The following is a 144,179-nucleotide window of genomic DNA, read 5'->3' as shown; positions in this document are numbered from 1 at the left end:
ACTGTCTCTATTCATTAAAAGCTACTTCCAGGTCATGGCCTCCTGAGAGCTCAGACATACACATTTTCTTGATTTTTGATACAAAAAGCAGCCAAAGCTACTGTTCCCCATTAGCCAAGCCCCAGTTTTGAGCACCTATTCAAAGGAGACTTTTTTTTAAGGAGACTTTTTTTTAAGGAGACTCCCAACTCTGTGTCCCAACCACAGTTTGTATGGGGTTGACCTTACCCATGGGATGCAAAACCTCTTGAAAACCCCATTGTAAAAGAAAAACCTGGCACGTGTCACTGGGCAAGGGCCAGCTCAGGCAGTGACACAGCTGAAGCAGGGCATAAATAAATCAGATAGAAATATGCTTTAATGAAGTGATGAAAATGATCAATCAAGAGCTGCATTAATCTGCACTTTCTCCCCCTTCTCACCTTTGCTACACATGCACCCAGGGAAACAGAGGGAGGAGAAAGTACAAGGTTTCTGAGTTAAATATTTACCTTCAGTGCTGTTAATTATTATTTCTAAGTCCGTATTTGCGTTTTTCGTGACTGCAGGAAAATGAGCCTGGGATGAGTTAGGGCTGAGACTTGCTGTGCTGGGGGCTGCTGGGACAGTGGCACCATGCACCTGCGGCAGCCCTGCTTCTACCTACACTTTAGTTTTCTGTTTGTGAAGCTCCAGAAGATGCTACAACCCCTTGGCTACAGCTGGTGGAACTTGTACTGACCCTTGCACGTGTGCATGGCTGTCCTGTCCTTCCCAACTGGAGCAGTGTGTTGGGATGAAGGTTCTCCAGGAACAACAACACAAACCCCATGGCCATTCCCAGTGGCTGAGCACCCCGCGGCCATTTCTCTCCATCCCATGGCCATGGCAGAGGGTGCCCAGTATGTATTTCCTTCTTTTGGCAATGAGGCAGTCAGTCTGGGACAGCAGGATGATTGGCCTGGGTACTCAGGTATTGCTGATTAGAGCTTGAAATGGAATTTGTTAGCAAACTGTTTCTAATTCTCTGGGCCCTCAGGCACCAGCTGTCCCGCAGGCCCGGTGCCAGGCCTCCCTGGTGGCCAGCTGGCAGCCAGGGGTGGAGAGCAGCCCTTCCCAGCATGGCTCCTCTCCTGCAGCTCCATCCCAACCCTGAGGGATGGGTTCACAGGGTTGTTAAGATTTCCTCCTAGTGAGCACTGAGCATTTCTGATCCTCTTGGATCAAAAACAGACATGGAGCTGTTGGAGAGCTCTTGAGGAGACCTGATAGCAGCCTTCCAGTGCCTGAAGGGGCTACAGAAAAGCTGGAGAGGGGCTTTTTACAAGGGAATGGAGTGATAGGACAAGTGGTAATGGTCATAAGCTGGAAGAGGAGAGATTTAGATTAGGTATTAGGAAGAAATTAATTCCTATGAGGGTTGTGAGACACTGGCACAGGTTGCCCAGCGAAGCTGTGGAAGCCACATACTTGGAAGCATTGAAGGCCATGGGGCTTGGAGCTACCTAGTCCAGTGGGAGGTGTCCCTGCCTTCCTCAAAATGGTTTTCAGCTCATGGCTCGAGAATAAGAGAGTCACTTTGGGAATTGCAATATGAGATGGTTTTATCTTTAAAAGCAAATGTCTTATGGATTGGCATTTGCTTCTCCGTGAAGTTGTTGACTGCAGTGCTGGCCAGGGAAAATCTGTCACTGAGTTACCAGACATGGGCAGTTTGTTAATGCAACCTCATTATCTGGGGCATCATTAACTTCCCACATCATCAAACTGGCATCCTGTCCTGCACACACCAAATGCAAACAAAGGCACGAGCAGCAGCGTGTGAGCGCTTGGGGTATTTTGCGCTGAATGGAAAACTGGTGCTCTTTGGGGCAGCAGAAAATAGGTTTCAGGCTCAGAATACCTACTTGTGTACGTATACACACATACACGCATATATAGATAAAGAGGAGGTATTTTTTTCTTTTTTTCCTCCCTTGGATGACTGGTAGGCTCCACTCCACTGATTCATGCCCCTGGCCGCAGAGTACCGAACTGTTCTGACTGCTGGCTGCTGCCACAGACAGATGTGATCTGCCCAGAAGGGATGGCAATTAATCATTTTTGTCATAAAAAAGCAGTTTTTCAGGAAGGCTGCAGTGTAATCTAATCATGGGCCATTTCCTCTCCAACAAGGTGCATCTGATAGGAACAGACATGGCAGCAGAGCTCCTGGGTGGACCAACGTTTGCAATCATGTCCTCACAGGTGGGTTTTTATAATGGCATTAAGGATGACCTCACACCAGGTGTGACTCGGAGGGACAAGGTGGGGTCCTTTCCCACCAGTGACACCCAGAGGGATGCTAGAGGGTTTTGGGGAAGAAATGTGGCTCTCCTACAGGCATCCTAAGTGTTGTATTTAGCAGTGTCTTCTCTGGGACTCCATTCACAAAGCTCATCTGTGTGCAAAGAAAAAAGGCATCAGTGCTCAAATCTAAAAGTCCCATAAATTGGAGAGACATGGAGTACCACCCTGTGTGATTTCCTCGCTCCAAATTCTGCCTCCCTTTGCCAAATTTTCACTCATTGTGAGACCCAAAAATATAACTGTCCTCCTGTGAACTTTTACATAAAACATTCAACAAACTGCTTGTCGTGTGCAACAACCAGGCTGATAACACTGATTCCCTACAAAGACAAAATCAATTGAATTGTCACAGCCCAGTGCAAACACTGAGTCATCCTCCAGCCTCTGGAGCTGCTTGAAATCCCAGCCAACCACTTGCTTGCTCCCAAAGCAGCAAGGAGGAAAATTCCTGACTAGCACCTCCAGCACTTGTGTAAATAGGGATTAGAGATGCCACACCTCCTCAGTGACATGAGATATCCTCCCCGCGTTATTACCAATAACCGATGTGGCACCAGGAGATGGAGCATGAGAAAGTTCTGTGCTGAGCAGGTGGGAACCCTCTTCATCTTGCAATGCCCAAATCGTCGTGTTGCAACTAACCGATTCTCCTCCAGCCCAGCTCTGCACTGCTTGTCCTCTCCTGGAGAAATCCACAGGTTTTTACATCCAAGGACCAGTTACACCTACTGGTATGTAGAGCTCATCCTCAACCTTCTTGTACGGAGCAAAAGCAGGATTTACCACAACCTCACTGCAGGGTGCTGTCTTCAGGGCTCTGGGTTAAAAGCAGTCTTTTATCTCCATGGACTCCCAGTTTGTAAGGATTAATACTTTTTAAAATGAAAACAAAACAGAAAGAAAGGCAAGAAGAGCCGTTGTGAGCTTGGGGATGGATGCCAGCACAAAAGGAGTGTATTCTCTGCCTGCCACGTCAGAGCCCGGCGGGGAAAGCAGCGACTGCTGCCTTGGCTCAGCCACGCACCAGCTGCGTGCGGGCACCAGGACTGGGCTCTGCAGCTGCGGAGACACTCAGAGAGATGCTTTCTGCAAGATAACATGGTGAAGAGAAAGCATTTAAAATGGAGAAGTGATCGTACATAGAGTGCCTGTCTTGTATCTGAGTGCAAGGGAGAACCTTCTGCTTGCTCTTGGCCCGATGGAGCCAGTGCAGTCGGGGGGTGCTCATGCTGGGTTAAGTTCATCTATAACTTCCTGTCACTTGAGTCATGGTTGAATATCCAGCACTTTGGGTTCAGTCTTGCTTGTTAACATTGCTTCAGAAATACTGGGGACACTTCCTGTTCTGCATGCCCTGAAAAGGCAGGATTTTTGCCCAACTCTCATCTTTAAACCTCCCTAATGGTACAAAGAGATAGAAACAGAAAAATAAACTACACTGGTTCTGGCAGCTCCTGTCCTGTGAGCTCCCACCACTTCATGTGACTACTTCAACAGCTCTGAGCTATAAATCCTACCCCACCTTGCCCTCCATATATAGGGTTGGAAAATACAAGTGTTGTTCCTAAGTGCAGCAGTGCCTGTATGAGCAGAAGCCATAAATACCATCCTGGAGATGTATCACAGGCTCAAGAGACATGGCTGGAAAACAAAAGCAAATTAGGAAATGATAACTCCAGAGAAAGTATTTTTTTCCCCAAACTAGTGGTTTTCTGTCAATGTGACTCGGAGGTTTTTCATTTATTGTCTCTGGTTTTCCTGTTTCACAAAAAGCAGAAAGGTCAGGGCAATGATTTCTGTCATAGCAATTCAGAGAAGGAGATATGTTGAAGGAATTTTTCGAAAAGGAAAATACAATAGGATTGCTTTGCTTAAAAAAGAAACCAACCAAACAAATGATGCTTGGCAATAAAAAGATTGCCATAAAGCAAGCAACTTTCTAAAAAGATTATTTTAACAACATTTGACAACAGGAACGGTGAGTTATTCTGAAAATGTGCAGTGGTACAAGGAGGGGAGGTGGGGTGGAGGGGAGCAGGCTTGTTTGGATTGAGTATTTTGGGAAATAGGGAAAATTTGCATAACTTGGACAATGAAAATGAAACCAGAGTTATTTCTTGGGAAAATGCTAATAAGGACAGAGAGGTTTATCAGTGTTATGTTCTCTGTGTCCTGAGCACTTTCCTGTGTTTCAGCTTGAAAATAACATCCCTGCAGAGGCCTTCATTTTAGGTTCATTTTTACACAAACTTATGGAAAGTCTTGTTTAATCCATTTCTAGAAGGAAGTGGTTGGATCTCTGTAAGCAGGGATGTGGTAACATTAGTGGTACCTTGTGTCTTGCTCGGCCTGCATGCAGAGGTTTCTCAACATCTGCTTAGAGATGATGAAGAGTTGATAAAGCAGCATAATAAATAACCCGCTATATTATTGCCTACCCACCCTTCCTGCCAACCCACAACAGGCTCAAATAAATGACAATTTCTAGAGAAAATGACACAGAAATGTGGCTCCAGGATCTTAAAAAAAGTTCTTTGGCCATTAGGAGTTATGGGACAGCTACTGCTCCCCAGGGCACTCTGTTGCTCATCCCCTGATGGCCACGGCATGTGGGTGCCTGTCTGATCCCCAAGGTAAAGCAGGACTGAGGCTGATGGATGTCTGCTGTGCTTCATGTGTCAGGAAGCAACAAGAGATGGATTATCCCTAATTCTGAGTCCATTTTAGCAGATTATTTCCTTCCATTTCCCATCAGTTTCTAGCAGGCAAGCAAAATGTTTTTGCCTTGGGTTTTCCTTACATAGTGGCTTAATTTTGGGCTACTGTAAACAACAGAAACGAGGCCAGATTTCAAGGTAATTAAGCCCCTAATTAAGCACCCTCAAAGACCTCTGTGGTCCAGCCCAGGATGTGTGGAGGGACTGTTACAAAGCCCATGCATGTGGCTGGTAGCTGCAACACTGAACAAAAACAGTCTCTTGGGATGGAAAACAAACACGAACAACTTTTATTTTCCAGCTGTATTAATTATTCAAGAACTGAGATTGAAACTGGGAAATAACCTGGAAAAAAGTCCATGAAGCCCCAAAATTTCCTCCTTCCTGACAGCTTTCTTAGTCCCCCAAATTCAGTGCACCCAACAACTCACCCAGTGTCAGCATCAGGGTCAACCTCATTGTTGGTCCTTTCCCCGTTGCGCATTTACAGTTGCCTGGGGCTGGGCTCACAATCTCCTCCTCATTCCACCCCCCTCTCCCCCCCCATTTCTGCCTCAGCTCCTGCTGGGGCTGCCAAAATCTTTCCCAGGGCTGTAATTTGGAAGTAATGTTCATCAAGAGACTAAAGAACAGTGGGATCAAATTGGTGCAGTTCTCCCGGCAGGCTGCGAGAGAGATGAGAGAGACGGCCAGGGGGGCCTGCTGGAAGGGCTGGATGAGACATACCAGCAACTCCTGCCACACATTAAATGAATATATTACAAATTGCATTTGGTTTGTAATATCTCTGTTTCAGAGCACCCTGCAGCTCACCCAGTGGGAGGGAGAGGCTGGAGGCACTCACCTGCTCCATCACACCTTTTCCTGACCCAAAATTGTGCTTGGGAATGTTTTCACAACCTGAAGGTGAGCTGAGGCTGCCCTGTCACGTTGATTGCCAGGCAGCTTAGCCCCAGTTTGTCTTCAAGAGCCTGATACCTCAACTAGAAAATTCCCACAGGAATAAGTGTTTGTGCTGCAGTTCTGCTGCAACCTCCAAATCAAAGAGCTTTTCATCCCTGACAGATAGAGTCCTGACACTGAAAAAAGCATTTTCCAGCATTAGTCCCTGGCCAAAACCACCCAGTGCTCAGGGTGGGCCAAGAGCTGCCCCTGGAGTAGGGCCACACTGGTGGTTTCTAACTTGGTGCCACTACCGGCTTCATACAAAGCATCTTCTTTACAAAGATACATTTTATTTTAGCTGCAGGTCCGAGGTAGAGGATTGATGTGCTTGCCTGCAACACAGGGCATTGAACAAGGAGCAGGCAGCCAGTGCAGTGAGACCTCAGGCAAGAGGCAAAATTTGATTTTGAAGGATGAGGCTCCAAGGGATGCCAGGTTTTCTGGTACAAAACACTTGCCTGGAAGTAAAGCCTGAATCACTGTGGCCCTGTCTGCTGAGGGAGGGAGGGGGAAGTGAAGGGAAAAGCTTGCTCTGATTTCATTAGGGAGGAAAGGAGAGGGAGCAAGGCTCCCCAGCCTGACTCTGGCATGGGGGGATCAGCTACCTGGGGGTGAACAAGAAATCCCCCGGGCTCACAAAACACACCAGTGTGCAGAGCAGAAGGCTGTGCTGAGCACTGCAGGGAGAGCGGGTTTGTGCTGATAGATTCTGCCTGAGCTGGGATGTCATTCCCATAAGCAGGGACGAGTTGAATCCCCTGTACTAAATGGCATTTTGGCACTTAGCAGCAACTGATGGGTTTCTCTTAGGCCCCTCCCCTTTCTCCTCCCTAATGAGCTCGAAGCAGTGGGTGAACAACCCTGGATCTTTAATTTGATCCGAAGTGTACAAGAAGAACAGGTATATGTTCTTGGCAGGCTGCCTCTGTCCGTTCAGCATTTAAAGCCACCGGCTTCAGTGCATTCCCCAGTTTACCAAAGTGTCTTCACAGCTCCTCTCATGTTGCACCGAGCCCATCCCAATGCCTCACCTGGGTTTTTGGATTTGGGTTTTATCCCATTACAGTCTCTCCTGGCACCTTTCTTGGCTTCAGCTGGGAACCTCAGCATATATATAGCCATACATACCCAATATATACATTGTAGATATACCAATGCCTTGAAGGTGGCCATACCCAAGGGCTTTTGGCAGCAGGAGTGGCTTCTTCCCTCCCTCAGCTGGTTTGTCTTGAAGAGGAGCTCTCCCATCATCCCAAGGGAGCAGAGCCACAGCCAGCAGACCAGGTGGTTGTCCTGCAGAGATCACCCCCTTTTCTACACATTCCTTTTCTTGTAGGAGAAGCCACATGGCAGCGGCAGTAGCACAGATGCTTTCGCTGCTTTGGCTGCTGGTTCCCTAAGCCCCATGAGGCTGTTAATCAGTTAACCTCATGCTGGCTGGGGATTTAGCTTCTGTGTAACTCCTGTTTTCTGCAATAGTCTGCTGCTGTGGGCAGAAAAAAATCTCTAAAGTCATACAGATTTGAAGTGCCTTAAAATCCAAAAGAAAAATACTGCTCATGCTTTTGTGCAAGCTTTAATGCACAATTTAGTGTACATTTTTGTGCACACTTTTGAGAGAGGGTGCTGGGATGCTAGGCAATGCAGGGGAAAGATGAGCTGGGCAGAAGCCCCTGGGAGCTGCTAGCAGAGGGTCTATGTGGAGGTCTGCCATGGCAAGGGGGTTCTGGCTCCTTGGACAGGGCTAGACAAGAGTCACAGCTCTGCTCCTCAATGCTGAGAACCAGGAAGGGAAAAGTACTGGTCTATACTTAAATACAAGGGAAGGGGAGAAGGAAACATCCAGGAGATGAGACTTACACACTTGTCACTCAGCAGTTATTGACAAGACTAATTTGTTCCTAAATGCTGCAATAAAACGATTCCCAGAATAGAGCAGCTGTATGATTACAGGGAAAGGAATAATTAAATCTTATTTATTGGTTTTCATATATATGCTCATGGATGTGTGTGCAGTGTTAAATTATGTTGAAATAGGATGATGAAGCACCTGGAAATCTTCATAACCATCTCCAGGTCCCAGCTTTGATGCTGTCATCATCAAGAATGGGATCCATCCTGCAACACTGCTCTTTGCCAGGTCTCTTAAGAGCTTTGCGGATGCCAACACATCTGTCCTTAGAAATCTTCTCACACGGTAAGGTGGGGATTTTCTATTACCAGAACATAGGCAGGGAAGATATTACCTGTTATGAGCCCCTGGTCTAATTTTCTACAGCTTGTGAAGCAATGGCAGGATTCAAGTCTCCATAGAAACATCTGTCATATTATAAATGTTTACCCATAAAAAAAACAAAAAAGTGATTGATGTTTCACGGACCTCATTTCTCCTGCCCAACTGATTAAAATTGTAGTGGGGGGAGAAAAAAAGAAAAAGCTTCTGCTTTTCTTTTCTGAACAATCTAATCTTACCAGCTGTCATAGAATGTAGTCCATGCACAGGCTGCTTTTGGGTACCTGAGCTCTTCTGCTTCCCTCTTGACCTCTGGTTTTTCATAGTGTCTCCTTAGAGATCCCTCTTATTTGAGTAGTGCTCCTTTAGAGGGAGATGATGTGCCAGCTATTAATACCAAATTACTGTTCATTCCACAAAAAATACATCTCCATGACGCTGGCAGAGGAGACTGTGATGGGCTAATCAGCAGTGGGTAACTTCACCTCGATTTTCTATGTACAAAATCCAATTAAAGCACACAGGGAGAAATTCCCTGCCTGGGATAGGGGTCAGGCAGTAGCAGATTTCCCAGTGGGATCACTCCTGCCTAGTCAGATCCGCTGGAAATTCTATGGATTCATTATTCCTCTCCTTGTTTACAAGACAGGGTTTTTGGTGTGCTTTTAAGTTGAACCATTGAAACTGGGACATCTGCCCCACCATGCCCTGGCCCTGCTGCAGTTGGGATGTAGTGTGGCCCTTCTCCAGCACTAAAACCCTCAAGTGAATTATCCTCCTGATCTAGATCAAGAGCATGCTGGGCTCTGTCCCTCTGTCACTGAGACATGGCACCAAGTCAGCTCTTGGGATGCTAAAATTGAAGGAAAAAACACTGGGGCTGAAGCCCCAGCACCCAGGGTGAGGCTGCCCCATGGTTAGGACATTTTGTCGTGAAATAAAAGGGTTTGCTGCCAAAAAAAAAAAAAATTCTGTCACTTTACCAAAGCTTTGCTTTCCCTTATTGGGTTTTTGGGTTCTGTCCTTCATCCCTCTCCTGGTGACTGCAGAGACCCCAGACCCCAACTTAGATGCTTAAAATCAGTGAATACAAAACTCTCAAGCCATGTAACACCTAAACAGTATATGAGGAAACAGATGTTTCACTAAGAAATAAACCTCTTAATAACAGTCTCATAGTGAGGGAATAAATTATCTGACCAACATTTGCAGACTCGCTGCAGGACTAAACTGTTAAAACAGAAGAAAATAAAATGAAATAAGAGTCTTGAGCATTTTTTTCTTTCCCTTGACCCAGAATATATGATACCTCAAAATAAAAGACATAACGCTTCATGACTTATTGTGCTTTAAAAAATCATTAAGTCAACAACTGTTAGTGCAGCCTCCTGGGAGCAAGCTTGGGAGTGCCATTAATACTAAAGTCCAGGACATCTGTCAGTGTAAATGCTGACTCTTTCCCTCTCCTTATTTGCGGGTTGAATTTCTGAAAATAATACATATTTGAGTCACACTTGTAGAAGAGTGAAAAATATCTCCTGGTTTATGGATGTCAGATTCTCCACTGGAGATCCTTGCACTGAAATAAAGAATATTTAACTTTGAAGAAAAATGAAATTCTATTCACCCTGCCCCATGGGCAGTTACTTTTAAAGAAATTAGGGTACCAGTAGCTGTAATTTTGAATCTCTGACCTGCCTAATACAAAGCAGTGAAAAATAAGATGTGCTCAATCTGCTCAATGCCTTGAGAAAATGTACTTTAAAATATTCAGAGGCAGTTTGTCTCGCATGCAGTCCGCGTGAAATCCCCACTGTCATCCTCAGGTCTGAGGACGTAAACGTATGGGAAGAAGGGGAGCTGTGAGCACACCCTGGAAACCTCTCCCCTCCCTGGGATGCTGCACTGGGATCCCCCCTGTCTCACGGAGCCCTTTTTTGGAAGAGTGACTCCTTCGGTAGCAGTCAAACATGAGTGACTTAGAGTTTAGAGCTCAAATAGTGGTAAAAATCCCTCTCTTTTTCCCTTTTTTCACTAGAAAATTGAAGGCTGTAGCCTGGAGGGCAGTACCACACGCTGGCCTGTGAGGCTCTGGCACGGGACCATTGTCCTCCCCACCAGCATCTGCCAGCTCTCAGCTGGAGCCATGCTTACTTTCCTTTCCCAGCAGGGAAGGATTCCCTTCACAGATAGCGCCAGGCATGGGAAAAGCTCTGGAAGTGTCAGCAAAGGGCCCTGGAGTGTGAAGCTTCACCAGAGGAGTGCAAGCAAAGGAGAAGAAACCCAGGTATGGAGTCAGTTGTGGGCACAGCCTGGCTCAGGGCTCTGATCAGCACCTACAAATGCCAACAAGAATTTTACCTTTATTTTCAATATGTTCCAACCCAGGGCCATTACAAAGCCTTTTCATACAAAATTTGGTTCTGAATTTGCCCTGGCAGCCCTTTATTATATAACATAGTACATAGAGGCACCTAAACCTGCCTTTTCCATGGAGCAGAGAATAATATCAAAGCACTGTAGCCTGTGACAGATTACGGACAGGGAAAAATCTCTCATGGGGCTGAGGAAGTTTCCCTTAGTAATTCCCCCCAGGAGCCAGTTTATCATGCACCGACTGGCATGAAATAAAATCCAATCTAGAAAAATGGAGAGATTCTGAAGACTGAATGAAGCACAAGCACTGAGCTCTGCCCTGCTTCTTGGGGTCCAGCCTCATTTGCATCCAAAGCAAGGAGCAAAGTCTAAAAATTAGACCTGATAATAATATTAAGCTTAATATTTTCAAGGGTGGAGGAAAAAAAAAAGGTTAATCTTAAATCTGGTGGGTGGGAGTAGTTCTAGTTTAGTGCACTGTTTCCCCCAAGCAGAGCCCAGGGGAGCAGGAGAACTGCCCTTGGCAGCGGGGACAGATGATCAATGGATCACCTCTCGGATCCAAGCTGGATGCCTGGAGAAAGGCACAAGTCGTGGCTGTGAGCAGCATCCCATCACTGCTTTCCAAGGACATGGCCTCCAGCAATCTCTGAGGCCATCCCTGTGCAGGGACATGGGCTATGCTGTCCTAGAGGAGGGGCAAGTGTGGGGCACCCTAATAAAAGTGAGTGTCTGGAGAACACAACAGCTGAACACTGACAAGGAGTGGATGGCTTTTAGTTGGAGAAATGACCAAGATAATCAGAACTATTTATTTAAATAAAAAAAGTCAGATATCTGATATTATTTTAAAAAGGCTGAGGTTCCTCCCTTACATTTTCCAGGTAGTTCAATAGCAACTGGATTTGGAGCTTCTCTGGGCTGGCTTTCAATTTCTATTTTTCCCATTTCTGCTTTATGAAGAAGCCCTTGAGATGAGAGCTGGGGCTGTCGAGGTTACTCACCCAGCCTTTTGCACTAAGTTTGAACATGCAGAGGGGGCAAAAGGTCTTTTTATAAACAAGGTGACTTTCAAAAGAGGCTGAGTGTAAAGATGGGGCAGGGAATATTTTGACATTTTATAAAAAATGTGCTACAAGTTAAAATCCCATGCTTGCAGAATAATACAGTTTCCTGGGCATCAGCAAGCCTTTCCCAGGGAGGGCAGGATGCTCATGAGGACACATGTGCCTCTGCTGCTGCCATTCCCTGAATCACAGGCATGGGCCCTAAATAACTCTGGTTATTTAGAGGCTGAGAAGATGTTAATAAATATTCTCCTCCTGATTAAATCAATTTAATAGTACACTCCATCTCTTCTCTGGGCATTTTTCAGACTGTGTACAGGAGCTGTAAAACCAGTTTTTATGATCTTCCCTCAATGAAATAATTAAATTAAATCCCCAACGACCGAAATACCAGGTGCTATAACTCATGGGTGAAACAAGAGTGTGTGTTTGGGGGACGGCTTGGGACGGAAGGTAGGTATTATTTACTAGGTTTGGGGTTTTTATTTGCTGCTGCTCTTTATTTCATCCTGTAACCTCTCATACCATATTCAGCATCAATTCCTGGGGCATTGTTTGAAGTTTATAATGTAAAACCAGCAAAGTGTGTGTACTGGATGAGTGTTTTATATGTGTGCAATTACTTTGCTCAATCTGTTTTATCTGCTTTCGAGTGCCCCTTTTTCATATATCCACATGTTTTAAATAGCATTTTTATTAGAGCGTTTAGGATTTAAGTAGGTAAACTCTTCTGAATGATACTTTCTGGGCATCTCTGGCATTTAAAACATTAAAACAGTAGAGCTGAGGCTGGCTTAACTGTCCCATCTCTTTAGCAGGTGTTACGTGACTTGGATACCAAATCAGGCTCTCTGTGTCCTCTGCAGTCCCACGACCAAAGCAGGTGGAAGAATGTGAGTGAATTGCAGGAGGTATTGATCAGAGATCTTGGGATCTTGAGAACTGTCCCATAGCAGAGCAGTGCTGGGGGAGACGGGATGTAGGGATGACTCCTTTCCTGCCCAGGGCACAACGGAGGTGGGACAAAAGCAGTCACACTGAGCTAACATTTCCAGCAGTAAAAATGAAGTTGTTACAGTTCTAAAGGCAGCAAAATGACCCATCTGGGTCACTGCATGTAACACTGTCAGAGTGGGAATTTGGGCTACTGCCTCTTTCAAACCATTTATTATTTGTTCAGCCATTTGCACATTCTTCTCCTCTTTTAGGGAGAGTTTTTCATTATGTTTCATGTTTATATGTACTCTTATAAACCTGTCCTGATCAGGATGGGACTGGCAAGAAACTTAAACCCCCTGATCCCATCTATTGGGGCAGAAATGAAGACCTGCAGCATGTGAGCTCTGTACTTGTTAGTGCCTCGGGGCAGCAAAGCAGGAGTGAAGACAAGCAGTGAGAGGGGAAGGATAGTTTTGGGAGACTAGTTTTTATGTCAGTTATAACTTAAATAAATAAGGTTTGGGGGAAAAAAACCACAACATAAAAAATAATAAAAGAGACACGCAGAATAAAAACAGAGCTTACATAACACTGAAACAGCAAGAATTAGAGAAAACACACGTCCCAAGTAGTCAACAACCTGTCCTTGAGACATAAGGCTGTTAGAGGGATGAAAGGGATGGAAGGGAGTACTCCCCGCAATTTATCTTGATTATAGCCTTGAGCACTAAGTAGAAAACATTGACTAACTTGACTCACGGTATTAACATCTCATCAGCATATCAATGTATTATTAGCATACTAAAATACCCACCCATAGGCTAGAGAGAATCCTACTAACAAAAAGTCCCCTATTCTTTGTCCCGGCTCCCCTTGCCTCCTTCGGGATCCAGGCGCATCTCACATCTCTGGGATGCACCCAGCACGGAGACTTACCCCCCACACACACACACATGCAAACGTGTACTCACACACACACAGGCACGTTTCTCTGCCATGACCCGCGGCAGCAAGCACAGAGCCTCCTTGCACACTCGCGTTCATTTTTGCATGCCCAAAGCAGTTTCTCTGCAGAAAGCGGCGTGTGCCGCAGAAAAGCTGCCAGCGGTGCAGTCCACAGCAGCGCTGAGAGAAGGACGGAGAGATTTGTCCCCATCGGCCGGGATGAGAGAGGCTCCTGTCCTCTTTTTTGCTATATCTTGCCTCCTTCATCCCACTAGGTCTCTGTGTGTCCCACCCGGGGGGGGCAGAGCAAAAAGGTCTTGTGATGAATGAAGAAAAACAGTGCCCTCACCCAGACAGATTAATTAAATTAACCCTTAAAAACACTCCAGCCTCACTTTCCTCCCACCCAGCAAGCCTCAGCCAGGGGACAAATGGAAGGGAAAAGCCCTGCTCATTCCGTTTAACGCTAAACTGCTGGAATGAAGTATTATGTCAGTGATAAACCCTGCCTTTGGGACACAAGCATGTGCTGGGTGAAAGGGAAGGGCTAGGACACCCTGCCACCCCTTGCCAGAGAGAGGGATGGGCACAGCAAAGCTTCCCGGGGTCCCCAGCCCAGACAATTCATTTGTGATCAAGCTGTGTGAGAGATGAGCTTGGTGTTTCTGTTCAGCATTTCAATATGCCTGGTTAGTTCTGCTGCCTTCATCCTCAGATGCTTCTGTCCACTGTATTTTAAATCATCTTTCAGCTTCTAAAAACTTTCTGGATTATGGTTTGCTCTTGCTTTGCCTGTTATTAAGTTTTTCTGCTGTTTCACAGCATCTGCCTCAAAATGTGTCTGCCCAAAATGCTTTGGAAATTGCTGTATATTAATAATGTGTCTTGGATTTCCTGCATCTTCATCCATATGGACTAGGGATGCTGCAGTTCAGTGATGACAGAGTAATTTCAAAGACACACAAAAAAAAGATACGGGAAATACTATAAATGCAGAGGCTTAAAATTGAAATAATTTTTATGGTGTGTATTATTTTATCTCCATGAAATGGATAAACACAGAACATCATGGTCAAACAAATTGTGTACTTGAACAAACACATAACTGAAGCCTGGGAAAGATGGACACATTTGAGGCACCTGCCTAATGATCACAGTGTTGGGATTCGAATGGCCATGGTGGTACAAGGCAGGTATTGGCCAGTTCAGTCAGATGGGGGCAAATGTCAGTCTTGGAAACAGAAAGATCATGGTGGGTTCTGGTGCTCATCCTTCCCTACACCTTGCAAGGTTTTGCCCATGTTGTGGGGAATACAAACATCTCAAAAGCCACCAAATCTCTTTAAAGACTGAGTTTGGCAAAGCCTGTGAGCTCATGAGGTGCTTCATCCCTGCTCACTGAGTCCTTAAGCCACTTTGGAGACAGATTTCTCTGTAAGTCCAGTCACTAATTCCAGAGTGTGGGAGACAGGTTTTATGTTCCTTCAGCTAAGCATGTGCTTAGTGTTTTGCTGAGCAAGATACTCAGCAGCTTGACTAGATGGTGCAACTCTGATGCTAAGAGCAGGATCATTCCCTCCATCTGTATTGACTAATCTGACTTTCAGCTGTGGCAAACCCACTGTCCTGTGTTATAACCCCCCTCTCCCTGGCCCCATTTCCATCAGATCTTTCAATTGTGGCAACAAACCCAAAAAGATGTCTGGAGTCTGTTGGCTGAATGTTTGCCTATTAAAAATACATGTCTACAAGAAAAGCACATTTATGGGCTGTGTGGGTCAGGAGAGGAGGAACAAATATCCCTTCCCAAGATTTTGAGTGATGGCACTGACCCTACCTGTGGAGACTCAAGCTCATACCCCACCGGAAACATTCCCCGATGGGTGCTACACTGGGTGGCATGAAAATGCAAGGCAGAATCTAGTCTGCTATGTAAGCAGGGGGTTTTCTTTCCATATAAATCATCTGAGTTTCCATGCTTTCTGCTCAGCCATGGCGGGATGCTTTGAAGACATGAGAAGAAAAAGTGATGGATGCATGTGGTTGCAGAGGGCAAATGTCAGACTGGGAAGTTTTGATAGATACTGAAAGCCCATCTAGGTTTTCAGCCAACTATAAATTCATTTTGTGGCAGAAAGATCATTAGAAGATGAGAAAGGAACAAAACCAGCCCAAACCCTTTTTCTGTCTCAGACAGGGGAATTTTCCACATCACTTGGAAACTCCTTGATAAGGTAAAGAATGTTTCACATGGTCACATACTAAAAACTGTTAATGTTTTACTTTACATTGGGTGCTTCCTGCACCCTGGGTTTGATGGAGCCACATTTATCACTGTGCCAGCTGAGCTAAAGGGAAGCTGTGTTTTGGTGGTGCCAAGGATCTGCCGAAGGATGCTCCTTGTTTGAGGTACACCACTTGGCATGCCTTTCTTGAGCCATTTCCTTCCAGCAGCATGACTTGATCCTCCTGCACTTGGAGATCAGTGATGCCTTCAAATAACTCACTGTCAGTTGATTAACAAATACCCTATCCTGAGCCAGGCATAGTGCTAAGTCTACTCCAAATCCATCGTGTCTCAATCGAAATGCAATGATACAGCATTTATCCCCCCATTGATTATTCTTGCTGAGTTGCCTTTGACCATATATCTCATTTAGGGCAAAGCAAGTCACAGCTAGATTAGATTACAGCAAGGAAATAGGATTATTTTAAGTAGATAATATAAAACATGTCAATGGAAACTCCATGCTAATTGCATTATCTTTGGTACATTGTGAGAGAGTTATCTGTATTGTATTAGGTGGTGGAAACATGCCAAAACACTATTTAAAATGTGAGCGGGTTATAGCACGAGTCAGACATTGGTTGCAAATAAATTAAAAGGCAGGAGACGTTCATGTTCATAATTTCTGGCTTCCATCTTGTCCCTCTGCTCCCAAGGCCGTGGCTGCAGAGAGCAACCACATGTCAATGGCTCAGACACAGAGGTGAGGCTCTTGTGATCATACCTGCCATCAGACAGCCCTTGCAACTCCAGTAACTCCAACCCTTGCTGCTTGGACAATGTCAGAGATTGCTCTAAAGAGCCCTGAGGGCAAGTGCCAGCAAGTGCCACTTTGTAGTGGTGCTGTTTTCATGAAACATTGAAGTTCCCCTTGTAATTTGTCCAGTCAGGACCAAGTGACAGTGACGAAATTTGTAATGATTTTTTTTCTCCTGCTGACAACTGGCTGGGAATAACACAGGTGGCTGTTGGCAGGGTCCTGGTGTGCTTAGAGCTGGAGCCCAACCAAGTGTCATCGGCGGGATCAGAGATAATTCATTCGACAGGCTACTAATGAACCTAAATATGACAACAAAAATTACTTTCTAATCTACCTGTGAATTTAGAAACTGAAAAACCTGGTTAGATTCTGGGGGTCAAACTGCCCTTAGCCTGACAGCTCACATTTTGCTGAAGATTCAGAAGAAAATGGAAAAAATGACTGAATTGCCAGCAATTTGGTGGAGACAGCCAAGAGTCAGGCTGTGGACCTGGCAGCCCAGGTCCCTCATTTGTTGCTGTCTCTGCCAAGTCTCACCATGCAGCCCTAGGCAACTGACCTCCATTTTCTCCTGAAGGTGGATAACAGCTATTTCCTCCTTAAAAAGCTCAACTTGAACACAAAATCTTATTATTGTTACAGCAGGAGACTGTACATTGCAGGAGTGGTGGAGAAGTGAAGGTCCTACCTTGGTCTTGCAGGTGACGATGTCTTGCTCAAAAAGTGCATTTTTTTTCTCTCTCTCATGTAATTTCCTTTGCTATCATAATTGCCTAGATCTCCAGAAAAGGAGCATCAAATAGGCTTGCTCTGGGTTTTGATGACCATCTGAAGTAGGAGGTGCACAGAGTGGCCAGAAGATGTTGGGAAAAACTGGTGCCATCTGGGAACATTTGTAAGTGATTTCTTGAGTTCAGGCAGCACGGAGGCTCCCAAGGCACTTGGGATGGTGTCCCCAGACTAACCACTTCACCACTGAGTATTCTTTCCTCTCTGGATGCATCTGCCGTCAGGTTGCCACCACAACTCGTGCCCCCACATCCTGGTCTTCTCCAGGTTGAGTTTTTCCCTGGAGCTCAACTTGGAGCCCACAGCCAAGCATCAGCACAATGCCAGAGCAGCCAAAGGGAATGCCTGGGTGCAAAGTGCACTGCACCAGTTCTTCTAATGCTTCAGAAACAGGAAGAAAGCAGCGGTGGAACTTGTGCAGTGGAGAGGACCTAGCACTGGGAGATGAATGTTGACTCTGCCCTGTGCTACTGCAGGGTTTCCACAATGAAACTTCTCATTAGCCAGACAGTAATTAAAGACTTGGGGGAGCTCCTCACTTATGCCAGCCCTGGCGTGATGCTGTGGCATTGCACCAATCAAGAAACCCATGGGAGCAGATGGAAACACAGTGTCCACGGCCTTGGAGCTGCTGCCTCTGCTCCCACCCCACCACTGCTTCAGCCCCAGGTAAAGCTGAAACCCAGCATTATGAATTTAAAAGCTGTTTTCTTAGCGGTAAACTCTGCTGCCTGCCAGGAAGGTATTTAGGACTATTTACCTTAAAATGCCTTTTGGGAGCTGATTTCCATTCCAGAGAGTTTGTGAAGTGCAAGGATTGAAGACTGAGCAAAGAGCCTTGCCCTGCACCTGAGGAAACACATGCATAGAAACACAATATTCTCTGTGCAGCACAACACACAGTCTCCTTCTCTTTCATGATTCAAACTCTCCAGAGACTTGCAGCATTCCCAGGGTAAACCCAGCACAGACAAGTCAATGGAAGGTCCCTTCCCAACAGCTTGGACAACATGGCCCAGGAGATACAGCCCCATCAGCAATGTTGTCTCTATGGCTTTTAGTCCTTAGTTTTCACAAGTAGTTCTTTTAATATAATATCATGTTGACAATGGCCTAACTATCAGAAAACATTGATTTCTGCTCATTTGATTTTTTCCTACAGTCTCATCTAGAGCCAGGAGAGTTTTGAAGGTGAATTTATTAATTAGAAAGCATAGATCAGGGGACTAATGTTGGTGAATCTCATTTGAGAGCATCTAATAACTTTGGCTTGGAGGAAGGGAGATGGGAAAATAAGTTTTTAAAGGATTTCAAAACCTTCAGGATTTTCATTAAGAAAATCATATTGTTCTACAGCAAGCTGAGTCTGTTTAGTTTTCAAAAAGACTGAAGAAAGCAACATCAACTTTTTTTCTCTGAGCCTGTGGAAATACCTTGGGTCATTATTTTCTTCATTCTTTCAAGCTTTGTGCTGGTCTGGGTTCACCCCACACAGATGCTTCCCCCCATTTCACCCCAGTTTTTTGGCTCAACTGCTGAGGCAGAGAAGCAGGAACACTCTGGGCCTGCAGAGGAGAAAAAACCCACTCAGTGCTCTCCAGGGCAGCCCAAAAAAGCCCAGAACATCAAAGTGGTTCAGCAAACCATCTTTTTTCTTCCAAAGCATCAGTACAGCAGTGGTTTCCTGGAAGACAGCTAGCAGGCACAATTAAATGTGCCTTTCAATGAAATTTTTTGTAATTGCTACCTATCCTGCTTTCAGGCCTCATGTATTAATTATTCCTCTTTCCAGGCTGTGTTACAAAAAGAAAAAAGGCAAAATTAAAAGCACATTGTCCTGATTAAATCCCCGTTGGGTCCTTCTGGCTGCCCTGTGGCTGAAAACTCTGATTTTACTGAATTCTGCTGCTGAGCTGTAGTGGGGGGAAGGAAAGAGTGGGTGTTTGTTGCTTGGGTTCACCTGCACCCATGTCAGCCTTGTGGAGAACCCACTCCAGCAAGCCAGGAGGGTACTCAAAGGGAGAATCTGAGAGATGGTTTAACAGACTGGTATTCCTGGCCATGAATACTGGGCCATGGAAACAATAAGAGGGCTGAAGCACCTCTGCTCTGGAGACAGGCTGACAGGTGGGGTTGTTCATCCTGGAGAAGTCTCCGGGGACATCTTAGAGTGGCTTTCCAGTACCTGAAGGGCCTACAGGAAACCTGGGGAGGAACTTTTCATAAGGGCATGGAATGATGGGATGAGGAGTAGTGTCTTTAAACTGGAACAGGGGAGATGTGGATTGAACATTAGTAGGAAATTCTTTCCTGTGAGGGTGGTGAGGCAGTGGCACAGGTTGCCCAGAGATGCTGTGGCTGGCCCATCCCTGGAAGTGTTCAAGGGCAGGTCGGATGGGGCTTGGAGCAACCTGGTCTAGTGGGAGGTGTCCCTGCCCATGACGGGGGGGTTGGAACTAGATGATCTTTAAGGTCCCTTTCAACCCAAACCAGTCTGTGATTCTGTGATTCTATTCCATGGTGGGCTTTAGCCTGGGGTGGTGTTGTAAGCATGGAAATAGGATTTCTTTGTAGTTTTCTACTACTTCCCTCTTTCACTTATACAGCAGTTACCTGTCCCTGTTCAACTGAGTGGAACACAAGCTGCTGTGCCCTGATGGAGAGAGCTCATGTGGTTTTTCTTGCCTTGGTTTCCAGATGTGTTTCTCCAAGGCAGCAGGGATGTGCAGGATATGCAGGAGTTGCATGTAGGATGCTCCAGTGTGTGCCAATAAAATGTTTGTGGCACACGAGGCACTTGCCGAGGATACGGGAAATCTATTGCAGAGAAAGGATTTGAGAAAAGTTTGTGTGAGTTTACAAACTTCTTTGGCAAATGAGGGTTTTGCATTCTATCAAACAGGCATCTCGGGGAACAGGGAATTGCCAGCACTGGGTTCTGTGGGAGATATAAATCACAGCTAAGCTAATTTATTCATAGATTATATATTGTTCTTTATGTAGTCAATTATAGAGCCATGTGCTAAACTGTACATCTGATGCAACCAGTCCAGATCACTGGTCCAGCTCCCTCTCCAGCTTCTCTGGTGATTTTGAAAGACACTTTTCACAGAAATGTGCCTTTCTTCCTACCTAAAGGTAAAATTTTGTATCAAAATTACATGTTGTTGAAATCCATCTTGGGAGATATTCTGCCTGTAGCCATTGGCAGGTTTCAGGTCTCATTTTGTAGCTCATTAGATCTAAGAGTAGGAACCTCTACCAGATGATACAGAAATGGTGTTTTTCTGGTCCATAAAGACTTCATCTAGTTTTGGATGACAATTAAATATGAGATTCAATAATGATGACATTCCATGGCAACTGCTTGTCAAAGGCTTCTGGTTTTTAATGCCAATCTGCAGTTCTTGTCACTGCTTTATTCAGCAGAATTTGCTGTGATGCCCTTGCCTTCTAGGAGAAATGATGAAAGAAACAGCCCTTAACTCAGCAAAACATTTCTGAGGAAGAGATTTTTAGTAGGGTAACTAACTGCAAATTAACTTTTTTGTTGTTGGTGGTTTTGTGGTTTGTTTTTTTTGTATGAGAAGCTTTTTGTTTTGAAGATAAACTTGAAAGGAAATTTTTCCATTAGAAAAGCTGCATGAAAGAATGTCTCCATTTTCTATGCCATAATTAATAACACTGCTCTATGAGCAGTGGAATTAAGATATTCATCAAATACCTTAGTATCTATATATCAAATTGTTTCAGATCTGATGTAGAAATTATTCTCCTAAACCTACAGTTTCCAATAGGAGGATGTCATTCTTGGTAAATGAGGATAAAGTCCATTATTTTCCTTTAGCTGTACATGTGGCATAAAACATTAAAAGCATTTTCAAAATGTTATTGATTTTCCCATAAATGTGACAATTCCAACAAATGGTACCTTCAGAATATACAATATATCACCACAGGTGTTCCGGATAGTGACCCTATTAAAAATACCTGTTGCCAGCATGCATAGAAAGCATTATTAAGCCCATATTCCCCTCCAAACATTTGATGGGCTGGTGGTTTGCATTCACTGAGCCGGAACGCTGCTGGCCCTCTTCCAGGGAAAGCAGTGGAGCTGGATGATGAAGATTTTGGCTTGACAAGCTGCAGTATCAGCCACCTGGATAAATGGCATGTTTTGCTCTGCCCACAGCTTCATCCCTGCCAAAGCATCCACCCCCTGACCTTGCCAGGCTTTCCCCATCCCTCCTCCGGCTCCCAGAGAATTTCTCTGTCCCAGTCCTCTGTCCCCAGCTGTATCATCGCAGGGGATTGTCCATCCAGGGAGAACTTGGAGCAGCTTCCAATTTCAGAAGGGGCTACAGGAAAGCTGGGGAAGGACTTTTTACAAGGGTTTGAGTGGCAGAATGGGGGGCAATGGTTTTAAGTTGAAAGAGGGGAGATTTGGATTGGATATTAGTAAGAAATTATTTCCTTTGGAGGTGGTGAGACACTGGCCCAGGTTGCCCAGAGAAGCTGTGGATGGCCCAGCCTTGGAATTGTTCTAGGCCAGGTTGAATGAGGCTTGGAGCAACATGGTCTAGTGGCAGGGGAGTTGGAACTAGATGATTTTTACAGTCCCCTCCAATCCAAATGAGTCTGTGATTCTAGAATTCTATCTTAAGCCACAACAAATTGAAAACTGCAGCATGGCTGCAGCAAGCCTTCTTGCAAAAATCTTCCAGTTGTCCACACCAGCTCTTTGTCTTTGCCTGTCTCAGATGCAGAGAGCTCTTCCAGTCATCCTCAGGATTTCTGTTGATGATTAATGCACAGCAGGAGCATCTGGAAAGCCTCAGATGAAACAGACTGCAGTCAATGAATTGCTTTTGTGACAGTGAAAATGCCATTTTGTCTATTGTGAACTCACCAGCTGGCTCTGCACCCACCCAGCATGGGCAAAAGTGCAGCCAGTTTTCTTTGAAGTCACTTCCATTAGAGATATCTGGAGTTTTCAGAGGACACAGCTACACCCAACACCCAGGATATCCCATGACTGCTCCTTGTATCATGCTAGAAGATCCTTGGACACAGGACAGTGGAGTTCATCCTCTTTTCTTCGCCTTACTCCACTAGCAGGGCTTTGCTGCAATTCCCTGGACAGCAGCTGGACACATCTACAGAGAGCAGGTGGGCTGGGAGAGCAAAGATAAAGAATGTGCTTTATGCTTAGGTTTTAAACAAGATAACTCTGTGCACTTAAAAGGATGTCTACCAAGAAGCTGGGCTGTTACATGTGTTTAATTATTTTGAAAAATGGCCTTTTTCTTTTCCATGTTCTTATTCTTTTAATATAATTCTGCCTTTTCCTAGTTAAATGTATGTCAAGAGCTGCAGCTATTTTGCTTAGAGCAAAAAAACCCTGTTTTCTTCCCTGTTTCTGTTGTTGTTCTCTCTATGTTATGGAGAACATAAGGCACCAGAATGATGCAGTTCTGTGAAAGCATTTATTCTTTACATGCTAACAGGCCCAATGTATATAAATGCGCATATCCACATAGGTCTGTGTGTGTCTGTAAATAGATATATATTTATTAATATACTATTATGCCATTAGAGTTGTGTGGGTTTTGTCATGGACACCCTAGAGACCCCCTTGGGGTCCCAAGCTTGCTACAGGGATGCTTCCCGGTTCCTATCTGTGGAAGACAGCAGTCTCCAGGTAGAGGGAGGTAGTAAGCCAGTAACAACTAATAACATCATTTATCTCCTCCTGAGCCTGCTTTTTCATTACTTCACACTGTGCACAGGAACAGGATTTACACTAGGCAGAGAAGAGTACAGCTACCAGCCCTGAGCCAGGTTTTGAGCGTTACAAGCCTCGCTCCCCTTCTTCTGACAACCCCTGGACCCAAGAGTGCACATCCTCTCCTGACCTCTCAAAATACCACCTGCCTCAGGTACGCTGACATCTGATGCTATCATTTGCACTTTCTTGTTCTTATAACAAAATCATGACAGTTTCTGGCGGCAGTTAGGGAGCTGCTCTCCTCTGAAAGGCTGAGAAACTCTGATTTAGGGGAAGTTTCTGGTGCCATTTACATTTGGCATGACATTATCCACAATTTAATGTGAATTGAATTGGAAAGAAATCCTCCTTTCTTTTTACGAGTAAATAAATTTTTTCTTCCTTCCCTTTTATGCATCCACAGTCTTGATGCTTTTAATTCCACTGAGTATTCTCAGCTGTAGCTTGCATTACATGTGCTGGACAAACGAGAGCCCAGATGTAGCAGAAGATTTCCAATGGCACAAATGCTACTTCAGTGGATACACCAGGGATGACAGAGACTGCCAGGAGGCCAACCAGGGTGTTTTGCTCTTGATCTAAATTTGGGCTAGAGGCACATTTTGCTCTAGTGTCATAGCAGGGCTGAGTAACGATTACAAGATGAATGAATATAAATACATATGTATATATTTACACACGTGTACAGAACCACTGCAAAGTTTTTTATCAAGCAGTACGTCTGAAATGCAATTGCAGATGAGAGGTCCTACACTTAGGAAATGCACACTCTGCTCTGCCAAGCCCAAAGTCCTGGGGATGTGTCAGATTGGGTGAGATGCAGGTAACACCATTCAGAAATGGTATCTAAATTTGGAATTTTCCCTGCTTTTTTCAAGTTTACTTCATGGGAAATAGTCTTCCAGATCATTGCAAAAATTGTTGGTCTGATTTTGTCAAAATGTCTGTCACCATCTTATCATGGAGTCTCGGAACAGCACTAATATGATAATTATCCCTTTAAGTCCCCAGCTGATTAGGTGTGAACAATGACTGATGACTCCTATATCATTAGGGATTTCCTTTCCCTCACCTGTCCCCTTCTCATGTGGGAATATCAGAAGAAATATTTGCTAAACAAGAAGTAGTGCCTGCCTTTTCCTTTATAAAAAGTCACCCCCTCTCAAAAAAAAAAAAAAATTAAAAAAAAAAAAAGGAGGATCTAAATTTGGAATTTATATATGAAGAGCTGGTGCCACATGAGTCGTACCATAACTCTCCACCCCACAAGGCTCAGAGTTTGCCAGCAGGGAACGTGCCAGCACCAAACACCCACCACTTGTCACTCTCCCGCTGCGCACAAAGCTCTGCGTCCAAGACACTTCTCTCCCATTACCTCCAGGGGTTACGCTGACATATTTTAGGTCCTTTAATAGCACCTGCTGTTAAATACAAAATGACAGCAATATGTTGTACAGTTTATAAAAAATCATTGAGGGCTCTTGTATCAGGAGGCAGCTCTAAAGCTGGCTGTGGGTTTTACACATACATGGGAAATGTGTATGAAGACAAACTTTTTTTTTTAACTGAACTTTGCTATTCAAAGACACTCAAAAAAGAGAAGAAGGGAATGTCTTGATTTCAACAGCTAATGCAGAATCAAAGATGTGATGAACAATCGCATCACTACATGTCAAAAGTGAAGTTCATTTCAAAGGGGTGAAACTTCTAATTAAAAGCTAAAAAAATGGCACTCACTTAAAGTGTGCTCTTATGAAAAAAAAGGAGCTCTATGTATCTACTTGTATTCTCACTTGACATAGCCACATCCAGAGCTGAAATGTTTGTTCAGACTGATCTCTGAGGTTTTTTTTTATTACGTATGTTCATTATGGATCATTTTCCAATGTTTTTTAAAGTCAATGGATGTAAGACTCTCCTGAGGGCTCAGGGACTTTTATGTGCCACTGTGAAAGAAGTGGTGCACCTTGGAAATTCAGGTTCAGTGAAGAATAGTATTGAAACACACATTTTGAGACTATTCTTATTTTCATATCCAGTTGTACAAAGTGCTCCCCAGCACACCCAGTGACAAGGGACACTGCAGGGTCACCCTGAGCCAGACTTTCCCACTGGCTTCTTTGCTACAAACCGGCACTGGAGAATAGAATGTGTGAATCCAAATGATATTCCAAGAGGGGAAGCAGGGCTAATGTCTGCCACAGCTGCCCAGTGCATCAGCTTGATGCTTCAAATTAAGGTCTGACAAGGACTTTTGACCAGTGAGGGGCTGACAAGGTAAATAAATTAATCATTTGTATAGCTCAGGAGCAAAGAGGTGACTGAGCAGCTCAACGATTTGCTATTCAGAGTAATTCCCCCAGTTGGGTGACAAACAGGTTGTACTTGTGAAGGATGGTATTTGCTGGGGGAGTGGAGCTGTCACAGAACTATTTGGGTCTTAAATTAAGGCTATCAACTTTCACTGTCATGGTCTGCTGGGGTTGGAGGGGGTCAGAACAACCACAAAGCACCCCTTGGTCCCCAGCATCCCACCAGGGTTACCACTGGCCTGGAAGGGGACTTGGAGAGCTGAATTACTGCTCAGTATTACTTACATGGCTGAAAGCAAACATAACAATGCTGAAATGTGGTGCTCCTTCACCAGCACGTTTCTGGCCAAATTTGAAGTAGCTCTACAGCAGGGGAGACATAGGGAAAGCAAAAGCTCCTGGAAAAGCTCAGAGGGACCCTGCAGTTTGGATTCCAGGACAGGGACTCCTTGGAATCAGCAAACATTTCACATGTTTACTGCTACACCGGGGAACGGACGAAGCATTAAAATCAAATATTTGCCTCTTGCCTGGCTGCAGGGAGCAGAACCTCGCCACAGCAGAGCAGCAGCTGCTCTTCACACTGCTCCCAAGGACCAGCTAACATGAGCATAACAATTAGTGATCAGAATTAATTCATTCTTGATTCAGTCTTTAATTTCAGTGTTCTCCAAGGGGAATCTTTCTGACACTTAAGATTTTAAAGCAGAGCACAATGCAAGAAAACGAAAACACATTGAATATAACTAACGATGTAGACAACTTCCTCCCACAGAAATTATATTATATACAGGAGCTTATTTCATCTTTCGCTCTGGGGGAACATATTATAAATTCTGTTTACCAGAGCAGCCTGAGACAAAATGCTTGCATTTCCTAACATGGAGGAGCCTGGCAGATTCCCTCACTTTGTTCACAGCTCTTGGTGGTACCAGCTCACTTTTCTGCTTTACTGTGTTTCTAGTAGTACAACAGTGATGGCAGAACCTTTAAGAGGAAGAAGTGCTGGACTCTGAGGAGTCCCAATATAAAGTTGCCTCAGTGGGAAGAAAATGGTCATCTTCCCTCATTTTCCTTCCTGTACAGAATTAAACAAATCAGATCATAGAAATCTTAGGCTGAAAGAAGGCAGCGATTTGCATGAAGATTTGTTTCCACTGCTTCTGAGCAGCACAGGCATGGAAAAAATGGATCAGATCTGAGAAATTAGACCAGAAAGGATCAAGACTTTTTAGGATTGATTTTCTTTTAAGAAATGTGGTTGTGTAAAGGCAACATAGTTACATGTAAGGAATGATGGGCTGAAGTAAAAGCAAAGCTGAAAACTCAAATGGATCAGTTAATTACCTTAAAAAACTATTTTTTTTTTGAGGAAATAATGCCTTTCCAAAATTATACTAACCTTTGGTTGTACTAGAAAGTATCATTTAATGCAAGTTAATGAAAGGAGGCTGAGTCGAGGTGGCAAAAAAAAAAAAGGTAGAGAAATGGTGGGAGTGTGTGTCTGTGCTCCCCTCCCCTTCTGCTCCCATCAGTGCCCCAGCTTAGCTGCCTTTGTGTAGAGAGGATGAGTCAGAAAAATTGTCCCTGAATGTTAACCTGGATTTGAGCTGGGGGAGATCTTGAAAAGCTGGAAGGTTTTTACTTTTATTTGCTTTCCCAGGCACGGCAGATTGACAGCACTGGAGCAATGGTTGTGCTAAAAGTCTGAGCTACAAGTCTGGTGTTGCTCGAGGATTAAGGCACCTCCCTTGAAGTTCTCCCCTGCAACTCACCATTACTGAAAATACTTCTCGAGCAGCAGTTATGGTCCTGGTTAGCTGTGGGAGGCCTAGAGCCCATCAAGCCCATTTGGTATTCTGGGAGAGAGAAGGTTTGATCTGCCCAAGATACAGATGGTTAAAACCTGTCTTTTTCTTCTTCACTAATAATTGGCTCCAGAAAACAATTTAAAAAGGCAAAAACATCCCAATCAGACTAATTACTTGCCACAGGCAAACTGGCTGAAGCTGCGGTTGCCTGTGATGTGGTGGTGTGTATTCCCCACCTTGGGCAGGAATAACTATCCAAAACTTCCTGAAGGGGGATCTGGGGGCCCATTCCCACCCACCCTCTGGATACCATCCACTTGGATGCCACACTGGGTGTCTCTCTGGGTATGGAGCTGTCTGGAAGATACTTAAAGCACTGGCATTACATATTTACTGCTTCTAATTGTATTTTCAACTTAAATTGGTTTTATATCACATGAGGTATGACAGTCTGTGCTGGTAGGGAAAGCTTGTGTTAATCTGCAGGAAGAGTCTCATCTCTATGTATCCCTCATACTCATCTCTCAGTCAAGTGACTACAGAGTGAGATCCCACAGAGAACACATCTGCAGAGAAATCAGTTACAGCAGCATCGTTTTGAAAACTCTCTGCATAGATTGAGGAAAATGGAGGGGAGTAAGTCATGGGGAAAGGAAGATGGAGAGGTGCACTCCCTTCAAGGCTCATGAGCAGCAGGATTTTGACCACTCTCTGCACAGCTTGTTCTTAAAACATTTTCACTTGTGTTGACAGAAACAGTTGTGCTGTACTCATGAGATGTGTTTGCTGTGGCAGGTGTCACTGCTGGTCACACAGCAGAGCATGTTTTGTGCTTACTGGTGCCGTGGGACATTTTCCCTCCTGGGCACAGGTCCACAGCCTGCCTGGAGCTGCAGAAAACAGACCTTAGCTACTATGTGCATATAAACATAATGTTATTTCTCAATACACATCACTGGAGAGACACACATCTGATCCCTTAGAAAGGGTAAAACATGGTGCCTTCCCTCTGCAAAGGTCCAGTTTGCTTAAGTCTCCTCCTGCCTCTGCTATCCCAAAGTCCTTTAGATATGGGAAAGCACTGTGAGAACAGGAACAAAGTTGATAATGTCTGTTAGGCCCAAGACAAATATATTTTAGAGGCTTTTAAGGCTTTGAATTTCACAGCACAGATAACTGGGGCTTTTGAAGGAAGCCCTGTGCTGTTTGTTTTTGCCAACCTCAGTGCCACGTGCCCTGCTCAGCCAGGTTTACTCCTCAGGAGCTCTCCTGCAGACAGGCAGGGTCACACCATCTTCGGGGTTACTAGAGCAGCTGTGTGAATACTGGCCAAACTATACTAAACTGTCTCCTTGTTTCCATAGTGACATTTCTGCCTATATGAGTAACTTTGGGCTCCTCCTTGTCACGTTCAAAAACACAAAGCAAAAAGGAGATATAATAGGCAATCGAACTACTGTGCATCAAGTGGATGTCTCAGATGGGACAATGGAGCTGCATCCATAGGGGACAGCACTGTATAGACTTACTCTCATGAGGTAGTGCAACTGTACAGATTTCTGTCCCCATTTTCTGGTGTACAAATATGACAAGGAGCAAAATTGTCTTCAGCTTTGTTTCCCAGCTTGCTAGAGGTATCTGCATCAAATATCCAAAGTAACCTTAGAGTCCAGTGCCTGGTAGGTTGGATGTGGACCAGAATGAGAGTAGTGGTGGTGGTCTGGAGTCCATCCAGATGTGGCTCTGAACCTTGGTGATTCCCACTCCTTCAAGTGGGAAAAATCTTCTTTTCAGAGAAAACCACAGTGACTCTTCTGACCTTTGATCTTGCTGCTTTTACAGTCAAGTCCTTGCTACTAAGCTGAAGTCTGGTTTTACCAGTAGAGGTGGCTCACCAGCACTGCTCTGCATGGTGTCTTTGTGGTCAGTGCTTCTCAATGGCATGAGAGCTGTGGCTATGTCATTACTCTAACCATGTGCAAGTTAGTGAAAAAAACAAACCCACAACCTGTGGTTTAGCAAATTCACATTCTCTAATTGCAAAAGAGACTCAATGATCTGAAGAACAAAAGATCAGGGTCTGGTGACCAACATGATACATTTGGCCACGTGTGCTCTGTCTGTTCAGGAGTAGTGTTGTCAAATTATGTGCTTCCAGACTCTGTGAAGCAAATTAATTTTGCATCCTTTAATCAAAAAAGTCTTATATTTTTCAGAACAATACCCTCTTTTCCTTCCCTGAAGGCCCTGCAGAGCATAAAGCAATGCACAGAAAGGAGAGAAATAGATGGAGAAAATAAACATAGTGACAACATAACAAATCTTTATAATCTGGTAGAAATTTCTTTCTTTTTTATTGCTGCATGAATGTGAGCCTGGAGTTCTGTTATCTGCCGTGGTAAATAAGGATGAATTAATGTGGAAAAAAAAAGTGTATTTATAGCATGAATACACTGCTGAGTAATATAGTGGGTTTTGCTGCTTGGGAACACGGAGCCCAAGACTTATCCCAATGGAACACTTTTGTAACACTGTCAAGTGTGTCCTGCTGACACATCCTAAAGCCATGAACAACCAGGACCACAGAATTGCCCATGCAAGATTCAACCAAGATTCCAGGAATGGAAAATAGCAAGTAGATAATCAAGTAAAAAAATAAATAAATTGGGTTTTTTAGAGAAAATGTGGATTAGCAGTGGAACTCCTTGCCACAGGATGCTGTGGGTGCTAAAAGATTCCAAAGTTCAAAACTAAGGAGAAGAAATCTCTGGACTGGGGAATCCCAGGGCTACAAACTGTGGGTCTTTGGAGCACTTCCTAGGATAGTGTTAGTATCTGATCGCCTCTTTTGCAACCTCTCCTGCTTGCTAGACAGATCTTCAGTGTGATCCAGCATGGTGTTTGCTAGATTCTGACCAAAGAGCTTATTGACAGGCATTTGTGCTGCACACAACAGATATGTACCTAAAATGGCAAGAAATAGCAGGATTTCTGGACCCTGGGTGTTTAGGTCTTTCTGATACAGGGACACAGGGAACAGGAAGGAGTTTGGGTTAAATTGATAAGAGCCCTAATGTAGATAAGACAGTAATATCTTTAATATTGTGCTATGGACATCAGATGTGAGCAGGATTAAACTACATGGTGCCTAAAGCACTGATGTCTTGGGGGTGCTCTCTCTTAAGTAGTGACTTAACAGTGATCTTAGAAAAAACATGGACCCAGCATTTGGTGTTTCTTAACACAGGATTAACCCAGTTTTTAAAAAGCTCATCTTCCCCCAGAACAGTTTTTCATAGTTATACTCTGTTTTTATATTTATTCTCTGTGACAAAGCTGTCCTAGGTCTCAGTCAGGTACAATTTTGGTTTGCAATGAAAATTAGTTTATGTTGCTTTCTGTGTCATCCGTCTTCCCAACCACTCATCTCATGGCTAAAGAGAGTTCACGTCTTCAAGGGGGGGAATCACAGCAGCATTTTGTCTTCACTGTTCCCTCAGACCTTAATTCTCATGTGGATTAGGGGATGCACTTCAGTAAATACCTGATTTTCAGCAAGTGTGATAGCTATGGTGGGACTTTTTATGTGCTGAGCATCAGACACGCATTGAAGTATCTCGGTGAATCAAGATCTGCAATTTTCTCTTTGTGGAGTGAACGTGTGCACAGCAACGAGACACGTGCAGCTAACAATGGTGCAGCACTTCACACACACTTGGCTTGGCGACCAGCATTGTATCAGGAAAGATGGGTATCTCTGTGCTACCTGAAAGGAATATATTCAGCAGAAAAATTCATAAGCCTAGATTGCAAGCACAGTGTGAATATGCAAGGTGCTTCAAGGTTGCTGAACACCTCATCTGTTGCCACCAAGGAACACTTAATAAAAAGCAGCTGTAATAATCCTTGCAGAAACACCAGTGTTGTTTGTGATTATGTGAAGATACATCAGTGGAACTTTGCCAAAAGCCTCTCAACCAACAACCTGCAAGGTCAGATGCCAGCTGGCTCAGATCCCTCTGCCCCCATAGGCATCGGATCAGGTCTCCCACCAACAAATGGCAAGGGGAGAAGGACTGGGAACACCAGCTGGTGCCAGCCCATTTCTCACTGGCAAAATCACTTTGACGGAGAGAGAGTATCATTTTGAGAACAGTGAGGAAGGCCTCACTACTGGGGAGCAAGGAAGACATCAGAGCACCAAGTTATCACTGATTGCAATTACATTTATGCTTAAAATGCTGGATTAAAACCTATCCACAAGGTCTACAAATAACAGATAAATTCCACCTATGCTCTGCTTTAATTTTTTAGATGACTTTCTTTTTATACCAAGCATATGGTGCACTAGATTTCAAGTCCCATTGATAAAGACTCTAATCTCTGTAGTCTCTTCATTATATTTTTCCATTTTCTGCTGAGTTGGAAAAAAGCATTGCATGCCATCTGTCAGTGTGATGGTAGTGCAATTTCCAGAAGTTTCAGACCAGTACAGTGTCAGTAGCAGCTCACTGTTCTCCTCCAGACTTGGGTTCTTATGGAAGCAATATGGCCCCATTAAACAGTTACTTCACAAACAAAACCTCATTTGTGCAGCATGCTAATGATAATAATGCAAATGAATCTGTCATGTTTGTAGCTACTATCCCTAACCACCCTATTCATGAATATATGGTAATTAAGCTATTACTGCAAATGTAACTGTGTCAGCACTACTAAATTAAGGGCTGTACTGTAAATAAAAACGCAGTCATAAAAAGGAAATAAGGCAGTAAAAGATAATGAATAGAAATACTAAGGGCAAGGTAGCAGAAGCTTTGCTTAAGCAAAGGAGTTTTCTTTAAAGGCTCCTACTAAAGGAACTATTTTGATGTTATGGCTGGAAATTTTAGATAGACACTGATACATAAAAAATAGTTCTTTTTGTCTTCAAATGTGATAGTAAATCCCAAGACACTGGTAGGTTTGTGATGAAACTGATAAGTGATTATCAACATATTATCCCTTCATTCTGGCTCCATCTCTGAGCTCATTAATTAATTAACCATGTAAGATACAGAAAGATGACTAACAGGCCCCTTTTGTAAAAGTTAGCAACAGAAAAGAGAGAGGTTCCTATTCCCATAGAGTAATTTATCATCTCAACTATGCAAAGTCAAGGATTTTTTAATTTGGTAAACTCAATCCCACTGTATACTTTCTGCTTCCATGTATTTTCCCCAGTGCAGCCAGTTTTAAAAACCAAACAAAATTATTCCCACATGAAGAACCCTATTTCCATTAAACAGAAGAGAAATTGGATATTTGTAGCAGAAACCATTTTGTTACACAAATATAAATCATGAGAACCACCAGCAGAATCAGTATTTTGCTTAGGCTCAACCTGCATATAAATGAAGTCAGTCTGGCTGTAGGTGACCAACTCCAGGGGTACACCACCAGTCTTGCTGGTAGGACCTGGACAACCACTACCCTCCTTCAGAAGACCTGAGGTTTGAAGAGATGAAAAGAAAAAGTCCTGAATTAAAATACATGTCCTTACTAAGGGAGAGAAAAAAGATGGGAATGATTCTGTTTGGGAAGGTGATACACAGATGCACAGAAAGAAGGACTGACAATTAGAAGCCATATATTGCCTATTCTGCATTTTCCTGAGTCCACTATTTTCACAGAACACAAAACCAAAGAGAGCAATGATCAAAACTGCAAGATGCTGCCTGCAAAGGAAGCCACTGTCTGTAATCAGTCTGAGAGACACAGAGCGGGTAAACAGCACTGAAGATGGCACATAGTGAGATGTATCTGTAAAGTGAGAGTTTTCTCCACTGAATCCATCAGAGAGAGGAAGTTTGTGTTTTTCTAAGGGATAAAATCCCTCCAGCTTCAGCACAGGAGCCGACTGCCAGCAGAGAGTGGAAGATGCCTTTTCTCCAGGCTGTTCATTCCGCTTGCATCCACACTGTGCTTTCCTTCCTTTTTTCTCTAACTCAGCTAGAGCAGAGCCCTGACAAGGATAGGGCATTGGATTTGATGCAAATCCTAATTAAACACAGACAAGGATATGCTGCAGCAGTTTGCTGGTAAGCTCCCTGGAGATCGATTTATATAGGGACAGGCTCTGTATATAGCGGAGTGGTTAAGCAGCATTTTGAGATATTGTCTGGGAAGAAGAGAACTGGCTGAACTCTCCAATCTGCATCAGCTGGCACCCACCTCCCATAGTCAATCCCCTTCAAAATGTCTTTGCTTTGACGGCACTGAGGGTCTGAACTGGAGCCAACTGTGGATTTTGCAAGTGGCCCCTCTGTTTCTAAACCCTCCAGTACAGAAGTGTTCACCTTCCAATTTGGCATTTCAGGCACCTTTCACCTCAAATCCTCACTCCTTTCTTGCCTCCTGGGGCTCACCGTGAAGCTGTGGATGGGGAATACGTGGCTCAGGGGTGTGGGGGAGAAAACACACTGCAGCTGCTGCAGGTAGAGCTGAGTAAACCCTTCCCACTGCCCTTTCAAGAGAGCATTTGACAGCACTTGCTTTTGCCTGGCATGGGCTGAAAGCAATGCCTTTGCCAATGAGTGTCCAGCTCTATCTAGAGATGCATTGGTTTTCTTGAAATGCAGGGTGGCTCAGGGGCACCAGGGGAGGAAAGCTTATAAGCCAAGAGCAAAATGTAGAAATAATAATGTAAGGCAGTGATGGAATGTAAAACAGTTTCAGTTACTTAATACAAGTAAACTGTGATGAGCTCAGGACTATTTATTTTTAAAACTCTCTTTTTAAAATAATTAAGGATTACATACTAAGAAAAAAGACCAGGTTTGAAGACAGATATCCAAACCAGAGCAAGAGAGCATAAAAGCAAGGATTAAAGGTATTCATGCTAAAGGCTAAAATTAGAGGTGATCTGTGGGAAGATGGAAATTAAACTCCTTTGGTCTCATACAAGTGTCTGCAAATAGTAGCACAAGCTTGTGTAGCCCTGGCTGCCAAGCCCTCAGCAGTTCCCCAGAGCTGTGTGTGGTCACATTGTTAGAAATGAAATGTAGTGTTGATTTTGCATTCTAGTGTTAGAAACATAGTGTTGGGTTTGGTTCACATATATATATTCTAGTGTTAGGAACATATAGTTTGTTTGAGCACATATGTATATATATATATATATATATTAGTGTTAGGAATATAATAGTTTGTTTGAGATAAGTGAGATATCTGCACATTCCGATTACACCAAGAGTGGTTTACGGCCAAGAAACTGAGGGACTTAATTGGGCTCCATCTGGGGGATCTGAACATGGAGAAGGATTTATGGCCCAAGATAAGGCCGAACAAAGCTACTTCTATGTTGCTCCTCAGGGCAGGATGACACCAGTAGATTGTTAATTGGGAAGACAGCCAAGGGGGCAAGAAAGGTCAAAATTTTACCTTAAAAGGTAAAAAGTAAACTGCTAGAATGGAATGTGTAAACAGGGGCGGGAAATTTATAGGATAATTTGAAGCGTCGGATAGGCTGTAAACCCTGGAGTACTCAGCCAGTGGGGAAACAGGGGAGGGAACTTTGCGTGGGGAATAGGGAATATAAACCGTTAGTCACCTTACTATGGGTGTGCCTACTTGCTTAGGTCACCCATTCTTGCAAGAATGGAAATAAACTGTGCTTCGCTGAAGGATCTGTGTGGGCCTGCTCATTGGCGCGACAAAGGTTTCTCACAACATCACACTCTTCCCAAGATATTTATTGCCAGTTCAAGGCCTTTGCTTCCTTTCTGACAATTCAAGTATGCACTAAAACCCACATCTGTGTCTGCGGGGGGAATTGCCAGGGCATTTCTGAAAACAGACTTATCAGGTGCATGAGCACGAGCTCTGCCAGTGGGTGCAGAACTGCATGCACAGGTCACATGTGTGCGGAGCACGAGCAGAGCTCAGCAAACACATTACAACCTGTGTCTGCAGGAAGCAAGAGGCACATGCACAGAAGGAGCAGGAGGCATTAAGCTAATGAGCAGCAATCTATTACCCAGCGGTGTGGCCGCTGCTCACGCTCATCCACCTCCTGCCGGCTCCTGCAGCGAGCAGCACCTGTGAAACCATGCACTCATGGAACAGAGTCAAAGCTGACTTGTCTCACACCGAGGGGCGGCAGTAAAGTTGGGAAAGGGAATAACTTGTTTTAAGGCTGTCCTTCTGAGGGATAATTTTGGTAATTTTGCCAGAAAATAACCACCCTGATGTGAGCAGCTGAACAGGCTGATTGTGTGTCTGTCTGCAAGCAGGAGACAAAAATGTAAATTCTGTCTTAGCAAAAGGGAAAAAAGGACTGTGAGGTTAACAAGTAGATTGAGAAAAACTGTCCTTGAGCTATCACATCCATTACAGGATGGAAGAGATATTGTGTCACAAGGAACTGAACTCATTTTTCCATATAGTTTAGTGGGAGCAGCAAGTCTAAGTCCTGGGACCTGATCTTCCTCTCTGCCACAAAGATGAACAAGCTGTCCTGACCGTGCACCAGCAAAGCAGCTGGAGTGTGTGCTCAGTGTATGTTCACTGGAGCAAAAAAGATGGAATCTGAAATAATGATAATAAAGATAATCCAGAGAAAATTAAAACTACTGAAGAGGAGTCAGAGAAATCTTCTGCTCATGTCTGCATCACCAGCTGTAGCCCTGAACATCTTGTCAAGCTGTATTTCATCAAGCTGCACCACTTCATGCAACTACAAGAAATATGGCAGTGCCACAGGGATTGCTCACTGCCCAGTTCACAGCAAGAAGATTTTGAAGTGAGAAAAGTTAAAAAGAAAAAGAGTTCCAGTTTCCTAGATTAATATCCATGTTCTGATGACCTTAAGTCATCTAAGACAATGATAAAAAAAAGGGGGGGGAAAAAATCTACGGCATTTTCTTAAGGGAAGAATTATTTTTAGCAGTGGAAATTTAAACCTCACTCCAAGTTCCTGAAGTTTTGGAATTCTTCTTTGCTAAGGAGCTTGATAGCAAAGCAGGTTCTCTTTTTCCCAACTTTTCAACTCATCTAATTAAAATATGCAAGATGAAGGAATACACATTTTTTTTCCCAGTGAGATAAAAGGCATATTCCAGCAGCTTTATTTCTAAGAATAGCTAATTGCTCCTCTTTCTGTTTTTAGGGCTCAGCTACTGTCCTGCTTTGCTTTATGGTAAAGAAATGGGAAACAAACAATACTGCCTATTTTACTAATTTTTGTTCTTGAGATTACTGGCACCAGACAGCTTTTGAGAGACAAAAGTGGTTGTCACTGTGCCACCGGGCCTGGTTGTGATTGACAGTGGTAGCACTGCACACTGCCAGAGCTGGGTGTAGATGGAAATCTGGTCCTTTGTGCTTTAATTTAGTTCAAGATGCTCCAGAGGAATGTCTTCCCAAACGGGCTATACATATATATACTTATTAAATTGAGTTTGGATTAGTATTGCTTTTCAAAAATAATACTGCTTTTTAATCACATGTATTTATGGGATTTTTTGGGGGTATTTTTGAACAGAGCTCCCCTCTGGCCAGCACCCCACCACAGAGAGGGACAGAGGCAGATGCTTGCCTCTCCAGCACACAGCATTTCAACAGCTCTTCCCGCTGTCCCCTGGGGTGGTATTGCACCCTTTTTATTTGGCCAAGAATCAACCCTTCTCTCCTCCAGACTGTGGCCACTCTGTAAGAGGCCCTGGCTGGGCAGAACCCAGCACCAGGATCTGTGGTAAAATGTAGGACAATAAAAATCCTATAGATAATATACAGAAGGAAAGTAATCAAACCAATCAGAAGGGATTGCGACAGAAGCCCTGACCTATCTTGTCACTATGTCATGGTTGCAAATTGTTTTTTCTCTTTCTCACTAAAACTATTTTTTCTCCATAATCTGAACCTGATCTTGGCCAATAAAGGGACTCTCTCCTTGTGCACAAGGCCATTCCCTGGCAGTAAATTCAGTTCATCCCACTGCAAGAGGGACAAGTGGATGACATTTACAAAGCCAAGTGCATCCACTCAGCATGTACAGGTATATAAGGTACGGGAAAACCCCTGCAGCAATGTGTCACGTGTCCCAGAGCTTGGATTTAAAAGCCAGACAAACTCTTCATCATTGTTTGACTGAATCTGAGCAGGAAGAAAAATAATTTTGTGTTCTTGGACTGGCACAAAATGCAGGCAGAAGTATTGAATAAATTATTTGCCCTGAATCATTTACTCGGCACTACTCGGTACCTCAGGATGAGGAGGGCTTCTAAACATCTGCAGTGATAAAATATTGAGCGGACACTAGTGCTGCTTTGTGGGGGAAGGAGTGTTCTCCCCAGTGCCCTGACTGATTTACTTTGTGCATTCCCAGTGCAGGTGCTGGCAGGCTCTAGCACTTGGAGCTGCAGAGCCCGTTCGTTGTTGTCTGTGTAATCTTGTGCCCCGTTAAGGCCGTTGTTGCATTTCACCCTATAGGTGGGTGCATCTCTGTGACAGATAAAGTGGTCCCTGTGCACAGACTAGTGAGTAAAGAGCTTTCTTAGAGAAAGTGCCAGCCAAGTGCCGTGAGTTCAGTGTTAGTACATATTATTCATCTTTTAATAATATCGCAGCAAAAGTTAGAGGAATATGGCAACAATTTCGAACATTGAAGAGGACACGACACAGGTTTAATGTGTCTGCAAGACCAATTACAAACTCCTCTTGAGCGTCAAGTCTCGGTTTCAAGCATAAAGTGGTAAGGAAGGCTCATTTTAGCAATTACAGTGCTTACAAAGGAAACACAATGTAATGCTGGGAGTTTGTGCCCATGATAGAACCGCAGGGGATTAGCGTGGGGGAGCAGAGTAAGAAACTCAGCCTGCTCCCACAGGGGTGCTGTCGGGATGGTGCAATCAGCCTGCAACGAGTTTGGCCATGGACAACATCCCAGCACGATGGTGCAGGCAGGATTGGTGCAAATGCCTCTGCTGGAGCTCCTCTGGCATGAATAAACTGCTCTGCTTGGCCTAGGAGCGCAGAAAGGGGAGAAGTGAACCCCAGTATAACCAGTGGTGCCTGGGGGAGTCAGTGCGAAAGAGGGAAAGAGAAGATCCTCTGCTGGTCATAGGGAAGCTTTCCTGGCCAAGGAAAAGGCGAAAACTGTATTTCACTGCATCTCAGGAAACGAGTTACAAGATGTTCTCAGTTACCCCATGGAGTCAGACCCCAATGGGTCAGAAATCCAGCGCCCTGAGACTGCGGGGAAGCGGGAGGGAAGGGCGGGTCCCCGCGGGCGCGAGGCCCCGGCAGTGCCCGGATGGAGGAGCTGCCCGCCGCTGCAGCCTCGCCCGGGCCCCGCGGGGCGTGAGAGGGGACGGGCTGGGGTTGTTGGGGCGTGTGAGCGTGTGTTTGTGGGGCCCGGGTGTCTGTGTTTGTGCGAAGGTGTGTGCGGGGGTGGGGGTGAGCGCGTGGGAGCGTGAGGGTGCGCGTGGGGCCTTGTGTGAGGGGAGTCCGCGTCCGTCCGTTTGTGAGCATGGGTGTGAGGGGAGTCTGCGTCCGTGTGAGCATGGGTGTGAGGGGAGAAGAGTGTGTGTGTAAGGAGGCTTGATGTGTACGAGTGTGCCTGTGCACGGGCGCATGTGTATGTGTGTGAGGGGCGGGTGTGCTCCTGTGAGTGTGTGAGGGGCGGGTGTGCTCCTGTGAGTGTGTGAGGGGATCCTCTGAGTGTGAGGGGCCGCTGTGCTCCTGTGAGTGTGTGAGGGGCGGGTGTGCTCCTGTGAGTGTATGAGGGGATCCTCTGAGTGTGGGAGGGGCGGGTGTATCTCTCTGAGTGTGTGCGGGGCGGGTGTATCCGTGCGTGCGAGGGGCGGCGGGTGCCTGCGAGGGAGTGTGAGGGACGCTGCGTGTGCCTGGGCGCGACGCTCCGCTTCGGGCCCGGCTGCCGCCGAGGGGCGGTGGGAGGCGGCAGGGAGCACCGCCGAGACCCGGCTTTTTTGGAGGCGGCTCGCAGCCCTGCCCGGCGCCTTCCCGCTGCCGGGGCGAGGAGCGCGATGCTGCTCCCGCCCTGCCCTGCCTGCCGGCGGCCCCGCGGCTCCGCGCCGCTGGCAGCGGCGTAGCCCGCCCGCCTCGGGCGCACCGGCTGGGCAGCGCGGGCGGGGCGGCAATGGGGGCTCCCGCCCCCGCGGCGCTCGGCAAGGAGCGGATTACAAATGAGCGGCGCGGCCCGGCGCCCCGGGCCCTCGGGTACCCCGGCATGTAGAGCCTGACGGAGCGGCGCGGAGGTGAGCGGCCCCCCGGGAGCGGGAGGGTGACGGGGCGGCAGGCGGGCGCGCACCTTGCGCGGGGAGCGGCTCCTGGGCGGCAGGCCCGGGCGGGAGGACGGCGCTCAGAGCACCTGAGGGGGACCTGCAGGGTCCCCTCTTGGCGCTGCCCGAACTTGGAGCCGTGGCTGTTAAATGCCCCGAGTCGTCGGGCGCCGCAACCGGGTGCCTGTGACAGGGACTGCTCCTTTCCATCACCCCCCGCGGGCACAGGCACCCGCTTGCCCTCGCTCGGAAGGTTTCTCCCGCCGAAGTTGGCGGCGGTGGAACGGCCGCGGTGCAGCAGGGCCGGGGCCGCGCTTCCTTCCCCGCGGGAGTTACCGGCACCGCCGGGACTGGCAGCCTGAGGGGACGGTGCTGGATTTGGGCTGTCCTTGCGCTAAATGACAGTCCATACGGCGCGTACCGTGTCGGCCACTTGCATCCTCACATGTACGGGTTAAATACGAATGTAAATTGTTACTAATTACGGCATCTTTTGATCTGGTTGTGAGTCGTCTCGCTGACCCACCAGCCCTCAAAATGGGAAAGGTAGCAGTGATATCGGAGAGGCTGTTCTGTGCTTGGTGATTGGGAAAGAAATGGCTCGTTTTATTGTCCCCTCAGTCCACCGACTATTGGGCGTCTTGCAGCTTAGAGTTTATCACATTCTGCAGTCTAAAAAACCAAGAAGTCAGGACTAATTTCAAGACTCTTAGTAAGTTCATTTGTTTACTATGGAGCTGTGACTTCAATGGTCTCTTTGGTATAAAAACATACTGCTTATGTGATATTTTTGGTGGCACTGACAACAGATTTATTAGTCATGGTTATGAATATGGTAATGTGCAAGTCTTCCATGCTCGAGGTAACATGGTTGAACAGTCACGTATGAAGTCTTGCATTCTTGCTGCTGCTGCAAAGGGAACAATGTTGCTTTCAACTTCCAGTCCGTTTGATCATTTCTTCTTAACTTTTCCACTGTATTCTGAAAAAAATACTATATATTCCTATTGGTCAAATGTAAACCATAAGTTTTGTGTCAGGTGCACCTCCTTTCAAGCAAGCTTATGTAATGCGGCGCCCTGTGCAGAATGCAAGAGGAGATGGAATGAAAGATTTTTGGAAAGAGGATGGTCATGTTGTCACAGTGCCTGTGTGTGTGTGCCTGTCCCTGTGGGAGAAGAACTGAGGAGGGTTATTTGCTTCTCTTCTGTGAACATCCTGCCTGACCCTGGGCGAGTCTCTCAGTCATTTTCGGTGTTGCTTGTCTTCTACATAAAATATGGCTTGTCCTGTGTTACTGCTTCTCAAGGCTGTGTGAAGCTGCTCAGAAGCCCTTGAAAACACTTTTCAGCTAGAGAGATACTGTGTAAATGCAAATTATTATATTGCCGTTTAAAAAATTATTTCCAGAAGTATCTTTAGGTAGTCTAGCCAAATATCTTTTCAGATAGCTCCAAAGCAGACTGAAGGAACTATTCTGAATAATACTCCCCTCTAAAGAGATCTAGTGTCATTTCTTATTAAAAGAAAAAATTTTATAACAGTTGGGTGTTACCAGATGTGTCGCTCTTTGTTCTGTCCATGAATATTTACCCTCAGTTTCTTTGCATGTAAGTTGGTAGTAACTGTTAGCTGAAAAAACACTTCAGTCCTAGACTGTTGAAGCTGTAAGTGGTAGAAAACGACATGAAGAGCTTACCCTGACCAAGACATACAACTGGCCCACTGTGAGCCTGCTGGCCTCTGTGGTGTGGCTTTGCTGTTCCACCTGGTTGTACTTTTATTCTGAGGTATAGCAATGATCATTACATTATCAGATAGGAACAGGTTGTCTTAGGCAAGAGCTGTGTCTCAGCTACTGCTACTGGGCAGTAAAGGAAAAGGTCTAGATGCAAGCTTTTTTTTTTTTTTTAATGCTGTGAAGAGAAACTAGATGGTTTGAGATGAACCTCTGATCACCTTTAATTTAGCTTGCAAGTACATAGAGCATTAACATAATTCCTTGTTTTTATTACTGGGATTCTGAGGTAATTAGTTAGATTTTAATATGCATTTCTTTCATTCTAGTATATTGATAGCCCATTGGTTTTGTAATGTATTTTTTAAAAAGCATTGTTGTTGTTATTTTTCTTAACCACCTTCTGCTTTAATAGAATCTCCGAGTAGCTTCTACTCAGAATTGCATTTTAGGTAATATGAGGCACAAAATTTTTTACTAGCTTGCTTTTTGCAAAGATTTATTGTCAGACAACCTTAAAAAATTCTTAGAATGTCAATTTTGAGGTCTTTTCATGTTGTGGTTTTTATAGATAGGGTACTGTCAGCTGAGTTATGAGTCTTGCTAATAATATGATTACGTTGTTTTTTGAGAGATACAGTTCCTGAAAACATACCTCAGAGGAGAAAGTGCACAAAAGCTATGTGCAAATCATTTTTTTTCCACAACAGATGGAGGAGCTCCATAATCACCACTCAAAGGTGGCTAAAATTAGTTTGAAAGAGAAAAGATTCTTCCTACAAGTACAGTAGTATAATTTGTAAGCAATGAGCCAAATCCTACTGATTGTTACACTGGTCTAAATATAGAGAAATTCCTTTGCTTGGTGTTTCTCCTTCTTTATGAAGTAATGTAGAACACAGGGGGTTTTGATGCTGTTGAATTTTGACATGTTCGTAGCAAAGGTCAGTTTTTCCTGATACCCAGTGTCAGGATATAGCCCAGAATTTATCCCCCTGTTCTCATGTTCACCACAGCATAATATTCACTCACTGAGACTCCAATTCAAAATTTGCTGTAATATGATTGTGGGTAGAGGGTTGCTGAATGACTCAGATGAATATAGCTCAGAGTAAACAAACATGTAAATCATTTCTGGCTAGAAAGAGAGAAATGAAAACATGAGAGAGGAGAGAAAAGCCAACCACAAGGATAAGGTGTATTTAATGACATGAGCAGCAAAAGTCACCAAGTTCAGCAGGATTCAACCATCAAAAACTCAAGACTAGATTTGCCACAGTCTTTTACCTTTGTTAATGACAGGAATCTGTATTAAGTGAGTGCCTAAATGCAAGTAATACAGTCAAAGCAATTTTCCAGTTGCTTGGGCTGATGGTCTGGTACAAAGGTGAGCAGGCTCATGTGAAAAGCTGCTTTTGGACACATTCAAGTGGCCCGCTATGAGAGCTGGGAGCCTGGTGTACTGCCTGTCTCAGAGAGGCAGGATGCTGCTAGTCACTGATTGGTAGTCTCTACAATGTCCAATTTGGAGAAAATACAAGCTAAGAGGTGATGCCTCGAAGTTTCTGAACCCAAAATCCTGGATAGTAATGTGGTGTTGGTATGAATAACTGCAGAAGGATCCAGAGCCAGCTTGTGGTTCAGATTAAGAAGTACCAGAGCAAGGCAGTGGCTTCTAAAACAACTGTAGGTTTCTTCTTATCTAGGTGAGTGTCTAGCACAAAATCAGAGCAAGGCAAAGGTTATTCTCATCTCTTTGTCCTGCAAAGGGAGATAACGAGTAAGTGCAAATCACTTCAACAGAACATCTTGCCAGTCAGATCCTCTTCTGAGTGCTCAGGCCCAGTGCAGTTAAAAGTCACGCAGGAAGATGGACCTGTCCCTGTGTGTGGGAGACTGCAGACACTGGGAAAGCTGGGGCAGAATTTTTATGCCTTTCAGCTCTCTAAGCTATTAGACTTCAGTGTGTTTTCAGGGTAAGTTAGGTTAAGTTGCCTCTTGGGGAAGCAATAATATGCTGGCATTCAGGGTTGAAATGAGGAGAGCTGAGGCTGGTCATCTGCTATACAAGCAACAGTTCCCCAGAGCTTTGCCTCCCTGCTGGCTAATCTGCCTCCTGTTTTGGCCACTTAGACCATCATGGTAAAGAGGGGATGCTGTGGTGTTGTTGGACATAAAACCTGTGCTCTTCCTGAGACTTCCTGTCTTGCAAAGTCAGGAGTCCTTATAAATGTCCTTGGAAAATGAGAAGTGAAGTGTGTTCATAGGTACGGCATCCTTCTGTTTTCTGTGAGATGATGGCTGTGAAGGAAGGGAATTGGAGAAACAAGGTATAGCAGCTAGACCTCAGTTCTCATTTCCCCATTTTTAGTTTTCTTTAGAGTACTTCAGGTTTTATACAGTGTTGGTCACAGTGGCAGTGATAGGAGACTTGACTTAATTTGTGGGATAATTTTTGCTTATTGGAGTTATGTATGTTTCTGTTAGACGTGTATTATTATTTATGCTCATCTAGATCTCTGCATTCAAACCATGGAGCTTCTTTATCCTCATTCCCTTCTCTCAGTCTCTCCCCCCTTTCATGTGCAGTGAACATGAACTGAGGCAGCTTCCTGGCCCCTCCCACGTGTCCTGCTTCTCTTTTGCATCCTTAGAGAAGAATCTAATTCATTGTTTGGGAAAGACTGACTTGAGCACCTGAATAGAGTCAGATATGTTTCCTATCCTGTCTGCTAACTAAATTGTAATGCTGATTGGCACAGGATGCTATGGAAGGCAAAAGCATAAGCAGGCTGAAAAAGATGAGATGAGTTCACAACAGATAGTGGGTAGGAGGCACAATGGTCTGGATACAACCTCTGGCTCTACGCTATGAACTGTGAGATTCAGGGAGAGTGAAGGAAGGAACAGTCACTGTAAATGAAGTGGACACAGACTGTTTCCCATCTCCAGAGATAACATCTCGAGATAGAAGGATCAGGGGTCTAGTCTATTCCTGTGTTCTCCCAGCACTACACAAATAGAATGCTAAAGCAGCAAGTCACTTCTTCTTAATAAAATAAAGAGGGAAGAACTGGACTTACGGAATAGTGTTTTTTGGGATTTTGGTTCCAGAATGATAACCAGAGTAGAGATTTCAGCCTGTTCTCACAGGCATTAGTGGATTAACATAGGAAGCTGCAAGAATTTCATTGTGTGAAGTCTTACTGGCAAAGCAGTGTGGGAGGATGAAGCCATTTGGGACTCAGGGCTCTGGCTGGGACAAGAAGGTGAAATAATTCTGCTCTCGCATTCAGTCTTTGTATTCTGTTCGTTCTGGTTTGTGCAACATTATGAAATAGAGGTGCTGATCTCTTAGTAAGCCTGAAGCTGCAGTTAATGGAAATATCTGTATTATGTGTATTGGGGTATTGGATAGTTTCCAGTTAGAAAGACCTCCAGGTTTATAACATTGCCCTAATACTCTAAAATTGTTCCTAATGGGAACAAGAGGCATGAAGATTCCTAGGATGGCAGCGCCTCACCACTGACTCTGCAGCTGTTTATCTTGGAAGACAGTTAGATGCAGGGACATGGTCACTGAATAAATGGACAAGGAACTGTGAGATGGGTCCCCAAGGTACAGCTAGGAAAGCTATTTCAAAGAGAAGCATCTGCTGCAAGAGAGGGATTTTTTTTAATAGAAGAGGTGACACTGGCGAAGGAAGTAAAGCGTGATCTAAGGAAGAGAAAGCAGGCAGGAGAGCACAGAGAAGGTTGGAACAGAATATGTGAAGTCCCTGCAGTATTTTTAAGGCTATAATGAAAATCCTTTACCTAGATCCTTCTTTCCTGTATAACACCATCAGGGGATCCTCATTTGGGAAGAGCAGACTGAGACTGAAGAACCCTAAAAGTCTTTATAAGTTTGCTTCTCCTGCAATATCCTGTTTCTTCAGCAAGAGAGTAAAGACTAACCTCTCTCTTGGGAAAGTCCATGAAGGCCATATCTGGAGCTGACTGTGCCCAGTGACTCCTTGGGGATTGCTGGAGGGAACAGGGCTGTCTGACCAGCAGCCCGGTTCTCCATCAGCTTCCTATTTCCTTGGCAGGTAGAGCAGCTCCCATGAGGTCCTGGCTGATACTCCATTGCCAGTTTCTTCTGTCACGGGGATTCACAGCAGGAGATAGATATAACATGACCATGTTATTGTGCCATAGATAGAAGGGACACAAGCTGAACCCAGATCAGGAGTGTGAGGAAAGGACTTCAGGCTTCTCAGACTCAAGGTCTAAAACAAGTGTATACCTTAAAGTGCACATCTTTGTTTAAGCCTGCAGCTCTGTGTTTATGGAGTGTTAGGGCAAATGTTCTGACATTTGTCTGTGGGTTTCTATTGATCTTGAAATCATGCCAAGTTTGAAGTGATGTCTTTGCTCCCCTTACTTCTTCACCATACACAGGGATTGCTGCTGGTGTGCACACATGTAGACTGCTGAGGTTACATGAAGAGCTGGTGATGAGGAGCGATGTGTGACAGTCCTGCAAGCACACGCGGCTGCACACACAGAAAATGGCTTCACTTCCACGTTATCTCCTGCAGTTTTCCCTGCACCCTGTCTGTAACCTAATCAAACAGGCTGAGCAGCTGGTGAGTGGGCGCCCTGCCTGTCAAAGACATGGGTATGAATATCAGCAGTCAACGAGCCATCACATTATCTATTGGCACAAAATGTAATCAGGGAGGGTAGGCACCCCTCCCAAAAATAAACCCGTTGCTCTCCACAGAAGCCACATGAACCCCTGGTTGACCAAAATAGTTTGGGAAAAGAAAGTTGAAGAGTGGCTTGGCTGAAAGTAGTAGATGTATAATGCTGCGGTAAATGAAAGGAAGAGTTGTTTTAGGAGTCTTGCAGCTCTTCATGTGAGAGTTTTTGACTGATCTCCAGTCAAGAATAGTTCATCTGCACTGGCTGTGTATCTATGGAGTGGACCAGGTAGCACAAGTACTAGCAGATCTTTCTGGGTTGTCTTCAGACTTTGTCCTTTGAATGTCTTACCGATTCCCAAAATGTCACTCCAGCCTACAAACGTAACAGTCACCAAGCCCCCAAAGTTTTTAATTATTTATGCAAAATGGAGCATCTAAAGAAGCCAAGAACCTGGTACTTAAATCACTCAGCGGAGGGCTGGGAAAAGATAGGGAAAGGCTGGATTCAGGCTACCAGCACAAGGGTGGGCCTGGCTCAAAGTTTGTTTGGTCTTTCTTGTATGAAAGAAAGATCAGATTTGTCACAGCTATTAGCTCTGTTTGGTCCCTGCTCAGAGACATTTCCAGTTCAAGGCTAAGCTGAATTCTCAGAATTCCCAATTCTTGCCTGGCTGAAGGGAAATGTAGCTCTAATTGGCATGTCCTCTTTCATCAGTCCTGGGGCTAGCCATGGGTTGAATTGGTGGTGAAATCTGAAAGCCCCATTTGGGCCTATGAGGTGAGCACAGAAGCAACAGGGGGAAATGGAAGAATTCCCGCCAACTTTACTGAGCTTTGGATCTGGGCTTGAAGAACAAGGTTTTATTTCAGATGTTCTCACTCTCCCCTGAATGGCTTATTTTCATTCTTTGTAAGGTCCAATAGCTAATGGCACCAAAACTCAGGGTGATTTATTTGAGGAGTAATGAAGGAGCAGGGTTGCTGCTGTGACCCTCCTATGCATGTCTGGATTAATCTTGCAAAAACAAACTGGAAACAAAGCTTTCTGCCCCATGGTACTGACCTGTGCAGAGCAGGCCAGTTTGGGGCTGGTTTGTGTGTTCACTTTTTTAGGACCTTTTTTTTTCCTGCTTCTGCATGCAGAGCTTCCCCTTAGTGACCAGAGGTGTGTATGTGGAAGCAGTGCCTTCACTGACACGGCAGGTGACTTGTGAAGGTGACCTCTACAGAAGCATCTTTCTGTCCCTCCAGAATGGGGGTTTACTCAGCCCAGGAGTTTGGGCTTGTGTGCAGGCTCAGTCATCTGTAAGCAAGGAGTTATAAATAGGTGGATAAAAGCTGAGTGCATTGTTTTGCACTGTGACAGGCTGAGGTGAAGGGAACTAAGGAGTTGCTCCAAACAGACTGCACATCACAGAGATGTGATTCCTGCAGTCCTGCTACATAGCTCCTTTCATGGCAGTGCTGTTTTAGAGTCCATTAATCTGGTTATTCTGCTTGGCTGAAGTCCTTTAGCCACAAAATCTGCAGTGCTGAGGTTGTGGTGCTGTGAGAGGATCCTGTGCCTGAGTATTCCTACATTTGAACTGGGATAAGACCACAAACACCTGTCAAATTTCCACTGCTGTCAGATTATTCATAGCAAATACATTATTAGGTGGATTTTATTGTTGCTTATGGACATTTCAGAACCTGACCCAGGTTCTACAGATTTGCTCTGGTATTCCTGAATGTTTGGCCTGATGCATTTTTCGCAACAAGGTCTTGTAGACTGGTGTTTCTCTTGATGCCAGTAGGAGAATTTGGGCAGCCTCAGGATGTGTCTCTTCTTGATTCAGACACTAATGCTTGAGCCTGAGAGCCTGTTCTGTTCAAGTGCCAAGTGTTCACATACTGGCAAGCTCGGTGCTGTTGCATCCCTTGCAGCAATGGGGTTTCCTCCCTTTTCAAGTGATAACCACGCCTGGGGTGGGTACATGCTGGGCATACAGCAGTGTGCAGTCACAGAGCAGTGAGGCCCAGTCTGTAGCGTGCCCAGTGCTTACGTGTTGAAATGTTGCAAAGAGAACGCAGAGTTCAAAAGAAATCAAATTAAGCTTTTAGTTCTTGTTCATTTCTGGAAAATCTGAAGTATGTTCAATGGTATTAATACTGTGCCCATATTGCAGTTGCTGTTTAAATCAGCTTTATGGATTGAGCCTCTTAACATGGATTTAGGATAGATTAGCAGCATCGTCACCCATTTTACAGACAATGAAAGAGAAACACAGCAGCAATGATCATGCAAGATGGAGAAGTCAAAGGCAGCTCTTTTTGCTTTCTTGATGCCATGCCACACAGAGCTGTCACTGAGTTCAGTTTATGCATTGAGAAGCAAAAGATCAGTGTGGTACTAATAATGTGGTTACACGAGGGATACCGACATACTGTATGGATTTTGTGACAGATGGATTCCTGTTTTAATAATGTTTTATAGCCCAACATATACAATATGCCTTTGTGAGTACTAAATGGGGAATCAACTCAGAAAGAACTGATACTTTGCAGAGGGGGGCACAAATAATTATGAAGCACTCTTAGATGGAGGATCCAAGCAAGAGAATTTGTAGAAGCTCCTGTAGAAGTTTGTAGAAGTGTGTAGGTTGATTCTGTGTTTCTGTCTTGCTACATGATGGGGAATAGATCAAGCTGTAGGGCAGTCTTCTTTCTGCCTTACATAGTTGTCAATCTTATTACTGCTAATGTCAGCCCAAAGCAGGGATAAATGACTGAATTCTAATCTGCAAATATGAAAAGTGAAGAATATGGGCAGGTCTTCTCTTCAGTGGAAGTAAAGTATTTTATAGGAAAGATAATTTATAAATATAATGGATAACTGATGCTATTCAGAAGTACCAGCTTGTTTCCAAATTAACCAATACATAAGTAGACCTGCTCTTTCCTCATTTAAATATATTCTTTTTAATCTTGGTTTGGATCCAGAGGTGTGATCTACTCTTTTTTTATCCAACATTCCTGTTGTATCCATATGGATCAGTTATCTTTCTCAAAATGATCAGGTTGGTCCTAAAGAGAACCTCTCATAGAATCATAGAGGTTGGAAGGGACCTCTGAAGATCATCAAGTCCAATGTTCCTGCTGCAGCAGGAATGCCTAGGGAAGATCACACAGGAGTGCATCCAGACAGGTCTTGAAGGTCTCCAGAGAAGGAGACTCCACAATCTCCCTGGACAGCCTATTCCAGTGCTCTGTCACCCTCACAGTAAAGAAGTTTTTCCTCATGTTGAGGTGGAACTTCCTGTGTTGAGGTTTGGTGCCGTTTCCTCTTAGTCTTTCTTCATATGATAAATGTTCCAGTCCCTGGAACAACTGGCACTTGTTCTCTTTCTTTTTCTGGGGGTGCTTAGCAGGGAAGATAAAGCCCAAAAGTGAGAGTGACAATAGACTAACTCAAAATGTAGGAGGCTTTGGGGCTGGGAACTGAAGAAGTTCAGGAACAGCATGTGATAGACCACATCATGAAACAAGAAGCAAAGCAGGGAGATACTTTGATGTTCTACCAAAGCTTTGCAATACCTTCCCTGCTGAGTTAGAGGAGAGTTTAAATTTGGTGAGTCTAGTCAATGGCATCAGCCCAGCATAACAAAGCAGGAAAGAGTGCAGAATAGTGGCTTGTCTTCTCAGTTTTACCCATGCAGTTAAGAAATGTGTCACTGAAGTCAGCAAGACAAGTGAATCTGCATAAGCAGAATGAAATTCAGAGTGGGTAAGATGCATTTGTCTTAAGTAATGTAAAGGAAGAGCATAGTAAATTAATAGCTAACACTAGAAAGGAAAATAGAAAGGAAGTTAAAAGGAAGGAGAGCTCTAATATTTTCTTGCATTAAGACGACATATAAATATGTACAGACTTAATTAGGGGAAAGTTACTTGAAATCTCAAAGCCAGCTATCAGCTTCTCACTTTCTCACAATATTTTGTTAGAGCCTACTATAAAACAGGCATTTAATTAAGACAGATTTATTAATTCAAACATGCAGGTGTTACAGTGAGACTCTTTCTAAAACTTTGGTATTTTTGTTCAACTTAATGGAAAGTAATAGTGTAATGGAAAAGGTATGTCCCATGTTAACAGGCACTACTCTTCTCTTGTACCTTAGCATTGGTTTGTTCTGTCTTTGCCCTGAGCCCAGCAGGCTGCAAACACACAATGAGGCATTTGGTGTGCATAAAGGGGGGATTTTCCCTGAGATATTTTCAGTTGCAACGTCGTAGTTGCTTGCATTGCTTTCTTAGACTTCCGTGTGTACTCTAAGGATTTGCACTTCTACGTTAATGTAATACATAAAGTCGAGTCACCTTGACTTCACATTTATCGGCTTATGCAAGTGCTAACCTTTTGCTGCACTGCCACAGAAATGTCATTCCTGTTCCGCTTTGAGGTGACAAACAAACAGCTTCATTGTCAATAACAGATTTAGAAGGCTGGCTGGTGCCGTGGCTAGTGCAGAGGCTTTGAAAGCATAGTTCTTGTCAAACAGTACACAAACCATAGTGAGCAATCTTGTTTTTTTTCCCCAGGGAGGGATGGGGTGTGTTTGTTTGCTTGTTTGTTTGTTTGAGTGGTTTCACCTTTTTTGGGCTTTAAGGAGGGCATACTTGAGGTATGCTGAATATTTCATGCCAGCTTTACACTCAGTATCTGTGGCATTATCTAGTTCGTGCTTGTTTTGGGGCAGCTCGACCTGTAGGATCCTTGGCAGGAATGCTGTATCGCTAGAGCTATCACTGCTTCGCATTTTCTCTTACAGAAAGTTGAAGTCCAGATTTAAATTTGGAAAACATATGGGTAGCATTTGACTTTTTCAACCTGAAATGTCAGCCAAGTAACATTTCTGGAACCAGTATAGCCAGACACTAGGCAATAGTCACTGTGTAACAGCTTGAGCTGTCCTGCTAAGGATGTACAAGGAGACTCAGTAGCTCACCTGAAATGCATGGGAGTTCTTGGAGGAGTCCAGCTTCTTTTACTGAGACCTCTGACTCCCAGAGCTCCCCTTGAGGGCAATGCATGGTATATTGGCTAAGTTAGGAGAGGTTTGGGGCTGGTGTCACTATTAGCATGATATATTGAGCAGGTTTGTTGGCTTCAGAGGGCACCTCACCAACGAGTGGGACACTGTTTTATCTGACCAAGCACATGCAGAGGGAGCTTGAGTGCTGCTGTCATTAAAAGCAGCACAAAAAATTCAAAGCACAAATAAAGGGAAACAAGGCAATAATACTCACAGAAAAAAGAAACTATTTCAAGGTTCAGAATATACACTTAGCAAAACATTTTGATTTTGCCAAGGAAAATAAGTCATCCGTGATTGAGTGAGGGTGGACTGTTCTGTGACATCTTGTAGATGAAGGAAAATCCAGAGTGCTCTGAAGAAAAAGAAAGACTTGGGTAGAAAAGTGTCTGCAACTTGGAATCCCTCCAGATTGTGTACTCGGAATAAATGCCACTTGAAGCCTCAAGGCCTGGCTTTGGGGGAAGGTGCAAAGACTGTCATGCCTTCCTTCCCATTGCAAGAGCACAGTGGGCGGGAGGCAAGCAGGCATCATGGGGACAAAAAGAACAACAGTGACGTGGCTAGTGCAGGGTGTGGTGACAACATAGTGCCAGGGTCAGTAGGGTCAGCAGTAAGCAGTGTCTAATTATTTTAAGGTAGAATTTGGAGCAAAACCAGGGCAGAGGGAAGAGCTGTAGTCACCATGACGATATGCATAGAGCCCGGGGCTTATAGCTGTTCTCTCCTTCATCATTCATCCTCCCCATGGAAATATAGAGGTAACCAGTGGAGAAAAAAAAACAACAGCCCAAAACAATCTGTATCTTCAAGTAACTAATTTTTAACAAACACAAAGGTGCTTGGATTAATCCAGAGGGGATTACTTACTGAGCTGACATGTAATGAGTTAGTGGTAGAAGACTTTGAGTGTAACAGGCAAAATTCCTGAGTGCATGGGATTGAACTGAGACATTTAAGAGATTTACCAATTCTCACTCCAGCTGAAACACCCATCTTGCAAGGAGAAAGGCTGACAAAAGGGAGTGGATGAGTTCCTTGTCCTGGAAACTGTAGGATGAGCAGCAGTAGGAGCATCCCTTACTCATTGTGGGAAGAAAGGTAGTGACTTGTGCTGATATAGACAGAGCCAAATAGCTGAATAGTTAATTTTGCCACTACCTAAAATCAGGAAACCCTTTGTGGGAGTGGATGATGACCTACAGTTTTCCATGCTTGCATATACTTGTTTGAAAGCTGAGGAACATGTGTGTGGCTGTTTGGCACAGTTTCTGTAGACTGCTTTTTAGGCTGGAGATGCTGCACAGGAGAACAGTATTTGTGGTTGTCAGAGGTTCTTGCTGGTAATAAGGTCTACAGTACTGTGTTTTGATCAGAAATCAGTAAAGGTGAACCTGAACTGTAGCTCTGGAAATAGCTTTGGAAGGAAGGAGCCAAACCTGCTGGGCCAGAGAAATGCAAACAAGTAAGCAAATAGCAAACAACTGGCCTAATGCATTTTTGACAAAATTGAAAAGAGGTTCTTCACTGGCAGCAAAACCCAGCCAAAAAAAGCAAGTGGAAGTGCTCCTCAGAGTGCTGGAGTGCACAGGGAAGTCAGTGTTGAACCTAATTTCCCACTTGAGAGCTGTGCTACGTGTGCAGAGGTGTTTGATGGGCAAAGGATGAAAATCTCAGAAACAGGTGCTGAATAAGCTGAGGAAAGATGGCTAGGCCACAAGAACTGCAAGATTAAGCAAAAAGATACTTCTGGTCCATCATGGCACTTCAGAACACAGGGCCTAGGAGATGTAACCTCAGTACATTGTGAAGAATTTGGCCTTAGTTCATCAGTATAAAAGATCAATTGTTTTATTTATTTATCATGCATCTGCTAGCTCAAACTAGCTACTAAATACAAATAATTCCTTTTTTATAATTACAGAAAGGGACCTGAAAAATGAGAAGATCTTGAGAAAACAGTGAACCTGAATACTCCTGGTGAAGCCAAATTAAGTCCTGTATATAATTAAGTCAGTAGGGATGCAGGGTTATTCTATAGAGTCAAAGAATTACTTTTAGATTTATGGCAACAGATCAGATATGGCAACATATCCTGAGTAAAATCAGGCTCAGAATTTTAAACAAGCAGTCCATCTAGGAACAGCTCAGAATTCAAGGGAAGTCCCAGTTTTCCATTGCAGTGATGCAAGTAACGTAATGTCTTCCACAGATATCATTTTTGCAGTAATTTTTTGCTATTCTGTTACAAAAACTCAATTGTGGGTAATAAAATTTAATGGACAGTGTTCCAAGAATGCTAACAGCTAATTAGATGAACAAAAAAATGTGTAAAATGCGATTGTTAGTAACCATAGAGCTTGAAATTATAGAACTGTACATGGTCATTATGCCCATGCCTATTGAAAGTGTAAGTGAAAAAATCCTCGTCATCATTTAATATCCATATACAAGCTGGGTTTAGCCTTTTGGATGTGTTTTTTTAGTCAGACACTTTATCTGCTTTATGTGTCTGGAAAGAACAGGACTGACAGTATCTTGTAAATGAGAGCTGCGCAGTGAGAGAAAGTGATCGAAGATGAGAGGAAGGCAAAAAATAAATCGTAGAAACAGAATACATTCCTTACAGCAACCGAGATCAGGGCCTCTTAACTTCCTTACTTGTAGATACCAATGATGCCATATACTCTAAAACTAAATCAGAGAAGCAATGAGAAGTGCAGATACTAAAAAAACCTGCTGGCCCAAAGGTGTGCCAGAAATGCAGTGGAAAAATCCCCAGTTTCCTGTGTCCCTGGGATGTACCTGTCAGATTAAATGCTGCTGCTAAAACTCTCAGCTAGAATCCTGATTTCTTTTCACCCCCAGAGAAACTCTCAAGGATTTTACCCATCCTTTGTTTTGCCACATTTGATGGAGTATACTTCATAACATTCTGGTGGGAAGCACAAGACCCTTCACATAACTGACATGAGAAGCCAAAGTCAGAGCAGAGCTGGGGACTAATCTCATTTCCTATACATTAATTCTGCTTGTTTTGCCATAGACCTGATGATCTGTGAGAAACTTGGCTGAGGTGGAAATGCTGTTTCTGCAGTTATCCCCAAAGTCATTCCCATGCCTCCTGACAGTTTTGAAGGTTTGTGGAAAGCTAAGCCTCAGGTAGCTGGACAGTGGGGATTTTAGCTTGATACTAATTTCTCCAGTCAATGTCAAAAGACCTGCTTCCCTGGAAATAACTCTCAGAAGGGAGGACGACATTGTGAACACTGTTCACAGTAGGAGGTAGTTCAGAGTCCAGGAGTGGGGTCAGACCATGCAAGCAAAGGGTGGAAGTGCTTCTCCAATCTCTTCTCACTAAAGGAACACATGCCAAGTCAAATGGAATCTGAGTGATGTTGGACATCTGCAGTGGTCCCTCCAGCAGTTTGCAGAGTTGAAGTCTGTGTGTTTCCTGTGTTTCAATTAACACCTTGAGCATAGCTCCCTTCTTGTACAAATTTTGTTTATGCAGCCCCTTTTAGGTGGATGTGGAATAGATGAGGTTGCCTTCAGATGTCACTCAAACATGGAAACAGGAAGGATAAATAATACAAATCTGCTCTCTTGTATAAGGACTGGAATTGCAAACAGCATTGATACTTTGTGTGCCAGAATTAGCCCCTCACTAAGATAGAACTGTTCAAACCTCTGTGAGTCTTTTGATCCTTTCCCAGGCATACTGCTAACTCCTGTAGCTGTTTAAGCATCAGATATCCACATTTTCAGTTTTTCTTCACAGCCATTGTAAATGGAAGCTTTCAGACAAGAAATAAAGAGGGGAAAAAAACAAGAAGAAGGTAAAAGAAAATTAGGATTTGAGAGAACAGTCCCTGTCAGAAGTGACTAGCAGTGCCTCATCACTGTACATTTGCTGCTCCAGTGTCTTGTTCTAGTGAAAACATCAGTAGGGAAAACAGCTGGGCTACCCTGAAGCCTTCCTCTGAATCCTTCCACACATAGTTCAGCCAGTTGCTGAGGTGTGAGCTGGAGTGGAATGAGGTTCTTTGCTGGCCCTAGGCTTCCTGTCAAAAGTTGGTAGTGTCTCTTACTTTCCTTTACTTAGAAAATCTGGGTGATGATACTTTCTGTTTCGCATGGAGCTCTAAGTAGACATTCAAGGATTTGTGGGATATGGGCTCTTAGGCCCAGAGCTTTAAAGAAAAAGGAAAGAAATTTGAAAATAGTGCCTGCCTAGTACTATAAATGCTGTTTGCATTTCTGTCTACAGCCACAGTTATGACTAGGCTTAAATAAAGTTGTCTAGTGTGTAACATATTTTTGCAGCTGATTTTAAGCTCTGCATGGCAGTAATAGAGGTGTGGTGGAGTAGAGAAGCATCAGCAGGCCTTGGCTGTAAATAGACATGTATAGAAATGCATTTCTACTCTGCCAAAAGTGGTGTTAAATTGGTGGCTGATTTATCTGATTGAGTCAAAGGGATCCTCTCACGCTACATGTGAACAAGGTTGTATGCTATCTAGCTGGCATGATTTAATAGACTTACACAACTGTCTTCGTGAAAAATACCCAGTGATGCTTCTGCACTTTGTTAACTGAGTGATGACACCCTTTTAGTTTTACAAATAGCAGAGCAGGCAATCCTTGAAGTGTGTGGGTGTGAGTCAGTGCACAAAATGCCACCGCAGCCCTGACCTTCCTGGTACCAGAGCAGAGCACAAAGATACCCTGCTGCATGGACCATGCTAGGTTTTTTTCCAGCCAGGAATGGGCTTACAGAGGAGGTGGTTCCATAGCCTGCAGAGAAGGTCTGGCATGCCCAAATCAAGCAGCTGTAGTACTGTCATATCCCTGGGCTCCAAAGCCCCATTTCTCCCCTCTCTGCCCCATACCTCAGATCTGCAAACTTTGGCTTAAAGTTAATGAGATTTTTTTAAACCTAGAGAATTTGGGAGATACTTTTGGTCTGGTTTCTGCATCAATGAATTTCACTCAGTGACTCACACTCTTTACTTCACACCCTAGAGGCTAGAAACTTTTTTTTCTTTTTTTCCCCCAGAAGAACACATTCTCATGCAATTATTGAACTCCCAAAGCTCAGGGCTGAAAATAAACCTGAGCAAATGTGGCTAGACTCCCAAGGAAGTGACAAGCATGCCATGACTGTCATCTAGTGTAGTCTTGTCATGCAGCGAGCAGTTACTGAGAATGCACAGCCCTGGGGAAAACTGCTCTCCTGGGGTGAAACAACTTCTTGGTACACTGCTAAGAGGGACACTGCTTACACGGCCTTCTTAAGGCCCACTTAGTCCTGACTGCCTGGTGTGGTTTATCCTCAATCTCAATGCCAAACCAGTTCCTTTCAGAGTCACTTTACAGATAGTGCTGCTCCATTGGCAGAGATCAGTATCTGGTAAGCCATCTGTACTGTTAAGAAACAATGTTATCTTGTCAGGGAGATGGTGAGAACGATAGCCTACATGTTGTGTGTCTTCAACTTAGCAGCTCTGCATAGGCATCCAGGAAAGACAGGCAGATAAAAAGCACAGCTACAGGTGCATCAGGATGCCCATATAGAAAGAAACCCTAAGCAGGCAAGAACAAAGACATTGTGCAGGCAGATGTTGTTTGGGTGGATTAAGCAATTACCTTTCTTCTTTGCAGGTTCAGTGGCTGCTAGTCCTTTAATGTGCAGTAAATCGCAATTTTCATATATGTCTGCCATGGTCTGACTTTTATTTTTGATAGTAGCCAGGAAAACACAAGCCAGTTCTGCAAATTGATGTTCAGGGAAAGCAGAAGAGTAGTGTGTGAAAATTGTAGGTGCTTGGGGAGGAGAGGCCACAGCTACTGCCTTGTAGGGTCCATACACTGTCTCGTGCCTCATTCTTTTGCCAGAAATATAAATCTCCTGCCTGACAGAGGTATCTGAGAGATGCCAAAGGACAGGAGGGGTACAGAGGTCTGTGGCACCCCAGTAGCTCCTGGCAGGCTCCATACACCAGGGCTAGCTGGAAGACAACAGAGGCAAAGAACCTTTACAGAGCCTTGGAGGAGAGAGGAGATCAATATCAAGAGAGGAAAAGAAAACTAATAGAGACAGCCGTGGTAATTACTACTTCAGGGGTGAATTTTATTAACCTGCAAGATCTTCCTCTCAGCAGGGATCAGGCAGAAAAGGGGAAAGTGAGAAGCTGTGTCAGAAGAGACCTGAGAGGAAGGAGGAGGGAGAAAGGGTAGACAGGCTGTCCGCTTGAGAGAAACTAGGACAGAAAAAATAATGCCCTGGACTGGTCTGTGAGTCCAACAGTGAAGACAGACCCGGAGGCATGGTATTTCTTAACTGTTTTTTTTAAGGTTTGCAAACATTGATATTTTAAATAGTTTATTCTTCATTAGCATAATTAAGAATACACAAGTCTAAACTCACTGAAAACAGAATTAGCAAATTAACAGGTGCAGAAATTTGGAAGCAAGAGGTTTGGGAAAACAGAGCTTGCAAATGTCGGCATTAAGTAGAGCAGTGAAATTGTGCCAGGCCGTGTTTATGGAATGCTGCATTTCTTTTGCATAGGCCCACTCCTGCAGACAGAGGAATACAGCTCAATTTAAACATGAACCCCCTGCAGATAAACTGTAGCTGAGCCTAAAACTGAGAGCATCCAAAATAAATCTCTTCTGAAGAAAAACTGACGAGCCTGACCTCAGATGTCTTTTGAAATCCAAGATATCTTGAATGAACACTTAACAGAACAGGGAAGCAAACTGCAAAATGAAATCCAAAAGGAAATGGGAGAAAATTTTAGAGTAGTATCTTGAAGAAAAAAATAATAAAAAAACCCCAACAACAGTGACTTTAGTTTATACTGTAGACAAGAACTTGGGGAGGAAGAAAAAAAGCATCCTATGCCCATGTGAGAAGTCTCCCTTAGAAAGACCATCAATTTATTTCCAAGGCAATGTCCTGCAGATTTTTCAGCATCTGACAGAGTAGCCCAGTGGAATATTTAAAATTAAGTGTTTCCCTAGTAAGATGAGACATTTCAATTTTTTATCATCACTTCCTGTGCAACCTTTCAAGGGACAGAACTGCTGGCCCCCCATCAGGACATGGGCCCCAGGAGAGGGAAGTCACTGAGATTGGAAAGGGGTGCCAGAATGCTTTTGATGCAAGATGATGGGGCAGGACTGCAAACTTCAGACCTGAGGAAGAGAGACTCCAGTGTTCTTGTTAACCACAGTGGCTGGCTGTAAGATGAGGAGCAGGTGTGGGCAGAGGGGAAGCTCCTGCCGGGTTCTCTCTGTACAGAAGGCAACAATAGGGCAGGGGAGGAGTATTTCACATACCCCTAAAGAGGCTCAGTGACTCAGCATCCCTGGGGGCACTCTGTCTTCAGACAGCTCCAGCTTTGTGCTTGTTTCAGTAGACACCAAAGGATCAGTTACACATATTAAACTATACATCTATTTCTAGGCAATTCTGGACAATTACCAGTATGAAAGGATGAAGCAAGTCACTTCACTTCTGTTTGCTGTACATTTCCCAAGAGGATGAATGCTGTCTGTCCTTTTAAAAAGTACTTCTAGATTTGTGGCTGAAAAGCCACGTTAAGGGATGGGTGCAATTATTGTTGTTAGCCAAAGGGCACAATCTAAGTATGCAAAGATTAAGAAATAACATGGTTACTCCTACAAATCACTGACCCAAATCTCTGATTTTATAAGAATAATCTAGTAGTTGAACAGACAAGTTTTATACTGGAGATACTATTCAGGAACCTTATTAGGGCATTAATAGAAGCAAATATCTATGTCCTATCCATTTCTTTACTTACAAGCAGTAGAACAGCATTACTCCTCTTCTGTGCAGCTTTATGTCTTTGCAGCATTTCTTGGTGTCTTTTAGATTTGTGTGCTAAATGTTCTTGAGAACAACATTTTTCCATTTTAAATTAATGTCTTCTTATCTCCTCCAGCCTTTTGGTGGGTCTTCAAAAACTGTCCAGTTTGCAGTTAGTTCTAGGCTCTTTCCTGAGCTATCTTAATGAACTAGTGTTTGGCTTTGCTTCTTAATTTTATCTGCAGACTGTTCTGTTTCTTATAATTGTCAGGGGAAGTTCCCTCCCATTATCTTTCTATGAAGATTTCTTTTTTCCTGTATGGCATTTCCACCTCCCCTTAAAATACCCCACTTTACTGCACAGCCAAGGCAGTAATTTTGTCAAGAGACTATGTTAACAGAAGTGGCAGTGAAGGATGCTGAGACCAGGCCAGGCCTGTCTTGTGCAAAAACACAACCAAGATAAACTGTGATTGCACTACTATTGCCATCTATAATGCTTAGTCTCCATCATTTTAAATCAGTACATTCAGCAAGACCTTTTGGTTGTTGAAATGTTTCTCCTCCTCAGCCCTGCGACCATCCAGGTGGCTCAGACTCCAGGTTTTGGTGACAGGTGTGCCTGAACTAGCCAGGGTACATCATGGCAGGGAAGCTGCACAGCTATGGAGCTGCAGCTGCAGGAGTGGGGACTGTGCCCTGTGCTGGTGAAGGGGAGGTAACCCCCCATGCCGTTTGTGCTGCATTCATATCAGTCACCTACTCTAAGTACTTAAAACATTTTGATTTATCAGAATTTTCTTCCTCTGTCTGGAAGCTCCTCAGAAATATTTCTTTCTTCTGTTAAGGTTTTAGAAAGGAGAGATGTCTGAAAGCTTGTTCCCTTTCCACAGAGTGCAGGCACACAATCTTCACTGCCAAGCACTGGCACCCTCTTGGGAGCAGGGCAGCCACACCTTGCCCATATTTTTGGTCCCGTTTGTCCAAATGACTGTGAAATGCAAGTGATGTGCTTGCTGCTCTTGGAGCACAGATTCCTTGTGTTCCTGTCCCCAGTGTTCTGTAGCTACGGGAAAATTTGCTTTTAGTCCCTCCATATTCATCAGAGTTGGAAATTAACTCAGGGAACCAATATTCATGGGTCTTGCACTTTTTTATCTCCAAAAGTCCTGCAGGTGAACATATTGTCGAAATTTATGTTGTCTATAAATTGTGTATTTATATTGCCTTTCTTTGCAATTGGGAAATATTTATGTGAAAATTGAGATGATGATTCCCTCCTCTTCCTCTCAAGAACCTCCAGTCTGGTTTGAATGACAAAATTAGGAACAAAACTAAAATGGAGTCAGTGGTAGAGCTGCTACTCTACAGCAACCCTGGAGACTGTGAGGGCAGGGAGCTGCAGGTGGTGGCTGCTGGGTCTTGACTCCATTTTCATATGAAAACAGTTCCAGCAGAGCTTTTTTAGAAGTGGTAGCTAATAACCACTAATAAATCCACCCATTACTGAGAGAAGAAACAGAGCCTCAACAACTGCCACTGTTAGTTGTTTATAGCTTGCTGCAACTGCCCTCTCCTCATCCTGGCAGCTATGCCATAATGTTGTATTTTCCTTTTGTGACTGGGTGGTTTACTTGCCCTTTCAGCCAGGCTGAGGCAGGTCTAACGGCTTGTCCTGCCATCAGCACTCCTAGAGACAGTGTGCACAGATTATCTTGTTGATTGAAGAAATGATTGCAGTGCTCATTGAACAAGAGTGGGAATGGACAAAAAAAAAGAAATCTCATCCTCAATAGCTACAGCAGCTAGAGATTACAGGCAGCAGGCACAGAAACAGTGGACGTGGAGCACAGAGATGATAATGATGCCATGCCACATTAGTGCTGCATTAGCAGATAAGACAATGAGGTGACTTGCTTGACAGTGTTTCTCAGTTTGGTTGACATCTCTCTTTTGTTATTAGATGGTGGAAAATTAATAGATAGCCCATCTCAAAGGAGCAGGGGACAGAGCAATGACGTCAGCCAAAATAAGCTTTCTGTTTTGTCTGCATTTGCAAAGATACATACTATGAATCTATTACAGGGCTTACTTTTTTTTTTTTTCCCAAGCTCCTCACAATGTTACATTTTTATTTATTCACACCTGTGTGGTGGTTGTGTGGAAAGAAGTGAGAGAATTACAAACTGTAAATACTTTATTGTAATAGCTGCTAAAAGCATGTGCTGCAGCCATTCCATCACCAGGAAGTCATTTTAGTTATTTTAGTAGCTGAGACTGATTTTTATTGAGGTAATACTGAAATATTCCAGGGATGGGTCAATACTCCCCCCTTCCTCTGCCTCCCAAATCGGAGCTTTGCAACTGGCTCTACACCAGAGGTTCTTTCTGTCATCCTTTCTGTCAAGACATGCTGGAAGCCGTGTGTTGCTTTCAGGACAGATGAAACCAATTCTGGGCTACCTAGACCCTGCAAAGACTACACTGCCAGAGCTGGAGATACACCAGGATGTTGTTTGTCCTGAACCTAGGGGTGACTATGAGCTGTGCATGAAGCACAATGATGAGGAGTAGATGTCCTCTTTATTATTGTCCAGAGACCAGGGAAAGCACTCTAAAGTAAAATGTAATAGCAGATTTCCTGGAATGCAAACACTATACATGTGTGCACAGAAGAAATTTGCTGTTTGATAAGTTCAGGCAAGCTTGGGATTAGCTTTTGCTGTCATCTCCCAAGAAAGGTGTACTGTTTGGTGTTTGAATTCACTTGCAGAGTACAAGGCTGAGTAGCCTCATCCCAAATTGCTCACAGGCTTTAAAAATTCTGATTTAAGTCGATATATCTAGGGCTTGTACAGATTAATATGAAAACCTTGTATGTAAGTAGACTGAAACAAGGCTAATGAAGGTTATAAAACAAACTAGGGGTTTCCTAATACTGTTTCCGTGGTGACTTTCACCCTTAAATGACACTAGTACAGGCAAGAGGCCTTAAGAGTCAGTGTGATGTAGGAGTAGGTAACAGAAGTATGCTGAGCTGGGTCAGACAAGTGTAAATCTTTTCCCTCCGTGGCAAAGCAGAGAAGTGTTTTCCCATGCAGTGTTAAAACTCAGGGCATTACTCATTTGGAGGAATTAAGCAGCCTGCCCACAAAATGTAGTGACTATCTACTGAAAAGTTGTTACACCGTATGTTTTAAAATACAGCTAAAATACACATTTAAGAATTTTCCCCTTGAGGAAAAACAAGTCACAGATGTAGAAAACTCAAATATTTGGACAACACCTTTTTGAAATACTGTTCTGCTGTAGAGAACATAAAGCTCAGCAGGTAGAGATGGAGGACAGATAATCATTATGGGCAAAAGCACAAGGAATAACTTTTCAGGGTTACTGCAGGTGATCATTGTTAGCAGTGAATCAGCAAGAGCAGGACAGTATTAATACTTGGCTTGAAGAGAAAAGCAGGGAGTATCAAACACCTCATATTTTTAAATGGTTAGGCTTAAGGTGTGAGGAGTTCTCTTATGGTCAGGTCAGTCCAGATGTGAAGAAGGCTGGTGTGCACACAAGCTTGTCAATTTTGTTTCCAGCTACAGCAGTTAGATACAACAAATACAAAAGTCTTTTCCTGCAAATTTTCCTTACTTAAATCTGCAGATGACTATAGTTATAATGGAACTTTCCATCTCTCCAAAATTTAAGCTTCTTTATTATCCTGAATACCAGTCCTGGCTACCAGCTAGCTGACTGATTCTGCTGAGATATGTTGAGGTGGAGCCTTGCTTCTACAAAACCCCCTGTGAAACCTATGGGATGTTTCAGGCCCGTAGAGCTCAGCCTCACACCGTGGCCTGTTTAATTGTGTTTGCTCTTGGTGCTTCTGCTCTAGTTTTCTCTAGAGCACTGGGAGAGCTCTTCATTAAGGCAACATGATTCACATCTGCTACATGCTGGCTTTGAGTCTATCCCCATGGGTTTAAGCATATGTGGCGGAGTGTCATGATTTGGAATTTTCCTTTGCAATACGTATGTAGCTGCGCTCCTCTGCTTGAGAAAGTAAGGTCAAACCAAGTGCTTTGCACATGGAACGGACAGTGGTACATTTTGTAATGCTCCTTACTTCCTGGGCAAGTTTGTGCTACTGAAGAGTCATGCTGGCTCTCAGTAAGACTGTGTCCAGCAGAGACAGCTTATTCATCAGAATTTGGCTGTGCCAAGATTTCCATCCTCCAGCATTAGGCAGTCTTGTACATGTCCTGGACTGACATGACTGAGACTCTTAAGCCAGAAAACTGAGAAGTGAGTTTGATGCATAAGTTTTAGTTAGGACCGCTGATGACTCCGAGAGGAACCAGTACTTTTCTCAGCCCAACAGTTACCTCCAAGCTTAGTATGTACATGGCATCTTTTGTAATGATATCTTAATATACACATATATATTTATCTCCGTATGCATTTAGTCATGACTCATCAATTGATTATGCAGCAGAAGAGAATTATATCCAAGAGCTGGCCTTTCCAAATCAAATATATATATATCTTTGATAATTGTCAGCCTCTCCAGGAAGTTAAGAATTGCAGCTGACTTGAGTCAAATTACGACATTTCGAGTTACTGGCGGAGAATTTTCTTTTGGCTTCTGTAAATATGTAATCTGAAGTTTGAGGTTGTCTTCTTATACAAGCCCTTCTCAGAGTGGAAGGTTACAGGCAGTATCCCAGTGACTGTATGTATTCCTAACTATGCCTGAAGTGGTGATGAGTGAAAAACATTCTAAGAATTTTTCTCTGCATCTTCCGAGGACATATCCTTCAATGTGAATCATGAACGACTGCAACCTTGCATTTTTATCACATACTCTATTAGTGCTCTCCCTTTTACTCATCTTGGGCGGTGAAACTAGATTACTCATCTTCAATTTTATTAGCTGTCGGTTTCTCATTCTCATGTTGTACTGGAAGCCTGCAAGTTTTGGAAAGCACTTATTCCAGGAGAATGATATATCTTATACAATTTATGAGCTGAATATAAACTTCCTGAGATCATGGGACTTTTGCTTAAGGGAATTTACACAGTCATACACACCAGAAGGTCATTGCAATTTTATAATTTTAAAATACTTCTGAGGTTGTACATTTATTCATTAGTGGCTCCTTTTGCATTTAACAGCATCAGGAAAAAATTCTGCTTCTGAGCAAAAAGGTGGTGAGTGTGATGCAGAGACATCATGAGAAGTGGTGAGACTTAGGGTTGCAATCTGAACTGCATGGAAAAAGCAATTTTCTGGAACAAGAAGGTAGCTTTGCAGAAGAAAAGGAATTGCAGAATGTTGCAAGTCAGTTTTACTTCCTTAGACTGTGGGAGGTATAAGCTCAGTCAGGCATTGTTAGTAAATAAGATCTAGAGCACTTTAAAGAAGGATCCAATCACAAATTCAATTGGTCCATTAACTAAGTGTAATATTATTTACCTAAGTGGCCCTTCTGGACTATTTAATAACTCAGGTTTATGACCTTTTGAAAAAAGATCAATATTACTGAGCACACAGCCTCTGAGCATGATGAGAGTCAGACCCTTTTAGTAGTTATGGTCCATGGTTTCCAAACCTAGAAAGAAGTGCAGATTAGAAAATGCAAAACGAGGAAAATACTCTCCCTGAAGTACTAAGAAGAAAAAACAGCCTTGGAGAGAAAGATGGAGGGAAGTAGTGAAGTAAGAGGTGTTGCAAGAGATCAGTTCTTTTATTGGGCTGATGCAACTGGGAAATATAGGCAGGCTTTCCAGCATTTAAACCCTTCTGCAGAGCAGAGAGAGAAGAGACAGTGATGTTTAAAGCCACACACAGTTTTGCCAACGTGTCAGAGTGAACCTCCGGTAGGAGAGAACAACCAGCCGCTCTGTTTGCAACTTGGCAGATGGGGTGTTTTTGTTGTCTGCTCTAATGTGTGATGTGAGTTGGCTGCTCATACTGAGTTCCATCAAGTGGGAAAGGTGGCTTTTGTCTATTGAGCTTGTGTTCTAGATCCAGTATTTGTTTTGTTCCTCAGGTACCGAGGTGCTCATGTCAGCTGGAAGCGATAAGCTCCGATAGATAAATTCAATACCCCTAAAAGTCTCTGCTGCCTCCATTACACAGGATTCTCAGCAATCAGGAGCAATGCTGCCTTTCCACCTCTCAGTCAGCATAATGAGAAGTCAAATTATGATAAAAGCCAGGAAGGTCCTATTTTATAACGGGCCTAGTGACAACAGGGATGTAAACTGGCACTGGCTCCCACCATTTTGGTTGCACTCATCACATTTCATACATGTCATACTGATTCCCGTGAGACAGTGGCATATGGGAGTGTGTTGTGCTTGTAAAGTTGGAAATGAAGGGTGGTTCAACTGCTAACGGAGCCTAAAAAATTTTGTAGTGAAGACTCATTAAATTTTTCATGGCAAAAGGCAGAGCTGCTAGGTGACCTTCACCAGTCTCTCTTTGTTAACCACAGCTCTAACTAATGACTGCTATCCAGTGCTGCTCCCCTGCTCTTCTTTCTCTTTGCCATGTCCTCACCACTTACATGTTGCTCAGGCTGCCCCTCTACCATGCTACCACACATCTCTGTAAACTTTGTGCAATTTTCATCATGTTCTCTCTCCAACAAGAAGCATGAGAAAGAAAAGCAATTTTTTGTTCTTGCGGTTGTCTCTTCCCCCTTGGTGCTGAAGCCATTTCTGGTTCACCTGGGCATGATACATCAGTGTGATGAACTGATTGGTATCAAGACTTGATCCAAGATGGGAAACAGGTCCCACCCATGGCAGCTGTGATGCTAGTTCACTCTTGAGAGTGACAAAAGTGGCCCTGTTGATGCAGGGGATATAGATCCATCTGATCTGAGTGTTGGAAGATGCAGAGAAATTTTTGCAGGGATAGAAAAAACATTTTGTGTTATTAGATAAAGTAATGTGGCTGGAAACCTTCCTTCCCCAAACCAGACAAGTTGTTCCTGCCAGGTATGGCTGCTTTTCAGGGGCTAAAGCTCTCATTTCTGTGCCAGGCAACATAAAAGTGGTGTCAGACTGAAATGGCTGGAAGATTTGGACTAATAGTTCCAGGAGAAGGGTGACCTAACTGGAGAGAGGTGATAAGAGTCCCAAATGCATGGTAAGTCCTCTTCTCCTCACCTTGTCTAGTTCATTATGTGGTTCTTTCAGTTTTTCTGCAACTGTTTGTGCTTCAGGTATCACCATTGCACTACCCAGTCACTGCATATTGCGTAATGCATCTGCCATCAGGCGTAGACTGGAAAAAATTTCTTTGCCACAAGTATTAACTCAGGTAACAGAAAATGCCTTTCTGTGAAGAGAATTCATATGGAAAACGTGCATTTTCAGGCTCTGTGCAGATTGCAAAATTTTACTGTGACTGTTTCTGTTTTCCCTACTTTTCAAGTAGTTCATTGTTTCTTCTCTCTAGGCACCTATGAATTGCCTACCCCTTTTCTTACTTGTATTTCATCAATATTTCTGACATTTTTTAACTGTTAAGCAGGAGGCAGTACCACTCTGGGACAAACAAGTGTTCTAGAGTCTCTAGCATTGTCTGTTTCTTTCACCAAGAGATGCTGCCTCCAGGAGATAGGTGGTATTGAGAAGCAAAGCTAAAGAGCAGTGATCCTTGGGCTCATTTGTTCCACCCACGTTTGACTGATGTTCTGTTAGCCAGTTTTGGAAGAGAAAGACATCAGGTTTGGAAGGTCCATCTGTAACTGTGCTGGGTCTTGGGCTGAGGGGCAGTTCAGAAGCTGAAGGTTTTGCTGAAATCTTCCATGTAATCCAGATAGACACATTTGTTTTGATACTGCTTGCAATAATTTTCAAACCCAGTCAGTAGTGTGTGATGATGTGCGATGATGGCCTGAGAAGAATCAGGGCAAATAATTATTTTTTTGAGTCTTTCCTGCTTGGTTTTATTGCAGTTTTTTACGTGCTTGAAGTATTAACAAAATGCTTACTTGGACTGAGGTTGTACTAGGAGATGTCATCTCACTGTGAAGTTAAGATATCTGAAGCTTTCTTTTCTTCCCACAAAATTGTTGGAAAGGAAAGGGATCCAGTTCTGTCATGATGTTTCATAAGGTGACATTTGTTATAACTCATCGCAAATGTTACTCATAATCTACAAAACATTCAATTAAGCTAAAGAGCAGTGAAAAATAACCAGTTCCACTGTAGCACCTGCACTTGTTACCAGAATCCCTCAGGTTTTTTGGAGCCAACAGACTCCCCCCTGGAGACCTCCGAATGCTGGCTACTGTCCTCTGTCACCAGTCCCACTCATTGGTGTTTCCTATGGTGTTTCCTAGTCCTGTGATCCAGATTGACACCCAAGGGTAGAATTTCCCTTCCCATTTGGGCTTCTCCTTCCTTTCCAAAATATCTCTTTGGTTCTTACTTGTTATTAGACCTGTTCTGCATCCTTTTGTCTTGTCAGTAGTTCACTGGGAATTGGCAGGATCCTGCAGGGATAATGTTTTTGAGAAAACTTGAAAAATGACCTGTGATCCTTAGTCCTTTTGAAATTCACAGTAGTTGGTGATACATGTAGTTCATTAAGACTTCAAGCTCCTAAATCACTTGGGATTTTTCCTTAGTTTTAAAAGTTTTAGTGGCATAATGTTTCTGTAGAAAATAAGCCAATATATTTATGATGGTTTCTATTCAGGTCATAGGCCCTTTAGCCTCTGATGCCTCTTTGTGTGTCTTCAGGTTGAAGCATATGAGCTGTAACACTGGAAATGTAACAAACAAAAACTTTTCTCTTACTTGTAGGAAACCCAAGATACTAAGAGAGCTCTTTTTGAGATGCCAAAGTCCTTGTTACAGATCTCTGGCTCCCCAGGAAATTCACAGATGTAACTTTGCTGTGTGCTGCAACCACCCACTATTTTGCAGTGTCAGCTGGGCTGGAGCTCAGATCCACCCACTCTTGCCGCCCCAGGCCCAGCACACTGGAGCTGAAGGCAAAATGCAAGTTGGCTCTGCTGAACACGTTGCCTTACAGCATGTGGTGGGATGGTGAAATCAGAACCCATGGCATCTCACTCCTGGTTTGGCACCTAAACCACAAGATCCTCCTTCTCATGATCTCTTTATCAAAACCTTTCTTCTGGGTAGGGCACTAAATCAGAACAAACTGGTTAACTTGGTGCAGGAAACCATTGAACTGTGGGCAAGGGGATGGAGTAAGTTGTCCCATTAGTTATAGCTGATGGTGTCCCTTGGGCCTGATTGGGTGAGGTTTATTGATGCCAAACAGAGGTAGATAACATGGCTCCTTTTTTCCTTTCCTGAGAATGCCTTTCCAGCCTATGTTTGCTACAACTTCAGTCACCTGCTAGGCCCTGGGAAGGAACAGTCATTCATTAAGTTTGCTCCATTTATTCCAGGGCAGGATTTACTTCTCATTTTCCTAGACCATAAACATCACTGCCTCTGGAGCAAGGGTGGTGGCTATCTACATCAGCCAGTCTTTAGGATCTATTTGTAAATGAGGAGAGTGAGAAAATATTTTTTAAAAATGTAAACTTTAAAAATAAAACTGTGACCTAGTCAAAGAGTAAACATTAGGGAAAAATAAAAACCTGTTTTACCAGAGGGAGGCAGAGAAGAAGCAGCAAAAATAATCAAAATAAATTCTGTTACTGCGAACAGGAGGATGTACATCAGAAGCTCCTGTCACTGGTGGGTCAGAGAGGTTGAGGACCTGGCTCAGTAGTGAAAAAGAAGGGAATCGGAAAAAACATCAAGCAAGAAATAAAGCAAAGATGAGAAATCCACCTGTTTGCACATGCAATAGGTTATCCATAAAGAGCAAGAGCATGCTTCTGACCAGATAAAAGAAATCAATGGCGTAGTGTTTGAACCAGATTTAGCAATACATGGGGTGTGTGTCATTCTGCATACCTTTCCTGAGCAGTAGTAACCTTCATTTTTTCAGGTAGCCTTTTAATGTGGAGTTGCTCAGGGGTTGTTACAGTCATTGTGTTGAGAATAAAACAGCTTAAAAATGGATCAGAAGCTTTCGCTGTGACAGACCTTTGGAAGTTTGTACCCTGCCAGGGACAGATAGGGATTGCTCCTCTGTTTTGCCACTTATGAGTGCTCCTTCCTCCCCCACAGGTTGCCCAGTCACTATGAACAATGGCCCAGCTATACTACAAAAAGGTGAACTACTCGCCCTACAGAGATCGCATCCCACTGCAGATCGTGCGAGCAGAGGCAGAGCTCTCAGCGGAAGAGAAGGCCTACCTCAGCGCTGTGGAGAAGGGGGACTATGCCAGTGTCAAACATGCCTTACAAGAGGCAGAGATCTACTACAACATCAACATTAACTGTATGGATCCTCTTGGTCGCAGTGCTCTTTTAATAGCCATAGAGAATGAAAATCTGGAGATCATGGAGTTGCTTTTGAGCCACAGTGTGTATGTGGGAGATGCTCTGCTGTATGCAATACGGAAAGAGGTGGTGGGAGCTGTGGAGCTGCTGCTGAGTTACAGGAAGCCAAGTGGTGAAAAGCAGGTTAGTGAGTACTCTACTTCATGTTTAAGCCATTGTCCTGTGTTAGGAAAGTGGGACTGCACAGAGAGGTGCTGTGCCGGAGTCATAATGTAGATCCATTGCTTTAAATGCCCAGAGTAGATGTGTGCAGTCCTGTTTGGACACTAACTTTCCAGTCAGAGCAAACATGTTGTTCCTGACTTCAATCCTCAGCGTTTTCGATTTCACTCAGTGTTCTTTTCAGTCTTGGAGTGTTTGTGGACATACTGATTTATAGGTTGATTTATAGATGCACACTTCTTAAAGGAATGTGGGGCTGTCTGAAATTATATTACAATCTATAAATCTGAACTATTGCCATGCTGTTGTACCAGTGGAATTGCTTTTCATAAGTAAATCCTGAAGACACACAAATTTATAAATAACTGTAAGCAAGCAAATGGTCTGCTAGGTTTCAGTACTTAGCCAGAGTACAGACAGACCTTCTTGGTCTCCATTTCCAGAGAGCTCTAGTTTAGAAATGCTGTGGTAGGACATAATGTTACAGCATGAGCTAAGCTGCTAAATATCTGGGCAGTGAACAACTACGACTTGTAGGAAGGATCCTTAGCTACAAAGCCAACAGAAGTTACATAAGGATCTTTGTGAAAAACCATACCAAAGTCTGAATCTTGTCATTTCAAAGTGTCACAGATCACACTGTCCCTAATTTTTTTCTTTTTTTTCTTCTTTGCTTGTTTTCATTTGCAAGTACTACTGCCAATAACTAGAGTAGTTTTTCTACATTACTGAACACTGACATTTTTTGCACGGTCACTGCTTAGAAAAGAACATTCAAAGCTTGGATAATCCTTATCTATCAGGACTCATTTTGAAGTCTAGCTGAACACATCCCTCTGTGTGTGAAAGAAGAAAATTTTTAATAATAGTCATATAAGAAAACATTTTCAATGGATAGACCCCTTACTACATAGATTTTAATAGTAATTTCATGTTGCCAAAGCAAACAATAAGAATCGACCTTGACAACATTCAAGGGTGCTCAGCTTAATCCTTAAAAATGGCAGCATTCTGCATGCTGTAGCACTGTGATTCTCATGTGTGGTTTAAGCACTAGAGAGATGAAGAATCTCTTCTATCAGACTTAAAAACTGAAATGGTATTACTAGGTTTTATTCTCACAAAATATAAGTAGCAAAATACAGACCATTCATGGGGAATGAGCCATTTTTTTTTCTCAGTCTTCTGAAAAGTTTGACCATCCTATAGGCAAACAGGAAGAAGGTAGAATAGAAGAAAAGTTTTTTATCAATAGCATGAGGAGCTGCCAGTAAATATTGTAGGTTAATGACAAGTTTCTCCTGAAATGTCATGGAAAGCAAGTGATGGGATTCATGTGGATTTCTTTAAGGTCTCTTGAATGCTAAAACTTGTGTCTACTTAAATCACAGCCTTTCTGACTTAACCGGACAGAGATAGGTCAGTCAAAAAAGGTTGATGTACTGCAGCTGAAATTCAGGTCCAGCACCTCTAGCTCAGCAATACAGTTCATAGTAGGTCTGTTTCGTTTTTCTTTATTTCTGTGCCAGTGTGCAGCTCTCCTTCTGTAGCTAGGATTGCATCTACTGTGAAGTTTACAACTTGAAGGAGAACATGTGTGTGGGAGAAGAGATGCAGTGCCAGTTTCAGCTTTATTTACAAGGTTTGTTACAAGAACAGATTTCATCAGTATGTTTTAGACTAGTACTGGCTTGATGCAAGATCCTATGTACAAACCAGGAGTAACTAACTTCCCTGGCTATGGCTCAGGCTCTTCTGTAGACTGCAGGAAGTATTTGGCAGCAGTGCTGCACGACTGGACTTCAATTGCAGCAGTTTCACTCATTGTTCATGCAGCGATGGTAATTAACATTTATTTCATGTACAGTGATACAACATTAAATGGAAAGAAGAAGAAACATACAGAACATCTGCTTTTTTAGTTGAGTCATAACAAAAATTCACACTTCATGGAATGGTTTCTGTCTGGCTGAGAAATTTGTAAGATAGTGTCACAGCACTTTTCATAGATAAGGTTTCATATAATCTATTCATTAAATGTACACAAGGTTCAGTTTTCCTGAACAAACCAGTGTGAAGGCAGCTCCTTGACTCCCATGTAGCAGCCTGTTTCCAATTAGGGGCTGTCTGTTTGCTGCACTCGAAGCAAAGGTGCAGAAGAAGCATCTTCTGATTGCTCTCTCTTAAATGTTCAATACTTTGCCCTCAATCACCTGAGTCTGGAGTTTGTGAAAACCTGCTAGTTCCCATTTTCCTGCTGTCTGCTTCTGAGAGGTTATTATTTGACTCTGTACCAAAGTCTTGTTTCTCTAACTGCCAGGCATGAAGAGCAGTTCCTATTTGTGTCTGTTCACGTCAGCTCAGTTAATTGTTGTTTTTGCATCTCAAAAGCAGCTGCATAGAATCATTAAGGATGATCCATTTTATGGGCATGTATCTTCACTCATTCCTACAACCTTATCATTGTACCAAAATCCTGACCAAGAATATTACAGGTTGCATTATGCCAACCTCTTCTGGGGTTCCAGTGACAGTACCTAGTTAGCACAGGATACACCCAAACCAAGGTGGAAAACCTCAGTCCCTTACAGACCTGACCTTCAAAGCAGTTTCATTCACTAGCCAGAGTCTCGGAAAGGTGATGTGTCCTGGGTGCTCCATAGCTGTCTCTTGAGAGCTGCCCAGGGAGAAAAGCTCTGTTTTTCCTCTGAATTATGACCTTTCCTGGCAGCAGAGGCATATAAACTTTCAAGTATAAGAAGTGACCTTTGTTGTGTTTCTTATGTAAGAGAATCAGGGTCTCATTCATGATCTAAGGGACAGGGAGAAATGGATTAAGAGACTGGGCAGCAGAGGTGCTTGTGTTCTGTTATTAAGTGAATGCAGGCAGTCATTCTGCAGACCTTTGCCAGACTGCTGTGTGAGCTCCATTTACTGAAAATACCATGACAATGGCAGGGGTAAGTCATAGCCAGTAACTATAACAACACGCTTCTCCCACACTGCAGCCCTGCGTGTGAGGGGTGTCTCAGGAGAGGAAGAAATTACTCTGTTTACATGTGGAGCATATGAGAGGCAGGAGCATGAGCCACCTCTAAAGGCTGCTACAAAGCACATGATAGATGAGTGTGCAGAACAGTGATGTGTTCAAGTAGATCTATTTCCTTTCAGCTTTATCTCCAAGGAAGGTTCGCAGGCTACTTTAAGAACTTAAGAATTTCTCCTCAAATCTCTTCTGCCCAGTCCTGACAACTTACAGCCAGGGTTTGTGTATTGCTCTGTGAGTCTCTTGATAAAGCTAGGGAGAAGACTTCACCAGTTAAGGCCTCTACAGCTCATAAAGTTAGAGCTGTTTTGGAAGGTAATGTCACCTGTGGGAGATTTGGGGTTCAGTGAGCGAGTCACTGGTGCAAGCATCTTACTTTTACTAGCATGGAAAGACCATAGAGGTGTGCTGATGTCCTTCACTACCAGCAAAGACTAAAGCCCAGGCTTAAAAGGACCCATTCATTTCCTCAGATCAGAGCTAATGTCTCAGATATGCCACAACCATGCTTTGAGGTGCACATTCACTTTTTGCTTTTACTGTCAGTGTGCAGGTGTGGTCCAGAGCATGATGGAAGGTGCCTGTGTGCAGACCATGTCCTGCTGTGGGCTGTGACAGGCCTGCCTACCCACCGCAGCACAGGTAGGAGCTTTGCTGACCTCAGCAGGGTGTGGTGTGGCACAGCACAAAGAGCTGAAATAAAGGGAAATCCACTTATCTACACAAATTAGCAAACAAGCTACTTTTTTTTTTTTTAAAATAACAAAGAGCTTTTTTAATTCTGTGATTTTTTTACAAGTTCACGTGTTATTTCCAAATCTTACATAATTTACTCCAATTAAGCCTCTCAGCTTTTGTTTGAAACCATAGCTTGCTTTGGCCAGTCATTTTATATTGCTCATTGGTCACTTAAATCATAGGATAGTTTGTTTTTTCCCAAATAGATGACAGACATTTGGAAAGCACAAGCCTATTCATGTATATTAAGAGGAACAACAAAACAAACATTCATGGAAGCTAGACATGCAGTGTTGCAAATGTTGCTTTTTCCTGCCAAGATCTGTAGTCAGTGAATATGTATTCTCCAGGATAGAAAAGTGACCCTAGCCTGGTCCTTTGTTAGATGCTCTATGCTTATCAGGACAGTGAAGAGGCTGATAATGTGCCACTGCATAGTGGCAGGAGAACAATATAAATGTACAGCAGACTGCTTGCCATGGCAATCCATACTCAGGGCTACCACATGATGGGTGTCATGTTATTTACATAAGACAACAAATCACTGAATAATCAGGTTAGAAATAGTAAAACTCAGCACACAGATGCAGTATTGAATGCAGCCCAGGCTTATCAAATCAGGTGGCTCATCTCTTTTGGGGTAGGATGTTAAGCTGCAAAGCTGTCTGTATGTAGGATTGGTCCAATACATACAATGGCAAAAGAAGACTTTTTGTTCTATTCTATAGGTACACATCAGAAACAGAGATCTGGCTGGGGTCCTGCAATTAACAGGGAACTTGAAATTACTTCTCTTTTTTTTTTTCTGTTCAGTACTACTGTAGGATCAAGGTCATGTATATAAGAAGTCTGTTGAACAAACTCTTTTTCTAGTGAAATTTTCTGTGTCCCATTCTATTCAGTCTTTGAGTTTGGGCATTTTTTTTCCTAAAAGTCATATTAGAATTTTTTTTTTAACTATACAAACATCAGTGCAGTAGGTTGTGCTTTCACCTAAACTGCACTAGAAAAGGGCAGGAAATACATGTCTGAAAATGTGTATTTTCCTACAAATTTTATTCACTTTCAATTTATCATTAGTAATAGTTGTATTTCTAGACATTATAAAGCCCATTGAAATCAGTACACATTTTCCCTTTGACTCCAGATGAGGTCTTCAGGGGCATTTTCTCAACAGCCTCTTGTGTGAATGCTGTAAGTGGTCCCAGTTCTCCCCTGGACATGCAGCACAGCTCACATAATAGCACTCTCTGTGTGCACAGATCTCACATCAGTTTCTGCCTTGCTGAAGTGGGTGTTTGCAGCACAGCAGGCACAACCTGTGCTGACTGCTGAGCCCTCCTTCCCCCAGAAGCTGTAATCTCTTACACGTTCATGGTGTAGCCATGAGCTTATTTACAGGTAGCTGTTTTCTTCACAACAATCAGAGCAGACATCAAATGTTTACATAAGGATGACACTAGCATCTCTCTGGTATCTGCCAAAGTTAGTGACTTGCTCATGGCAGATGGTTTCAAATTAATCTGATTCACAGATGGAACTGCAAGTGTAATTCCTCAATAGTGAGAATAAAAAGAGAAGGGGTCTCAGTATTTATGACTGTGGTTCAGTTTGTTTTGATGGTCTAAAGGCCTTCATGAGAATCATTGTGATCTCAACAGATACCTGTCCATATGTCTTCCAAAAAAAGCTTTACAGAAATAATCCGTGGAAGAATATGGTTGTGAAGAGGAAAATACAGAGAATATGAGGCAAGTTCTCAGTCTTAGTTGCTAATCCTCAGGTACCTGCTGGTGGAAGGTTGCTGCACTGTATTAGTAAACATAAAATTTTACCTCAAAAATCCTTTTTCAGATAAGCTGATGAGTGAAAATCTGCCTTAATCTTTATGTAAATATTGTAGATCAACACCCCAGAGACAGTCTTCTGTGAAGCAGAAATTAAATGTTGCATTAAACAACTTTACTCTTGCCCAAATCCAGTAACTTTCTTGACACAGTGTGGTTTAGCTTAGCTTTCCTACTCACACGGAGTTCCTTGTTCTGTATGCAGAGTCCAGTGCAAAGTTTAGCTCTTAGCACCAATGGTCCCTGATTTCTGCAGACTTGCTGATACTTACTAGATGTTCAATCTCATTGCTAGCACTGTCAGCCCTGTGGGGTCGCTGACAGGACTTTCTGAGTCAAAGGAAGCAAGTCAGTTGGCAGATATCTCGTGGCATAAAAGCTAGCTTCTGCAGGCAATTAGAGTTTCAAAAGCAGCTGGTGCTCCTCATGCCCTGGCTGCAGTGGTTCCTGTGGATCTGTCTCACCTGTAGGTAAAGCAGAAATACCCTGCAGCAAGGCCAGAGGATCTGGGATTTGTAGCTGTGAGAAATGTTATCCTGTCTCCTTAAGTAAAAGGCCTCTGTTTCTTTGAGAGGTGAAGGAGAGACATGTGGACTTCCCAGCTGAAATTGCTAACGTTTGCAGCATTATCCCCTAACCTACAAGCTGAGGATGGATATGGGAAGGTGGCTCACATACAGGTGGAACAAAGCCTTGCTTACATGGTGAGCATAGATATTATTTTAGATAACATTGACAAGGAGTGTCAGCAAGCTCAAGCATTAAAAAGGTGTGAAGTACAACCAAGAAATCAAAGCAAGCCTGAAGTGCAAGGATATGAGTAGCCCTTATGTAGTGTTAACCATTGCACACCAGCAGTATTTGTGTCCTTCCCTGAGTTTAAAAAGTCAGCTAATTCAAGAAGGTGTTGCTGAAACCTGGACATTTTTATCTTGGAAATCTCTAGGCTGTTCCTAGTGAGTTCTTGCTATTTGGTGCTGTAACAGAGAGGGTAACGGGCTGAGGGGTATGACTCAGTACAGATACTGTGGCCTTTCAGCCATTTCCCTATTAATATGATAGGTTCAAAGTGACAGGGCTGAACCTGGCTAGATACACTCTGAGCAAGAGCAAGTTCTGAAGAATACAAGCAGTTGAGAAAAACTGTCCACAAGTTTTCAGTATGACAATATTTGAAAGGCACAATAAGGAAGAAAGAATGTGTCTGAAAACAGAAAAGTAGCTGTTACTGCTCCAAAGCCTAATGGCTGTACTAGCATCCAAACTTTTCATTATTTTTATTGATGCAGTAATAATTCACAGCTATAGTTAACATGGCTTTGACATTGGCGGCTGCCTTCAAAATGAATTCCATCTAATTAAACTAAACAACAAAGAAATCAAAGACCACTTCACTTAATGATTGCATTTAACTAGGAGTTTCTGCCCCTCTTCTCCCCCACAATGTCATCTTCTCCAAATAATCTTAAATCTTTGAGGAGGTGTGAGGCAAAACTAAGAGCTTAGGTAATATATGGCATAGACCTAATGAGTAGCAGTGAGGCTGGGGCACATGGGCTGCAGTGCCAGCTACCAGACATCTGACAGTGGCAAATAAGTCACTGGCTCCTCCTGGGCCAACATAAAATCTGTTATTATTTCCTAGGAGAGCTGGTGGGGTCAGGCCAACAACTGCATCACAGCATGCACAAACATGTCATGCTTGTAATTTAACATATGAACAGAAGTCAGGAATGCACTGTTACATGAAATGCTTCCCCAGGAATTGTCATGATTAATTTGTGGGAGTGGTCTTAGCACTTGCCTACATGCAGCACACTGTACAGTGTGGTTTCAGTCAGCAGTGATGGGTGCATGGGGTCCCGCTGGATGGACCATCTATAACAAACTGTTAGTAAGGAAAAAATCTTGTTTATGTTTCTACATAAGTAAACTTTTGGCCTCTCTATAGATCTGTTAAGGTGTTAAGTTTCAAGAAAACATATTTCATTACTACCCAGCATCCATGAATATGCCCCATTTACTCATAAGCTCAGTTACAGCATTAGCTGCTCCCTTACATCAGCCCTCTGACACCACACAACATGTATTTGGTCTACATGACTCCTGAAACCCAGAAGGGGCTTTTGACATGGCTGCCTAGATTCACTGATGAAAGTATGCAGGAGAATCTGTCTGGTGCAATAGTTGCAACACATTTTTCAAGGAAAGCTTCTTGAGGAAATTGTATGTAACAAATTACAGGCTCCTCTGAAACAAAGCTCTGGGAGCTAGAACTGCAGGATGGTTTAGCAGGAGTCCCCTAGTCCTTACCTGGCTGTTGAATAGAGCTGTGCTTAGGTTTGCAATGTAGAGTAGCACCTCTGTGGCTTCTCTGTCCCTGTGTTGGCCAGTCTTTTGGTAGTAACAAGGCAGGAAGGTGGATAAAAAAGGCATTGACAGAGATCAGTGTTGTCCCTGCTCATCTCTGCATTGTTACAGCAAGGGAAAGCTGTAATCCAGGGTCTGTGCTCTGTCATTGCCTTGGGAGAACATGCTGGAAAACCTCTCAAGCCTCTGGGAGGCTTGGGATCACATGTGTTGTCAGTACTTAACTCATGGCAGTGCGAGAGGGCCTGTGTGCTCCACTTCAATACTCTTCAGTTAGACAGATGATGAATTAGAGGCAAGTCTCTGAAGCATGAGGAGCATATCATTAGCTAAATGTTTTGAGCTACCTAGGATTAGAAATAACAAAGGAAGTCACTGGCTAAGTGGTAATAAAGAAAGATCACAACCACACAGATTTTACTCTCATCCAAGACGCTGCCACCTGTCTAGATTGTAATTTCTTTGCTGTTGCAAACTCTTGGGTCTTTTCAGAAGCCAGTGTCATCTTGGTTAGTATAGGAACAATGCCAGAAGCACAGCTTAATAGTCAGAATGGGGAGAAGCGCAGACTCCTGCTTTGAGGGCATCAAGATGTGTTTTGTGCAGCATCACACAGCGCTGGGCTGGCACCAGATCCAGCCACTCGCTCTTCTCTGTGATGTTGTCTCATGATCAAATCTGATTCTTCTGTATTTTTTTTAAGAAATGTGGTTGAATAGAAACACAACTCCACCTCTCCCAAACAAAAAGCCCTCCCTTTTCAAGCCCTGTTAGTAATGTATTACCTCACCTAAACTTAATGAAACATCTCTCATCCACATACACTAGTACATTACAGGAAATAGGGACATTTTATGTACAAAGATGACATAAAAGGCTATAGATGGCATGGTTATTAGCCTATATTAGCACATTGTGTCCTTGTTGCCACTAAGAATAGAAATACAGAGATTAGATAAAAAGAATTAAAAGCTGGACAACTCTTCCCTCCCAGAATAAATCTTGGAAAACATGAGAAAAATAGTAGCTGTGATAAAACAAGTATTACCTTGAAGCTTGCAAATTTCCAGCTAGCCATGCACTGTCGTTGTTTCAGCATGGGGTCAGGGGAAGGCTTATCTATAAAGTGAAAAAATATCTAAGCTGCAGCAATGTTCCAAGGCCTTCAGTATAGTTAAGAAATTTACAGAATTGGAATAAGTAAGATCTTTAATAAAATTAATTTCCAAATTTAAAAACATTAAAAATTGTTAGGGCTTAGTCTTTGTCTTTACCCCAAACAGCTGCTCCTATTGCAGAGTAAGTCTTAAAATGGTAGTGAAGAAAGGTGGAAAAAAAAAAAAAAATCACAAACAGCATTTTATGTTTCCACATGGGGAGAACAGCCAGGCATATATGAACTTGTCTTCCTACCCACACTTCAGAAGACAGTTCAGTTTACTCTCATGTCAGCAATACAAGACTTAGACCTGAGCTGGTATCAGAGATCTCAGGAGACACATCTAGCAAGCAGCCAAGGAATCTGTGCATTTTGGCAAGGCTTTGGCAGATCCATAGATGCTGTGAGCCAGGTTCTGATGTCACTTACGCCACTCTAGCAGCTTCATTATTATCTGGATGTGTACCAGTCCCAGCTTTTGTTTATTGTAACTGGACAAGTGTCAATATTCAGCCAGTCCCAGGCTACATAAGTGTATGATAAAGCCACATTCATCTGATAGCTGGTCATGTCAGAGAGATAATGTGACATACAAGTTGTGACTGTCATGAACTTTTCAGCCGGTCTGACAGATGAGAAATCATAACCAGGAGAGGGTGCAGTTGCTTATGGCATGACACTGGTCTTACTTCGCCAAGCAGCAACAGGCTCTTGCTAGCCCCTATTCCTGCTGGATTCAGTAGGTCTTAGCTGGAACAAGGCACAGGAATCCAGGGCAAAACAGACCTCAAGAGTGTACTTAATTTAAATACAAGAGGCTTAAACACAAGCTAAACTTTGTAACAGCATCCCTCTGTGACTTGGAGAACAAACCACACTGATTGCACTCTTTCTGCATTTCATCATCTTATTTCCCCCACCAGCATCAAAAAGGGAGACTGGCTTAGGGGAGAGAGTGCTCTTTCTGGAATAAGTCACCATAGGCTATTTTAATGCATATTTGCAAAATCCTTTCCTTCTGAAAGCTATTCTCCAGATTACTCTTTTTTAATCCCCAACAAAAGAGAAGTTATTACGTAGCATCAACCACAAATGGTGACATCTTCTGACAATCTTTCTGGCTGTGCTGCATTTCCTTAACACATGGCTGAGCACAAGCAGCTCTGATGCAATTCTGCTGCTGTCAGATCCAGTAGGTTTCAGTTTAGCTCTGAAAACTAATCCCCTGGGTCTACCTCCATTTTTACACACATGGATAAGAAGCCAGATTTAAACTTGGAAGAATCTAGAGTAGTAGATATATCTGTATTTTGCTTTTGTTTATTGGTTGCAGCAAAAAATGTTTAGTTATATAGGTATCACAAATATAATTCTTCACATTATTTAAGTAGTAAAGCATTATATAATGCAATTTTAAATTAAAAAATACCTAGTTCAGTGTTAAATGTACCATCTGGTAGCATTGCATCAGCATTTGGCTTGCTACAGGGTACTAAAAGGTTCTAATTTTCTGTTTTACACTATTAGCCTGAGGGGTAGAGACTTTATTTGGCTTTACAGGCATGGAAGTCACTGAGCAGATTTTAGACCAGAAGGGAACCTTTTCCTCAGCTGGATATTCTGGGACAGCTGTATGGAAATCACTGGATACTCCAATAACAACAGCAGAGCTTGCCCGAAAGTACATCTACAACCATGTGTGCTTAATGCCAGTTACTAACTTGTTCATAACCAGTACAAAAGCCCTTAAGTACATTACTTTTTGTTACCAGTTTGTGTTCTTCATTCTATTTCATTAACCAAATTACATCTTTCATTCAACGAATTGCTCTTCAGAGAAAATCCAGCCTCCCTATTAATATCCATATTATCATCACTCTGATACAAGACATCTCTCAAGGCATCTCCGATTAAGATACTCAAGTTACTAAAACCCACACCACTGCATCAACTCAAATGAATACTTAAATTTATAGAAGCATGTCACATTTTTCCAGAGTCCCACATAAGGAAACAAATGCCCATGAGGTTCTGCCAGCGAAGGAGTTTGTTTATGGGTTTAGGATCAGGATTCAATCAGTCATGTCAGTCACAATATGTATTTTTTTCAAGACCCTTTTGCTGGTAACATGGCTGATCTGCAGGCTAGCAACACTGACTCCGTCTCTCATGCTCTATTTATAGAGCTGCAGCTAGAAGTACCACAGGACTGCGATTCTGAACAAAGTCACTGCTAAAGCTCCTTCTGACCACTGAGCCTCACGCTACACTGATGTAGTACAAAATCTTTTTCAGAAGGCATATGCACTTCCCCCATAGGGCTGCATGCAAAAAACCCCACAAACTAGAAGCAAGGAAACCCAGGCTTCCATTTCTGTGTCACATATTAAGGTTTCCAGTGAGGTTGCATGAGTTTGTTTTGTTTAGTAAAACAGTTTTGGCAATTATAAAATCTTTTACAACATATAATTGTATCAGTTATGCAAGCTGAAAATGCTATAGATTAATATACTTACAGTTTAGAATGGTTATACTTAACATTTATTACACTGGTCCAGGTGAGGTGCTAGTTTATGGAACAGAGATGACTTGAAAACGGGGGAATTCCATCTGTAACAAGTAAAAGCATTAGTTATTTTCAAGCTACGTGGCAGCGTTCTTTGGCAGCGTGCCAAAGAGGATACATATTTGGACTGCCTCTGACCCAAGAAGCTTACAATTAGAGCTTAACAAAACTAGGAAAATAAAGGATTTTGTGTTTAGGCTTGGCTTTACTTTCTAGATAGTCTTTCAGTTCAGGTCTGAAGCTCTGAAGGGTTGTCTGGGTTGACTGCAGCTGTGAGCACCAGTAGAGGTGAACACTGAGGAGGGACCTGAACATGAAGGGAGACTAGTGACTGGTAGGGTCACCAGACCATAATTGGAAGGACTATCAGTACAAAGGGACAGAAGAGCATAAGACTCAGAAATAGAAAACCACCTCCAAATAGTCAGACAAAGCCAGACTCTTTCTGCAGAGTTAAGATTTTGCACTTGACTGGCAAGCTCCTTTGCTGCAAAACAGCTTTTTTCAACTAGTTGTCCTTTTTTCTATGCACAGATGACAGATGCTTTGAAATCTTGTTTTGTTTAAACCTGGATATTAGCTGTCATGGTCCATAAAAAGCAAAAAATGTATTCATATTAGTCTAGTTTGGTTGAGGAGCATGTTTTTGGACTGTATGTCCTTAACCTCCCCAGTTACTCCACTTCAGGTCACATTGCTGAGCAGTCTAGGGGCTCCCAGATACCAGACTAGAGTAAGTCCAAATTAAAACTTGCAGAAAACCTACAAAAAGCCATTGAGTCTTCAATGCCATGTGTTTTTGCTCTATAGTTCATCTCTCCTTACACTGTAGTAGTTACTAAGATAAGCTGACATTCCTGCTCTTCCTATCCAGAGCTTTCTTCCAGCAGTGCACTATTTACTAGAAAACTTGTTTTTTCCATTCAGAGGAGAGCTTAGCTATACTGAGCAGTGCTTTTATGTGAACAAATCCTCCAATTTCTTCTCTTCTAATGAATTAAGGTTGTTTCTGCCTCCCACCCCCTTTTTAAATAGTGGAGATTTTTCAGTCACCACAGTATCATTCAGAGAAGCAGCAGTACAGTGCTAAGCAGCCTACCTCTACAAGGATTAAGTCTAGAAGGTTGGTAACAAGCATTTAGTCACTTGTTAATTGTAGCATTAATTTCTTAGGAAGATAAAATACAAACAAGGCATATGCTCCTATGCAAGTTGTGACAGTAAGGTTCTGAAGGACTCAGGTTAGCAGCTTGTCAGGTGAGGAGATTAGTGGAAAATAATTTGTTACTCAGGTCACTTAATGAAAATAACTTTGGAAGAGCATAGCAGAGCCTTTGGGGTAGAATAATTTATTCCTCTTCTGCTTCCATCACTGTAAATTAACCTAAGATATAGAAGAAGCCGATCGAAAAAGGAACTCAACCTGTCAGAGTAATGCAGAAGGAGCATCAGCAATTACAGTGCATTGTTGTCATCTCTGCTGCCCCTCCAGTGATAATATGTAGAATACATATTCTTCAGAGCAAAGGCTTGTTTTGCATCTTTAAAACAAGACTGTTTACTAAGATGCAGATCAAAACACTGTGCAACAAAAGTATTCACCACAAGACAGCTAGGCATGGCAGAGAGAGAGGCCACAGCAGCCATCATTTGCATGATTCCCTTTCTGTGTTTTGGTGGTTTGTTTTGCTGCTCAGCTATAATCAGAAAAAAAGCTTCATCTCCTGTGATTGTAGGCCTTACACTGATCTGCTCCCAGACCCCAGGGAGTCTCTCTGTCTCTGTACCATCATTTGCCTTCTTATCCCTTAATTAAAAGTGCTGCAAACTGCCCAGGAAAACACGACTTCTACACAGCATCTGGCTGTGTGCTAATGAAATCGTGCTCATTTTTGAGGTGAGGGCTTGTGATATGAGCCAGAATAAGGGATGAGTGATCTCTTGATACACCCTCAATTTCATCCCAAACCTTGGGACAACCATTTTGAGAGCCTCAGATCCAGACTGAGAAATCTTGGGAGGAGACAAGATTAGCACTATCCCCACCTGTAACATTACTACCTTGTATGCAAGTGCTCGATTCATATTCTGAGCAACATTAATACCTCATCTGTGTAAAGCTGAAAATCCTTTTCACAGCCTTGGGTACAATAACTTCCATACAGAAAACCAAGATTAAACTTGACAGTAATAGGAGTGATAGAGGGGCAACGCAGTCTTCCTTTGAGCCAGAGGCTCTGAATACAACAGCCAGTGACTGACTGAAAAAGGAGGAAGAAAGATCAATGCAGTTACTGAAGCATCAGGGCTTAAAAAAATGCTTCTGAGGAAGAGAAAAAAGAAAAATGCACACCTTTCTCTTGGCATTTACCAAACTACCTAAATGAGCTGAGCAAAGGAAAAGAAAGGAAGTCAAGGACCTTAAAAAGAGAGCTGCATTCAGCTGTTTGTTATTAGATATCTTAAAATACATTTATCCAACCTTGCTAAGAGAAGCCAAGCTCTCCATGACCCACAGCAAATCTTCACAACCATTCTCTCCTCTTTCCAAGAGCTGCATTTATAGGCTCCCTCCAGGCAGCCTCTGTAGGGACCAGCCTCCTTAGCAAACCCTCTTTACACCTGTGTCTGCAGACTGCCAGAGGTTTAACTCCTCATGTACCACATGCAGGGTAGCAGACTTGTATAATTCCCAAAAATATCTCTATCCACCCAGTGAGCCCTACTCCAGGACGTGACCCTGCATCTCAGCGTGGTGTCAACTTTTGGGACAGTGTTGTGAACGAGCTCTGTCCTGCTGCCCCAGGTGGGTTATGTAGAGGTTTATTAATGAACTTCAGTCTTTAGCTCTGAAGTGCTATAGAGGCACTGAACTCCCAGGGAACTTACAGTCAGTGCTCTGAGGTTCACTGTCTCATAACCACTCTTGGGTTTATCCTACAGAAGGATTTCTAGCCAGTTACTTTTTGCTACTTTATTGCTGCTTTCCTTCTGAATTTTTACAGACAGAGTAATGTTTCCTGTCATTAGGACTCTTTAACAATAGTTTCTCTGAAATGCCTGTGACATTTGCAAGGGGAAGCAGGCCTACTGTTCACCAAAACCAGCAATCACCCCCTGAGCAGCAGGATGCCAACTACCAGGGCAAGAGTGGTGGGCACACGAAGTACAGTGTGCCTGAGTAATGATTAACACACAACAAAGAGAGCTGCCTGTGCTGCAAATGGGAGCACACTGTGTGCTTGGGATGCAAGAGCATTTTGGTCTAATTTTGCACTCTGCATATAGTAATAAGACACAACAGGGTGTGCATTAAGCTCATCTTTTGAGAAGTGCAGCGGTAGCTGAATAATGCACACCCTGGAGTGTCTTATTTGTAGTGGACTATGGCTCATTAATTTTACATTTATATTTTTTCAAACCCATTAAAAAAAAAAAAAACAACAAATCTATTCTGAGGACAGTTATGTAATGTATCCTTCCACTGAAAAGTATTTTCAAATAAAAACAGAAGGGAGAAGATGAGGAAGAGCTTTGTTCAACTGCAGACCAGTGTTTGGTTTGGTTTGTATAGGGTCTGCTACAAGCAGGTTCTCAGCCTGCTAATGCAGAAATATAATGCAAATAATGATAGTTATGGAATCTCTTCAGTGCTCACTCTTTTCTAGACTTTCTTTTCTTTTTGTGTAGTCACAAGTTACAGAAAATAAATTTCTTTTTGTGTAGGGCCTTCTGTCTTCTGCTTTTCCTACAAAAGTCCACCTTTTGGCATATGAACCAGTACCCATTTCAGAACAAGTTCACATTCTGGTGGGGATGTGACTGACTTTTACACCAGACTGGGAACTGAATGGTCACAGGTTCCTGCTCCAGAGGCAAAAAGGCATAATTTGGGTGGAAACGTTTTTGCCAGAATAGCGGTTTCTGCACATGTATGGATGGATACAATAGGATTTAAAGAACAGAGGATGTTATTAAAACTCTGTTTTGTTGTGACATAACTTCAAAAGTATGAAGGAGGGACATAAGAATTCTGCTGTTCCACGTGAAATATGACCATGGTTTATCCCTTTACATAGGTTCCAACGTTGATGATGGACACTCAGTTTTCAGAATTCACTCCAGATATCACCCCAATAATGCTGGCGGCTCATACCAACAACTATGAAATCATCAAACTGCTTGTCCAAAGAAGGGTAACAATTCCACGCCCACACCAGATCAGATGCAACTGTGTGGAATGTGTCTCCAGTTCAGAGGTGGACAGCCTGAGGCATTCCAGGTCAAGGCTGAACATCTACAAAGCCTTAGCCAGCCCTTCGTTGATTGCCTTATCAAGTGAGGACCCCATCTTGACGGCCTTCCGACTGGGCTGGGAGTTGAAGGAGCTCAGCAAAGTGGAAAATGAGTTCAAGGCTGAATATGAAGAGCTTTCACAGCAGTGCAAGCGTTTTGCTAAGGACCTTTTGGATCAAGCGCGGAGTTCTCGAGAACTGGAAATCATTCTCAATCACAGAGATGATCAAAGCGAAGAGCTGGATCCCCAAAAATGTCATGATTTGGCAAAGCTAAAGGTAGCAATAAAGTATCACCAGAAAGAGGTAAGAGTAATCTAAATGCAAAGGTGTGTGAAGGCTTCATGTATTGGGTAAAATTACTTGTTTCTCCTGTCTCCATGGGTTTGTTCCAGGTTGCTGCCTGAGACCCAGCAGGGGTGAATTTGAGTAGACAACTTTGTGCAAATGGGTTGGGCACCAACCAGGAGGTTCAGTGCACCTTGGTGACAGTGTGAATCTGGTAACATTTGAGGGCAATACGACTGTGACTTGCTGCAGTGGGTTATGGCTTCTACAGCACCAACACTTCGGTTTCAAAGAATCTTGAATCTCATTTCATTGTAAACCATTCCCCTGCCAAGAAAAGCCTTCAGAAATGTGAAAATGCTCATGAGATGCTAGGAGGTCGATCACGTCATGTGAATACTTCACATCTGAGACAGCTCAGGTTGATTCTTGCTCCTTGATTAATCCAGGTTTTAGGTATAGAGAAGTGGTTCCCAGAATTTCAAACTCCTGCCCATAGTACCAGAAAAGAGAGTCATACTTCAGCTAAAGGGCAAAGAACCTTTCAGAAGCCCTGCAAATCCAGAGATTTGTAAGTTGGTTCAATAAAGGCCATGAACCCAAGGAGAATGCTGACAACAGTTTTATTAGTTGGCTCTGGATTTTCTTTCTCTTTCCAAACCTGGACACAATTTAGTACATTATATATTACTGTTGGCCAGTGATGTTCCAGGTTATCTGAAGGAGGAATTTAGCTTGCTTGGTTGAGGAATTGCAATGTCTTTTACATTCTTCTGTGTCTGGAGGGTGACAGGAGTGGCAGAAACACTTGCCCCCTTACTCTTTTCACTGTCTTCCCCACATTTGATACTTTGTTTTATGCCTTGATGAGGACAGCCTGATAAGACACATTCCACCTCCCTTAATGGCTGCTCATGTCATCTGAGGTACAATAGTCAGGAAGTGAGAGATGCAGGTTTTCCTTTCTTCCCCTTGGTCTGTTACATCTCTGGAGTACCAGCCCCTTGATGCAACAAGCTGGAGCCCAAGCCTCAAGCTTTCTGGAATCTGGCACATGGTCCATTATTGCTCTTACTGGGCTGCTCCAGAGAAGTGTCAGCAAGGTCCACTGTATTCATAGCAGGTTGTGGTTCTTACTCTCCATGACAGGGTTAGGTAACACCTTGAGTGCTTTAGAGACACAAACAAGTAGCGAAGAATTAGTCTGCAGAAGGGTGATAGAGTATGTCAGGTTAAATGTTCCTGAAATCCAAGAAGGTCTAGAAACTCTACTTCTGTTTTGTTGGGGTTTTTTTATACTGTCCTGATAGCCACAGACACTGCACCCCCACACACCCTGCAGCAGCAAGGATGCCACTGGCACTGCTGTGTGTAGATCACTGCTGGTTTCTCAGTGGCTGCTCAGAGTTCAGGCTCACTATTGACATCCAGGCATAAATCTGTGGCTACCTCTATCTTGGGTTCACATACTGAAATTCCAAGGCTGAAGGACTTCATTTGAAATGTAGTGCTCAACAGTCCTGAAGCTCTTTGACTTTAAAGTAGCAAATTTTTAATCTTTGCTTGCCAGTTTTCATCTCGTTTTTTTTTAGGCATATTTGACTGAATTCCAAGCATATGGACAAGTTCCATGTTTTGTGACATATTCATGACAGTTCAAGCATATAAAAGACTTATGGTATATACATATACACATCTATAGTATCTTTTAATCTGGCCTGAGTGCCTCAGTCTTCACACTTTGACATGGACAAGGGCTGGATTAGTGAGGGGAGCCACTTCAGTTCAGTCCTACCTCCAGAGGAATACTGGCCTCCTCACAAAGGCTCCACCTCACTCTGTGTCCCCAGGTAAATTCCACTGCCTGTGCATTTATGCCTCATGACCCAGATACAGGTTTTGTCTTTACAACAGTAGAAAATTCTCCCATCCTTTTTTTTTTTTTCTCTCCTTGTTTTTTCTACAGCAGAAAAAGCCCGTGAGGTACAAATTTTGAATTCTCAAACATTACATGTGTCACTCATGAGGAAGAAAACCTTTTCCTTTGGAGGAGAGCCAAAACTATGGAGAAGAAATTTCTTGCTTTTCATGTTTATTTTTAATAAGCCCATATATCCTAGAAGGTAAATTACTGTTTACACAGAAGAGAAAAATTCCAATTATACAGGAAAGATTAAAATGTGCCCTAAGGTAGCTTTGTAGTATATATTATGACAGCAAACGTAAAAACCATGCTGTGCAATGTTCACAGGCTCCCTCTCCATCTCATCTTAAGTGTAGAATGGTTGTGTCCTCAGTTTCAAATGACAGAAGGGCCATTATTATTTCTTTAGTACATAGGAAGGATTTAATAGCTGTGATCACTGTTTGCATGGCAGTCACAAAATACTAGACAAAAATGAGGACAGCTCCAGTACACTGTGAAACATGAGGAGTTAGATCCAGCACAGACACATCAGCTTTCTCCAAGTCCACTTTCAAAGAAATTATTTAGTAGGATCATGACAATTAATGATCTAAGAGGTAAGTAAGCTTTTCATACATGCTCTGTGGTACATGGCATTTGTCTTCATATTATTACTTTTCACATTCTTTTATTCATGACTAATTTTGGAAGGAGAAAGGTGCTGAAGACTTAATACAAAAAGGCAGAGCTCAGCTGTTGAGGATCAATCTTCACTATGCTGTTCGGGCACCAAATTAGCTCTGAATTTGTTAATTTGTTAATTTGTTTGCATTTCTAAGGAAAGATGGGGAATATTCATCACTTAGGATCTTGCCAGTCATGTAAGGCACAGGTGTATGTGCAGTGGAGCATCGTCTGTTCAAAGAATCAGAGCATAGGCTGAGTGCAAATACCATTTTTATGTCCTTTAAGGTTTTTTTTTCTTTGCCAAAATAATGTAGAGCAACCATACCGCAGCAGTCAATTGGGTCCAGAAGAGCAAGGTTCTCCTTGTGTATAACATTCTGCTAAACCACCAAAATAGCAAACAGACACTCAGCCCATTCCTGCTTTCCTGCTCTCCATCACAGGTCATTCACATCTTCAGAATGAAGTGCAACATCAGAGTGGTGAATTTTCAGTGCTTTGCATTTTTCTGGTACTGGTAGTTGCAGGTGGCTGTGCAGGTGTAGTTTGTATGTCTGTAAGAAACACGCAGAATGCAAGGCACTCAGAAAAAATGTATTTTATCCATGACTATATTGCTTAGCACTTTCACTGAATTAGATCAAAGGAGTGCATGAAATTCCCTCTCAGAAACCTTAACCTTGGTCTCTTACTCACTGTACTCTAAATCAGTGACAGGAAAGGAGAGAAATAGAATTGTTTGCTTTTCTGATCTAAAACTAGTTCTCTTTGTTGTCTTCTCTTCAGCGTAAAGCTTCAAAAGTTTTAGTTCTTTTTTTCCAAGACATTTACATAGACAAGTAGCTCCTGAGATACAGTACTGGAGTGGATGAATAATCATTCCTGCCATGCCAATATATTTTTCAGCTGCGTCTTGACTCGTGTCAACTGTGTGGCTGCAGTTAGAAGCACAGCGTAGTTCTCCAGGGAGTTTGCATAAACCTGGCAAATTTCTAAGGGCACTTCAAGTTAGTGTATAAAAAGAGCTTTTAAAAATATCAGAGATGCATGAAAAATTAAGTGCCAGGTCTGCAGAAATCGAAGTTCATTTGCTGCACCTTGTTTACCTGTTTCAGAAGCAGTTCAGGTATCCTGATGGATAGCCACAGCTCTCTTTGCTTGCTGGCAGTGCAAAGTTATTCTCCCGTGGTTTTGTCCGTTTTCTTGCCACACTGCCTGGAGGTATAATGATACAGGGCTGAATATTTGTATTGTGCTCTTTAAAGGCACAATGAAAAGCTAGCTTTTTGGTGAGCCTGCACAGCTCACAAGATAAATAAACAGGCTTTTACTTTCAAACTTCTAAAGTTAAATCATACCATGTCATGAAAAGATGGGGGAAGCTGCTCCATGTGGAAGCTTTTTTCCTTTCTGGTGACCTGGAATATTTGTATCCCATATGGGATTAGATGGTGAGAACTGTGCAGTTACACTGCTTCTAGATCTGTCCTCCACCACAAACCTGAATGTAAGTTCAGGGCTTTCTAAAGCGCCGAATGTCCAAATGTCACCTTTCATTTCCCAGCAGCACTCATTCACTCAGTATTGGATGCAGCAAAGTTACCATCTGATGTGTGAACAGTGGCCTGTGCTAAATGAAGCTTTTTTTTTTCTCAGACTCAACCTCAGCAGGCAGGATGACCACATTACAAACCTTCTGTGCTTGTGGCACAGGCTGAGCTGTGATCAACAGGCAGTAGGACTTTGGGGTGAGGCGTGAGCATGGAAATTTAACCAACTACAGCTGTGTTGCATTACAAAAAACAGGACAAGTGGCATTTAAGTTTAACTTCTCTGCAGTCTTGGAAGAAGAAATATTCAGAGAACTGATGGTTCATCAGTTTGACAAAGTGGACTTGCATGTTTATTTGAGGTAACAGGATTATTTGGTATATTATTTGCGTAACTCCAAAATGTTCTAACTCGATGAAGGTTAGCCACATATTGCAGCTGTCACAGAACAGAACTGCAGAAGACCATCTTTTGACAGCAAAATAATCTGACTAATATTGCCATGCACAAATTTGAAATAACAACCTAAGAAAGGTTTGTCAGTCAAGGACAAGGACTCTGCTTGTGCTATAGTAATGTGTAGCAGGCAATAAATTCCTGGATCATTCTTTAAGTTGTTTTTGGTGCCTTATGCCTCTGACTTAAATTATGTCTTGGACAAAGACAGGAAATAGGTTGAAAGCTAAAGGGTTTGCGACTGTTTTAAGAACATTCAAGAATGATTTACCAAGGTTGTCAGTTCCCTTAACTTCATGTATCCCATCAGGCTTCTTGCCAGCAAGAGAAGAGGCTTGGGAAGCCAAAGTTGAAGAACAGGACATGATTGACTTGCTTTCTATAGACAACAGAAACTGGAAATAAGTGACCCCTTGTACATTGTATAAGCCAAATGTTCAGTGTTACTACATCTGAAGGTCTAGAGTGCCTTTCAGAATCAGCTTCATACCAGTAATGAACAGTATATTGTGTAATTCACAATAATAACCTTGAATGATACCCTGAAATAATAATCTCTGCACAAAAAATACTGCTATGGATTCTCCCTTTTGGATATAGAAGTGGTCATTGTTATTTATCTGATCTCTGTGAATTCCAGCTTTACTTCTGCCACTTTGTGAAGAGTGTTATGAAACTCTTTAGAAGAAAAGAACTGAGATTTCAATCCCTTTACACCTCTTACGTCCACATCAGATGCATCATCATCCAGACAAGCCATTTAAGTGTGTCATGATTGAGAACACAGTTACCTCATAGCTCTTCACTCCAGGAGAAGTGAGATAGATGGGTTAATAATAATACCATAACGCCCCCCCCCCAAACTGGGATCTTGTGCAGAATGGCATTGAAAAGCTGTGACTGCAGGTTTTCTGTTCTTACTCTTTCTCCACAAACCCAGCTGGCTGAGTAAACATCCTTCAGCAAAGGGTACGTCCTCTCCCTATAATGGTGATATCAGAAGCAGAGGGTAGTCTTTAGATGTTCCCGAGTGTGTGAGAAGTATTTATACTATGCTGGTCTGTTCTTTCCTGGATTATCAGAGTAAATCTACTCATTCAGGATAAGTTAAGGTAGAAAAAATGAAACCAAAATTAAATATTTTCAGCATAGATATTTCTCAGGTCAGAAAGGAAGCAAATGAAAAAATACTGTTAGAACATTTTGTTAACACTAATAGGGTAAAGTACGTATGTATTTAAAAATAATTGTGAATGACTTTTAAAATTCTTGTGTTTGCTTTACTTATCACTTATTTAATGCATATGTTAGAAATTCTCTGAGGAGAATAAACCCAGCCTTTTGCTTAAAAGTCAATACCATCTCCACTTCAGCTAAAGGCTGTGAGAGCTTCAGCTATTCATTTGCAAGTGTAACTCTTGAAGTGCTGCCCTGCTGCCTGCAAGACGACTTAGAAAAATCTGCAAGGTTTGTGTCTTAACAGTTTTTAGCCTGATTGTTTTTTCAGTGCTTCTGTAGGATGATGCTGATATCCCCTGTTCAGCTCTTGGAAACCAGTTAGTGTGTTGTGAATTAACTGATGGTCTCTCTTGGGTATGTTGCTGGTGTTCAGCACTTGCTTGTACTGCATCACTCTGCCTCTGGAAATCCAGTCTGCGTCTGCTTCATCTTTGTAACACAACTGTTTCCTGCAATGATCCCTGAAATACTTCCTATGGGAATTTATTTACCAACTGTAGCCTTCTGTCTGCTAAAATAAATGCTGAAAAGTTTTGCTTACCTCTGGATTCCTGCTCGGGGTCTGGCCCAGAAGAACCATGTTCTGGTGGGGTGTTTGCTAATGCAGCTTGGCCTCCAGGAGCACCATTCAGCAGCTTGTCCTTATTCAATTGCAGGATTTATGCCTGCACTTAAATTCTGCTGACACAGCCTATAAATACAAACCTAGAGCTAAACACAAGTTTAAGTGCTCTTGCGTAGAGATGGATTTAATTTCAAGCTTAAATACTTTGTTAATTGCTTCTTCCATGGGTAGGTACCCAGGATTCGCAAGCCTCTATCTTTGTCTTAGAATATGTGGGACCTCTTTATTTTAAATGTTTCAGCCAATACAACTTAAATTTGTGAAAACTAGGAATTTTTATGGAACTGTAGCAGACTTTTAGAGGTTATTCAGCCTTTCCTTTTGCCAGCATTCACATCATTGGTGAATTTCCAATTGCTCCTGCTTAAGCAGAGTTCATGTCTGCTACCATTAATATGTGTTATGGATAGGAGACCTTTAGTTAAGATTCATGTGTCATCATCACTTAAAATAGTTTAAGAACAGATTAGACAAAACACAGTATAATTTAAGGCCATATGTTCATCGGTGCAGGATCTGGAGCAGGAGAGGGGTTGAGCAATTTGGGTAGCACCTGGTTTTCTTGAAGGACTCTTCTGGCTCAGCTAGTGATCTTAATAATGGCAGGGATGACTGTCCTTTGGATTTGCATCAGTGCCTCACTTGTAGAAGTAGCAGTGTTTTTGATAGGATCTGATTAGCAGCTGTGTTTTCAATAGGATATTGACCCTATATTTTCCTGGGAAAACAAACTATTATCTCTTGGAAGTGCATGATGAAGAATGTTGTGTTGTAGTCCCTTTTCCTTGAGTTATACAGCCTTCCCTCCAACTTCTTGGTCTCATTTCTTTTTTTTTTTCCTGTTGCAGAAAGTACTTAATTAACAGGAAGAACAACCATTAGGTGTTTACCCTCTGCAGCTCACACTTCAGCAGCAAAATGTAAATAACTTTGCAGTCACTAATAAGGTTGAACTTTAAAAAGAAATGTGTGACAAAAGAGGATTTTCTTACTCATCTCACTCGTTGCAATACTGCAAACTTAAGGAAGCTGGTTGGTGTTTCCCATGTAGGGTATCTGGGCTCCTAGGGCTTGCTGGTTCTGCAGCAGACATCAGATTAGGCCACAGATAGTTTCTGTCTTCTGTCTTGGGCTAATTTAGAAATTTAGCTCTTCAAGAGCTGCCAACTGGAATTTTGTTTTAAGAGCAATCCAACTGGTAAAACAACCACGTTTCCTTTCTTCCTCAGAAGGTCCTGTCCTTTGTTTGAAAAGGAGGCAGAGTGCTTTGTGGCACTGGAAGTATGTTGTGCTGCTTGGTTCTTAGCCCAAGCACATGCAGGATTTGGGAGTGCAGGAAGAAGATGGATTTTATAAGTTCATTTATTTGTGTGCCATTTCATGTTCCTGAAGTTGGAGTAAAGGGGATCACTTCATTGCACAGAATCATCCCTGTGCCTGGTGACATTGAGCCAAGTGGACAGTGTGTATTGAGCTTTGTGGGTTATGACATTCAGATTTGGCACTGATTGATTAACACAAGCCTGTGGTAGAACTGATAGTGTAGGAGTTTTCTGTACTTCATGAGAAGAGAGAAAATTCTAGCCACTTGATTCTGAAAATTCAAGGATGAAAGTCTGTGTTCTGCCCAGTCCAGCTGCAGTTGTACTGATGTATGTGGAGCAGCTACTTCTGTGCCTGAGTAGGTCACCCCTGCTAGCAACCTGGGATGGGGAGGGACATGGAGCTACTGCTTCCAGCCCTGTCTGGCCATGCCTTGCTCGCCAGCACTGGGGGAGATGTCTGTCTTGGAGACATCTCCCTTCAACCTGCCAGAGAGAGGGTGCAAGGTAGTACCTACCACTGCAGGACAGGGCTTTGCTGAGCAGAGAACGGCAGCAGCATTTATCTGTTTTGTGACAGAACTGGGTTAACAGGAAATTTACATCCTTTACAGATGAAGCTAAAATACAGACTGATGCTGCTACATTGAACACTGCAGTTGCCTGATTGTCACAGTCTGCAAAATCTAGCTGTGTTCATTTGAAACTCTGCCTTTCCACAGCCAAAACAGCTTTAATTGTAGAGGGCAGCAACATATAATAATACCCTGAAACACAGTAACCTTGCAGATACTCAGCTGCCACAATATTCAGGGGTGCAGTGCAGTGCTGGGGTGAGATCTGACCTAGTGAAATGGGTGTCAGACAGGGGTACTAAAGTTAATTTCATGGCTCCCATGCCACATTTGGCTCTCAGTGGTAACCTCACTGGGAGCTGATGTAGCTGACGGATAGAACTCAGTCCTGCTTATTAACACAGGGCTCTGCAGTTACAAATAAGTGCTTATTTATCTATGAAGAGCATTCACTATCACCATCCACAGCAAGAGTACAGAAACAAACTCCACAACTTGAAACAGAAGACCCTGATGGCAGTCTTCAGAATAATCAGAATAAATGCAGAGAGATACTGTGCTCAGCCCCTGTGATATCTATCAGGAAGCTATTTCAGTTGCCAGCCCATCTGTGTCTGATACTAAATTAATTATGACCGTGAGAGATGAGGGATTTCCCCACAGGTAAGGGGAGAGAGGTGGAACATAATTGCTGTGTTTAATATTTATATTAATGGCACAGCATGCAGAATGCATTAAATTATTGAGAAGTAGAATTTAGGTGACATAAAAATATCAGTAAAGATTAAATATTAAGAAAAAGACACTTCATCCAGCAGCTGCTTTTTTCCCCTTAAAAATTTTCCCCTTGGTAGAGGATCTGGTGACAATGAGTATGATGAACATTGAAAATGAAATTCTCTAATAGCACAATCCAGCTGGAAGCCAAATGTTACACAAAGATTCTGGCAAGACTGCGAGAAGAAAGAGAGAGCATAAAAGACTTTGTATTGCAGTGGTTTCTACCCTCAAAATGCTTTCCAACTATGGCTGAAGTTGCTGATCTCACTTCTTGGAAAGGTGAAGATACATATCCCTATTTTAAGAAGCCAGGAGACAGAGCATCTTGCCTACTGGTGACACGGTGGTGTTGTCCTCACAAGAAGCCACTCATCTCATCTCTCTTCTAGTCATCAAGTGAACTGCATCTTCAGCTAGGGACAGGTTCTGCTCAACAGGTAATGGAGAAGGAGCTTGCTCTTTGGATTAGCCCCCACCAGAAATGCATCTACAGGCTTTGTCTACAGGTAGGCACAATCCTGTAAGAAGTTATGGCAGCACTACCACAGGCTTCACAGCATTGAATGCTTAGTTCATACATTAGCTGCATTGAGTAAAAATGCCATCTTTTGGAAGCATTTATTCTCATTCTAGTACAGCTCTCAGAACATTTTCCATCATGTCTGCAGGATGATATCTTGTACTGCCATTTGTAACAGAGATTGCAGGCTTCTGTAACACAGCAGTCCTTGAAAAAAAATGCACGTTATGTATTGGAGAAATACTGTTTGTAAGTGTCGCAAGCCGGTACTGGGGGGCTACCGGCTGTCAGGATGACAGTAAGTTGTATGCTCATCTTACACCAATAGAGAGCTTCTGGCACAGTACATCTGCCTCTGAGTCTGGACCATCTACAAAACTGGGACAATATGCAGTTTATTAAATAATCATGATCTCCTTTTCATTGTGCAGAAACTTGGATAGCAAATCCTGTCACTTACGGTATGTTCACATGAAATGATAAAAGACTGATACACACGTGTGCTATTTCTATCTGTGGCAAACGAAAAGCTTTGCAAAAAGATAAAAAACATATTTGTGACCCTACTTATGTGGAAATGGAACATGTACTCAGGAGATGCCTTGGCATAAATAGTGCTGGAGAAGTCAACTTGCTTTTCCAGATCTCAGTTCTATTTGCAAAGCAGAAATAAGATTGTTTCCATAACTTTATGAAGAAATTTGAAATGGTGGATGATAGTAAAATTCTGTGATCTTATAGTTTCAGACTACTTCACACCTAAAAGGGCTAATGCTGAGCTTTTTAATGTTTTCCTATTTTATGTGCATGGTTCAGTCTAGTAGTGAATTTGATGGTTTAGTCTAGGTAACAACATCCAGAAGCAAAGATGAGGCTGATGTTCACAGGACCACTTGGAGAAATGGCTCATTTCTGTATTCTTTCAAGTTCACACAAAGTTACTGAAAAGCAGTTGGTTCTTTAGGCAGCATAGCAAGGGCTTAGTTGACTTAGTTGTTATAATTCAGAATTCCACTGTTTCTGTACACTGGAAATTTTTTCAGCCAGCTGTAGTTCTTGTGCTGCTTGAGATCTGAGCTGAGTATTTACCAATTTTAAATCTGTAATTAATACATTAGACTAACACGAGTTAGTAAAAGCCTGTGTTGGTAGGTGCTCAGCCTTACCTTTAATAAAGACAGCATTTGATAGTTTGTGACATTAGGGAGAGATTCTTGCTAAAATTTCCCTTAGGCCATTTTCAGTGAGGTTGGGATGGGCTTGATTGGAAAATTTAATGGCTTTTTCTGTTTCCATTCCCTGTTGTCAAGCTGGTCTTTAAAGCTGCTCTTTCATGATGTGTGAATTTCTCTCCATTTGAAGAACTAACGTAAGATACAACACAGAAAGCAGATTTTAGAAATGAGCTATTAGGCAGAGAAGAGGCACTTTTAAGATGCTTGCAAGTTGCACAGCAACCAGAGGAACATACAGTAATTTGATTTCTCAAATGACTCTGACTTTGACTCGAGGGAAAAACAGTTTTATTCTCCCCTTAGAGCTTTCTATCATATGTGATAAAAGAAAATGTGTTTATACGTTTTTCCCCTCAAAAAAAAAGAAAAAAGTTGTACCTCATCTCAGAGAAACAGCAGCATCTATAACCATGTAAATTACCACAGAACACATCCAGTCACAGCTCCTGTTTGTGATCTTAAATGAGAAAGTATAGCAGTGTAGCCTTCTGTTTCTTCTAGGTTTTAGACATGACGTGCTGACCCTTCTGAAATAGTAGATTTAAAACCAACTAAATGGCAATCAATGCTTGAGGTTTTTGAAGTTTCTGTAGAATTGTTTTTTTCATGACTGCGCCCAGGCTTGGAATTTTACAGTAACATTTTCGGATCATTATAGGTCACAGGTCTTGGCTTTTTCTGGAGATCAGCACCGTATCATCTGCTGTCCAGTTTCTGCTGCATCCATGTGCAGGTTGATTCCATATCAAATGTGTTTCTAATTTTCTTTCCTGATGCTCTCTGGAGCACAGTGTCACTTGTGTGTTAAGATGTAGCAGTCATATTTATTATAGCAATAACACAAACATCCAGCTTCATAAATGCCAGATACTCCTTTTGGGGATCTTAGTTTCAATACTTTTTTTGGTCAGTCCATATATTTGAACTATGCAGTCCAAAAATGGTCTGACTATTATATAAACAGCCTTTTATAGAATATAAAATACATTCACAAAATCTAAAAAAGCCTGCAGAAATTAATTACTTCAGCAACTAATGTTTCCTTTTGCTTGAGCCTGGTTTAGTAATTTTGAGCATGACAGGGATAGTTCTCTGCTTGTATAGAGCACCCTGAGAGCTGCACATAAAAAGTCCTCCCAGTATTGAGCAGTTTTGGCAGTGAAAAAATATTTTAATTATTTTATTTTAAAATTGTCTCTTTCACACTGAATCTGATCTCCTGGTGACTTAGACCATGGGGAAGTCCTTTAGCCATGATGAGAAGAGCCTTGTAACTGTCTCACAAGGGCATATGTGAAGGCTGATGCAGTATTAGCCTAGGCCATGTCTACAATGAGCAGAGTTGTGTCTACATAGAGGCTTCTGCCAGGGTCAAAAAATCCTATAAATTTGGGGGCAAAACAGTAAGCCTCTTGCATTCAGAAGCCAGTCTCTTTGCTACCATGACATAGTCCTTCCATGAGCTGTTTTAAATTGTAGTGATGAAGGAGTGCTGATAAAAACTTTTCCTGAGGGGGGAAAAGAGGGTGGTGGTACTACATTCCTCCCAGAGATCCTTTTTAAATATAGACAAGCCAGGTGTAATAAACAGTACTGTGTCCACTGGAAGTGCAACTCTTTCCAACATAGCTGTGTCCAATCACAGATGTAGTTATATTGCTACAGGAGTGTGTTTATTGATAACTCTGTTCACGCTAGTACAGTTTTTCTGGATTAATTACAGCAAAATAAGTGTAACAGGCATTCTCAGAACAGTAGTTGAGATTTTCTTTCGAACTTGCAGAGTCCAGTGAGAAACGTGAATTTAGTAGATCAGAAGTATAGCTTCATGAAGATGGATTAGAATTAAAATATGTAAAGAAAAACACAGTTGTCTTGGTCTTGCAGACATCTCTAATTAGCTATGGGTCTAAAAACAGGGCTGTCCAGGTATAATCAGGAACATAAAGTCTCCTGGCATAGACCAGAAATATCATGGCTTGACTTTGAAATTCCAAAGGCTGTTAGGTGTTAGAACAGTCTGAAGTAGTTGCAACCTGAGCGTGTCTGGTATGGAGTCACTGAGGTGCTATAAATCACTATCATAATGCTGTATTTTACAGAGTGAAAGCCAGCTTTTAAGTGTCACTTTTTGCCTCTGCTTAATCTCTTACATTTTACAGCTGCTCTCTTCCTTAATAGCGAGGCACGTTTACCAGTGTGCTGTCCTGCCTCCCAACAGATGTCACCTGGCTGAATTTTACATTCCTGCACACTGTCTCATGCCCAGCCCATCCCACACACACATGCTGGCCTCCTTGCACAAAACCACGTGCAGCACCCCACACAGTTCTGGAGATGCTCTCTCTCCGTCTCTCACACACAAACATACACACACTCTCAGAGCTTTACACCTTTTTCCCTCTTGTCTCATCTTTTACTCACTTCTTAAAGATACTGAAAGTGATTTGTTTGAGGCAGCTGAAATCTGAAACATTCTGAAAAGAAACGTGCTGAGGGAGAAGCATATGGGAAGAGAAAAAGCTTGTAGTAATATTTGTTGTATCACTTTTGCACGAGGTTTCATGTCTGGTGAGTGACTGATCTACATAAGGGTGCTTCAAATAGAAGAAAACTCACAGAATAAATTTTAAATCCTATGTAGAAAAATAAGAGTGAAATCTCCCTCCTTTCTTCCCTCTGTCGCCAAAATACGCTTTCCCCCCACAGGCGGCCCCAACCTTAATCTGAGGGTCTGGGTGGGCTCTTAACACATGTGAAGGGGAGTGCACATGAAGTCAGTAATAATATTCCTTTTTTTTTTTCCCCTCCTCAGTTTGTTGCTCAGCCAAACTGCCAGCAGCTACTAGCAACACTTTGGTATGATGGTTTTCCAGGATGGAGGCGGAAACACTGGGCAGTAAAACTCCTGACCTGTGTCACCATTGGACTGCTATTTCCTGTGCTATCTGTGGCATATCTGATTGCACCGAAGAGCAGGCTGGGACTGTTCATTAAAAAGCCATTTATAAAGTTTATCTGCCACACCGGCTCTTACCTAACCTTCCTCTTCATGCTCCTGCTGGCGTCGCAGCACATCGTCAGGACAGACCTTCACATGCAGGGACCACCTCCCACCATCGTGGAGTGGATGATCCTGCCATGGGTTCTAGGTAAATCAAAAACTCAAACATGCCTGAGCCACAGTCGCCTGACTCGCACCCATGGCAACTGTGTGGAGACTCATTCCTGATCTCAGCAATATCAGCATGTAGAGAGATTTGGCAGCCAGCTTCAGTAACTGCATAAAACAGCTGGGCTCCTTCTGGAACAACAGATCCTGTTGGCCCAGGGCTCTTCTGCTCTTCATGTTGCCTTCTGACATGCCTTTAGATATGACCCTGAGTAAACTGTAGCAAACACATCTCTCTCTCTCTCTCTCTCTCTCTCTCTCTCTCTTTCTCTCTCACTCTCTCACTGACCAAACCAACTAATACAAGCAGGAAATTGATAATTAGTTATTATCAGAAGGCTAAACATGAGGCTCTTACTCCTGTCTGGCTTGGGCAGCCACAGCTATGAAGAAAAGGAGGTGTCCATATTCCTGAGGGAAGGGTGAACAGGTGAGGTAGTGAGATGGGATGGGAGAAAATACAGGCACTGAGGGAGAAAAGCACAGAAGCATAGTTGGATATATTTTTTATGAGAGAGATGTATTTACCCAGTCAAAATGAGCTCCAACACAACAGCAAGTGAAAACCTGTTGACTGCATTAGAAGCACAATCTCTCCTCTAATTAAGCTCCCATCTCCCTTGCTGTGCCATTAACCAGTGTGAGCTGAGGTGTTACTGGGAGGCTGCTCATGGACAAGTTTCCACACCTTTATAGCTCTCCTCCAGTCTTTCTCCATACAGCCCTGGTCAGTTGAGTGCAGAACCCCAGAGGTCAGGTAGCAGAGAACTGTGACTGTCTAGTAGGCAACAGTGGCCTGGAAAGGTTTGCTTTCTGAGGACACCTCTCACAGACCTCAGTCTCAGGAGCTCTCCTTACAGCACCTGAAGGCATCTCCCAGGTCCACCTCTGCTTTTCTGTGCCTGCTGGTGCCCCCCTCCTGGTACCACCCAGCCCCTGCTCCTCATTTCTGTGGTGGCTCTGGATCAGGCTGGTTCTGTGCTGAACAAACCCAGCTGTTCTGTGCCAAACCTAAAACTGCTGATGGAAAATGAGGAAGGAAAGAGAGAGTTGCAGACGTTCACAAATTGCTTTCCATCGTGACCCAGGGCACTTTGCTCCTTGCATAGCTCTACCTCGACTTATAAATGGGAACTCGAGCCTCATTATCTTATTAAACTGATTTATGGCATTAAAATGCACGTGTTGGCAGAACTTCAGAATAAGCTGAGAAGGCTAAATGTCTTTTCTGAGCTTAGGTGATCACTTTATCCTTAACTTCATGGTTAAAACTGTGGGAAACGGTAGGCAAAATTGATTTCAGCAAAATTGATTTGCAGATGAAAGAAGGGTAATCCATTATGAAGACCCTTTCAGAATCACCTCTTACAGCTGTCTGCTCCTCTTTTTTAATTCCTTTGTTTCAGATAAATAGGTATATTGTGAAACTGTTTGTTAAATGGAGAAATTAGAACAGTTTCACTGGATTAAAGCTTATTATTTAAGAAATATTTTCCGCTGTAAAAGGAGAGAGAGAACAGGCACACACAATGCTGTAACTATAGTAACCAGCAATGATAACTCACTATAAATACAGTGTATGAGTTCTTCAACAGGCTTCTCTCCATTGATTTATCTTATTTTACATTGTTGTGCACATGCAAAGATTTGGAGGCAGCTGCGATAAAATTCCCTTATTGGCCTTGACACTGAACTTGCCAGACCCCTGACCTGCTGGCTGGCAGCTGCAGACCTAAGATAGGGTGTTTGCAGGAGTTCATTTCAACATTATCTGCTTTTCAGATTGAACTTTAGGTCCTAAAAAGTTGCAAGTAGCATTTCAGTGACCACTGCAGTATCCTGTGGCTAGGTATGGGCAGCAGTTTGGGGTAACTATATTGGTAATGCACCTTGAGGTGTATTTTAGTTTTGTTGTTTTTTTTTTCTTTTCACGTTTCAGGTCTTCATTCAAGCATTCAGTTGTAAACTGGGTAATTAAAAATATCGGGGGGCTCTAAAGACATTCTTAGAAGCATGTAGGCCATGAAGGAGCCCAGCTGCCATTTGCTTTGTAATGAGACTTAGGCTCTCGAAAATCCTTCAACAGTTCTACAGTAAAGGATATGTAAGTTACTCAAAATTAGAATTTTATGCCAGGTGAGTTTAGCAGTCTGGTCATGAACTTCAGAAGCTGTCCCTCACCCCTCCAGCTGCAAGAAGGTACAGTGAAGGCTAGCAAGTGCCAAAAATTATTACCCAAAGGCATTTCAGAATTGAGATGATGGACTCTGGCTGTATCCTGGGGAACAAATATTCACCTCACAAACCCACAGATATCTTTGACATTAGGTGAGTCACTGCTGAGATGCATGCCAGGCTGCAGTGCCCTTTGTCATGCTGAGTCCTACCTTCTTTCACAAGTAGTGCCTGTGGGGACAGTGACTGAGCACAGAGAATGAATTCACTTCTTCCTTCTTTGGTGTGATATTTCCTGGTCAGGGTATTTCCTGGTCGAGGTGGAAATGTCCAGGCATACAGATGCTGGCACTAGTGCTGCAGGTTCTGCAGAGAAAGTAGGAAGAATTAGTACTGTCCAACTGAGCAATGAATTAATTATAGTTTCTATGAGAGCAGACAATCTATTAGAAACTAAATAAAATACAGTCGCTTAAACAGTTTATTCGTGTAGAACAAATTTAATCTGAGCCAATCCACTCATACTAGTGATATTTAACATGTTTCAAGCAGCCTTCTTGTACGTGTTTCTGGAGCCCTGGACAGGAAACCCAAATCTCCTTCATATCTCTAGACTACATTCCCCATGGCGTTGTAGTATGTCTCATAATCAGCAGTATTAGAGTTTGCAGAAGACAGGAGGGATGAGACATTTTTTCCAAGCTGTAAATTTAGAATTGTCTTTTATTACATCAGCTATACACAGTGCTTTAATGGCAAATAATACTTCATTGTGACAGTGAACTCTCTTTCTACAGGTTTTATCTGGGGAGAAATCAAGGAAATGTGGGATGGTGGATTCAATGAGTACGTACATGACTGGTGGAATCTGATGGATTTTGCAATGAACTCCCTCTATCTTGCAACTATCTCTCTTAAAATTGTTGCCTACGTCAAGGTACAGTAACTTGGGAGAGAGAATTTGTAACTTGCTTGTGAGAACTGTAGTGCACAAGGCAGAAACTGTCAAAATCAAAATTACAGATCAATGAGAATAGCTGCTTTTTAAGCAGCCTGGTTTGGAAAACTTCCCTGGAAAGCTTATTAAATTTGTTTGCTCATCCTGACTCCTTGATTAAGACTGAAGTAGATTCTTTGGGCATTTGGTATAAGTTTCCCCTCTTGATGTCCATTCTGTAGCTCTCAGTTGCCAAAGATGATTTGTTTTCCATACTGACACTGGACCTCTTTCAACAATGCTAGATATAGTGAAAACATTATTTTAAAATAAAACAGTAAAGGAAAAACAAGAATAGGGTTATCTGAAAACATCTACAGCAGGATTTATAATCTGTAGTCCTACAGGTCTGTAGACTACTAATCAGAAGTTTGTGAAAAGTCTACAAAGAAAGCCAGCCTCCTATTAGCATGCTTCCATCTGATACAAAGGTGTCAATTTATCCTCTTCAATAAATAGTTTTAAACTATAAGTGAGGGAATTACAACAAAGGAGCACACTGGAGCTTAACACCATGTAGCTTGTTCACTGTTATGTTCCATTCATGGTGGGAATGCACATCAGATCTCATCCTCTAAAGCACTTTCCAGATTTATAAGCTGCTGATGCTCCAAGCTCGGGGATGCACGTGTTTTGAAGCCAGAGGATGGCCTGAAGCACTTCCCTTCCATCTCTTTTTTTCAAAGACACAAACAAGACACAACTAGCCTCCTGGAAACTTCCTTATGCAATGGCTCCCTTTGACTTCAGTTGGTGCTGTGTGTTTGGCCTGATTCTATTCTACAGTTAGTGTAATTACACTGTAAATAATTACTTGTAAATCAAGTAACCAGAGTCTGCTCCTTGGCCACTGCTGCTCTTTATATTTTTGCAGCACTGCTGTGTAGGTTTTGACCTGGCAGAAGGACACTACTTCTTTTAGCCCAGCTCTTAATAACCAGGACAAGCACTTCCCCAAACCAACCTTGCTTAGTCTCACCCAAGCATGTGTGCAGGCAGAGAGGGAAAGAGGAGAAAATTTCACAAAGCACACTGACTCCAAAATGGCAAAGCTTTTCTAAAAAGCTCTTTCACAAGCAGTCCTGCTATGGGGCCTTTTTAGAATCCAGAAGGCTGCATAGCGGTGAGTTGGTTTTTGAAAGGGAAAAGCTTTAAGATAGTTGCTGCTCCCTGAAGAGGCAGCTCTGTAACAGCATCAAAGCAAGAACAGATTACATCTCTTTTCTCCTAACATTCAGAACCAGTGAGGAAATTACAGACTTGAAAGGTTGGTCTTTGAACTGTGAGCATTACAAAAAAAAAGGCGCTTGAATTCGTAAGATTCACGAACAAATCTTAAAATGTTAATAATCTTGTTCTTTCTCACACACCAACTCCTAGAAGAAATGTGCATCAACAAATTTATACAGTCACACAATGATGCTGAAACCCATAGCCAAAGTACAGCTGCATTTATATACTCTTGTGAGAACTACAGACACTTACAGTCTAACTACAGAGACCTGTAATATGCCAGCACACGAAAGGATACCTACAGGAGTTTGAGAACAGATCAGACCCACTTGGATTAAACCTGGCTGTTCTAAGGTCTGCTCCTGACAAGGACCAATGGCAGACAATTCTGAGAGGTGCATAAAATCTTACATAGGAGTGGTGCAGAAACAGCATGCTCACAGACTTACCTTCTGACCTGTGTCACTTAGAGCTTGTAGTGTGCTTGGAAATGGGAGGATTTATGACATCGATAATGGCTTCAAAACCTTCTGCAACATGATTTGTAAAGGTTTTGGTTATTTATGGAACAGCCCCAAGCTGGAAGAGGCTGATGTATATGCCAATGTACCATATTCTAACACTTCCTAGAACTTCAAAGGATTACATGGACATTTAGCTTTCTGCCAAAATCAGAAAAATAAATTGCATGCTGACACTAATATTCTTGTTTTTACATGGAGACTTTTTTTTCTTGGGCTGGTTCCAACATCTGGCCCTAATATTGTCCAATACCAGTGAAATCTTCAGGCTAATTACAGAGAAAAATACTTTCTTAAACAGTTTTCATTTGCTGCATTGAATTACCATGTAATAAGGAAGGGTAAATGTGACTGCCTGGTGCAACTTAATTGTACTATTCTGTAGACATCTGCTGTGTTTCATGTTCATCCTCTGATCCCTAACCCAAGCAACTCCAGCCTTCCCAGATTACCCAGCTTCCTTAGATCCTTCTGACATCTTCTGTTTCTCTGTTACCTGTGATGCCAGGCTGCTCTGAAGGGTCTACTGCTTTCCAAGCAAGGATATACCATCAGTTTATATAGGGCCAAAATATGACCCTAACAAGTAGCTTTATAAATAGATGTGAGATGAAGACGACCTTTTCAGATTCCTTTACGTGCTGTCTGTGCTAAACCCCAGCAGAGAGCCCTGGGGCTGCTGCGTCAGCCGCACGCGGAAGAGAATTGCCAACAACCGAGCAAATCTGCTCCCTCTTCCTGGTCACAACCATCCGCCCCCACTGCTGGGTACTGGGAAGAAGTTAACATGTCTGCCTGTTTGTAAACATTTTAAGACCCATCTTCAAATCAAGTGAACAGACTCTGGCCATGATGTTCATGGAATAAAGAACAGTTTGGAAATGTCAGAAGCAATCAGAGGTCACGGTGAAGTGCCTTTGTGTCATGTCTCAGCTCCTTCATACAGAGGGATAGTTTGAAATACCAGCTTGCTTTTAGCTGTGTCCTTGGAAAAATTGGGACCTTCAGATTTCAATAGAAAGTCCCTGCAAACTCATCTGTCAGTATGATACTGATACCATTTCCTTTTAAAAGCTATAAAAAATTATTTCAGGAGTCCTAACACGTTGGCTACACTATTAGCTGTGTTATTATTCTAAGTACATTTTTGCCTTTTTATACATGTTAAATGAGCAGAGACAAATGTTAAAAGGACAATTATTCTTTATTGTTCTTTGATGTTAAAATATCTGACTCCACATTCTATTGTGCCAGTGTGGTTGAGCCAGAGTCGTTACATTTGTACAACCAGCTCTTTTGTGTTACCTATTTGCATCTGGCTGCACTTTGCTCAGAAAATGCTTCTGCTTTTATAGCTACATTACAAACCAAGTTAATGTTATAATTGATGCACTCAAATGTATCCAGCGTTTCAGTTGTAATTATGACCTCTGCTTTAGCAACACTCCTAAAATTGCCATGACAAATTAAATAATGAAAAAATTAATGTGAAGGAAGCATTTTGGTTCTGGGCTGTTAGCACTTCTTTTTGAGATTACTAGAGAAGAAAAGCACCTACTTCTTACACTCAATAGTTCATTGCTTTCCTTCTTCTCTCTCTTACCTCTCCCTCCCATGCTTCCTAGAACGAGCAGTGGTTTTAACATGCAGTCATAATTAGCAGGAAAAGTAAAAAAAAGTAACTGGAGATTTCTGACCTGAACCTGATGAAGGGGAGTCTGAACACTTTTAAATGTTGAAAGAGGAGATTGAGTATGAACCCATGGACATTAAGAACCTGCAAACAGTGAACTCAAAAAGGCCTGTTTTCTATATTTAGGCTAAGAACAAGACAACATACCAGAAGACTCCAAAGAACAGCTGGTCCCACAACTATCCCTACCAGGGGGAGATAATCTAGTAGGGAGAGTTTGTAAGAAACCATCATTAACCCTAAGTCTCTGCCCTGATCAAATCAGCTTCAGTTCTGAATCCCGAATGTTAGTCTTGCGGTAGCTGAGACTTCAGAGTTTAAAAGTACTTCTTGTGTCACCAGTACCTGGTTAGTATTAGCTGTGAAGCACTAGTATTAGCAGGCATGACTTTTTATCTCAGAGTAATTACAATGTAATTCACTTTTATACCCTTGTTATTTCTTTCAGTATAACGGCTCTCGTCCAAGGGAGGAATGGGAAATGTGGCACCCGACTCTCATTGCAGAAGCCCTCTTTGCAATATCCAACATTTTAAGTTCCTTGCGTCTCATATCCCTGTTTACAGCAAATTCACACCTGGGACCTTTGCAGATTTCTCTGGGACGCATGCTGCTAGACATCCTTAAATTCCTTTTTATCTACTGTCTGGTGCTTCTGGCTTTTGCCAATGGACTGAACCAGCTTTATTTTTATTATGAGACCAGTGCCTCGGAGGAACCCAACAACTGCAAGGGGATCCGATGTGAGAAACAGAACAATGCCTTCTCCACGTAAGACATCCTTTTCTTTCTGTTTCTAAGGCTGACATCCACTGTCTCCTGTCTTTCCTGCCTTTGCCTGTTATCTGTAACTGCACTGGAAGTGCCTTTATTTATCCATTCACTAATACCAGGTGAGATGGTTGACTATGTAGGACAGGTGTTAGTTAACTGGGGCAGACATTCTGCTGTGCTTTGCTGCCAGAAAGCCTTACTTAGGTCTGAAAGTGGGATACGGTTGTTTTAGTTCTGGACTAGAGTCTCCCTACGTGATCCTGCAACTTAAATTTTATTATGGCTATGTACAATTTCAGCATATTTGAGAAAGCAGCTATCTTTTTGCCATAATAATTGCTTTGTCTGATTCCAGAGGAAAGAAGGGGAAGCTAAACAAAATGTTAAAAAAAGGGATAAACCTAGTCATTAATGAATAATGTGATATAGCAACAATAACAATCTCACCTAGGCCATTTTCATACACTCATGATGTTGCAGGCTTCTCTGACTTCCTTGCAGTAGGGCAAGACAAAAATCCCAGCAAAATCCTTTTTGCTCGAAATGCTGGTGCTTTACTGAGATGTTGGCATGGAAATTGCTGTGGTGACAGCTGGCAGGGCTGAAAGAGATAGCACATGCTGAAAAATAACATGAATTGTCTTTCTGATGTATTTGTTTTCATTACTAATAGTGGAAATAATTATAATAATCAGCCCCCACCCAATTGTTCTTGCTGCTTGCACATTACTTAAAACACAATGGGAAGAGAATAAATAAAGCACAGTCTAGAAAAAGGCCTACGCCCTGCAAACAAGCAAAACAAATCTGTTGTCCACCACTTTATGCTAAATTAAATAAAACTTTTCATAATGCCCAATAATCCTCCACTCTTCCTCAACTGAAGGCTTGAGGTTAAGAAAGGATTTGTGATATATTTACTCTGTTACCAAAACCAGATGATGACTGAGGAGGCCACAGGACCAGGTTGGAAGAGGAAAGGCTCCAATGTTGTCTTGTGAGCTCCCTCCTTAAAAGAAGTGAGGGATTTTCACGGGATAGGGTCCAGCCTTACAAGACCATCATGACCTGGTAGACCAGATGAGATGCTGTTTTCCACTGCAGAGCAGGAACACTGTGGGCTTGATTAATTTTCTCATTAAACTCATCTATATCTGGAGGAAGTGATGGAACTGCACTGTGCTAATGAAAAACAGAATTAAAGACTTCAGCCTTTTTTCTATTTTAATTGCTTTATATGCCCCAGAAATGTGTTGTGCTGCCCTTGCAAAGGATTTAAATAACAAATACTGTTCCTTGATCTATGTCCGTATTGATGCAGCAACCAGAAGGAGAAATGTTTGGCAAGCACAGTGTTTGTTAGCAACTTCTAGCTCAGGAATGGTCAAACCCACAAAGTTCAGGACTAGAGCCTGCCTTTCCCTGGAGCTACAGTGAACAGATGTCCTCAGTTCTGCATTCTGCTTTGGACCTGTCCTTATTGCAAACCAGTTGTTCTATAGATTTCCCTGTCAGCAGGTTAATGGAGAAAACAAAAGCAGGATTTGACTAAAGAAAAAGAGCACTGGGTCAGCAGGAAAGGAAAAAAAGTCTAAGAAGGTGTAATATCTTGGGAACTAGAAATGATATAGAACCACTTAATAGAAAGCGTGCAGATCAGTTTAAATACAGACTACGATTTCTCCCACCCTACCATTCAGTTGAAACCCCCTGCTAAGGAGAATGTAGCACAGAAAGGAAATTGAGGGGGCTCAGCCTTTATGGTAGAGGTTTGTTTAAAACAAAATCACAGTGGGAGGGGATCCATTAGGACTGAGGTCTCCTGTCAGGGGACAGAATGCTCTGCGGTTACTTTTTGTGTGAGACTTGCTTAAAAAATCTATTTAACATGTTCTTAAAAGTTTAAATAGTGGTTATTAACACCCCCAGTACAAGCTGACATTTGGCCCTTGAGCAGATGCACAGCATGGGTGACTGGCTAAGAATGAGCAACCTGCAAAACAGAAAATTATATTGTTGGGCTGGGGAGAACAAGCATGGCTGGAGTGAATTAAAAGTCAGAGCTGGTGTTACTTCAAGTTTGCTCATAGTTCATCCCTAATGAAAGAATACATGTAAAAAGCTTTCAATCAGTACCCTTTGATTCCTAACAGCATTTCTAGGCAATCACACAATAAGATCTGATTTTGTACGGGAAGGAAAAGCAGGACACCACTCATGTTTGTACAGCTTGTTTCAAATGTGACACCTATTTACTGGTGCATTGTTTCCTATGGCTCCCAAAGGACAGGTTTAATATTTTCTTGGTGAGGAAATTTTCTGCATTGCAAACACAGATCACGGAAAAGTAATATTCCTTTGTGACAGCAATGAGGTGAAGTCATGAATAATTTACGGATTTATGCTTTGGCCTCACCATCCCTTAGAAAGCCAAGTGTCAACTGCTTAGGCAGACAATTGGAAAATATGTTCATTGCTGTGATTGTGGCAACTGAAGGAGGGAGGAGAGGAAGAGGAGGAAGGGCTGGAGGAGTTCACACCTTACTGCCTGCTGTGTCATTCTCACTGGAGGGTTTTGCTGATCCTGGGGCCCTTCCTCCAGGAACTGCAGGAGGCCAGGAGGATTCCTGTGGCAGAGGGGTCACTTGATGTCAATAAGCTGCCCTGGACAGTGGTGAATTTTTGAGATTTCTCCTGTTTGCTTAAGATCCACAATATACTTGGCAGGACGAGATAGTCTCTCAATTGCAACTTCTATAACTATGTTTTTAAAAGCTGCTTCTCTGCAGTAGTGTGAGCCCCACTGGAAACACTCACTGTGAAAAAAAGATTGTGGTTCTGGCCTGTCACTGAACACCAAGGAAAGACTAACTAAGCTTTACTTCTATGCAAAATTGCAGAAAGCACTTGCTGTTTTTCAAGGGGGACTGTGTGTCCACAGGTAAATATATTCACCATAGCCTGGGCCCAGAAGATACTCCTGGTAAATACTGTGAATGCAGAGCAATGCACTGATCACTTCTAAGAATTATTTCAGTTTCATGACAGGAATCTGTCTCCTTAGAGCTTACAGCCTAATCAGTACATTTACTGCTAATAGTTAAAATAAGTTAAAAGATAGCTAGCACTCCACCATTTTTTGTAGAGAAATGCTTAGCATTCTTTGGTTGATCTTTATTTTACCACCTCACTTATTTAATAAATCTAACAAACAGCCTAACTTTGTGGAGAAAGGATTTAGCTTTAAGTCTTATAATTTTGGCCAATGAGAAACATAAAAGATACGTCCACAAAATACAAAGAAATTAAATTCCCACATAAAGTATGGAATGTACATGTGGAACAGATGCAGAGAGAAGACAGGAAAACAGATTCCTGGTATGTCAAGTGAAGTATCTGAATTATTTCTAGCAGCAGCATTTGAAAATACCTACTAACCTCATGCCAAAATGGAAACTCTCAAACAGGCATATAAATGTCATTTTTTGATGATATAAATGGCATCTTTTGGAAAGCCAAAACAAAGATGCCCAAACAGAGCAATTATTTAGATTGCTGATTATGTATTTGACGTGGTTGTGAAAGGTTACTTGTCTCTGGCTGAAGCAAATAGAGACCTGGGATGATCTCATCAGCTGTAAAGCACAGTGAGGTCAGGTCTAGTTCATCTATGGAAGGAAGACTTCAAAAGAAGAAAACTTCTAGAGCTGAATTAATGTGATGACTCTTTTTTCATCTGAGTCATTACCAATCTACTGTTGCAGCATGCTGTGGAGGGCACTGCACTGTGGTGGGTGGGAGCTCCTGCACAAAGGAGCTGTAGGGACCAGCATTTTTGGCCACATGCACTGCTCTCAGGCAGGGCCTTAGCACCCTGGCCTGCCTCACTTGCAGCGCAGAAGCTGCAAGGTCTCAGCCAGTATTAGAGCAAAAGGTGCAAGTCGATATGATTTCACACACCTCCTACCTTGTGGTGCCTCATAGTCGTACTTGAGGATGGGTTTCCTGAACATTTAGTCTGCAGATGTTCATGATGCAGGCAGGGATTAATCAGGGCTCTCAGACAGGTAGCAGAGTTTGCTGATGTGACACAGCTCTCACATGCACTGGCCAATGGGGTGGAGTGCAGACTGCCTGCCAGAGAGAATAAACAGCTGTACTGAGCAGCTGCCCTGTGGTGTCCCAGGCTCCCAATGTCTCTGTGTTCCCCACTTGAATGCTGCCTGAACCAGGCACTGTTTTCCATTCCCCAGAGTCAGGTAGCTAAGTAAAAATCTGGTTTTATTTGCAGACTTTTTGAGACCCTCCAGTCCCTCTTCTGGTCTGTGTTTGGCCTGCTGAATCTCTACGTCACCAACGTGAAAGCCAGACATGAGTTCACAGAATTTGTTGGGGCCACTATGTTTGGGACCTACAATGTCATCTCCCTTGTTGTGCTGCTGAACATGCTCATAGCTATGATGAACAACTCCTACCAGCTCATTGCCGTAAGTTATCTCATTTTCTCTTCTTCACTTTTTCTCCACGTGCTTCATCTGTTTGGCTTACAGAACTGTGTGGATGCTGGAGACTGCTGCCCCCAGTTTTTGCCAGCAGGTAGTTGGAATTTCTATTCACTAGCCTGAATCATGCCTGCGGAGGAGGTTTTGCTCTGTTTGTAATGCTTCTTAGCTGGAAAAGGCTTATCAGCTGTCATCTGCCCTTCCTCTTCTCCTGTAGAGTAACCTCACTGATCACCTTGTCATTAGCAGCTGATTTACTTTGCAGCAGAGAGGGTATGTGAAAAGTAGCCTTCCCACTGCTTCCTGATGTTTAGTTTTAACTTGGGGGAGGGTGTTGTTTGGTTTTTTTTTCCCCTCTATCCTATTACTATTTTCTCATTTGAAACCATGTGTGTCAGGAGCCCAATCCTGTAATTTCTTACTCCACAGTCTTCCCACTGAAATGAGATCATTTCCATGTGTAAAACCAGCCAGGCTCCTGCCAGCTGACTCTGTAGACCCATAATCTCAGATTCCTCCAGTAACCTCTTCAGTGCAGGATGGATCTGAGCTGAGGCAACTCAGGGCTGCTCACTGGCTGCAGAGCCAGTTTAAAACTTAAGTTTATCTTCATATGAATGTTCAAAACTGGTCTCTCTACTGTAATCTCATTCTGTGTACTTAAAAAACTCTGTACATTGATGATTAAATTTGTCAACAGATTGCAAACCAAGGCAGCATGGCTCTGCATTGTAAAGCTCTTCTGGTGAACAGAAACAGTACAGAAGGCAGCTAAATCTTGTGTGCACAGTACTTAGGTTAAACCAGTGGACAATTACTTTCTAGTTCTGACACCTAACATGAGAGGTTTAGAAACAGTGAGGTGATGAGGTGTTCCATCATCTGCAAACAGAAACAGGAGTTAGGAAAGTGATTTGTGTCCTCAGCTGGTCACTCAGAAGTACATGCTGAGACAAGACTTGTTTCTCTGCTTTGGATGACTCTTGGATTTACTCTAGAAGATGAACAATAAAATAGGAAACAAACAAAAAACAAACACCAAAAAAACAACAGTACCAGCTGTCCTACTAGTTCCATTCCCAACCTCCTGGACAAATCACTGGGGAAATGTATGGGTGAGCTCCTTTCTTGGCTAAAGCATACAGAGGAGAGCATTGACTTACCTTTTTGAACAGGTTCCACAACTGCTGTTCATCATCTGCTGATTCAAGTGGCTCCTAAATTTTGCTACCTACTCAAACTAAGCACAAGACCCTCAAACTGGTGATACTTTTGGACATCTGATCTTTATCACGTTAAAAAGTATGAGAAAAACTAGACCACTGACCTTCCAAATGAGCAGAAAAGCAGCTTATCACAAAGGCATTTATCAGTCTTGTTTCAATGCTTTAAGAATTTCTCTTTGTTCAGTGCTACTCCTCACATTCCAGGGAAACTGGGATGAGGGGCAGAAAACAAAGATGCTCTCCTTGGCCATTTTCTCCCATTCCCCTTCCTTTATCGTCATAAAATAGGCTTGTCACTAACACAAAGCCCAAACCTAAGATTGGAATAAGAAAAGCAGCATTTGCTATTGACTGGGGTACAACCACTCATCATTCTTTTCCCTGAATAATTTAAGTGATGACACATTACAAAAAAATTCCACATGCCTTAGAGAGACCCATCATAACACTTAACTGAATGGTCCAGAGCACACTGTTGTAATAATGTTTTTTTGTATATGGAGCCTGTTTGGAACAGTGAATTGCTCCGTCAGAAAGGATGCTTGGGAAAGATCTGAGGATAAAGGACTGAACTCAACAGATAATCTAGGCACCACATGCAATTCAGTGTGCAGCATGAGCCCTCTGCTCAGAAGAGTGACAGTGAAGATGCTACAGGATACTTGTCACTTCAGCTCTCATATTGCAATTGCTACTGAGAGCAGTGAGGTTTCTTGGGAAGGCAAGAGGCAGTCACTTCCAGTCTCCTCTCATGTGGTGCATGCAGCTTGGTTTTTGAAGCTAATATTTGTGCATGCTTACAGCATTCTCTCAGGGATAAGTTTCCTTCATGTGTCTTCTAATGGCAAACATCAGTTAATCTCTTCCCTGAAGAAAACAACTCATTAATAAATGTTGAGCTTTGCAACTGTGGGTAATTTTTAACCTCCTATAATCAAGTCTGCCCCTTTCTGAATCACAGTAGACTGGTTGCTAGACTGGGCATTTCCTCCTCCAGGTTTTTATGTAACATTGAATACTCATGGCATGACAGCATTCCGAAGGGGAGAGGAGGGAAAAGTACCAAGAAGCCCTTGGAGTGGGGTGCAGATTTTCTTCTCCGTAACATTAGTGGGAAATCTTGTGCCATGTGCACATCTCTGCAGAAAGATAAAATGAGCTAGTCATCAGGGATGAGAGTGCATCTCTGTTTGTTGATTTCCCTGCAGTGGAGTGATCAGGACATCTTAATTAATTCCACTTGTTAATGAGCCAGTGACACTGCTGCAATGCAAACAGTCTTCCTCCCCTCCTTTCTTCCCAGGGACAAATGTGTTAATGCATTTGTAGCAGTTATTCTTCAGGTTAGCTTTTCTCCACTGCCTCATCTAGACATTAATTTCTGCTGTGAGGTTAGAGAAAGGAGACTCTAAGCTGCTCATTCTTTGCTCTTTGTTGTGTCTCCCCAGTATGGGGGTGAGGGCTGGTAGTTAACTGAGCACTGCAGGCACACAGCATGAAACCACAGGCTATCTGTGGAAGACAGGGCAAGGCAAGCAAAGAGTAAAACCTCCACACAGCTTTGAGTGATTCCTGACTCAGAGAAGGAAGAATTTTTCTGCCATAATTTTGTTGTGTTTTGGTTTGGTTTTTTTTACTAAGCTATTTCAGACTTCAATAAAGAGATTTTTCTAGGGGTACCCTGAGGCAGTTTCAATATTGATTTTTTCATACAGCTCATTTTTCTCTTTTGGCAAACCATTGTCAAGAGCTGCTTTGTGGGAGACACTATGTTTCACCAACTAAGCAAACAAAATCCAAACGCACACCAATATTTCCACAGGCTTGGCACTGCTTCAGCAGGTGAAGTTCAGAATGTTCTATACAAGCAGCACGGAATGCAACTGGCACTGCCAGGTCTCTCAAAACCTTCCCAGACGTGACAGAAATGTCATGAGCTGATGAATAGGAGTATGTCATGATGACAAGAGGAAGGACAATGTGAGAGTAGCCAGGTGGCTCCATCATTCATAAGTAGCAGAAAGTAACAGAGTGGGTAATGAGGACACTGTGTGAGAGGCCGTTTCTAGCAGGATTGCCACTTGACTGCATCTGAAGCTATACAATTCTTCTGCTAGTTTGCATTTTTTATCAAAACAATGTGGTAGTGCATGTTACTGGAGATCCCTAGGGTGCAGGTGCATTTTGGCCTTTCTGATGCCCTAGTCTGCACGTATATTTTGCAGAGGTTAGCAATCTACACATAGTTTCTGAAAGCATATTCCATATGGACACGTGTGATACTCTGGGAAGTCATGTAGGAATTAGTCACTGGAGATATACCAACAGTTCTGACTCTGTAGCTGCAGGAGCAATGGGAAGCAAGATCAATGGAAGAAAGGCAACAAAGACTCATCTGCAGGAGGAAAACTGTAGGGCTGTGAACTTGACATTGGAGTTCCAGATGAGTTAGAGCAATGAGTGGTGCACAACAGCAGCACTAGGCATCCCACCGACAGATTAAGGAGAGATGTTAGCAGCACTTGCAGCTTTCAGATGTTTTAGGAACGTACAACGATGTTTAACATCTCAGGGACAGAATCACACTGAAGTAGGTCAGAGAAAAACTACCTCTAAACAGTGTGTGGAAGCTGAATTTGGTACAGTTTCAAGTGTATAATACCTGGTGTTCCTGTGATGTTGGAATCATGATTGCACTCTAGCAGTATGTATTAGATTACAAAATTGGTTTGTATATTGTATTCACATCCTCTCTTTGGTTTGTATGTCTGTTATTTCAAGCTAGTTCATCTCAGCTGTTACTGCAAAGGCCCCTGCCTGTTTAATTTTTTTTAAGTGTATCTCTGTCAGTAGAGCTATGACCTGATTGAAACATTGTTACCAGTGTTCAGATTGGAGAAATTTGGGCATTGGACATGAAAATAGGGGTAGAGTTTTAAATGATGGAATAAAATTTGAGTGGATTGGAATATATTGTGGAGGATAAGAATGGAAAATATAAGTATTTCACATAGCTAAACAAAAGCTGCACAATAAACTGAAATAGTTGGTATGTGCAGCTAAAAATAGGTCATCCCTTTCAGGAAATTTTGACTGTAAGTGAAGGGATCTTGTACATGGAATTTTCTCCCTTTTTTTCCAGCTTAAAAATTAAACCACAGAGGAATATAAAGATTTTTCAGCTCCCTATTACACTGTTTCCAAGATGACTTTGGATTTCCCCCAAGTAGTATCCAGCTTCTCTTGATCTACAAAGAACAAGAGTAACTCTAATTCTCTGCACCAAATGAACTCCTGCAGCACCATGGCAGTAATTACTACCCAGTTTAATTCACAACAGCAGCAGAAAATCTCTTCCCTGCTGGGATCTATGACCCTTAGGACTGTCAAAAAAATGTTACACCTCTGCTGCTTGCATGACCTGCACCGTTATTAGGTGGTTTTTCTAAGGAAGAATTTTATGAAGCAATAAACTTACTCAATATGGCTAGTCCCTGCATGTAGTGGGTTTTGGGGTGGTAGATTGTCACCCTGTAGCAGTAAGGCCAGCTCCAAAACCTGTACTCTAAACTAACGTAAAGCATCAGGAAGCTTTCATCTCACATACCCCATTTCAGAACCATTAAGTTGAATTTCTTCAGTTTTCTGTGTTTGTTTTTTTAACTCTGTCATATGGCAGGAAATGAAATTATGCTCTTCTTATATTCTTATTGCCAATATGAGCTGGGATTAATGTCTCTTGAAGCTTTTTATGGTGTAACAAACAACTAGGCTCTAGAAAGGAGATTAAATGGCTCTTCTTTGGTTTGCTGGCTGAATTAAATGTCACTGCGCCCCAGTTTTATGGCCCTCAGTGACTCCAGCTGACCAACAAACATATCCTGCTGGTCACTGCCTATATGCAGATCCTTTGTTCTGGGTGCAGGTAATACACTCAAGTCTTTTCTTCATTCTACAATGCAACTGTAATTACCCAAATCTCAATTACCACATTCCCAAAACTCATCTGTGTCCTCCGTAAGAATTAATTGAAATTGCAAATTCTCCTGAACTTACTTGGTGCCTTTTGTGACATTTGGAAGGGCAGATTTCTGTTACCTTTTCCCGTGGAGTGTGACAGGTATGAACGAATGCCAGACTCCTTCTGGGTAGCTGTAGCACATCTTTAGAGGAGTGGGATTGATTCCCAGGGCTGGCTGATCCCTCTGGAGCTTGTGACTGGGTGTGGGGTGGCTCCCAGCAGATTTTTATTTGAAAGTGAAGGGAGATGGTTTGCAGCAGTGGTGTGTGTGATGCTACCATACAGCGAGAGGCCTGTGTGTGAAATTAGCCCTGGAGCCTCACTCTAGACTGGCAGGGAGCTTAATTACTTTTTGTTAGCAAGCTGAAGTATTCATTTGAAGGTGTAGAACTGTTTGTCTTTTTGTTAGCTTTGATCTAATTACATATAACCCATGGACTTGAATCAAGTTGTTAATATTCATCTCGTGTTTGCAGAGCCTCTGAATGGAAGCACTCAATGTGCTCTGACTTTACATGCTGCATCTTTCTTCTGTTGTTAGACCAGACAAAGCTAATTCTGCATCCCAGGGCCCAATCCTGCAACCCCCTGCTCATAGGACTATTGTCGGCAGGATCAGAAGGTTAATCCTTTCTTTTGTTTTTAATCTTTGAAAGCCCAGATATTTATCTGACCCTGTGCACCACTATGGCCAAACCACTCCAGGGCTTATTCAGAGGAGCTGAAACATTACATTTAAGTGAAAAAGAAGATGAGCTTGCAATCTGTAGATGACCCCTGTCTGATTTAAAATATTAGAGGGAATTTGCTGGCATTTGTATGGGTGGGTTCTGGGTTTTTTTGGCATAGTTTAACACACCAGTGCCACACGACGGGTCAACAATTCTCTGCCCATTACGTGCAAAGCAGAGCAGCGATACTTGCTCTTGCTACATGATAGAAGTTGAGGTATCCAGATGGGACTACAGTGGTTGCAGCCCCCTGCATTATCCCATCTTTTATTTAAGCATGACAAGCTCAATTAGCATTATCTTGTGCTTCCGCATCAAGGGGACTTTTGTTAAAAAGAGAAGAGCAAAAGTGAAAGATAAAGGAGAAATAATACTGAGGGAAAAACAGTGAAAGCCTGAAAGGAATTTATCTGGGAAGAGCTGATACTGTGCAATGTGAACAGCTATATTAAGAATCCTCCAAAACGTGACTGTTTAGATGCCAGTGCTTCACAGATTGTCTTTTCAACCTACTGCAATCTAGCAGATAAGCTGATGCTGATTATATAGGTGGAACAGGATACATACAACTCCATCCAATTAAACTGGAAGATGTCTAAGAGAGTCACAGAATCATAGAATGTCTTGGATTGGAAGGGACCTCTAAAGGTCATCTAGTCCAACCTCCCTACAACAAGCAGGGACATCTCCAACTAGAACAGATTGCTCAGAGCCCCATTAAGCCTGACCTTGAATGTCTCCAGGGATGGAGCCTCCACCACCTCTCTAGGCAACCCGTTCCAGTGATCCACGACCCTCAAGTAACTTCTTCCTAATATCCAACCTAAATCTACCATTTTCTAGCTTGAAACAGTGTCAAAGGCCTTAATAACCTGTGTTAGGTGAAATGCTGTGCTGTAGCTCCTCATCTGCATTTCGGTTCTCTGCTCTGCAGACCCCGTGTTCAGGGGAAGAACAGGAGCTTTCATCTCCTGAAGCCCTGCTATCTGCACAGCTGAAGATTCACTTACAGACTTGAGCAATCCCATCCATTTATAATAAATGGTTCTCTTTCCTTTGGCTCAAGGACATATGTAAACAATCAGGATGTTTAGCTAGGCTTTTTCATTTTTGAGCAATTTTTCAGTTTTTGGCAGTTAAGCTCATGCACTGCATTTAAGTCACTCTACAAGCAGGGTGACTTCCAGAGGTGTCAGGCACCCACTTCTCCCAGTAGTCCTATGACCTTTACAGACTCAATAAAAGACAATCCAGGTCCACTCCTTCTCTGAGGAAAGGCAGTTTATAACCAGTCCTAAAAGAGCAAAATACTAAAGAATTTGGTATATGGTTTCATTGCTTAACTATGGAACTTTGGGAATGATCATTTTATTATTTTGGTTACTTGAGGAAGGGATATAAGGGCTGTGTATATATGTGTATAAAAGGTTGTGAAGCCTAAGAACTTACAGTGAGGCTCAGAGCTTTGAGTAAGGGAAATTCTAGCAACACAGCAAAACAGCTCCAAGGGTCAGACCAGTAATGAATTTTCTGAGTTACTACCCTTCTGGTCATGAAGATGATGTGAGGGCTGGAGCACCTCTTCTACAAAGACAGGCTGAGAGAGTTGGGGTTGTTCAGCCTGAAGAAGAGAAGGCTCCCAGGAGACCTCATAGCAGCCTTCCAGTACCTGAAGGGGCTACAGGAAAGCTGGGAAGGGGCTTTTTACAAGGGCTTGTAGTGAAAGGACAATGGGTAATGGATTAACTGGAAGAGGGGAGATTTAGATTAGACATTAGGAAGAAATTCTTTAGTGTGAGGGTGGTGAGACAGGTGGTGGAAACAGGTTGCCAGGGAAGCTGTGGAAGCCTCATCCCTAGAAGCATTCAAGGGCAGGCTGGATGGGGCTTGGAGCAACCTGGTCTGGTGGGAGATGTCCCTGCCCATGCAGGGGGGTTGGAATTAGATGATCTTTAAAGTCCCTTCCAACTCAAACCATTCTATGATTCTAGCAAACAGTTTTGTAGCATCAGAGTCAGTGGCAGACCATCAAATGTTATTTGTACTTATTCATAATCAGAGCTCGGGTCTAAAAGTTACCAATGGCCTTAAATAACATGTTAAACAAACTGTTAAAACTGTAAATACCTTTTGTCGCAGCTTACATCACTTTTCCCAGCAGAAATCACATCCTTACAATGGCACAGACTGGATCCTGAGACCTGAAATTCACATGTGGATCCAAACTGGAATTTTTCTTCTCTGGACTAATTTATCTTGGAAAAAAAAACAAAAAAACAAACAAGAAATAAATAGAGGGGTACAGAGAAGTACCTGATTTCCCAGCAATTAATTTCAATAAATTTCTTCTTCCTTGGAAGAGTCAAATCCCAGGCCAACTAGCTACACAGAACAAAATCAAATATAATATTCTGGAACTAGTGGAAGTAGAAATGAGGAGAAATTTTTTGGTTTTGTTTTTCTGCTGGTTGTTTCATGCCATGGTACTAACACAGTGATCAACTCTCAAGCACTTCAGGTTGGACATACCTTCTCAGCCCAATGTTTCTCTAGGGGCACATTTGCACTACTTGGTTGTGACCTGGCTGGTGGTAGTTAACATGATCAGCACCTTATCTCTGACTTTCAGCATGAAAAGAGTCTCTTACCAGGCAGTGATACAGGGAGAATGGATGGCAGGGAGAACAAAGCCTTAGTGGTATCTTCCTTGTTTCTTCCTGCTGAGGCTTTTTTAGAGAACTATTTGTCTGTGTGACCTTCCTACTGCGCTGATTTATTTAAGTATTAAAATAAAAATTGAATTTTGTTGGAATATGACTGAAGAAAAAAAAAAAGGTGTAATTGAAAAAATTTAACTGCATTAAAACCAGCACAATCCCCAGTTCTCTGTGTTTTCTCAAATACAATATTCCCTGGCCTTCTCATTAGCTATTGTTGTTTCCATCCACTGTGCTGGTGGAAGATGAAAGGTAATTGATATATATAACCTAAATACATTCTGGAATGTAGTGCATTGCAAGCTAAATTTTTAATTATTAATATATTCTGCACATGGAAGATATAAATAGCAGAGTTGCTAAAGCATGCATTTTCCAAGTACAAACAAACTGATTCCCCAGAGCTGGGAAAATCAGCTATCACCTCCATCAGTATGGAGGCCTGTTCTGAGGAACGATGGCTGAAGCAATTAGTTTTATTTTCCATTGCAACCAGTGACCACACCATCCCATACCTTCCAAGCCTCTTTGGCTCTGGAGCCCTTTATCCATCTTCTTATAAAATGGAGTCGCTGTCTGTCCATCCTGCTGACACTGAACTGACCATTCCCTTGTTCCGTTTGAAATGATGAACCTCAGACACTGCAAAAATAAGGAAGCTCTTCCTAACTTCTTCTATTAACAGTGTGTTCTTTTATGGGCTATACCATGACTGGGATCTTCATCCAGCTTTCAAGTTTTTAATGCTCACAATCCCATTAATGGCTTATCTGAAATGTCTGCTAGGCAAAAATTTAGATTATGGTTGTTTTTTTTTCCTTTGTGCTCTGTATGATTTCCTCACCTAAGAGCCTTGCTGCCTTTTATCAGATAAGGATAGCTCTTCCCTGAACTCAAGTCTTCACCTCTGTCCTGGCCCAGGAATTCACTTTTCTTGTATCCCAGTGCTGGTGTTTATTTATGAGTATTCCTTCAGGAGCTGCCTATGCTTCATGAGCATCTTCATCTGTGCTGGGGCCAGAAGACACCCCATATCCCTGTCTGAGCTGCTCTCCTCACACCACACGCCCTGCCCTCACCCGTCTGCCTGCCCTGCATGCCCATGGTTTGCTTTGCAGCTCTCTGGGCATCTTTTCTCTCACATGTGGGTGCTCCTTCACTTTATATCTCTGCCCCAGGCTTGTTCTCCCCAGGGCATTGCCACACGTGTGGCTGGCAGGGAACTGCTGCAGCTTCCCTGGTGTGACAGTCTGGTTATCAGTCAGGACTCCACTTGCTCCTTTTGTCCCGTGTGGTTTGTTCTAGACAGTACTTTGATCTCCTCTCTGGCTGCCTCATTGACCAACTCTTCTAATTGCTTTTTCTAATACTAGATTGTCCTCCTTTCATAGTTCTTGTATTGTTTTTGAGATTGATCCTATTAAGATCTTATCCTTCAGAATGTAATTCCCAGCTTTGAAAGCACAGTTACTTGTTGGCAGCTGCAGCTGAATTACCTATGCATTAATTGCCTTTGTAGGTCCCTGATTTTTCTCATAGTCTTTTTTTTTTTTTTTTCTGACATATTTTTCTTTGGAAAATATTAAACATCACTTACGTCAAACAGCCTGCGTAGATTTTTGCTGCTTGTTTCTTTGAGCTTGTCATTAAACCCCCAAGCTCTGCTGATGTTATTACCGGTTTGCTCAACACGTAACAAAATTAACAGCTTAGAAACTGCGCAAGAGTTGCCTGTGTTGGCTTCTGTCAAGATTCACTTTCTCCTGACCCTCTTTCTGCAATGCTTTCTTTTCAGGGCACACAAGAGTATATTTCTTGTGCTAGCCTGCGTGAAAGCCATTGCTGATATATTCTGTGCCGTTTCCTGCTCTGGGCTTAGCAAAGAGGCACATGAGATAGAAATACACTAAATAGAGTTTAATGACTTTACCCACACTTTGCAGCACAGCTAATTACACAGCAAAAAAAGCACCTTTGAAGTTCCTGTGCCTCTCAGGCAGCAAGACCCCCTTACTCAATGGGCTGCAAATAAGATATGTCAGCCAGCACCTTTCAAAGGTGAACACCATGTCTTCTCCTTCCTTCCTAGAGGAAAGTACTACACCTTGGGTGCTTCCTGATCTTGTGGGTCTGCTGCTGGCACCTCCTGGGAGAGCAGCAGAGAGCAATCCTGCTACTCCTGATGCAGAAATCATGCCGGCTTCTGCCAGCATTCCCAGCACAACTAGAAAGCTTCCCATACCTACTTCTGAGGCACTCAGCCATGGCTGGACAGCCTGGTTCTGAGAGCAGTGTCACAATCATCTATATCTGCATCTGACAGGCAGCAGCCTGATTTCCAGCTTAGTCCACTCTCTGTTGTATAATAAAACACAAGAACAGCACACACAGCCCTTTTTGTGCCAGCTAAGAAGACACTAGATATCTTTATACGTTATTCTTTCCACATGGGCGTGGGGAGGATTTGCATCCCAGAAACACACTTCTTAGACGAAGGGGCAGAAGCCCTTGTGCCCCTCTGTGTAGCTCATAGGAGCTTAAGTAACTGATTATCTTCTGATGCTGTTGCAGTGGAAAGTTTGCAGATCTGAGTGCCTGGCTGCTGAGCATTACCATCATCTCATCCTTATGTTTTTGCTGAGTTCTTGTACCATTGCTTTACACCAGCCTCATCCACAGCTAACCCCAGTGTGTACTAGCAGTGTGCAGATCACTGCCATAATCTATATCAGCCCTGAGCTAAGGTAAGCTCAGGACTACCCCAGTGCTTTCAGGAATGCTGCCTCGAGAGTCATGAGATCAGGCTCCCATGGCCTGATTTCCCCACAGGCTTCCCATGGGACAGCCCCCTTCTTCAGCTCCTATGTGCTAATTTACAAGTTATTCTCCTCTGTCAGCTTTCTAGCTACAAGGGAGCTGATATACTAAACACATGAAGAGGTTGAGGACCTCGAGGCTGCTGTGGTGGCAGCCATCTCAAACAGAGAACTGAAGCAGTCTCCCATTGCTGGTGCAGTACCAGAATGATCTAAACCATATGGCCAAAGCAAGGGGATGGTGATGGAAATCTTTATAGAACACATTTCACAAAATGTAAAAAACAGATTTCCTATACAGAGATAAAGATGGAGATTAATGTTTGAATTATCTTGGATAATTAGTGTAGCAGGTAATTATTTAAAACCTGGCACATCTGTGAATACATCACTTTAACTGAATTAGAAAATCCTCACAACTGCTACAGTAAGATGGCCTGAGCCATCCCACGGGGAACTCTCTATGGGAGATTAATTCTTACTTCAAATGGCAGAGATTTGAAAGAGGATTATGTGGCCATTTTAACATATTCGTATTGTGATAGTAAGTGATACAGGTTTTTTTTCCTCACAGAGAAGCCAAATGCTGTTTTCTTTTGAGTTCATGTGTTCTTTGAGCTTGAAGGCTCAGCCTTTTAAGAAGTAGAATGTTTTATAGTTGAAATGATGAGCAGTGTTTAAAAGAAAATGGTGACAAGAACAAGGACAAGACAGCCACAGCAGCTTAAACAGTGGATGGTGAAATCCAAACTTGGATTTAAACTCCTAAAGCAACAAGGTCACATTTGCAAAGCTAGTGGATGTTTTTTAGCTTATCCTAAGGGTTACCAAAAATTTGTCAGCTGAACAAGAGAAGGACTCTCAGGTTGGATTCACACTGTACTGATGTTCAGGAACTTGCTTTGAGTGTTCTCCTATGTGCAATCTTTGCAACAGCTTTGAGGCAAAGCAGGCTCAGACTCAGGCCGCTCTCAAAAATGTAATTCTTTCCCAGTTGCCTGCAGTCACTGGGTAGATGCACCAAAAAGCTAGAGCCCATCTGGTGGTCCACTGGGCCATGGCCACCGCAATGACTGATGTTAACTCTTAAGTGCTTCAGGTTTCAATTGGGTATCGAAGATTGCTGAAGCATGGTACTCTCAGTAGTCAACAGAAGGGGGAGTAGGAAAGATGTGATTGTGCGAGCAGCTTTCACTGCTTAGGGCACTGAAGAGAGCTCTAACCAAGAAAGCAGCAGTTTACTGGTGTGCAAAGGCATTATCAGCAAAATTGAAATGTCTCTTTGCTATATATTTCCAACACAAAATTGCTGCCAGGAGCTCCCATCTCATTAGCTCAGGTTCTTAAAACATAAAGGTGAATAATTGAGGCAGCCTGAGTTTGTAAACCCTTGTGGATCCACAGCAGCAGAAAAGAGAAAGAAAAGATACTTTGAGCTTTGTACAGACGATCTGTCTTTTAAGAGAGGTTGTAGTGCACTTGTTGAATGAAAGTGCATAGGAAGATATACAGGTGGGGCTGAAGCCAGCATCCACCAGACTTGGCCACAGGCACATTTAGCTCAACAGGGATTTGTTCAGAACAACCACAAAACTTCCCCAATGAGAAGCTTGGCTCAGTTCCACAGCGCTGCCTTGCACGTGCATTCAGCCCCCAGTCAAGCCTGTGCAGTCCCCATAAGCAATTTTTAAATGAAAGAACAAAGAAAACCCTCAAAACACAAAATGTGCAGAAAAACTTTTATAGCCCCTATCCTCCATCCTTTCCCAGAAACTAATTGCAGGCACCAAGCTACAGATTTACGTTCTCCTCCTCTACAAACAGCATCCAGCATCTGCTGCTAAATCACCTCTGCCCAGGACATGGCCTTTTTATAATGTGCTGAAGGAACTTGCTGCCACCACACCTGATCCTGCTCCACCATAGACACTGGAGCTTTGATGGACCTATGCAGAAGAGAAGGGTGGATTAAAAACCTTTTCCAAATTACCCTCTCCAAACTGCATTCTCCCTTCTGACTCCTCAGTAGGACATTTACACCAGCTTGTGTATTGACAAAGAACTGAACATACACATCCATCCAAGAGGCTTTGCACTCTCCTTCAGCTCCTGCCTTACCCTGAACTCTCCAGCAGCCCCAGACAGCAGTACCAGTGCTGCCAGGTGTCTGTAGTCCCTGCCTACCCTAAGGAAGGTTTACTCACAGCAGGATTTGACTCAAGCACCTAATCCTCTACAAAATGCCTTAGATACTTGAACCAGCAATCATAGAATCATCAGATGACTTGGGCTGGAATGCACCTCTTGTTTGCAGCCTTCCAAGGTACAGCCACCACTGGGTTTTTCTTGGCATGTCCAGGTGGAGCACTGAAAGCTGCAGCTCAGGCCCCTTCCCTACCAATTGGGATTTGATCTCCTGCCTTCCCAGCAAGCAGCATGCCCTCCCCTCCAGCTTACCTGGCCTGTAGTGCCAGTTCTTCTTCTGAAGACTGTTTCAACTGAAGTTGCCCAGACCAGGAAATGTTCAGGTAGAACGATGGGCATGAGTGAGCCTTTAGGACTGAGCAAGGAGCAGCCAGCCCTGCTTCTGGAAGAAACTGAGACAGTTCTGCCTTTAACTCTGAGCAGTTCTTAGGCAGGTGTCCTGTGGGCTGGATGTGGAGCTCAGAGCACAGAGTCAGCTGGGAAGTCGGAACAGCAGCTCCATGGCACCAGGTTGTGCTGCTCTCCTCTAGCTCTGCTGAGCTTACTGCAGCCTGCAGGTAGAGACAAAGAAAGAAAAAATAAGCGGGTCTTTTTTTTTTCGTTTGGTGGCAATTATTTCTACAGTTGCAAACTGCGTATTTTACTACCCAGAACTGCATTTCTACCAGCATCAGCCTCTAATACTTCATGGTGATGCTGCAATTTCCCTGCTTATGGGGTCTGATGCTCCAAGTCTACTTTCAGCCTGAAACCAGCTCCTTCAGGAAGCTGGCAGGGAATAGTAGTGTTCTGGGCTGACTCAGACCATCTGCAGAGGCTAATGTGCTACTGGGCCACTGAGGCGGCTGTTTTAAAACAAGAGCTGCATGTAATTTGAATACACTACTAAAATGGAGGTCAGCTACACCTTCCTGACACAATGTGAGCATATTTTACCCATGTCAGAGCACTGGAGTGTAGCCAGAAAGCCGGCGTTGTAATTTTTTGGGCATTATGTTCAGCCATATTTTATTAAACTCCCTGTCGTACACTTCACTGCTTGTTTCTGAGAGCTGCTGCACTGCAGCCCAGCATCCCTCACACAAGAAGGCTGCTTGTTCCAACCTGATTGAAATCTCTTTGCAAACTTAAAATCTTGGCATTGTCCTTTTCTCTTACCTTGCACTGCTACTTAGCCTGGATCATCAGGGCTTTAGTTTAATGTCATGTCAGATACTGTTGATGTAACTGCTGAACAGCTAAAATGTCAAAACCATCAGCGTAGCACTATACTCTGCAATGATAACAATACACAAATTTACCATTTAAATTCAGTGTACTATTGTAAGCTCTGTTCAGCACTGCTTGGCTTCAAACTATTTCTTCTTTTTTTGTCTAATATCAGAATTTCTGCAGAACATAGAAAACCGTGGCAGTTTTTAACTTTAGCACTAGTACAAAGCAACATGAAATCTGTTTTGAATAGCTGCAGTATCTCTCTGAATCCCAGATGTAGGTAGATGTGTCTAGCCTGGTGTTGAAGGGAATATACAATCTGTTACTGGGCAGAACAGCCTGTCACCTCCAAGGAGTAGATGACAAGTAGCTTGGTCTGGGGATCACCATTCTGCAGTCTGTGTGGTCAGTGTCTTGCACAGGCTCAGTGTTCCTTTCCTGGTGACTGTGTGCCTCTCTGTGCCGTTGTGATGCTATTAACTTTCCACCTTTACTTTGATGAGATGAAAAACACTAGAGCACAGCAAGCTAGTATGGTGATAAATGAAAAAAACAAACAACCAAACAGTAAAACCTCTCCTGTTTTGTATAAGGATAACACAGAGGCAAGGTTTAAAATACGGCACCCATAAAATGTGTCACTGCCTTGTAAGAGCTGAATTAATGGATGCTATAAAAAACAATCAAATAAAAAAACACTATAAAGGATCCTTTTCCAGGGAAGAATGTGAGAATTCATTGGATTTGGACATGATAAACAATTGCTTGTGATGATAAAAGTGCTAGCAAAAGGCAAAATAAGAAATTTGTTTTCTTGCTTCTTGTACTGGAGAACTAATAAGCACAACCTCTAAATGATGAAGCCAGGCTTTATCCTGGGAAATTCTTTTTGCTGGCTATTGCTATCATCTCATTTCTCAGTGGCTGGCATTTTACCTCTAGCTGCATTTCACTCTGATCTTTTTTAAGTACATCTCCAGCAAGGGAGACGGAAGAAGCGATGCTGCTTTGTCTGCAGCTGGAGAAATCCTTTATTGCTCACATGTCACCTCCTCAGCTGCAGGCACTTGCTCCAGGAAAGCCTACCTGAAGCTGCTGATAATCTCTTTCCTTCTCTTACAGGACCATGCGGATATTGAGTGGAAATTTGCACGGACGAAGCTCTGGATGAGTTACTTTGATGAAGGTGCCACTCTGCCCCCTCCTTTTAACATTGTCCCAAGTCCCAAATCATTCTGGTACCTTTGCAAGTGGATTCACAACCATTTGTGCCCAGGCAATGACTCTGACAATGAACAGAAAAGGCATGAAAACCTCAAAACATTCACAGTAAGGAGCTGCATGGTTTTATACTGCATTTTTGGGTGTGCTTGTGCATGTTCAGGTTGGCAAGGGCCACTGCTCCTGGTGCAGGAGAAGGTTGATGGACCATATCTTGCTAAGAGCCACCATGAGCTCTAAAGACAGGACTAAACAGGTAACAGATCTGCCTTTCTCTTTCCAGGAACGACACGCTGACAACCTGATTCAGAGTCAACATTACCAGGTAAACTGTGGAGCAGATAAAAGTTTTTACTTGCTGTTTCTTCTTTCTGGTTATTCTCTAATACCTCAGTTCTTGCTTGCTTCTGGAATATATTTTGATAAGTCCCCTAAGAGGATTTTGCTTATCATGGATTAAAACATTTCCCCATTAGAGGGAGGATGGTTCAGTAAGTCACTGCAGCCTTTCACACCCTCTGAAGTAGTGGAAAACTTGCCATGCATGGGATTGGCTGCTGAAACCAAAGGTGACATCCCCATTGCCATCAGAGGGATCAGGCTGTCATTTCATTCTGTTCCTGTAGCATTTTTGCACAGTCCTGAATTGTTCCTCTCCTCTTTTTTGTAAAGCTTCACTACCTCAAGCAGTGGCTGTGATTTTCTTTTGTTTTTGACTGCTCAGGAAGGAGGAATAATTCCTTTGTTGAGTTTTGCTGGTTTTGTTTACTCTCAGCTTGCCTATGATCAAGTACTCATTAAAGTCAACCTACAGAATGATTAAAGTGTATTGAAAACACCAGCTTCAGTACAGTGTGATGTATTACACCAGCATGCTGGAAGTAAAAAGAATTCTCCAGAATGTTAGGTGGTACGTTAGGCTATACTGTCAAATACCATTATTAATTTGTCTTGCTTAAAACATCTTGAAGAGTATTTTTTACCTGAAGTAAATGTTTAATGTAATTAATCACCTTTGCCCACAGACATTTGATACTTTCTGACTTCACAGCACAGCTTACAGGCACCAACAATGGGACATCTTAAAAATCCTCCCAGTAAAGCCTTGATGCAGAGACCATTTTCATGCTGGTGTTGCTCACACTTGTTATCCCTCTTTATGAAATGAGGGAAATGAAGGGCAGGGTTGGAAAAGTCTTTATATAGAGATGAACATCTGTGGTATGATGGCTGGCACAGATAAATGTACAAATGTACAGTTTGCTTATGTAAATCCAGCAGAGACATACACAAACACAGAACAAAATGCATCTCATCCTACCCAAAATCTGTATGGTAACAAACAGCCCCAGTAATAGACAAGCAAGAGGCCTTAGAGTCTTGAGAATGTGATTCAGTGCTTCCTGGCTGTTCTTCAGGTTAGATGTTGTCAACGTACCCTCCTTGGCTTTCAAATACTTGATAAACAATCTTCAAACAGCAAGCTTGGCCTACCAGGGTACACAGCACATACACAAGATTGGCAATCTTAAAAATTTGCAGCAGCCAAGATTAAAGGGCTTCAGGACAGGTAAGAACATCAAGAATTTTTTCTCAGTGACTTTTACTTGTACAAACAAGTACAAATCAGCTGCTTGCTGTAGCTGACAAGCGAGCATTCAAGATGGAAGGTATACAACCTTTCCAAAGGTTTCTTCTGTTTAACAGAAATTGTTCTGTTTCTAATGGCAAGTGATTATCTTTTTACACAGCAGAGTCAGGAGAACCACTGTTGGTAAGAACTCTGTGAAATGCAGTAAGAACAGTTTGGTCTGAGCCAGCAGTTCAGTCACTTGTATCATTTCCTATTCCAGGAAGTGATAAGAAGTCTTGTGAAAAGATATGTCGCAGCAATGATAAGAACTTCCAAAACCAATGAAGGGTTAACTGAAGAAAATTTCAAGGTAACTTTCTTGGGAGGTGGAGGGTGTGCAGGGAATGTGGTAGGTGGGCAGAGGGGCTTGGTCAAGCAGGCTGGTCCCACAGCCTTCGGAAACAAAGAGCTTGCAAGGTCTCCAGTTCTCAGGATTACCAGTATGTTTTTTTGGTGTGTCACTGACTAACGAAGATGTATGTGACATTCTTGTAAGTGTGATTTGGTATCAGCCATTTGTATAACTCTGAACGTTCCCAAGGGAACATGATTCATGTCACAGAAAGCTGCTAAGTGTAACTAATTTCTCCTCTTGCCCTAGGAATTAAAACAGGACATCTCAAGTTTTCGTTACGAAGTTCTTGACCTCTTAGGAAATAGGAAGCCCCAGAGGAGAAGTTATTCTACCAGCAGCACAGAGGTGTCCCAAAAGGATGAAACAAATGAAGATGGTGATGGAGAAAAACCCAAAACCAAGAGCGTGTCTTTCAATGTAGCCAACAAAAAAAAGGACTTCAATGTATCTGCTCTAATTAAAACTATGTCTGGGATCAACATGGTGGAAGATAAGCCAAAAAGCAATGGGATCAGTAAGCGCTCCTTTGTCCGAAACGGAAACAGAGTTCAGAGACTTTCCAGCTCCAAGAAGGAGTCCTTTAAGAGACTAGGCCTGCTTTTCTCCAAGATGAACGGACATGTACCTGAACCAAATTCAGAACCCATGTACACTATTTCAGATGGGATTATTCAGCCACACTACATGTGGAAAGACATTAAATATTCTCAGATTGATAAAGAGAGAGAAGAGAATTGTTCCAAAAGTGAAATTAACCTCAATGAGGTGGGCTACAGTGGGAACACAAGACTTACGGGACAGAGCAAGGAGTGCCCTGTGGTTTGTACCAGCTCCCTTCACTGTGCTTCCAGTATTTGTTCCTCTAATTCTAAACTTATAGACTCGTCAGAGGATGTGTTTGATTCATGGGGAGAGGCTTGTGACTTGTTTATAAACCAGTGGAAAGATGGGCAGGAGGATCATGTTACAACTCGGCTATAAGTAAAGCTATCGAACACCTGCTGGAAAAGGTAGCCAGTTATTTGTGATGGTTTGCTGTCATATGATCCAACATTACTATTTCCTTTCTCTCCACAGGTGAAAAAAGTGTGTAACTACTTATGTTAGCCTGTTTTATAGCCATCTGCACCTTTTTTTAATTTACTTATCTTACACTCAAATACTAAAGTTTTACCATTTATAAGGTCACTATAAACCACAGGAAGCCCCTTTGGATGCAGTCCCAGTCTCCAAACCCCACAGACTTCAGACACACAGGTAGCCAAGTCAAAGATGCTCCAGTGCCCCCCATCATCATCCCCCTGCTCCTGGGTTATCACTGCTGCTCCCAGCACTGTCAGCTCTGCATCCTGCTCCATCCTCCTCATCAACACACCCAGCTGGTGAGCAGTAACTTCACAGGAGGCTGAGAATCACATTTAAAGTCTTTTGAGGAAGAGTTTCAGGTTATAACTGGCTTTTGTTTTCTTTAAGCAATACGACCTCTGATTCTTTTGGTTGTGTGTGTGATTTTGTTATATTAATATTGTAGATTGTTACTGAGCAAGAGACCCTTTTGATCATCCAGCTAGAACATGTAATGATTTGCTTATTTACCTAATTCCTGTAAGAAATTCCCCCTGTAGGGAGCAGAGCAACCTTCCAGTTAGGCTGAGAGTAGAAGCCAGGACCTTCCTAGCACCTTCTGAATGGATGAACTGACCCAAAACCAGCTGTAGCTGCTTGAAACACAAATTTGAGTGTGGTTCTTACATTCACAATGGGCTGAACTAAAACCCAACCCTAAGCCTTGCTCTTACACCCCACCCCTCAAGATGTCCATTTATTGAAATTCCTAATCTTACGTAACTGCTGCACTCAGTTTTTGCTGCCTCTCTGGTGGGTGCCAGGCTTCAGGAAGAAAACCGTCCTCCTAGTGTACAGCAAGTGCTAATAGAGCTCATCTTCCCTGGTCCTGTGGGCTGCATTTCTGAAAAAGCAATAGCAGCTCAAACTGCATGTGGCAGCCTAGAAAGTCTCTGCAGTTCCTTTTGTAAGGTGCAACAAAAAAAGTGCAGCAGTAGATGTCTTTTTTTTCCCCCCTATTGTGGTAGTGTCTGGACAGGGCCTATCAATGTCACTACTTTTGTCTGAAAGAGCATCAGAGAAGGGGGCAAGACAACCCCAGCAAAGTGGTTGAACAGTGGTTGGTTTGTGGTTTTTTAACTTATTTACCATCACTTCAGAGCTGTTATTAGTCAGCTGCTTTCCTGGAGGAAGCAAGTCCTGACCAGGAGCTCAGAAATGGCCTTCCTATCTAATAGAGCTGTGCTCCTGCAGTCACACTTACGGCTCTGTTTCCAGGAGAGGGTACACAAGCATGAGCATATCCCAGGGGTGGTCGCCAAAAATCACCTCTTCTGTAAACTGGGTTGTTAATTCCTTTTGTAAAAGCATAATGCTGGAAAATCTACACCTCTCACTGGCACTGGTCAGATTTTAACAGCAAGGGGCAGGCACAGCTCTCACGGCAGGATGGAGGGTCAGGAGGAAAGGGATTCCTCTCTACAGCAGTCCCCACAAAAGAGATGCTGAGATGCCTGCAGTTGGATACCCTGTCCAACTTCTAAACTTGGCTCCCTCATCAAGGAAAACCACCTTGTCAGGTTTTGCCCTTGCAAATCTATGCAGCATTACTGGAAGGCTGTGATGGAGCACACCTATATCAGAGAGATAAATGTCAACAATGCAGCCAGTTCCTGTAGCAGAGCTGCAGATGCCAACACACTGAATTGATGGGAAGTTTTCAATACCTCAAGGTGGAGGCCATAGCTCTAGGCCAGCTCTAACGTCAAGAAAAATGAGCAACCAGGAGCAGAGATTCAGAAATGTTTCTGCATTCCTTGCTTGTAAGTTACACTGGTCCTGTTACCAGCATGCAGTATAAAGCCCAAAATATTTAAGCCTCTAGATGTGTTAGTTAAGGCAAAGTGAAAAGCGTTTTTGTACTAACAGATTCCAGGCCTCCATAGTAATTGCAGGGTTATAGTTGTTTTTGAAAACCACATCTCCTCTTCCTTTATGAAAAGCTGAGCACACTCACATTGGCACTACACAAGGAGACTTGCAGAACTGAGGGTCAGAAGCAGACTGCTGATTATTCATGAAGAAATCCAGTACCTCAGTCTTTTAAGAGAGAAATCCATCCATACGCAGGAGCTGCAGTCAGGACCAACTGAAAGCAATCATCAGAGCAGCTCACAATAAAAGCCCTACAGTTTAATAAACCAAACTTGAGCATTTTTCTGGAAAGATGAACATTTAGCAAGAGCTGCTACAGGGGGATGAAGGTTTGAATCATTTTATGCCTAACCTAACCACACTGCAGTTTATGAACTCTGTTTGACATGGGGCCAGCAGATCTTTATGGTATTTCCTGTCTAGCAAGTAAGAATGAAAATAATTCAAGTACGGTTATACAGATTACATCAACTGAATTTGAGGCTGGGACAGATGCAGGGTTCATATCCTCAGACAGCAGAAAGGCTTTTGAACTTTTCTGGGAAAGCAACTGCACTGCTGCTGGTGATGATTATATTGTGTCATTCAAATGCAGCACTGCATTAACAGGTACAGATAATGAAGTGCTATTAACTCTGCAGTGGTCCCCCCAAAACAGGTAAAAATTACACTGGGCAGCACAAATCCCTTCTGTGCAAACTGTGTGAGTCATGTTTCCCCACCGAGTCCTGAAAGGGCAGGGGTAGGAACTGCCACCTTGGAGTGGCATGATGGATAATGCAGTCTGCAGAAATTTCATGTTATGCTAAAGGCGAGAGTCACATGTTTGCTTGGCTGGGGCTCCCCTGGGCTTTGTTTCATGACTCAGATACTTCCCAGCTCCCAGCTATGAGCTAGTTGGAGCTGACTCTGGAATTTAACACAAATATTTGCTTTGGCTGTGATTAATACACATGTCCAGGAGTTTGCAAAACTGTCAGATTGGTCCCCAAGAGGCAAAATTATGTTTGATTGCATCTATGCATCCCCTTCGGTAGCACTAGACTTTCTAGCAGCTGGTGAATTATTATTACTCAAGAACAGGAGCTTCATGGGAGGGAAATTAAGATATCTTGTGAAAAATACTTTTGATAAAGAAACCTGTGGTTTTTTTTAATTCACTTGCAGTCACAGTATTTGGGATCTCACTAGTATTTTTCCATTTTCAATTGCTCTAAAAGAAAACATGTTTTAGTGCTAGTTATTTCTGTCAGAGAACTAAGGGCATTACCCCTGTGCTGTCTGTGCAGGCCACCAAGGTAGGAACTGACAGGACACTTGGAGGAGTTAAAGTTTTCCTTGGCTTGGGTTCAAGACGCACAGCTGTGCTAGAGCTGGCACACACCCAGCCTTTATTCTGGGGGCTTCAATAATAATCCTTCTGCATATGCAAGGAATTTGGAATTAGGAATAACAGAGATGCCAACCACCTGCCTTTATGTTTCTTGCTCTTGAAGTTGCTTTATTTCTCACCTCTCATCCCCTTTTTAAAGCAGCACACCTACAGATGATCACCAATATTTGTTAAGTAGTTAACAAATAACATCCAGGGTTAAGAATATCAAATAGAGCTATGTGTTTGTACTCAGGTCAGAGATTAAAGAAGTTGTTTCAGAAGCAAGAAATTAACTGACATATCTCTGCAGATAATTTGGATATTTGCATTTGTGTATTATTAACTTACTGGTATATATGTAAATACTCCAGTATTTGTAGCTGTGGTCCCTCCAGAGGAAGCATGCACAGCAGCTAGAGCACGGGATTAGAGGGCAGGACTGCGGAGGGCTGATCCCAGCTCTGCCACTGACTCACCTGTGACCTTGGGCAAGTCACTTCACCTCTGTAACGCCTCAGTTTCCCCATCTGTAAAATAGGGATAATAATACTTACCTACCTCGCAGGGGGGTTAGTTCATTATTTATAAGCACTTTCGGATCTTCAAATTAAAGGCGCTATATACAGTAAGTAGTTAATATTTGTAGCAGTAGTATGTACTTTTATTTTCTTACAATTAATTCAGGTTAGGATTTAACTGTATGTCCGTTAAGATAGTTTTCCATTTAGAAAACTAGCATGGTTTCCTACAAAGGGAATTTAGGGGGCTTCTGCAACAGAGAGCAGGAGCAGCACACCGTGGAAGTCTAAACTCTTAACACCCTTGCTTTTGTGATTTATGTCTCATCCTTAACGTCACCTTACAGTATTTGTGTTTCATCCTTTTTCTGATGGTACATGCAACATAATTTTAGCAGAAACAGCCACTGTAAATATTAAGAATATCTAAACAAATATATTCATGTATAAATATAAAACCTTACCTTTTAAAGGGGTTAAAATTGGTTGATGCAGACTTCTCAGCATGGAGAGCTTCCACAGGCAGCCCAGCACTGACGCACGCACACATGGCAGAATATTGGAGTAGGGCTATGGGAAAAAGTCACCACATGTCATCATCTCCTTAGAATTCCCTTTTCCCCCATCACTGGCAAGGGCAAGTCACACAGGTAACAAGGTCTCACAGGAAGGTGTGCAATGGACTGGAGCAAAGGGAGGCTGTGGTCAGAACAAAATCTACCTGCTGCCCGTTTAGCCCCAGGGAGCAGAAGCAGGATCAGGATCCAGCAGCTCCCGGACACTCACCTTGGGCAGCTGCTGGAGGAACCTCGTGTTCCTGTCTCCTGTGCCCCACAAGGGGGCTCTTTGCCCTGATTTCTCTGTAGGTACAATTGTTCTTCTTTACTGCGTACTCAGGATAAAGGCCCCTGGTTTGAGTGACAGGATCTCCAAGATTTGATTTGCACAGAAAGGGAACAGTGAGCATTCTGAGCTCCCTTCCAGGAATGGCAGTAGTTGCAGGGTATCTGCACTGGGTATTTGGACGGTTACTAGTAGTGTAAGCAAGGATCTGATTTACTGCTGGGTTTTCTAGCAGTTAGAAAACTACGTAAGCACCTGCTGTTCTCACACCATTAAGTGTAAGTCCTACTTCCCTTGGGACTTCTCAACTTTGCTCTTGAAAGGCCAAAATCCCAAAGAAAAGCATATTTCAATTAAACAGGAATAGGTGCAATTCTGGTTTAATTTCTGTCTGAGTTCTCCTTCAACCAGTTAACTTGTCCTGCAGTGTCCCACAGATATGTCTATGAGAAACCTTCATACAGTCTCAAAGGCTGATTTCCAGGGAAACGGAATCACCTCCCATCTCTACTGCAATTCCATAGTCAAACAGAATGACAAAAAATAAGCAAAAAACATCCAAACCACTAGTACTGCCTACAATTAGTGAAAGTTGTTTACTTAACTAACAAAGCTCTGAAGCTGTTTTTGGAGTGGATGCACTGTAAGGACCTCTTGCTCACAAGTGGGACCTCCTGGGCCATGGGCACCACAGCCCCAGGTCGCTGCAGCCTGCCCGGGTGTGCTGGAGGCATTAGTGACTCGTTCCTGTAATGATAAAATTATTTTGAATCGGTGAGACTACAGTGAATAATAAATCAGCTCACTGGAAGAGCATCCAAAATCAACTGTTACTAAAATAATCTGTAGTTTTTGGTGAATGTGCAACCTGAAACCTAACAACTATAAAGTCAATCCCTTGCTGGATTGTTTTTTGCAGGAGGTGGGGAGCACTCTGGGCCAGCCACATTAGCATATTTTCTAGCAGTTTGTAATTTAATTTAATTTTCACACTACTTCTTTCCCCATTTCAGGCAATTACAATTTTACAAACAAGTCATTTATATATTACTCACATAATTGCCTCCACTCAGAACAACTACTGCTCTGGAGTAAATCCATGACCAAGTACAACTGTTTTAAAAAGAAAATGTTTTATCTAAAATAGTATATTTAAAAGGCAGAAGTGATTGATGCTTATTTGACCTGCTCCGTTTTTTTAAGGTGTGAAAACAAAACAAAAACCCCTCCAACCATAACAACAAGAACACCCACCTAGCTCAAACCACCCAGAATTTTAAAAGTCAATTTGATTTTTGCAGTTCTTTTACTCCCAGACCCTTCTCAAACAAGAGCTCACCAACTACAGACAGCAATACAGCCCATTTCTCCTGGCTAGCATGTCCTCCTTGCAGCACAGGAGATTTTCTTGTGAGGATCTTTTTTTTCCATCTCCCATTTAAAGCATTTCTGTATCAGCATTAACTCCTAAGCCAGAAGAAACAATGTGCTTAGGACAAGACTTGACCCATCAAAGAGCTGGCCTTTGAGGCTTTACCTAACACTGGGATACCTCTAGCCCACAGAATGAAATGCCTTTGTACTATAAATAGTTGTTTTTGAGCAAGGGGGCACTTCTGGTCTAGCTATTTTTTGGGTATCGTACAGTCATATTTAAAAACTACTGAATGTGTTTATAAAGGTGGGTTTAGGAATTAGAGGGCTTGGGATCTTTGAGAAGCAAAGGATAGTAGCAGATGCTTCAGTATTTTCTATGTGGCAAGCCCTAGAGACCCAGGCTTACTCTGCAAGCAGTTTTTTTAGCAATTGAGTTTTAATATAAAATTAAATATTCATTAAAAAAAAACAACTATCAGAGACAGCTTCACACCTGAGCATATTTTAGAATGCTACGTGACTTCATGGGATAAAGAAAGTGAGGCTTTTTTCCCCCACCCTTCCTCTTTTAGTTTTAGTCAAAAACTTGCTGGACTTTTCCAGGCAAAAGTGCTTTTAGATGTAAGAATTTTGCATATGGAAAGAGAGAGTGGGGACCTCAGCATTTGCCAGTTGCCTAGTTATAGCCACTCCTAGAGAACAGGAGGGAGAAAAGGGGAGAACAAAAAGCAAAAACAAATGCTTAATTTTATGTACTTTTCTACTTGCAACTTTTTCTGTCCGTAGTGTAGACTCCATGTCATTCCCTTGCATAACATGTAAAAATGAAATTATGTACATAATAAAATTATTTATTTTATGTGTATTTTTAGCTTAACTGTAAACTGAAAAAAATAAAGCATTTAATTTTTTTCCCAAAAATGTAAGCCTATTGAAATTCGAGGTGTTTCTACCTTTTCAGATGTAACATTTCCAGCTGCCTATTGATAATAAACATTTATGAACAGCAACAGATCTGATATTTTATACTTTTGAAAAAACACATTCAGCACAGACTTCTCAAGGACTGTCGGTTGTCAGAGGAACACTTAAGGACTCTGATTCTGTAGACATGGCACAGTCCCGCTTACCTACAATAAAGCTGGCCACCTAAATTTATAATCATAGAATCAACTTAGTTTGGAAAAGACCTTTAAGTGCATCAAGTCCAACCATAAACCTAACCCTGCCAAGGCCACCACTAAACCATGTCCCATAGTACTACATCTACACAGCTTTTAAATCCCTCCAGGGATAGTGACTCCACCACTGCCTTGGACAGCCTGCTCCAGAGACTGACAACCCTTTTGGGGAAGAAATTTTTTTTAATATTCAATCTAAACCTCCCCTGGTGCAACTTGAGGCCATTTCTTCTCATCCTGTTGCATGTTTCTTGGAAGAAGAGACAGACCCCTACCTCACTACAACTGCCTTTCAGGGAGATGGGGAGAACAAGAAGGTCTCCTCAGCCTCCTTTTCTCTAGGCTGGATTGTCCAGGAACCCCAGTTTCCTCAGCCACTTCTTGTAAGACTTGTGCTCCAGATCTTTCCCCAGCTCCATTGCCCTTATGTGGACACACTCCAAAACCTCAGCGTCCTTGTAATGAACACAAGTTTGAGCAAGTGTTCATGAGCAAGAGCTGAACACTACCTGGTTGTGGGGAAAAAAATAAAAATGCAACAAAGCAACCCCAAACCATGAATTATATCCTGTCTACGAAAGAAAAGTCACAAACTGCTGTGTTAGCAAATAAAATGCACTGCATGAATGCAATTACTCCTGCACAAAGACGTCTAAGTAAATGTAATTCCATTTTAATCTGCTCCCCAAAGATATCCTTTGACCAGCACAACTACATTAGCAATATTGGAATATACAGCAATATAGCTAATAGTGTAAAAGAGTCATTAAGCAACAGCATGTAACTATATTAACATAACTTGCTTATGTGAAGCTGTCCTCCAAATCTCACTAGAGTACTAGAGACATGCAGATAGATTTTAAAAGGTTTCCAACAATGACTAGAGGCTCTTGGTCAATCCTCCAGTTAAACAAGAGTTTCCTCAAGTTAAATGGTGGCAATATCCCTTTTCTTGAAACCAAGAAGGTTCCTGCACAAGGGAGACAATGTAGGCGCACACAGAAATAAACACAGCCCATGCCAAAATCTGTTGCAAAACCCAGGACCACAGTAATTCACAGCTACAGAATTTTAAATACCCACATAAAGACAAAAGGCTACTTTTTTTTCCTTTTTACTAGAAAATGACATTGCCAAGTTGAATATGCACATTCCCACTCACATCAGAAAGGCTGGAATTTCAAAGTTAAGGCACCCTGAACACCCAGTTGTGCCTCCTATTCCAGAATCAGACACCGAACTGTATGTGGAAATAACTTCCCTCCCCTCAGAGTCAGACAGATGTGCAGCAGCAGAAAATACCAGATTTGACCAGGGAGGGGGGTGGGAAGCAAAGGATTAAGTTTTACAGTGTATTTTATCTTCTCTTTACTTGTGCTTCCTACAAGGTAATGCAAATCACGCATTTGCACAATCACCACAAACGTTAAAACACTTACTGCTTGTGACTGTCACAAATATTTTTAAAGTACTGGTTTAAATAGAGTCAGAAATCACAATCGTAGCTTTGATTGGAACATGCAAATAGCCAGAGTAGGGAACAGGAAAAATATATAAAGGAGAAGGTAGAGGGAGTTAGATCATCTGTTAATTTAATCATTTGAGGATATTTTGTTTTCTCTTAAAAGACCATTTTCCCTAACACAGCAAAGTCAAATACTCAACACAGCTATGAGAACAGAATGATGCTTATCTTGGGGTAAGCACCAGCAGCCTAAAACTAGTGGCAAAATGTTCACCTGCTTGAGGGAAGAGTTAGCATCTGGAATGAAAGTATTGCCATGAACTGAGCCCAACACATAAAAACACTGTGTCAGGACTCAGGCACATGTCCCTGTTACTGCAGATTGTCACACCTGCAGAGATGACTAAATTGCAGTAACTGCCTGTGTACTTGCTCTTAGCCTATGGCTCATCCTGGCTGAACTGCTTCATATTGTCACAGCTGAGCTGACTCTGAAATCTGGCAAGCAGCAGTGATTTGATCATGTGGAGTTTCCTGATACAGACCTGCCCTGCAAAATTTAAACTCTGATCTTATTTCAAAGCTATAAAGTCCTAGTCCAAGGGTTTTACCTTCCTCCCTTATGAAAAGGCAGGTAACTTGGGCAGTTACTCTGAGTCTGGATTTATATGTTGAATATCTTCCATAAATAATGCCGTCTTTGATGGTGTAATTTGATAAAAGAGATGGTATCCAGCAGCACTGCAGGGAGAACTGGAAGCTAAAAGTAAAATGGAACAACTGAGCTAGGAAAACAACTTGTGGTAGGAATTGGTTTGGTGTTCTTAAGTGAACAAGGGGAATAAAAGAGCACAGGAGCGATAGCCAGTGATAGTCCAGCAGGGTAATGCTGCTGGCAGGCACACTCAGCATAATTTCTCTCTACAGTATTTGTAATAATTATCTTTGATAATTGAGGGATTTTACAATTCAAAAGACTTCAGAAAGGGACTCAAGCCTCCAGCAGACATCAGTAAGGCAAGGGATGTTAATGCACAGAGGACTAGCACTTCTCTGGCTGCAGAGTGCAGGATGGAGGAGGGGGAGCAGGGCAATGCACTTGCAGCCTGACTGCTAGAGGTCACAGGCTTGACATGTCCTTTGGTGCAAGACCCAAGCACACCTGCCAAAATACCACTCTTTTACTTCTGTGTAGTAATCAGTGCTCAGAGAGAAGTCCACACCAGGGTCTGGCAACCTGCAGGTAAACAGCGTCAGACCAAAGCCTGCTCCTTCTAAATGCAGAAAGAGTTGCAGCAGTTTAGAAGAGCTGACATAATGAGAAGCTCCCACTCCAAAGCACAAGAACTTCAGCTAAACACTTTCATCCTGTGTTTTCACAAGAAAGAGGCTTGGCTCTAAGACTGTTTAAAAAGGCTATGAAATCAGAAGTGCTCACATCTAAAGACAAACACCCTGTGGTGCTGCCAGCTCATGGATCCTTCCTGCACAGCCTTCAGTTGTTAATTTAATTTGAGCCGCTGCCTTTTATATATAAAAAACACAGTGTGGAAAAGGTGGCAAGCATGACTAGTGCAAACTTGGCTGCACAATTCTTCTGTTCTCCCTTTTAAAGCTGAAAATTCATCCATAAAAAATAAAGGCAAAACTACATTTCAGAATAAAATCCTTTTTAAAAAAATGCATTATTATGCAACATACTTCAAGAAGCCCAAGAAAGAAAGAAAGAAAAGCAATAAATCTGAAAGAAAATAATAGTTCTCAACAGGAATAAATACTAATGGATTTTTCTGTGCTTCTATTTAAAGATAATCTATGCTTATGGCTGCAAGTTATAGCCTGCTACCCCATGTCATGGCAATTCTGCTGGGCATGAAAAACCCAGAGCATTGGTCTGGTACCAAATTGTCACAAGGCAATAATCAAACTGCGTGCCAAAGTAACACCAGGCTGACACTAGGTTTCCCTGAAAAAAAGACCCCAAGCCCATGTCTTGGCACCCACAGACCACATACACGACATGCACCCCCCAATAAAAAAAAGCGCTCTCAAACAAACCACCCGAATTCTGTGTAATTTTTGCTGAAAGTTATCTTACAGCCTCTGAAAAGGTAACTGTTGTAGCAATAAGCCACTGGAACACTTAAGCACAAAACTAGGAACATGAACACAGGGATGCTGCAGCTGGACCAAGTAATCTCTAGATGAGGAAAGTGCTGAAGTCTGAAGCAGGTTAGCTGTGTTTTAGGTAGAGCTGTAGCATTTTTGGCAGTTGTTTTAGTAAGTGATGTAGAGCTACTGCAGTGCAACACAAGACTCCAGCAATCTCAAACTTTTATACCATTTTAAGCTGTTAATAAGAAGGCAGCATTTCCCGATCTACAGAGAGCATCCATCAACCAGCCCCAGGACATGCTGTTAACTCTTCCCCACAGCCAATATTTGCCAGCTCAAAAAGTTAACTTTGAGCATAAACAGCCCTGGCAAAAATACATCTATCAAGTCACAGAGGTAACTCTGTGTATCAAACCAATAAACAAGTTAACTGGCCAGATAATACATATAGTATTATATCAATTAATGTAATTTTCATGTATATCAAAGGGTCCAAAATGGCCATGATAACCATGGCTAATGCTGAACAATCCAGCTACCAGAAGGGTAAGTGAAAACATGCAAAAAATCTTACTCCATACCAGAATTATCAGTCAGCATTTCTAATTTTAAGAAAAAGTTTTACTTCAGGAGACAAACAAATACCAGAAGATCAAGCACCAACACTTAACTATGATAACCACTTGTACAGAAATAAGCAAAGCTGTCTCCTGACAGTAGAAGAAAGGAGACATTATTCATAGCTAAAGCCTGACAGTGGAAGAGGCTCACTTTGGGAAATGACAAATGGCACTCATGACTGAGGTGGAAACACACTTGACTCCATCATGGAGATCACACTTCTTAATTCAATTCCATAAAATAAGTCACACACTTCACTGGTTCCTTTAAGAGTTTAGTCTAATGAATACTTTTTCAGAGAAAGGAGGATAAAAAATCCTGTGGTACCTCTTCCCTTTTCCAAGAAATGTCTCTGCAAGTCAAGTCCTCCTCAGAGGCAGAAATACAAAGGTTCTGACTGTCATCAATTACTCTCTAAAATCACTTTGTGTATATATGTTTGGGGTTTTTTGTTGTTGTTGTTTTTGGTTTGGTTTTGTTTTGTTTTGGTTGGTGTTTTGGTTTCTGTTTCGGTTGTGTTTTGGTTTAGTTTTTTTGTGTGGTTTTTTTTTTTAGAAACACCACAGTAGCTTTTAGAAACAGCTAATAAAATTAACTATTTGGTGGTAATATTCATAATGCTTTGACTTTTTACCAGGCTCCTCCATCTTGAAAAGCTGTTATTAACTTGCCAAGCTAAATGTACAGCTATTTCATACTTAAGGAGACAAGCACAGCTTACAACTGTTCCAAAAGAGAATGTTCTCTTAAGGAAGGGAAAATAAAAGCCTCAAGAGCTTTAATCAAATACAATCAACACCAAAAGTACTGTATGAATTTAAAATAAAACTGTGATAAGTTACTTATCCCTACTATATTTTTGCTGCCACAGTTACTTGAAAGAGATACTGAAGGAAACACATTTTTCCCCCTCTCCCATTTCTGCAGTTCCATTTTAACCACCACTTAGCTATGTACAAAGAAAAAAATATTTACTTGGAAGTTTAAGAATACAAAGACTCTTTTTCTACACCACCACAGAAAGTCTGTTTTAAAACCAATCTGGCCTTGATTTTGCTGCTGTTTCTGTAGCAGAAGAAACAGTTTCAGAAACAACATGCTAGCCCCAAACACCACAACTATCAATTCATAGCAACAATCCAGGCTATCACTATACAGTTGCTCAATCTAGTTACAGAAACAATACATTACAGTGTGGCAAACAAGTGAAAAGCTTTCTCCCACTATATTTAGAGCTATGCAGACATCCACAGTAGGAAGGGACCTGGTTTTACTTCTTGCAAACAGCAAGAGAAAGCAGAAATGTGACTCTACTTCTATGAAAATATACTCAAGAGAAAACAAGTGCTGCTGACGTGGCGAAGTAAAAAGAAGGGGAACGTTTAGGAAAATGGGGGTTTTAAGCAGGTTTTACAGGATGTAGACTCATTTCAGCTTCCCCTTCTCAAAAACAGTCACTGCCAAAACCTACTCCAAGAAAAACAACAAACAAAAACAAAAGAAAGCTGCTGTATGTTTAGGTAAAGAAGTGCTGCACATTCATGCAGCTTCCCCCTCCTCTCTCTCCAAGAGGTTTTAACATATCCCTCGTTCACAACTTACTGGTAAAGCAGGAAAAGCAGTGTCCTCCTCTTCCTCAATGTCATAGAAATTTATAGCTTCTTCTGGGGCTTGAGGCTCCTCGCCACTGCCTGGTACAAACCCATACTGACATTCCTTATTCACACACTGCATCTGAC

The 144,179-nt window shown here is 42.6% G+C and overlaps 1 protein-coding gene across 1 annotated transcript; it reads left to right on the top strand.

The window, feature by feature from the left end:
- Positions 1-69,116: 69,116 nt before the first annotated feature.
- Positions 69,117-138,068, top strand: TRPC5 (transient receptor potential cation channel subfamily C member 5). The gene is made up of 10 exons (XM_051629923.1): positions 69,117-69,494; positions 85,339-85,860; positions 99,554-99,890; positions 102,883-103,022; positions 106,978-107,300; positions 111,595-111,790; positions 127,859-128,065; positions 128,241-128,282; positions 129,811-129,900; positions 130,192-138,068. The coding sequence occupies exons 1-10, from the start codon at positions 69,117-69,119 to the stop codon at positions 130,924-130,926; spliced, it is 2,970 nt and encodes a 989-aa protein (XP_051485883.1). The 3' UTR covers positions 130,927-138,068.
- The last annotated feature ends 6,111 nt before the right edge of the window (positions 138,069-144,179 follow it).

The sequence above is a fragment of the Apus apus genome, chromosome 12, assembly GCF_020740795.1.
Source record: "Apus apus isolate bApuApu2 chromosome 12, bApuApu2.pri.cur, whole genome shotgun sequence".
Lineage (NCBI taxonomy): Eukaryota > Metazoa > Chordata > Aves > Apodiformes > Apodidae > Apus > Apus apus.
The sequence above is the reverse complement of the archived record's forward strand: the minus strand, read 5'-3'. Positions and strand labels throughout refer to the sequence as shown.

Bases quoted from the DNA above. Each gene is read 5' to 3' on its own strand.
- TRPC5 (XM_051629923.1), top strand. From the start codon at position 69,117: ATGGCCCAGCTATACTACAAAAAGGTGAACTACTCGCCCTACAGAGAT. The intron at 99,891-102,882 runs GTAAATCAAAAA...CTCTTTCTACAG, and splicing joins GATCCTGCCATGGGTTCTAG to GTTTTATCTGGGGAGAAATC. The intron at 107,301-111,594 runs GTAAGACATCCT...TTTTATTTGCAG, and splicing joins CAGAACAATGCCTTCTCCAC to ACTTTTTGAGACCCTCCAGT.